This window comes from Hibiscus syriacus, unplaced genomic scaffold, assembly GCF_006381635.1.
Source record: "Hibiscus syriacus cultivar Baekdansim isolate YM2019G1 unplaced genomic scaffold, ASM638163v2 tig00110017_pilon, whole genome shotgun sequence".
In the NCBI taxonomy this organism is placed as follows: Eukaryota; Viridiplantae; Streptophyta; class Magnoliopsida; order Malvales; family Malvaceae; genus Hibiscus; species Hibiscus syriacus.
In genome coordinates this window covers 29,220-173,398 of record NW_024062565.1, presented here as the reverse complement: position 1 = coordinate 173,398, position 144,179 = coordinate 29,220, and the positions used below count along the sequence as shown (strand labels likewise).

At 35.0% G+C, this 144,179-nt stretch overlaps 10 protein-coding genes, 1 long non-coding RNA gene and 4 pseudogenes across 19 annotated transcripts; 4 read left to right on the top strand and 11 right to left on the bottom strand.

Annotated features, from left to right (window-relative positions):
• Positions 1-17,461: 17,461 nt before the first annotated feature.
• On the bottom strand, positions 17,462-20,013 carry LOC120212825 (probable BOI-related E3 ubiquitin-protein ligase 3). 2 transcript variants are annotated; one of them, XM_039211009.1, is made up of 4 exons: positions 19,883-20,013; positions 19,648-19,748; positions 19,065-19,387; positions 17,462-18,069 (listed from the first exon to the last, which is right to left on the bottom strand). In XM_039211009.1, the coding sequence occupies exons 1-4, from the start codon at positions 19,936-19,938 to the stop codon at positions 17,545-17,547; spliced, it is 1,005 nt and encodes a 334-aa protein (XP_039066940.1). In that variant the 5' UTR covers positions 19,939-20,013; the 3' UTR covers positions 17,462-17,544. The 2 variants fall into 2 exon arrangements, with proteins under 2 accessions (XP_039066940.1, XP_039066941.1); XM_039211010.1 differs by having other exon boundaries at positions 19,065-19,345.
• A 7,597-nt stretch (positions 20,014-27,610) lies between these two features.
• On the bottom strand, positions 27,611-29,890 carry LOC120212938 (subtilisin-like protease SBT3). Its single transcript, XM_039211118.1, has one exon. The coding sequence runs from the start codon at positions 29,888-29,890 to the stop codon at positions 27,611-27,613; it is 2,280 nt and encodes a 759-aa protein (XP_039067049.1).
• A 753-nt stretch (positions 29,891-30,643) lies between these two features.
• On the top strand, positions 30,644-32,985 carry LOC120212803 (annotated as a pseudogene).
• Positions 32,986-34,086: 1,101 nt separating this feature from the next.
• On the top strand, positions 34,087-40,977 carry LOC120212937 (annotated as a pseudogene).
• Positions 40,978-42,156: 1,179 nt separating this feature from the next.
• Positions 42,157-47,132, bottom strand: LOC120212818 (transcription factor PIF3-like). 2 transcript variants are annotated; one of them, XM_039211001.1, is made up of 6 exons: positions 46,603-47,132; positions 46,375-46,473; positions 46,232-46,297; positions 46,096-46,161; positions 42,530-42,850; positions 42,157-42,433 (listed from the first exon to the last, which is right to left on the bottom strand). In XM_039211001.1, the coding sequence occupies exons 1-6, from the start codon at positions 46,966-46,968 to the stop codon at positions 42,353-42,355; spliced, it is 999 nt and encodes a 332-aa protein (XP_039066932.1). In that variant the 5' UTR covers positions 46,969-47,132; the 3' UTR covers positions 42,157-42,352. The 2 variants fall into 2 exon arrangements, with proteins under 2 accessions (XP_039066932.1, XP_039066933.1); XM_039211002.1 differs by having other exon boundaries at positions 42,166-42,433; positions 46,375-46,470; positions 46,603-47,131.
• A 1,854-nt stretch (positions 47,133-48,986) lies between these two features.
• Positions 48,987-52,208, bottom strand: LOC120212822 (annotated as a pseudogene).
• Positions 52,209-59,533: 7,325 nt separating this feature from the next.
• Positions 59,534-63,959, bottom strand: LOC120212823 (polyadenylate-binding protein 2-like). The gene is made up of 9 exons (XM_039211008.1): positions 63,377-63,959; positions 62,557-62,675; positions 61,592-62,248; positions 61,413-61,490; positions 61,240-61,329; positions 60,717-60,847; positions 60,370-60,550; positions 60,092-60,301; positions 59,534-59,974 (listed from the first exon to the last, which is right to left on the bottom strand). The coding sequence occupies exons 1-9, from the start codon at positions 63,624-63,626 to the stop codon at positions 59,729-59,731; spliced, it is 1,962 nt and encodes a 653-aa protein (XP_039066939.1). The 5' UTR covers positions 63,627-63,959; the 3' UTR covers positions 59,534-59,728.
• Positions 63,960-67,048: 3,089 nt separating this feature from the next.
• LOC120212820 (SUMO-conjugating enzyme SCE1-like) lies at positions 67,049-86,075 on the bottom strand. 2 transcript variants are annotated; one of them, XM_039211006.1, is made up of 6 exons: positions 85,973-86,075; positions 85,813-85,896; positions 85,142-85,288; positions 84,954-85,067; positions 84,755-84,856; positions 67,049-67,059 (listed from the first exon to the last, which is right to left on the bottom strand). In XM_039211006.1, exons 1-5 carry the CDS (start codon positions 86,039-86,041, stop codon positions 84,794-84,796), a joined length of 477 nt encoding a protein of 158 aa, XP_039066937.1. In that variant the 5' UTR covers positions 86,042-86,075; the 3' UTR covers positions 67,049-67,059; positions 84,755-84,793. The 2 variants fall into 2 exon arrangements, with proteins under 2 accessions (XP_039066937.1, XP_039066936.1); XM_039211005.1 differs by lacking the exon at positions 67,049-67,059 and having other exon boundaries at positions 84,684-84,856.
• On the bottom strand, positions 68,287-69,486 carry LOC120212819 (WUSCHEL-related homeobox 4-like). The gene is made up of 3 exons (XM_039211004.1): positions 69,213-69,486; positions 68,557-68,829; positions 68,287-68,464 (listed from the first exon to the last, which is right to left on the bottom strand). The coding sequence occupies exons 1-3, from the start codon at positions 69,429-69,431 to the stop codon at positions 68,309-68,311; spliced, it is 648 nt and encodes a 215-aa protein (XP_039066935.1). The 5' UTR covers positions 69,432-69,486; the 3' UTR covers positions 68,287-68,308.
• Positions 71,856-73,343, top strand: LOC120212936 (annotated as a pseudogene).
• LOC120212821 (ethylene-responsive transcription factor RAP2-1-like) lies at positions 79,884-81,039 on the bottom strand. Its single transcript, XM_039211007.1, has one exon. It carries the CDS (start codon positions 80,858-80,860, stop codon positions 80,399-80,401), a length of 462 nt encoding a protein of 153 aa, XP_039066938.1. The 5' UTR covers positions 80,861-81,039; the 3' UTR covers positions 79,884-80,398.
• Positions 83,275-92,312, bottom strand: LOC120212817 (probable inactive receptor kinase At5g67200). 2 transcript variants are annotated; one of them, XM_039211000.1, is made up of 4 exons: positions 90,877-92,312; positions 89,962-90,533; positions 87,014-87,016; positions 83,275-83,287 (listed from the first exon to the last, which is right to left on the bottom strand). In XM_039211000.1, the coding sequence occupies exons 1-2, from the start codon at positions 92,264-92,266 to the stop codon at positions 89,962-89,964; spliced, it is 1,962 nt and encodes a 653-aa protein (XP_039066931.1). In that variant the 5' UTR covers positions 92,267-92,312; the 3' UTR covers positions 83,275-83,287; positions 87,014-87,016. The 2 variants fall into 2 exon arrangements, with proteins under 2 accessions (XP_039066931.1, XP_039066930.1); XM_039210999.1 differs by lacking the exons at positions 83,275-83,287; positions 87,014-87,016 and having other exon boundaries at positions 89,895-90,533.
• Positions 88,655-96,311, top strand: LOC120212824. The gene is made up of 3 exons (XR_005524742.1): positions 88,655-88,936; positions 95,692-95,697; positions 96,299-96,311. It is a non-coding gene; the product is annotated as an uncharacterized LOC120212824 (long non-coding RNA).
• An 11,675-nt stretch (positions 96,312-107,986) lies between these two features.
• LOC120212815 (probable WRKY transcription factor 7) lies at positions 107,987-109,913 on the bottom strand. Of its 2 annotated transcripts, XM_039210998.1 has the most exons (4): positions 109,677-109,913; positions 108,983-109,592; positions 108,741-108,866; positions 107,987-108,399 (listed from the first exon to the last, which is right to left on the bottom strand). In XM_039210998.1, the coding sequence occupies exons 1-4, from the start codon at positions 109,777-109,779 to the stop codon at positions 108,237-108,239; spliced, it is 1,002 nt and encodes a 333-aa protein (XP_039066929.1). In that variant the 5' UTR covers positions 109,780-109,913; the 3' UTR covers positions 107,987-108,236. The 2 variants fall into 2 exon arrangements, with proteins under 2 accessions (XP_039066929.1, XP_039066928.1); XM_039210997.1 differs by having other exon boundaries at positions 108,983-109,907.
• A 32,072-nt stretch (positions 109,914-141,985) lies between these two features.
• LOC120212814 lies at positions 141,986-143,413 on the bottom strand. 4 transcript variants are annotated; one of them, XM_039210993.1, is made up of 5 exons: positions 143,235-143,413; positions 143,043-143,151; positions 142,883-142,948; positions 142,742-142,798; positions 141,986-142,653 (listed from the first exon to the last, which is right to left on the bottom strand). In XM_039210993.1, the coding sequence occupies exons 1-5, from the start codon at positions 143,381-143,383 to the stop codon at positions 142,045-142,047; spliced, it is 990 nt and encodes a 329-aa protein (XP_039066924.1). In that variant the 5' UTR covers positions 143,384-143,413; the 3' UTR covers positions 141,986-142,044. The 4 variants fall into 4 exon arrangements, with proteins under 4 accessions (XP_039066924.1, XP_039066926.1, XP_039066925.1 ...); XM_039210995.1 differs by having other exon boundaries at positions 142,904-142,948; XM_039210994.1 differs by having other exon boundaries at positions 142,883-142,945.
• Positions 143,414-144,179: the final 766 nt, after the last annotated feature.

Below are 144,179 nucleotides of genomic sequence, written 5' to 3'. Positions count from 1 at the left end.
GACATGGGTGAAGATAAGGTCAAAGAGGCTGTAAGACTTGACTCAATGATTTTGAGTTCTGCCATAGGAAGTGGAAGCCGAGAGCAGAATGGGTTGATGTATGTTAACATCAACGTTACGGGACAATCGCGAGTTGCCTTAGTAGACACAGGGGCAACTGATCTATTCATGTTGTAGAATGTTGCCAAAAATCTCGGTTTGAAAGTCGAGCAATCAAAGGGGGCGATAAAGATTATCAATTATGAAGAGGTTCTAATTATTGGAGCTGAAAGGAAGATAGAGTTACAAGTTGGTGATTGGAGCGACAAGGAGGACTTTAGGGTTATCCCATTGGATGACTTCGGTTTTATCACCGGGTTGGGTTTCCTTGATTGTGTAAAGGCTTTTTTCTTTCCGTTTATCGATGTCATGTGCATCTTAGACTCCCGACAACAATGTATTGTTCCTTTGTTTTGAGACAGTAGGGGAGAGACTAAGAGCATGATGACCATTCAGTTTGTTGGTGATGTTTTGAGTGAGAGGAATATTGTTTTGGGGACAACCATCGAAGAAACAATCGAGAAGTGTTTGATGGAGTCCAAGCCTTCGAGGGACATGATGGGCGAGAGGTTGCCACCCATGTAAGAGGGTTGAAGTCACACCGGACTTTAAAGAATAAAGTGCTGATGTGAGTAGAAGCACCGAACTTCAGGATAGAAATGTTTGTGTGTGGAGTGCCAGACTTCGTGGAATAAGAAGGCCTGACACATAGGGTAAATGTGCTGATGGAGATCGAGGGGAATCCCAAACACGATCCAAGTGTTGAGTTTGATTTGCCATTGTTGATGAGTGTAGGTCGAGGACCTAACCATTTTTTTACGAAATTATCAAAGGCTAGAAGGAACATCTGAGACTTTCAGAGTTCTTAGGGACAAATGAGTGTTACTGACGAATCTAAGTTATCATGTTGTATGTTCTCAGAGTATCCAAGTCTTTGCCGATGGATCAAAAGTATCCTTGTTTGGGTGAATACAAATGGGTAGGATGGATTTCCTACACTCGAGATGTATGTCACAATGTGTTAGATTGTCATAAGACATGGCGGTGTTAACCAATGCAACCAAGCTGATGTGTTTTGTTAGAGCGTCCAAGCTGATCAAGACCAAGTGTTCTCACCTAGTGACGAGGGCGTCGCTAAATCAAGTAGGGGAGAATGTCATGGACTATAATTTTAGATCCATGGAAATTGACAAAACTGTTCACAAAAGGGGTTCTATGTGCATAAACTATGGCTTGTTGGGCATGATGAGTTGGCCCAGTTCTTGGAGAATGCTTACGAGTCCGTGAAGGATCAAGTCTGAGGCGTCCGAGAGAAGCAACGATGGTGTTACATGTTCGATGGGAGCAATTTTGTCAAGGCTCGTGGATTCAAACCTAGACATATATGCGCTGATTTCTGTAAGAGAATCGTATGGAGTATTAGGCTTGCCCAGAACCATCAGACTTGGCCCGTTCCTTGGAAGGTTCCATAAAGGATAATGTTATCTAATAATTAAGGGGATAAATACTTAATTAGGGATAATGTTGTATTTGAATTCAAATACCATAAATATAGAGTTATTGATAAGGTAGGATTCAATCTAAGTCATCGATGTATTTTGATCTAGACCGTCGGATCTTGAGGGCCTCAACTATAAATAGAGAGTTCCTCCCCTCATTTGTAATCATTCCATCAATTCCATTCCTTTAGAGTAATAAACTCAGATATTTACTCTTACTTTCTCTCTGAGCTCCTTTGTTTCTAGCTTTCTAGCCTTGTCAACTTGTTCCTCTTTGCGCTGAAGCCTTTATGGCTTGTGTTACCGAACGTGAGGGCTGAGATGGCCTTAAGAGTGGTTTTATTCTGAGTTCTTTTGAAGTTCTAAAGTGATTCAAGTCGTGGTTGTAACATCTCAAAATACGGGTTATTGACTAAATTGTAAAACTTCAAAATTTGGTGATTAAAGTAGAATAATTGGATAATTCAATGATTTATATGAAGGATTGTTAGTAATTATTAAAAGAATTAAAGGGAAAAATGGCCATTTACCATTAAATGATTTGTATTATGTTGAGGATATATACGGGGGAAAGGGATAAGAAGAATATCTCTTCTTCTCCTCTTTGTTCTTCCATACGAGAGAAAGCCACAGTAAAGGTGAGTTTTCTATTTTCTTGGTTATTTGTTGTTTTAAAAGTTGGGTTATGATCACTAGATGATAATTAAGCTTAAGGAAAGCTTAATTTGTTCTAAAACAAAAAAATGAAGAAGTTATAAGAGATTTAAGAAAACGAGTTTTTATATGAAATCATGGAAAAGAGTTGATAAGTTGAATTTGAAGTTAAATTTGACTTGTCATCATGCTAATTAAGGAATATGAAGTGTTAGAATGATATTTAGAACATATTGAAATTTGAGTATGATTCTTGAATTTCATATGAAGGATAGGATTTTGAAGTTATAGATGATTTTCATGGATATAAGTTGGTTTAAGTAATGGTAGTTGAGTTTAATGACATGATAGGGGTTTAAAATAGAAGAATTAAGTGAAGAATTGATGATTTTCGGGGTTAAAATACAATTTCTGGGTAGAGGGAACCGATACCCTATGAAGGGAATCGATTCCCCCTCTTGGATGAAAATTCCAGTATGTGCAGGGGGAACAGATTCCCCCTGGGGGGGTATCGATACCCCGGGAACAGATTCCCCCTGGGGGGTATCGATTCCCCCCTAAATAAAAAAATGGAATTTGATTCATTAAATCGGTTTAAGTTATTAACATCAAGTTTAAAGTTTAGACTTCTGATAGTTGTTTTGAAATGATATATTTATGTAGATATTGAGCCTAAACAAGTTCTGGAATAATCAAAGGATTATAATCGAATCAAAGCAAAGCTAAGGTGAGTGCAATTTTAATTATACTTATATTATTGAACGAACATTAGCTTGCGATGAGCCAATCATGGAGTTACTATGGTAAGAAGTGACTCCTAAAATGTTATTTGATATGTGATTCTTATATGTACATGAATACATGATATGCATAAACATAAGAGCATGAAACATAAGATATATGATATGATATACATGATTATATGAATATGTGATATATGCTATGAGATATGACCAATGTGAATATATGAAATGACATATGAATATGCAATATGTGATATGATATGAAATATATGGTTACACATACATGTGGTATGTGACAGAAGAGAAAGAATAAGTGATGAGAAATATATTCATAATAAATGCCCATAGTATATGATACGAGAGCTATATGTATAGTTGGCATGCCAAGAGTCGAGGGTATTGTAGTCCTTCGGGACGTAGTGGTCCTACGGGACATATATAGCAGTCCTTTGGGACGAATACTGAACAAATGTTCGGTGCCCCATGAGGGAATTTATACGAGCTGTGGTGACAGCATTAGTGCACAGCCTCATGTGTGCATGACTTGATTATATATGTCATAGGAAATATATCCATGCTTATTGAAATATCATGATCAAATGGTAAGAATGCATTTTCATGAATCTACTGTTATATGTTTATTTATTGCCTCAATAAGTTTATGACTTAGCGTGTAAGTGATTTACACGTAGGTATCAAGAAACGTGAAGAGCAAGAATAGAAGTGGCAATGACAATATTATTACTAGAAGATCAGATCAGAAGTAATCGACAAAGTATGTATTTTGTTGTGTATAGAGTGTTGGCATGTAATAAGTCGTTAATTATGAGTACTCTGATCAAGTTTGTATTTTGTGGTCTCTTTTATGTAAATTAAAGTATTTTGTTTTAAACAAGTTTTAAATTCCCTGGGGTTTTTCTTTAAGTGTCATGGTTTGAAAAGTTAATGTAACACCTCAGACTCGTATTTGGGTCGGGTACGGGTTGGGGTGTTACAGTTAATGACAACAGAGCTAAGGTTTAGTCGATTCTCGGCATAAACCGGTGTTTTGAGTGTTTTATAAGGTATACATGCTAACAAAATAGTGAAAACTTCTGATCTGATGGAATAATAAGTATATTGTTGTGCTAATAGAACTATATGATTGTATTTTTATAGATGTCCGGACAAGGTAGTTCAAGAAATGAAGTAGGAGATGATATACCCGCTGAAAGTAGTAATTCACATGCCCTGGCCAGGCAGAGTGAAGAACAGACACCCTCTGGAGTGCATGTGAATGATCAAGATGTATTCTTTAGAACTTTAGACGCGGTATTGACGCGTTTTCAACCTCCTGTTACTTCAACTCCAAAAATGAATGTTGCGAAAGAGTTGAAAGGATTAGGAGCTCCAGAGTTTAGAGGGGAAGCCGATGAAGGTCCTGTTACTGCAGACCTTTAGCTTAATGACGTGAAGGTCATGCTTACGGGACTTCATTGTTCCGATGCTGAGAAGCTAGATGGAGTAATTTCCTTGTTGAGAGGACAACCAAGAATCTGGTGGACCAATGTTACATTGAGGATGACTAACGCCCAAGTAACTTGGTCATTATTTTTAGAAGAATCCAAACATAAGTACATCGGAGATCAATTTGTTCGTCAAATGAAGCAAGAGTTCATGAATCTGAAGCAATGGAATCATACTGTATATGAGTACGAGTGTGAATTCAATAAGTTGAGTCGCTTTGCTGCCGAGCTTGTTCCTACTGAGAAGGATGCTTGTGAGTGGTTCGTAGAGGGGTTACGTCCTCGGTTAAAGGAGATGTTGATTGTATTGAATCTATCCTCGTTTCAAGAGGTAGTCAATCGTGCCAAAGCTTTGGAAAGAGCTCAGAATGAGAGATTTGAAAATTCAAGGACTCAAACAATCAAGAGAACGGGTGCTTCTTCGAGTTCCGCACCGTCAAAAAGAGGCAGAGATGCTGGTTCTCGACCTCAAGTTTGATCGGAGTCAGTGGTATCCTCAGCTAGAGGATCAAATCCGATGAGAGGCAGACAAACTCAATCAGCAGGATCTGGAGCTGGGAGATTTAACCAGAGTCAAGACAGACAATGCCAACATTGTGGAAAGAATCGTTCTGGGATATGTAGAAGGATTTCTGGAGCTTGCTATAGATGTGGGGAGACCGGACATTTTGTTCGGGATTGTACTAGAGTAGTCGATGAATCTGCACAGCCAGAGAGGTCTATTTCTACAGGCCAAAGGGGAAGAGGTAGAGGCAGATGAAGAAATCAGTCAGAGTCATCTGCTCAACAAGAGATATGTTCCACTGCTCGAGTGTATAATCTCAGGACCAATGAGGATCGGGATGACCCGGAGATTATAACAGGTACCTTTCTGTTGTTTGATAAACGGGTTATGGTATTGATTGATACGGATTCTACATATTCATACATTACTAGTAAGTTAGTGAGAGAATTGAACATTCAATTAGAAGCTACTAACAATGAGGTGATAGTGACGAATCCGTTAGGACACAGTGCTCGGGTAAATATGGTGAGTCGAGGGTGTCTTATACGAATTCAGGGAATTGAATTCCCTGCTAATTTGATGGAATTACCTTTTAAAGAATTTGAAGTGATACTGAGAATGGATTGGTTATATCGTTATTATGCTAATGTTGACTGTAGACTGAAAAGATTAACGTTGAGAAGTCCAGAAGAGATAGAAATCGTGGTGTTTAGTGAAATGTGGAATCCATTGGCAAATGTGATCTCAGTGATGACGGCAAAGAAGTTACTGTTACAAGGATGTCAAGGGTTCATTGCTAGTGTGTTGGATGGAAGAGCCAAAGACAAAGAGATTGAAGAAATTCCTATCGTTAAAGAGTTCTCTGATGTATTTCCTGCAGAATTGCCAGGTTTATCTCTAGACAGAGAGGTAGAATTTCAGATTGAGATAATGCCGGGAACAGCGCCCATTGCAATGGCACCATACCGGATGGCTCCAAAAGAGTTGCAAGAATTAAAGATTCAATTACAAGAATTATTGGACAAAGGTTTTATTAGACCAAGTGTATCACCTTGGGGAGCTCCAGTTTTATTTGTTAAGAAGAAGGACGGTTCAATGCGTCTCCACATTGACTACAGACAACTCAATAAAGTGACCATCAAGAACAAGTATCCACTTCCCTGAATTGATGATTTATTTGATCAATTAAAGGGAGCTTCAGTGTTCTCAAAAATTGATTTACGTTTGGGTTATCATAAATTAAAGATTCAAGAGAAAGATGTTCCAAAGACGGCGTTTAGAACAAGATATGGTCACTATGAGTTTATTGTAATGCCGTTTGGAGTTACGAATGCACCAGTTGCTTTCATGGATCTAATGAACAGAATTTTTCAACCCTATTTGGATCAGTTTGTGGTGGTTTTCATTGATGATATTTTAATATATTCAAAGTCAGAGGAAGAGCATAGTTCTCATTTGAGGATTATCTTGCAGAGTTTACGAAACAAGAAGCTTTATGCTAAATTCTCTAAATGTGAATTCTGGTTGAATGAAGTGACATTTCTTGGACATGTAATTTCTGCAGAAGGAGTTCAAGTGGATCCTCAAAAGATTAAAGCTATTCTGGAGTGGGAAGTTCCAAAGAATATGATAGAAGTTCGAAGTTTTCTGGGGTTAGCTGGTTATTATCGAAGGTTCGTTAAAAACTTTTCGATCATAGCATTACCCCTAACTAAACTGTTAAAAAAGGAAGTAAAATTTGTTTGGACTCAAGAATGTCAAGAGAGTTTTAAAAAGTTAAAGAAGATTTTGAAATAAGCTCCAGTGTTAGTTCAACCTGAGTCTGGCAAGGACTTTGTAGTGTATAGTGATGCGTCTCATAATGGCTTGGGGTGTGTATTAATACAAGAAAGCAAGGTGGTGGTCTATGCTTCGAGATAATTAAAACCGCATGAGAAAAATTATCCGACACACGATCTGGAGATGGCTGCAGTAGTGGTCGCTTTAAAGATCTGGCGTCATTATTTGTATGGTAAAAAATGCTACTTGTATACGGATCACAAAAGTTTAAAGTACTTGATGACTCAGAAAGAGTTAAATTTAAGACAGAGAAGATGGGTGGAATTTCTCAAGGATTATGATGTTGTGATTGATTTCCATCCCGGAAAGGCAAATGTGGTAGCGGATGCCTTAAGCCGAAAGATGTTTGCAGCCTTACGAGCTATGGATGTTAAACTATCATTAGGTGGAGATGGTGCAATTTGTGCGGAATTGACTATCAAACCATCATGGTTAGATCGAGTTAAAGAATTGCAAGCTAAAGATGAAAAGTGTTCAAAGAAGTTGCAGCAAATAAAGAATGGAGAATGTACAGATTATGAGATGAAAACTAATGGGAACTTATATTATCAAGGGAGGCTAGTGATTCCAGATGTTAATGAATTAAAGAATGATTTATTAATGGAAGTTCACTGTAGTCCATTGACGATGCATCCAGTAGGAAACAAAATGTATATGGACCTCAAGAGTCGATATTGGTGGCTGGGAATGAAGAAAGACATTACGGAATTTGTATCAAAATGTTTGATTTGTCAGCAAGTTAAGGCTGATAATCAGGTTCCGTCGGGACTATTACAATCAATTTCAATTCCTCAATGGAAATGGGAGAATGTAATAATGGATTTTGTGACGGGGTTGCCTTTAACTCCGAACAAAAGAGATTCAATATGGGTGATTGTAGACAGGTTGACTAAGTCAGCTCATTTTATTCCGGTACGAACTGATTTCTCTATGGATAAATATGCTGAGTTGTATATCAGAGAGATTATACGGTTACATGGTGTACCTGTTTCCATAGTTTCTGATCGGGATCCTAGATTCACGTCACGATTTTGGAAGTCTTTACATGGATCATTGGGCACAAGACTGAATTTTAGCACAGCGTTTCATCCTTAGACAGATGGTCAGTCTTAACGAACTATCCAAATTTTGGAGGATATGTTAAGAGCTTGTGTTATCGAATTTAAAGGATCATGGGAAAAATATTTGCCACTTGCTGAATTTGCGTATAACAATTGTTATCAGTCAAGCATCAAAATGGCTTCATATGAAGCTTTATATGGAAGAAGATGTCATACACCCTTGAACTGGTATGAACTTAAGGATCGAGAAGTTATTGGTCCTGAGTTGATTCAGGATACGGAAAAGAAAGTTCAAGTCATTCAAAATAATCTGAAAGCTACAGCTGATAGACAGAAATCATATACTGATTTAAAAAAGAAAGAAATTGAGTTTCAAATCGGAGATAAAGTGTTCTTGAAAGTGTCTCCGTGGAAGAAAGTATTGAAATTTGGACGTAAAGGAAAATTGAGTCCTCGGTTTATTGGACCATATGAAATCGTTAAGAGAGTAGGACCAGTGGCATATCAATTAGCTTTGCCACCTGAAATGGAGAAAATCCACAACGTCTTTCATGTCTCCATGCTTAGGAAATATCGATCCGACCCATCTCATATTGTGACTACCGAAGATATCGAAGTTCAATCAGATTTGACTTATGAGGAAGAACCTGTTCAAATATTGGCTCACGAAGTAAAGCAATTAAGGAACAAGACTATTCCATTAGTCAAAGTGTTGTGGAGAAATCACAAGGTGGAAGAAGCGACGTGGGAACGTGAAGAGGACATGAAGATTCAATATCCCCATCTCTTTGTACAATGAAAATTCAAGGACGAATTTTCTTAAGGGGGAGAGATTTGTAACATCCCAAAATACGGGTTAGTGACTAAATTGTAAAACTTCAAAATTTGGTGATTAAAGTAAAATAATTGGATAATTTAATGATTTATCTGGAAGGATTGTTAGTAATTATTAAAAGAATTAAAAGGCAAAATGGTCATTTAACCATTAAATGATTAAATTGTATTATGTTGAGGATATATACGGGGGAAAGGGATAAGAAGAATATCTCTTCTTCTCCTCTTTTTTCTTCCATACGAGAGAAAGCCACAGCAAAGGTGAGTTTTCTATTTTCTTGGTTATTTGTTGTTTTAAAAGTTGGGTTATGATCACTAGATGATAATTAAGCTTAAGGAAAGCTTAATTTGTTCTAAAACAAAAAGATGAAGAAGTTATAAGAGATTTAAGAAAACGAGTTTTTATATGAAATCATGGAAAAGAGTTGATAAGTTGAATTTGAAGTTAAATTTGACTTGTCATCATGCTAATTAAGGAATATGAAGTGTTATAATGGTATTTAGAACATATTGAAATTTGATTATGATTCTTGAATTACATATGAAGGATAGGATTTTGAAGTTATAGAAGATTTTCATGGATATAAGTTGGTTTAAGTAATGGTAGTTGAGTTTAATGACATGATATGGGTTTAAAATAGAAGAATTAAGTGAAGAATTGATGATTTTCGGGGTTAAAATACAATTTCTGGGTAGAGGGAACCGATACCCTATGAAGGGAATCGATTCCCCCTCTTGGACGAAAATTCCAGTATGTACAAGGGGAACAGATTCCCCCCTTAGGGGTATCGATTCCCTGGGAACAGATTCCCCCTGGGGGGTATCGATTCCCCCCTAAATGAAAAAAATGGAATTTGATTCATTAAACCGGTTTAAGTTATTAACATCAAGTTTAAAGTTTAGGCTTCTGATAGTTGTTTTGAAATGATATATTTATGTAGATATTGAGCCTAAACAAGTTCTGGAATAATCAAAGGATTATAATCGAATCAAAGCAAAGCTAAGGTGAGTGCAATTTTAATTGTACTTATATTATTGAACGAACATTGGCTTGCGATGAGCCAATCATGGAGTTACTATGGTAAGAAGTGACTCCTAAAATATTATTTGATATGTGATTCTTATATGTACATGAATACATGATATGCATAAACATAAGAGCATGAAACATAAGGTATATGATATGATATACATGATTATATGAATATGTGATATATGCTATGAGATATGACCAATGTGAATACATGAAATGACATATGAATATGCAATATGTGATATGATATGAAATATATGTTTACACATACATGTGGTATGTGATAGAAGAGAAAGAATAAGTGATGAGAAATATATTCATAATAAATGCCCATAGTATATGATACGAGAGCTATAGGTATAGTTGGCATGCCAAGAGTCGAGGGTATTGTAGTCCTTCGGGACGTAGTCCTTCGGAACGTAGTGGTCCTACGGGACATATATAGCAGTCCTTCGGGACGAATACTGAACAAATGTTCGGTGCCCCATGAGGGAATTTAAACGAGCTGTGGTGGCAGCATTAGTGCACAACCTCAATGTACTCACATACCTCTATTCTCAATAATATACATGGGCAACAACAACAACAATTGAAATATAAATTAAAGTGAAAGTGATGCAAAAAGGTAAGTTTCATGTGTGCATGACTTGATTATATATGTCATAGGAAATATATCCATGCATATTGAAATATCATGATCAAATGGTAAGAATGCATTTTCATGAATCTACTGTTACATGTTTATTTATTGCCTCAATAAGTCTATGACTTAGCGTGTAAGTGATTTACACGTAGGTACCAAGAAACGTGAAGAGCAAGAATAAAAGTGCCAAGGACAGTATTATTACTAGAAGATCAGATCAGAAGTAATCGACAAAGTATGTATTTTGTTGTGTATAGAGTGTTGGCATGCAATAAGTCGTTAATTATGAGTACTCTGATCAAGTTTGTATTTTGTGGTATCTTTTATGTAAATTAAAGTATTATGTTTTAAACAAGTTTTAAATTCCCCGGGGTTTTTCTTTAAGTGTCAAGGTTTGAAAAGTCAATGTGATACCTCAGACTCGTATTCGGGTTGGGTACGGGTTGGGGTGTTACAGTGGTGACTTAGGAAGTCCGCAAAGTGCTCGTGCTTATGAGATCCATTCAATCTTGGAGGTTTGGATTAGCCCTAGTGGTGTTTTACTTCCGCATTGATGACTAAGCCTAATGGATTTGTTCATCGCTTAGTGAGCCAGAGACTCACAAGGATGTAGTTAAGACTGACTTAGGCGCCATTTCGATTTTGAAAATCATCTAAGTACCGCACGAATCGCCTAACAAAAGTCTAGTCCCGTGACAATTGGATGCACATATGAACAGCGTGCTGTTCTCGTTTAACCTATTGGGTTCATTCATTTATATTTTTAATCAAATTGATGAGTCAGAGAGGATAACTCGGTAATTAGGTTCACAATTTTTTAGAAACTTAGCTTATTTCAACTTCAAATCCCACTTGTGTACTATACAAGCGTGGCCAACAACTTGATTCTTTTACTGGGATACCAAATTTACGAGGAAGAAGAAAGAGAACTAGATCTTTCATTAACTTGGTTATTTCTATACTGACTGAACAGTACGATCATAGTTTTTTAAAATTATTTTATTAATATATTTGGTTTAAATTAAGCATATCTTTGTATTAGGTGAATTATTTTAAAGATAAATGCAAAATTTATTTCATATAATTTTATTGTTTTGAAAACCGATAATATTAATTGAGTTAGTTTACCTTTTTTTTAAAAAAATCGAGTGCTTATGGTGGTCCATCGTGGTTTCCATTTTCCCACAAAGCAAGAACTCGCCAAACAACGTAACTATCTTGTGTTCTTTCCAAAGATAAGTATTTATATTTTTGGAAGCTTTAATGTTCATTTGATCATGTTGTTGAATGCATTTCAAATGGCATTTGTGGAATCCAAAATGTACCGTGACAGTGACCAAAGGTTGAGGTGAAAACTGAGAAAGTGATGGTAATTTTCATGGATTGATATAAAAGGAATCTGTTTACGAAAGCTCTTAGACTGATGGAGGGGCTTATTAGGTTCCCATGCAAAAGTAGTCTAAAGACAAAAGCAGCTTCTTTCACAACTAATGCCCCCTTTAGGGGTCCAAAAGAGAGGGTTTTCATTTCGAAATTTTAGACTTGCATGGGAATTTCTCATCACTAAAAAGAAAAGCTCATTTTAAACAAAAAACACTTTATGAGGGTTACATTAAAAGGAGAGAACAACAAGAGACATCTTTCCTCCATTATCTTCTCCTTTCCCTTTTCTTTTTCTTCATTCCTTTGTTAAAGACATGAAAATTCAACTTCTTCTACCAGAAAAAAAGGCAAAAAGATATTCCCTACTATAAAAAGTGTGAAACTTTGCCATGTACAAAGGACAATGGATATGTGCAAGTATATTCTACGTACAAATGAACATGAAGATCAGAATTGCAAAAGAACTCCACAGAAAAGAAAGAAGACGTGATAAGGTCTTGAGTGGTGGCCTCTGAAATCCACTAATGAAACAAAGCCAATTGCTTTTAATCAGTGCATGATGAAAACATGGCCGACCTTGCATGTCCGAAAAGCAAAACATCATTAACATATACATGTGATATATGCTATGTTTTATGAGCTAAACATGATTTATAACCAAAAAAGTAGTTAGCAACCGAATGTCAAAAAGGGAGTTGGAAGGGGAATGGTGGGATTTTAGTGGATATGGGATCGGATAGAGAGGGGAACATAAAGGCTGTTGGATCACATGCACATCACATTCTTTTTTCTCTTCTTCCTCTGCTCTTCTTTTTATACTGTGGCTGATGAACGTTAAAGGGGAAAAAGGTGATTTAAAAAACAAAGGTCCCACGATTCAAGGCTGCTATTCATCCTCCTCAATCCAAGGGATTCTTTGTGTTGATATAACCCAAATCCTGGGTCCCCCCATCATTTCTTACGTATATAATTTAGCAGTATATATCAAAGTCCCACCTCAGTACTTTTTATTTTGCTCTTTGCCAAAACCATATACTTAAAAGTCATAATTTCTTTTATGTTCAACTGCCAATAATTTAGGATATATAAAACTTGGCAAGTTCTAGATTCCTGCCCTCATCGAAATTCTAATTTGATCGATATAATACATGCTCTGGGAAATGCAGTTATCCCTCGAATCATTTCCCTCAACCTTTTTTTCTATATATTATTTGTGCTTTTACGAATATCATTGCCACCTAATTATCCACTAAACCAGGCCAATTATGTCCACCAAAAAGCTTGCAAGTCACCCCTGGCCTTGGTTCATTCCTCGAAAATGACCGTCCATGGATGAAAATGATGCAACTCCATTTCCCAGTAGACCCGGTTTAAGGTCTTTACATATTGCTAGTCATTATTAGAAAATGCAAACTCAAGGGCTAGTGACCCCGCGCATGAGATTAAGGAAACTGAAAAAGGATCATTATGAATAGAATTCCTCCAATGAAGAGAGCAGGAACAAGGTCGTGAATTTCTATATAGGACCACAGTTGCCAAAAGTGAAGCCAACAACCTATTGAGATGGGGATGCGACACTGCTTTTTCTTGGTTCCAATTCATGTAAGGAACCAAGAAGCCCATTCCCGTATGATATACGTAGGATTATAATACGATATTTGCAACCTTTTAATGGAAGTAGGGCTTTGAATGGTGGAGCTAATATATACTTATAACGGGATTTTTTTAGCAGGAGAACTTCATCTTCTTTTTTTGAAAATGAGAAACTTCATCTTTTCCATTGATAGTTTTTGCATGAACTGCTAAATAATACTAGAGGAGGAAACGATAGAGTAATAAACAAAACTGATTATAACATGGGGAGGTGAGTTTGCACATGATACGAAAACAATGCAGAATATTTTAAGAGAAACGAGGAAAGACAACACTTAAAACTATGCAAAAACAAATATTCCATTTTACATCTGGGACCCCTCAAGCAGAGACCAAATCTCAACTCTTTATGGAGAACCCAAGGCTGACGCTGTTGGTATCACAACATGCATTTTTAGTTTCAAGATGACGGTCCAATATCACATTGGACTCCCCCCCCCCCCCGCTCCCCGATTTATTTATAATATTCACACGTGTACACCTTCTGATATACCTATATATAATATTCACAATGAGTAAAATACTATAAATATTAAATCAGCTGTATTAATGTATGTTAATCGATCTTTATTACTATTAGAGATGGTTAAAAAAGTTGAGACAAACAGGGACTGGACTATTGAGGAGGAGGGAAAGAATGTTATCCTTCTAAATTTTTTGATGTAATAATGTTTTAGGTCTTTTTTTTAACTTAAATATTAATAAAATGAGATCTTTATCTTCCTAGTTTTTATATATAAATATTTTTATTGAACCTTGTTCTTTCCTTATAAAAAAATTAATCCCTTTCAACGTTTGATCGTAACTCTGTCTCCAAGGCAAAAGAAGATAACTTTATGGGGAAGGATGTTGGATGATTGAACCGGAAATTCATTAATTTGAAACTTGAAAGGGATATAAATTGAGTTGGGGGGAGGGGGAGGGGGAGGGCAATGACAAGACTGAAATCAACTGGGGATAGCGGTTGGGGTGGTGGGCGTTGGGGGTGTTGTAAGGGGAAGATGAAATCATAATAGCCGCAATAATGGATAGTTTATAATCATGAGGCAGCCACATTCATTTTCTTATTTGTCATCACTTTCCAAGGCATGGTTAGATAAAAGTTTATCAACCTTTCATCCCCACATTAAAGATTTTTTTATTTATTTAAAAGAAGCACTTTCTTTTTCTTTCACCCCTACCTTTATTTTTCAATTCTAGATCCAAACAATTGAAACTTGTTTCCTTACAGATTTGTACAAAGTGAGCGACCAACAACTAGTTGGTCTAGTGGGATAAGACATTAGGTTCCTTAATAAAGGTTAGGAGTTCGAATCATGATATTTGCGAATGAAGCAAACTAGATTGGGAGGGTCGCCATTGCCTTTGTAGTATCTGATTTGAATTAATCGGTCAATAGATTAGATACTAGTGATTAATTAAAAAAATATTAGTGGAGCACTCACCCCATTTTCTTCATAATGTGTGCATTGTGCATGGGCCTTGCGCTATCACTTTTTGATCCCGGTTGCCTTCAAAATTTTCTGATTTTCTGCAAACTAAGAAGCTGTCACATGGGGTCAGATTATATTCAAGTAGAATGAAAAACAAACCTCATAGTATTTCTTCTGAAATAAGAAATGATGATGGTGCTAACGTAATAATAGTCGAGCAACAACTGTCAAAGGAAGAAGAGAAGTTTGTGTTTTAATGAAATCCCCTTTATAATACTTATTAAATTAATGGAATATGAGTCAGATCCAGTTTGATTCTAGGCTTAATTGGATTGAGGGGTTCTCACAGAGTAAAGCCCAACAGAGGGAGCAGTCCATATTCCTCGAAACAGTGAAGAGCCGAAGGCTACCCATTCTTAAAACCTGGATTACAGGCCCATGTCACTAATGCCTGAGTTTCAAACATAGACTCAGTATCGTTGATGTTAATTGTTTTCCCTAGGGTTGAGCGTTTGATTGAGACGAGTCGAGTAAACAAATTTCGAGTTATTCGAGTTGACGCACCGTATTTTACAACTCAAACTTAACTTGAAATTTTTTCGAGTCGAATCGAGTTTAAGAAATTCGAATTGAGTTATTTGAGTTTCTATATATTTTAAATTCTTTTCACATTATAACATTATTTAATATATCAAATGCAATATAAATTATGAAAATATTCGTAATATTATATTTTAAAGAAAATATTTTGAGAGTAAAATATCGATGAGAGTATAAAGGAGCCAATGAATTGATGCGAAGAAAGAATTTGCAAACAATTGTAATCAAAACACCAATTTGAGTATAATGCAAAGTTAAGAGATTAAATAAGAAAAACATATTTTTAGCGAAAAAGTAAGAATCGAAGTTAAATAGGTATTCTATTGTGGTATAACAACGTGTGGTTCAAATTTGGTTAAAAAAAAGGACTTAAACTAAAGCATGACTTGAAAAAATAAGGAAATTATGAAAACTTGAGGGACTAAATTGAAAAATAGAAAATTTGTTATAAAAAATAGGAATTGAAAATACATACATATTCTACGACGGTTTAGGAGCATGTGATTCAAATTTGGTAAAAAATGAACCTAAAATGAAGGAGAAATTGAATGAATAATGAAATCGGGAACTAAATTGTAAAACTGTCAAAATACTTGGTCAATTTTTCGAGTAACTCAAAATTTTAAAATTTTGATTTCACTCAAACTCGAAAACTGAATTGATAATTCGAGTTGACTCGAATAACTTGAAATTAAAAAAAATTGATTTTTCGAGTTAAGTACTCGCCTCTAGTTTCCCCTTTTACATTAGCATACAGAGATCAAACAAGGAACGTTTCCAAAGAAAGGGAAGATGGGAATTGTAGGGTCGTGCAAAACAGCAGACTATAGTCTGCCTTCCTACAAATAAAATGGGATTTTTTTATTCGAAGCCCAAGGAGACACCCACCTGATAAAGTAGTTATACATGCCTCTGTTGACGGAAATGCTGGAAATAACTCTGATACCATGTTTGATTCACTGAAAAACTCTTAGATAGCACGCTGTGAAGAAGATGACTAACAGAAGTAACTAACGAAAGAACAAGAGCACAGAAGCTTGCAGGAAATAAAGAGAAGAATAATGATTTTATTATTGAAGATTATCACAATCCGTAAGTCCAATGACACAAATGTCACACTATAAAGGCTTCAAGAGCAGCAGTAATGACCCAAGTAACTGCCTAACAACCAATTCTCATTCAGTTATAAAAGCCCAACAACAGAGGCATGTATAACTGCCATCACCCCCAATTGAAATCATAAATAGGATGCGTGACACTTCAGACACTAACATCACCGCAACAGAGAAGGAATAAACAATTGAAAACCATTAAGCCACAATGGTTCATTCCCCAAACCATGGGACCCATGGCTTTTGGAATTGGTACTGCTTCTGGACAACTATGGACCCATGCCTCAATTACTTTTTTACCTCTCCTACTACAACTACAATCTATAAACCAGAACCCAGCTTCGTCGGCATTTTCTTTCTCGCCTATCACGAATCAACCAAGTCATAAAGAAACGAGATTCCTTCATCATTAAAGCCGTCAACCACCTCCGAGTATCATTGTAGTTATATAAATTTAACCCCAACTAAAAGCAAGTATAGCCATCCTTCTATATAACCAAATACATGAGAAACCTTTCCTCACTATCCTTGAAGCATTGTGTACAAGCCTGGGACTTACCTCAACCTACACTTTCTCTACTCCTGCACTGCATGTTTCAGCTTCTATATGACCATCTACGAGACAGGCTTCACAAACCTTAAATATGTATATATCGCCATGTTCTAAAACATCTCAAATCATTTTACAGAAACCCCACTTCAATAACATTCTCATAGATCACATATCATGGTCTCCCAAACAAACAAACTGCTTCTGTAAATACATAAAACAGGTAGCATATGCAAGGCAAACATAAAACTACGTAGAACAGAATAAAGAATAAGAGAGTAACAACAAACACTGATTCAACACCTGAATTCTTAAAATGCAATGCAAGACAATTCTTTTAAAACAGATGTTGAAAAGAGCCTTTGAACAGCTAACTAACAAACAAATAGCAACCACCAATTTCACAAGAATACTGGATATAACTTTAGTATCATATTAAAGCTTTGATACATATATCATTACATGAAGACCTCCATACCAATAAACTTAGATGACTGACATAGGGGGCAAAAACTAAGCTTACTTTCACAACTTTTACATAGGCAGAGATGCTTACAAGGTAGCAAGAGCATACAGGCTTCATTCACTGCACAAACTTTACAAGTCATCAACTCCTTGTTGCTATTCTCCTTGCATAGCAGGTGGAAATCAATGGCTCGGCCATTGCAACATGAAGCTGTATCATCAACCTCACTATCACCACTGCCTTCCTTACTATCTCTACTTTGTGCATGAACTTGCTGAAGATTAAACTTGAGAGCAGTAATCATGTTCTCATTGTATTTAGCACGTTGCTGCCAGGCATCTGCTTCCATGGTCAATTGCTCCATTCGCTCTTCAAGTTTCATGTTTTTTCTGTTTATATTCTCCACTTCTGCTTCTTTTTCACGAAGTTTCTGAAAAACTCTCTCTTCCACAAGTGAAATTGTCTGAAGATGGTTAGCCTGAACCTTCTCTAATACAGATTGTCGTAACCGGTCACCCTAATCAAAGAAGATCAGATTAGAAGTACTTTGCCAAAAAGTAAAAGTTGGAACTTCTAGTTGACTAAAGACTATATATGTATATATCTATATTGAGAAAAGAATATGATGCCAAAAAAACTAAAAGTAGGTTTCATCACCATGAACCTCTCACTGCCTTCACTTACAACCATTAACTAATACTACACACACAACTAACATCAGAACCTTGTAAAATAGAGAGGGGAAAAAGGGAGAATGATCCATATAAATCTTCAACTAAGATTTAATTCAAGTGAGGAGAACAGAAAAATCCACATATTATAGAATAACTGAGCATGATAGGTTCATCAAAGTTGATGAAATGAAGTTGGTAATGTTTCCGAAAAGGGAAAAAAACATTTCGTTGACTATCTAACACAGATATAATTACCTTCATTTCTATAAATAACATAGTTTATTTTGATAAAACAACTGCAAAACAAAGCACATAATGAAGAAATCCATAATTAGTGACAATGTGAAAATACAGACAGTTTAAGACATATTTCCATTTCTATCACTTCTAAAAAAAATTATGACAATAGTATGGGGAAGAACATTTCTATCACAAAAAGTTCAATAGTACATGTTAAATGTTGAAGGGAAAATATAATGAGCATATCACTGACATGCAAATGCTCAAGTCATCCTCAAAACCACCATGCAGTTAGGTAACTACTATCATAATCAAATGCATAAATATGAAATGACTCCTTATTCAGTGCGAAGAATCATTAACCACATCAAGAAACTACAAGAAAAATGCGAAACAAACATTAAAAGAAAAATTTTAGCATAAAGGCGTGATGATGTACAAGAATTAAGTGATTGTAAAATCCATATCTAATTATCTATCCACATATGGTGTAAATTACGTCCTGAAATAATAATTCAAACCTTCCAGCAATAATGGAAGCTAATGAAACATGTTTATTTTCAATTAAGTACATCCAAAAAAGATGCCAAAGACAGACCTGCACTTTGAGGAACCTATCAAACTCTGAATCCTGTCGCTGCAACTCATTATCTATGTCATCACCAATGAATGACAAAAAAGCTGAATCACCAGAAGAAGCCATCCGATTTTTATTATTATCAAGTGACAAACCTAACCCTGTCGAGACTGACCGCGCTTGAAAAAAGTCAACAGAAGATATCTGTGAGTTGTTCTCCAAAAAGTCTTGTTCCTTTGGTTTCTTCCTTTTTGGTTCACCCCCATTGTTCCATTGCATCTCAGCTCCTCCATCACTCCCGTCTGCCACCGGAATCGGATTGGGAGCAAACCCAACAACATGAATTGAACCAATAAAAGCAATGAATGAATAAATAAGTAAATAAACGAAACCAACATACCCAGTTGTTATAAGGTCGTTTTCAAATAATGAAACTGAATCCCAGAGACATTAAACAACAAAGGTCCAAATTGATTAAAAGTAAAAGGAAAGAGAAAACAATGCTGTAAGTTCACCTAGCTAAAGACGTTGAGTTTTTAACTTATCTCCATATAATTCATCGATTAAAAATAAAATAAAGAAAACAAGTTTTAACAGGACTTACAAGGAGGGATATACGGAGGATGCTGAGACGAATCTTGTAAATTAGGCGTATTGTAATAAGGAAGTGGAGGCGAAATCTGAGTGTCGATTGCGTACAAGTTCCTGAGGCCAAACATATTGGAAAGAAACAGCTTCAAACAACTTCTTAGGGTTTTATTTGCTCTTTAGCAGAACATCAAAATTGATTTTTTAGTAATTAAAAGATCGAACTTTTTTTCTTTCTTTTGGGGGCTTACCTGAAACTTCTGGATTGTTGCTGCTGTTGTTGAAACTGTTGCTGAGGGAAAGCCATTTTTGGGAGGTTGAGTTTTTTTTCCCTGTAGAGAGAATTGGGAGACGAGAATTTCTGTCATATAGAGAGAGGCCAGTGGCGTGGACGCGCGGGGATGGAGAATATTCTTTTTATTCTAGCTTGGCCTCAATTTATTTTATTTTGCTATTGGCGCCGTATTTCTTTTAGTTTTTTAGAAAGACCCCTTGCTGTTGTGTTTCTTACGGAGTAGGCCAATTTAGAAGATAAGGGTGAAGGTCTAAAGTGAATATTTTTTGTTTCCTTTTCCATTTTTTCGAAACATATGAAGTTAAATATTAATATGTGATTTCGAAGGCTTTAAATATATTCATTATATTTTAATTAGGATTAAATTTTTTTAGTTTTACACAGATTTAGAATCGTTGGATGAGTAAATATAGAGAGCTAAGATTAATTCGTTTTTTTTTGTGTGAATATCTTCCCATTCCCCATTTTTAATCTCATTTTTAATCTCAATCTTATCACTACAACAAGATAGGTTTTAGTGGCAATTTTTAGCCCTATAGTTACGTTTATAAGTGCCACTAAAAACTTTCCCAGCACTAGCACCGCAAAAAACCCCGTCTAAGTAAACGCCACAACCGATAGCGGCGTTTGTGAACAAAAAACGTTGCAAAAGATTAAAATTTATAGCAGCGTTTTAGAAATAAATGGCACATAAGGTCAAGCTCTATAGCGGCATTTTGAGAACAAACGCCGCCAATTACCTTGATTATAGTGTCGTTTATTTTCGCAAACGCCGCTATATGTTATGATATATAGCGACGTTTGTGGTGAAAATACCACAAATTTATACGCCATTGGTGGTGTTTCCTTCACAAAGCGCCGCAAAAGAGTGTGCTTCTAGTGGCATATTTTTTCAAACGCCGCTATGATTAATTAATTTTGCATCTATTATTTTATTCTCTAATTATCTAAATTTAATATCAAGTATCTAATTAACAACAAACTTAAAATTTAGTTACGACACAAATTATATGAAAAAAATACTTACCAGCAAAATAATTAAAGTTTATAAACATTAAAATTAAATGTAATGTAGTTTAACATTGTTCATTAGAATTTAGTTTTGGTTGTTTCTCTTTCAATAAAAAAAACATTGTTCACTAAAATAAATAAATAAAAACATTCTTCAAGTGGTAAATTTGAACATTAATCTACAACTTCAGTTGATTAATATTCCATCTAACTTCAAGTATTCAATTGGGGAATGTAAATTAGCAACCTGCAAAAGGAAATGTGCTAATTAGTTCCAAAATATGTGCAGCAAAATCAAATGGTAAAAGAGGTACATGATTAACTTTTCTCTATCAACATATGCAGTTTTTTCTCATCATAATATACAACAATAATTCTATTTATGCATCAAATTTGAGATATAATTAGGCTCATTTACAACATCTCTGAGACATCTTGACATAGTATTGAATTATAAAGGGTGTTCTTCCATTGTTTCACACATTAGTTTATCTAGGAGCAACTTGGATTTCAGCTTACAATGAATTTTAACAGGGTTATAGGATTTATAGGAAACATTTCTAAAGTTTGTATTCTTTAAGATTTATAGGAAACAATTCTGCACTGGTATTCAAGTGCCAGCAGCCCTCGACAATCATATTTAAGTCGATAACCACTTCATACTCGTCTCGGTAATAATGCTCAAAGTTAATCCTCCTCTTCCAACAAGCCATAGCAGCTCATCCCACACGGTAAACATAATCTTTGGGATACCTGCAACAAGGGGCATCTAATTTCTAGTTCCCAAGCAAACTTTAGAAACACTAAGGTGGTGTTTATTTTTGCAGAGGTAAAAAGTCTGCAGTCTGCGGACCACATCTGCAGGCATCTACAGCAGAAGAGGTGGACCAAAAGTCTACAGTCTGCAAGAAGAAGACTGTTTGTTTTTTAACGTATGCAGACTGCTAAAATAAACTGGAATATAAATAAACTGATTTTTTAAACTATACTCAAATAACCATTTTTTCTATTAATTTTTTAAAAATTATAAAATGTCATTAAATTTAATGAATTATTACAAAATAATCACTATAATGTTGTAATAAATTATAAAAGTTCGATAATATAATAATTATTTTATACTATTTAGATAAATTTATTAATAATTTTATAACCTTTTAATAAATTTAATAAGTATTTTATCATTTTTAAAACTTTATTGACGAAAATGATCATTTGTATATAACTCAACAATATCTAATATACTTTATTTGAAAAAAATATATTAAATAAATATTATAAGAATTTTATTATTATAAATTATTACATCTTCGAACTATTAGATTTTGGGTTTAATATTATATATCATTTTAAAAATTATTATTAAATCAATCGATAATGAAATCAATTTGATTTTAATTCAATCTGTTTGTTTCGGTTTAAGTAATTGTTAAAAAAATTATATTTTAATTCTCAATTATTATCGATTCACAAATATATCAATACTCGATTTTATAATATCATTTAAATCATCTGAATTTATTCGAGTGGTACAATCCGATTCTAGTAACATCAAAAAAATATATAATATATACTCCATATAATATACATCAATTAGTATTTTTCTATTTAGAAAAAATATATTATTTATTATTTATTTTTTTTATTCTATATAAAGGGACTTTCGTACTTTACCAGAATTAAATGATAAGAATCAGATTTTTCAATAGTGTGAATATTTTTTTATTAAAACATTTATTTTGTCTTTAATGCTAATAATTGTATGTTCCCATGATTTTCTAAGTTTTTATATATAAAAAAAGTTTATTAAGTTTAATTGTATAATATTTTTTACTAAGTTTAATATATTTTTTCAAATAAAGTATATTAAATATCGTTGAGTTATATACAAATGATCATTTTCGCCAATAAAGTTTAAAAAATTATAAAATAATTATTAAATTTATTAAAAGATTATAAAATTATTAATAAATTTATCTAAATACTATAAAATAATTATTATATTATCGAATTTTTATAATTTATTACAACATTATAGTGATTATTTTGTAATAATTCATTAAATTTAATGATATTTTATAATTTTTAAAAAATTAATAGTAAAAATGGTTCTTTAAAGAGGTTAGAAGAGCTTTGAAGACATAAGTGCACGTCTGCGCCAAGAAGAGGACGCACAGACGTTAGAAGAGCTTATGTCTTCTAAAAAACAAACGGTATGCGAAGTCCAATGTCTGCGCGTGGTCTGCGCGGCGCAAACATAAGAGTTTTGAAGACCTTAAACAGTGAAAACAAACACTACCTAAAAATGCAGATCAACAACCTCCATTTGAAGCTATTCTAATAATAAACCTAAAAAGATGACAACCTCTGCTCCAAGTTTTTAAGAATAATAAATCTATTTTATAATATTTATTAATTTGCACGTATCTCTAGGAATTGCATTCTACCACATAAACCATTATAATTTGTAATGATTCAATATCTGATTATATGCACTACATCTTCACCTCTCCCTGAAAATCACATAGTTTGATAATGCATACAAAGTTAAAGACGCAGAGCTAATAGCATCAATATGTTAACTGTAGGCACCTTATACAGAAACTGATTTTATTTCTCTCTCAAGTTAATGCAGCTGGGCAACAACTTTGGCACCTAAAATTATATCATTGCACAGTTTTAATATTTTCTGCTATTCCATTCACAGCTCAGACTTAACGTGCGCAGGCTCCATTTATTACCAAATAGTTTTATACTGTGTGGATACATCAAACATCTTTAATTCTTTTACAATATGTTTTAAGGTGTTATATCAAACATCACTAAATTCTTTTACAATATGTTTCCCCTGCTAAAGTTTTTGAAAGCATATACCAAAGCTGGAAAAACCAACTTAACTGAAAGCAGTTACATTCGCATATACTAATACCCCCTCAAGATGGGACTGCGTGGATGTTGAGGAGTCCCAACTTGTCCATAAACATTTTATACATAGGTAGCCTGAGCGTCTTCGTAAATACATCAGCTAGCTGGTTTAAAGTTTGAACGTGCAGCGACTTCAAGAAACCATCCTTAACCTTGTCGCTGACAAAATGACAATCAAGCTCTATGTGCTTCGTGCGTTCATGGAAAACTTGGTTGGTAGCAAGATGTAGGGCAGCTTGATTATCATAAAACAACTTCACATGAGGAATGGAAATGTTGAAGGAAGACAACAATGAGACCAACCAAACCAACTCGCAAGTGACATAAGCCATGTCACGATATTCCACTTCACAAGAGGAGCGACTGACTGTGGCCTGCTTCTTAGACTTCCATGAAATGAGAGCATTTCCCAAATATGTGCAGTACTTGAAATACTATCTCTAGCTCCTTAAATTGTTAGCCCTCTTGTATAGTTGATACAGTTCTTGAAATACTATCTGATACATTTTCAATATATCTTTTATTGCTAATACTGCAAGGCCTCGTGCTCTGCGGGTGTAAGACTAGCACTAGAGCTTTTGAATAACGTTCTGATAGCTATAGATAAGCTTAGAAGAGGGGATTGTTATGTTGGTTTTTTAGTTCTGAAGTTGTCTAATAAAGATGCAAGGGTGGCTGAGTACCAGCTTAGTTGCCCTGATAAGGCTGTGGCCATGGCTGATAGGTCCATGTGGACGATATTATTATCAACATATGCTAGCTCAGTATAGACAAATGAGATGAAAGAAAGCCAAAGGCAAAAGGGTTTGGTATGATCAGCAGCCATGATAAAGAATCGAAATTTGGCAATCGATATTTTCTGAAGACTAATTGTTATTAATTCTATAAGCTCATAAAGGGATTTGGGGAAGTTTTTGGGGTGAGGTTTAACGATGAGATGAAAAAAAAAAATTAGTCGAAAAAGTTAAATTAACATTAATATTTGTGATAGTAATAAAAAGAATGACATAATTATTAAAAAATTTAAAAATATTTTCAATAATTGTTGCATTATGTTGTGAAATTTTAAATATAAAAGTTTTCAGATTTGGAAATCATAGTTATAATATTGGGACGAGTCTACAGCTCACATCGTACACCGCACTGTAACGTACCATTAAAGTGAAGTACCGAAACACACTACAACTAAATTTGTTTTTATTATATAAATATTAAAAGGTATAAGAATTTATTTAGAATTAATTATTTATTAAAATTAATTTTAATTTTAATAGAATTATAATTAAATTATGATTTTTCCTTAAAAATAATAATTAATTTAAGTAATTTAATTTGTTTAAAATTACAATTTTTAATTTATATAAATTTAGAACAGGTCATCATCGTCAGTCGCCACCGGCGATCACCTTACTTCGCCAAAAAATCATATGCTGCACCATCTAGCACTGTTGTTAAACAAAAAGCACCATCATCATCTAGCCAGACTAATATGAGAATTCTGTGATCAATTGTGATCAAAGAAGTCGGTTGATAAGAAGTTCATTCTTTAATTTATGGGCCTTGAAGATGAGAACAGATGACAATGGTTGTAAGGGCAACACTGGTTTCCATCAAGGCAAGACTAGCTATCGGTGTATCATCGAAGACTCGGTCGTAAGGGACTTGCATTCGGGATGGCAAGAAGGAAAAGGAAAAAGGTTTTCGATATGTTCTTGTTGTCATACTCCATTGTACTTAACTACTCTAAGCTTCTGGTGAAAACAAAAGTGCAGATAAACAAAGTTACCAAAAATCTGCTGTTTTTCATCGAAGTTTAAACAATTGAGACAACATGAGGATCTTTGCCATCGTCATCAAAAGGCAAACCTACATAATCTCCTACAAATTCTTCAGCCTTGGAACATGCATAGAAAACTGTATATGCAGCCAAATTTGTTGAAGGAAGGGTTTGATGGATGGATTCTGTTGAAGGAAGTTGGGGCGGGATTCGATGGTGGGATAGAAGAGTTTAGCTATGAAGGGGTACATGGATAATAAGAAAGAGGAAGGGAGGAGGAAGAGAGTTTGCAAGTTCCAGAGTAGCTTTACTGATTCTTTCTAAAAATATATTATTGTCAAAAGGAGCTTGTAAGAGTGTAATTATAATTCTATTAAAAGTAAAATTAATTTTAATAAATAGTTAATCTTAAAGAAATCTTTTATATTTTTTAATATTTATATAATAAGGATAAATTTGTTTGTGGTGTGTTTCAACACATTTCTTTAGTGATAACACTTTAAAGGAATGATCGAAAGCTTAGTCATTCCATTATAACACAAATATATTTTTATTATATTAAACTTAATAATATAATAATTTTTTATATCATTATTAAGTTAAAGAATACATTTTCACTTTATTTGTAAATAAAAAATAATTAATTTAATAATTATTTAAATGTTTATAAATTTTATATTAAATTATTATAAAAAAAATTATATTTATAATATTATGAAATTATTTTAAAATCATATTATTTATTTATTTGGAATACTATTAATTATTTATTTAAAATAATAATATTTTTAAATTATATATTTAATTTTAAATAATATTTTACGAAACCAAAGTGATAGTTGGATACTAAAAGTATAATTTACCCTAAATTATTAGAATTAAATAGATAATTTAAAAATGATATTATATAAAAAATTAGTCTTTTAATTTAATAATGAATAAGTAAGTATTAAGTTCAGTCACACTGTAGTTGAGTGACCAAGCTTTCGGTGATTCATTTAAAGTGTCTCATTTTTTAATCTTATAATCATAAAAAAAATATTGATTTTGTGGTGATACCGTTATATAAGCTAAGTACAAAATGCGATGAAATCTTATTAAATTGCTAGCTTAGCTTAATGGTTGAGTGATTTGTTTCGTTCAATTCATACTATGATCAAGAATAATATTTACATTTTTATCCTCGTATGTGTCACCACCTAATTGGTTGAATAAAATTAATTAAAAATACTCATGAATAATGAAAAATGTGATGTGGTAATTAAAAAAATAAAAAAATGACATGTTATATCACATAAGTATTATTGTTAATGATTTTAAAAAGAAATTAAAATTTAAATACTAAAACGAAATAAATGTGATAATTTAAGTACAAAACGTATAACTTAGCTTTAGTGGTGTGTTTCGGTATGTCGCTTTAGTGGTGTGTGATGTGCGCAATAGAATTTCCCTTAATTATATTAGTTATTTTACTTAAATATTTATGTAAATGTAAAAGGGAAGTACTACTTCAAAGTAATATTTGTAATCTTAATAGCTATATACATAAAAATTAAAAATAGGTATTTTTATAGTTATTGGTGATTCGATATTGAAATGATAGTAAAATAAAATGTTAAGTATAAATTTTAACTAAAAAAGTTTCTAAACTATTAAAAAAATATATAGATATAATTTAAACATTTTTTCTGGTGATTTTCATTTTCTAAATTACTTTGAAAGAAATTACGTTGAACTTCCGCTTTAATAAATATTTTATTTAGAGTAAATGAATATTTCGGAATATGCCATGAAAACCAAGACAAATATTGTGAAACTAACTTACCACCTTTTGTTATTTTTATTTTTATTTATATTATCGTAATGATCCATAAAAATATTTTTGACTGGGACTTTTAAATAAATAATTTTTATTTATATTATTCTACTTAGATGTAGATCTTAACAAGTTCCAGCCTCTGGCGATCCTCCCTAGTAAGTTACAGCAGGTACGGGTGACACCACAACAGGGCTCCTAACTTTGTGTTTTCCATTTTCTTCAATCCAAACAACTTCACCAAATGGAACTTTCCCGTTATTGTTACTGCTGCAATTTATAGTTACACTAAAGGTTTGCTTCTCATATGTTTTTCCGAAGACCAATACCTTTGGCGAAACAGTGATGGTTGAACCCTCAGGCTGCACTATCTTAACCTTGTAAGTTGCAGAACCTTGTCCCACATTCGTCACTGTCCTGCTAAATACTTTGAATGTAGCTTTTGACACATTGGGATCGCATAAAGCAATAAAAGACGGGTAATTCAGATCAGCAGATGGATTCGAACAATCGTAGCTCTTGGATCTTGTGATGGTCATGATTTGTTTCTGGGTGAAGTTCATGGTGCACAAAAGATTCACGTAGTCTAGTGGGGTTGCATCGTAGATCAAACCCGGATCCAGTGCTTGATTTGGATCAATTTGGCCTGCTCCCATTGCTAACGGTGAAGCAAAAGACAAACTAACATCACCATTGTCCCTGATTGGTTTCATAGTGTTGTCTAATGGATTTGCAGTGGTCACCAAGGCAGACCTTATAGCCGCTGCACTCCACTCAGGGTGTGCACCTTTTAAGAGTGCGACTATACCAGAAGCATGCGGACACGCCATGGATGTTCCAGAGAGCATTGCGAAGTTACTAGATAAGAATATATAATTCCCTATTGAAGCTGCATAACTGTTGGGAATATAAGCCGCCAAGACAAGAGAACCGGGTGCCATTATATCTGGTTTTAAGACGCCAGGATAGCTTGGTGATGGACCTCTCGAAGTGTAAGAGGCCACGGCTGGAGCAGGCATTGTTCCTAGAATGGTCTGCTGAAACTTAATGCTAGCTTTAGGATCTTTATTGCTTGTGACATATTTTATAAGAGAAGCTGCATCCTCGGTGCTAATCACAACACCAGGACAGGGCATACTGGATTGTTCAGGTTCATCTGAAATAAATATTGCTGCTTGCACCCTTGACACCGTGATTTCATTGACTTGATTGTAAAAAGAACCGATATTGTCGCATATGATGATCCCAACTGGGGCGTTAGATAACAATACGCTTGAATTGCATGCTGATAAAGTTTTGTTGTAAATCAATGTAAGGTTTTGAACTAAAGCAGTAGCTGGAAACAAGGTCCATCCAGTGATGGTTTTCCCGTCTCCTAGAGACACAATTCCTGCAAAAGAACGATCTATGGTGCCAGCTGCTACTGTCAGGACCCATGGGATTCCATTGTGCAAATTCCCTAAATGTGGCCCCTCATTCCCTGCTGATGAAGAGACAAGCACACCTTTCTCCATGGCAGAAAATGAGGCAATTGCGATAGGATCCTCATACAGTGGTACTCCATCAAACCCCATAGATATGGATATCACATCGACACCATCACGAATAGCCTCATCCATACCTGCAAGAACATCAGACGCATAGCGCCCCTCATCCCATATGACCTTGTACATTGCCACCTTGGACCGTGGGGCAATACCTCTTGCTGTGCCTTCAGCATAACCAAAAAAAGATACTCCATCAACATAATTCCCACTTGCAGTGGAGGAAGTATGTGTTCCATGACCAGCGGTGTCTCTAGCAGAATTCATGCTTATGTTAATTCCAGGGTGTGCTGCAATCACACCCTTGTTGAAATACTTAGCTCCAATTAACTTGGAGTTACACATGGAGGAGTTGAATTCCTGGCCTTCCTCGCATTTGCCTTTCCACCTGGATGGAACTGGACTCATACCATCATCTTTGAAGCTCTCACTCTCCGGCCAAACACCAGTGTCAATAACACCAATGATGACATCTTCACCATAGTTTGAAGCAGGCCATAGCCCGGAGTATGTGTGGAGAGACAAGAATTCTGGGGTATGAGTTGTATCGACTGTGACAGTCCGGTCAGGATAAGCCGAGAGAAATCCTGGAGACATTTTCAGTTTTTCTAGTTCATCCGCAGATAGAACGGCACTAAAACCATGAGCTCCACCATCATAAGAGTAGATGAGGGATGGTAAGGATTGAGGATTGTTTGTTGATTTCAGAGAATCAACAACGGAGGAGTACCAGCTGTGGTGACTTGAAAAGACTTTGGGCATCAAGGACTTATCCATATGGACAATAAACGTATTTGCGGATGAGGAATGAATACAGAGAGTGAACAAAAGGGATATGAGAAGCAGGGAATGGATACATTTCAGATGACAAAAACAATTAAGGAACCCCATTTTTTCTTTAACAACCAAAATGGATGCTCTGCTTTTATTTATATATGGAAGTGAATTTCTGATTGAGGTAAAAGACGAAAGCCACCAGGTCATAAAAATTGCCGAAGAACTTCAATTAAAAGGCCGGTACCATTTGTTAATCATGGCATTATCAATACAAGGTTGAAGTTAACATTGATGAGCAAAACTTTGGAGAAATCAGCACATCGAACGTGGAGCCAAAACCCAGTTGGATTGGATTTAACGCTCTGCAATCCATCTTGTCTTTTCTAACAATTTTTCTTGATTATGAAGTTGTAACTTCTCTTATTTTTTTCACTAAAAGTATGTGTAACTATTTGAATTGGAACAATTAACCTATCGACGGAAAGTAGTAAAAAAAAAAACTGGTGTTTACGTTTACTGGGTTGAATATTCATGCCTTAGTCTAGTTGAATGAGATAAAATGAAAATACAACGTACATTTTACATTCAGTGACGTAGGACTAGGAACAAATATTTGAGATACTAATAAGCGTAACCAACAAAATCTGAGATAACGACGGAAAAGGCAAACAAAAATTCAACCGGCCTCGTACAAGGTTGAAGCAAACATTAGTGAGCAGAGCTTTGGAGAAATCAATACGTAAAAGAAACTGAACATTGAGCCAAAACCAAGTTGGAATTAACGTTATGCAATTCATGTCGTCTTTTGTTTCGTTTCTGACATATGTATGTGAGTGGGAGTGATAAGACAAGCATCAAACGTAGATCTTTCTAGCCTAGCTTTTAGCCCATCTGCAAGGCTAGAAAGATGAGTTTCTGCAACTACCATCATTTTAGTCTGTCCTTTTTACTGGTTTTGTTGCTAGGAATCAGTAATGTGAAGTCAGAAGACGAAGAATACAAGACATATATAGTCCACCTAGACCATTCACTTAAACCTTCTTTTTTAACCCATGAAACTTGGCACCGAGCCATCCTACGATCGTTGTCAAAACCCGTTCATGACAAAGACATGTTACTTTACTCTTACAACCATGTCATCCATGGGTTCAGTGCTAGGCTGACCTCATCTCAGGCATTGGAGATCAAGAATTCTCCTGCTCATATTGCCGTGCACGAAGAGAAACCTGGGAGTTCACCACACACTCCCCTCAGTTCATGGGGTTAAGGCATTCTTCTGGATAGTGGTATGCATCATCGTTTGGTGAAGGTGTGATTATAGGAATGATTGATTCAGGAGTTTGGCCTGAGAGCAAAATTTTCAACGAAAAAGGAATGCCACCAATTCCTACAAGGTGGAAGGGCAAGTGTCATAATAGTACAATCAATCCTTTTCGTTGCAATAGAAAACTCATTGGTGCGCACGTACTTATCAAAGGATCTCAGGCTGCTGGTGAATCAGGCTTGCCAGACAATACACCGAGAGACTTTTTGGGACATGGAACACACACATCATCAACAGCCGCGGGCAACCATGTACCAGGTGCAAGTCAATTCGGATATGTAAATGGTGTAGCACGGGGGATTGCACCAGGTGCACATGTTGCCATGTACAAAGTATCATCCGGAGAATTTATTGTGGAAAGTGATGTTCTTGCTGCTATGGATCAAGCAATTGCAGATGGAGTCGACATCATGTCACTATCTCTGGGTTTTTATCAAACACCTTATTTCCAAGATGTCAAAGCCATTGCTTCTCTTTCAGCAATAGAGAAGGGGGTTGCTGTTGTCTAAGCCTCTGGGAATGATGGAGAACCTAATACTACACACAATTCAGCACCATGGATTACTACGGTTGACGCAGGAACACTTGATCGGAGTTTCACTGCAACAGTTACTTTAGGAAACAATCAAACATTTGAAGGAAAGTCAGAGTTTCCAAACCGTGTTTTAGTTTTAGATGCATCTTTGTACTATGGCAAAAGTGATTTTGACAAAGCAATATGCCGTACTGGAGCATTGAATGAGAGTGAAGTCTTTGGACAGGTGGTCCTCTGTGATTACGATAACACTATTAGCGTTCCTGAGCAAGCGGAGGAGCTTGCAATAAATGGTGCAGCCGCAGGAATACTTATCTCAAATGAGATCCCTTATGATACCGGTGAACTCAGCATCCCAAGCCTAATTTTACCATTTTCTTCTGGTGCTTTGATAAAAAAGTACGCTACAGAATCAGCTGATGCAAGAGTAAAAATCATGAGATTTGTGCTCACAAGTTTCGGCACAAAGCCTGCACCACAAGTGGCTGACTTTTCTTCGAGAGGACCAGATCCCGTTAACCCAAACATTCTAAAGCCAAATATTATTGCTCCAAGGGTCCATGTGTTAGCTGCATTCCCGCCAACAATTCCAATTCAACAATTTGACAACTATTTTTGGCTTCAGATTACGCATTATTATCAGGCCCATCAATGTCAACACCTCATGTTGCTGGAGTGACAGCTTTGCTTAAAGCTGTTCACCCTGAATGGAGCCCAGCAGCTATCCGATCAGCCTTGATGACCACTGCATATACCACTGACAACAATGGAACTACTTTGACAGACTAAACCACTAACCTCCCCGGAACACCTCTAGATTATGGGGCGGGGCATATCAATCCAAACAAAGCCATGGATCCCGGACTCATCTATGACATTGATTGGCAAGGTTACGTTGATTTCTTATGCGGCCTAGGCTACAATGACACCGAGATGAAAGATATTCTTAGACAATGCCAATGGAACTGCAGTCAAGAGGGATCCGACGTAAACTACCCATCTTTTGTAGCCATGTTTAGTACAGGCTCTTCGAATGTAAAGAACTTTGACAGAGTGGTGACCAACGTGGGAGATGAGCAATCAGTTTACCACGCTGTTGTGGAAACAAGCTATGGGATGACATTCAGAGTAGAGCCGACCACCCTCACCTTCACAAGCAAATACCAAAAGCAAAGCTTTGTTGCGAGCGTGCAAACGTACGGTAAATCTCCTCCGGTAGCCTACGGCTATCTGAAGTGGGTTGATCAAAATGGACACATTGTTGCAAGCCCTGTGGTGGTCCAGAATTCCTAACCGACATTCTTAGCAAAGTTGCTGATCAATAAATCATTTGATTGTTTATCTTGAAGATTCATGCGGATATAATGTTCCTCTAGAGGACAAATAATGTATTCGGCTTCTTAATTCATTTCCGTATGATGAAGCAAATTTGAATTGGAATTTCGAAATCCCTTATACATCCCAACTAAACGTACTGGCAGTAGAATCTTTTGTGGAAAGATTCTTCTTTCCGAAGGGAAAAAGAACGAACGACAAGACTGTGTTTCTTCACACCAATCTCTAACAACATTGTTGTCGGACTGGCTATTTACTACAGAACCCAGAAAATACGTTATCCACACTGTAACTGCTTAACATATGTTATTCCTATAGGTTCCTTCTTAGAAAGCCTAAAAGTAACGGGATACATGTGATGACTGGGACAAAAGTGGGCGAATTGAACCTTCTATAAACAAACAAAAATAATTTAGCCCCTTTACTATTCGTAACTTGTAAGAAAATTTAAAAAAGTAAATATGGCATTAATTATTTCTATTAATACATGACACCTATCCTGATTTTTAAAATTTAAAAATTTATATAATATATAAAAACGAATTCAAATTTTGAAAAAAAATTAAATATAATAAGAGTCCAGAAACTTTCTTAAAAATTCTTAAAATTTTACCAGAAAACCAAAAACTTAATAAAAAATTTCCAATAAAAAGCATTAATATAAATTTCTAAAAATTATATAATTTCAAATAATATAAAGAAATTAAGAATCATATTCTAAAAACTAAACAAGATGAAAGCGATGGAAATTCTTTTAAAAAATAGATTTTTTAATTATTTTTATAACTTTTGTGGAACTTTTTTTGTGAAGATTTTCCTAGTTTTTTTGTTGTTGTACTTCTTTTATATATATATATATATTAGATTTTTACGTTTTTTTTTTGTATTATGTAATTACTTTAAAAAACAATCAAACGTAACTTGAAACTTGCTACATGTATTTGTGGAAATAGATATTGTCTTCAATTTTCCCTTTTTTGTTCCCTTTCCAATAGTATATGGACCAAATTTCTTTAGTCTTTTCTAGAGGTATCAGTTTGATTACTTTTGAACAATACAGGGACCTACAAGGTATTTTGACCTGGGTTTCAAGATAGATACTTTTGGAAGACGATAATGCACCACAACAATGTTAGACGTATGGCAAGGATTAATGACCAGTCGACAGATACTAGTTGGCTCTTTAATCAGGCATGTCCACTACCCACCTTGTCATCTAAGGCCGAGTAGATGCACTTGAAAAAGTGACACCATCGCAAGTATCAGAAATCAAAAAATCTCCCGCTCATATTGCCGTACACGAGGAGAAATCAGGCAAACTGTTCACCACACACTCCCCTCAGTTCATGGGGCTCATGCATTCTTCTGGATTGTGGAATGCATCATCGTATGGTGAAGGTGTGATTATAGGAGTGATTGATACAGTAGTTTGGCCTGAGAGTGAAAGTTTCAACGAAAAAGAAATGCCACCGATTCCTACGAGGTGGAAGGGAAAGTGCCAGAATAGTACAATTAATCCTTTTCCCTGCAATAGAAAACTCATTGGTGCTCAAGTATTTATCAAAGGATCTCAGGCTGCTGGTGAATCAGACTCGTCAGACGATTCACCAAGAGACTTTGATGGCATGGAACACACACATCATCAACAGCCGCAGGTAACCATGTATCAGGTGCAAGTCAAATCGGATATGCAAATGGTGTAGCCCGTGGCATTGCACCAAGTGCACATATTGCTATGTACAAAGTATCAACTGGAGAACTTAATGTAGAAAGTGATATTCTTGCTGCTATGGACCAAGCAATTGCAGATGGTGTTGACGTCATGTCACTATCTCTAGGTTTTAAGCAGACACCTTATTTTCAAGATGTTATAGTCATTGCTTCTCTTTCAGCGTACAGAAGGGGATTGCTGTCATTTGCGCTGCTGGGAATCATGGAGCACCTAATACTACAAGCAATGCAGCACCATGGATTACAACTGTTGGGGCTGGGACACTTGATCGAAGTTTCACTGCAACGATGACTTTAGGAAATAATCAAACATTTGAAGGAATATATCAGTTCCCAAATCGCGTTTTAGTTATAGACACACCTTTGTACTATGGAAAAGGTGATTCCAACAAAAAAAGTATGCAGATATAAAGCACTGAATGAGACTGAAGTCTTTGTAAAGGTGGTCTTCTGTGATAACAAAGACAGTACTGGCATTTTTGAGCAAGCGGAAGAGCTTGCTAGAGTTAATGCAGCTGCAGGAATACTTATCTCAGATTGGACCCCTACTGATATCGGTTATCTCAGCCTCCCAAGCCTAATTTTACCACCTTCTTCTGGTGCTATGATAAAAAAATACACTACAGAAGCAACTGATGATGCAAGTGTAAAAATCATGAGATTATTGCGCACAAACTTCGGCACAAAGCCAGCACCAAAAGTGGCCGACTTTTCTTCGAGAGGGCCAGACCCCATTAACCCAAACATTCTAAAGCCAGATATTATTGCTCCAGGGGTCAATGTGTTGGCTGCATTCCCACCAACAATTCCAGTTCAACAATTCGGCAACTATGAATTGGCTTCAGATTACGCATTATTATCAGGCACATTATTTTCAACACCTCATGTTGCTGGAGTGACAGTTTTGCTTAAAGCTGTTCATCCTGAATGGAGTCCAGCAGCTATCCATTCAGCCTTGATGACCACTGCATACACCATTGACAACAATGGAACAACTTTGACAATTCAAGCCAGTAAACATCCCGGAACACCTCTAGATTATGGGGCGGGTCATATCAATCCAAATAAAGCCATGGATGGATCCCGGACTCATCTATGACATTGATTGGCAAGGTTTTGTTGATTTTTTATGTGGCCTAGGCTACAATGACACCGAGATGAAAACTATTCTAAGACAAAGCCAATGGAAATGCAGTCAAGAGGGAACTGACTTAAACTACCCATCTTTTGTTGCAATGTTTAGTGCAAGCTCTTCAAATGTAAAGAATTTCACCAGGATTGTGACCAAAGTAGGAGATGAGCAATCTGTTTACCAGGCGATTGTAGAAACAACCCATGGAATGACAATTAGAGAAGAGCCCACCACGCTAACTTTCACAAATAAATACCAAAAGCAGAAGTATGCTGTGAGCATACAGATGGACGGAAAAGCTCCTCCGGTAGCCTACGGTTATCTAAAGTGGGATGATCAAAATGGCCACATTGTTGCAAGCAGGGTTTTAAATAGTGTTTGCGGTCACGTTTTCGGTCGCGTCTATCACGGTTGCGGACATAACGGATGTCATTGCGGGTATCGCGATCGTGAATTTTTTTAAATATCGCACAACTTATCCGAAAATGACTAAATTAAATATAATTAAAAATAAAATTGTAAAATTTAAATTGCATAAATTTATATTAGTGAAATTAAGACTAAATTAAATAAAAATTAAAGTTTATATTTTAAACTAAGGATTAAATTATAAATTCTAAAAGTGAGAGGGATCTCAAATTAATATATCCTTTAAAATTATATTTTAAAAATTATTAAATAAATAAATAAATCTCCCCTTCCCGACCTTTCTTCCTCCCCTTTCCCGATCTTTTTGGTTCTACCAAGGGTTGTTGTCGGCTTCGACCTAACATTGACGCAAACAAAAATCATTGACACTTTTCGCTTCTTCTTCTTTTTTCAATTTTTTTGGATCTGCTTTGATTTTTCTTTCCAAGCCTAATTTTCATTTCTTTGGATTCTCCAGATTGAACAGAGAGCAAGCAGTCAAAGGTAAGTTCTTCCCCCCTCCCCTCCTCCCCTCCTCCTCTCCTCCTCTTTCTCCTTCCCCTATCATTGTCTGAAACAAAAATGGTTTTGGACTTCTGCCTCCCCCTTCCTCCTTCCCCCATCATTGTCTGAAACAAAAATTGCGCCATGGTTGAATAACGATTGTTCCATCCTGTTATCGGCGTAATCGTTCGTTTTCCGTTAAATTAGGGGTGTAATCGACCGAGATTAATGTGAATCCGTGAGCCACCATAAAAATCATAAAAATCGGTTTCGAACAATGACGTGACTGCAATATCACGGCCGCTGTCACGTACTCGAAACGCTGTTTGATACCTGGTTGCAAGCCCTGTGGTGGTCTTGAATTACTAACACTCTTAGCATTATATCAATCAATAAATGATGTGACTGTTTATCTTGAATATTTAAAGGTTTATGATAGATCAGTTCTTCACATGTTCATGTGGTAATAATGTTCACTGTAGAAGACATGATATTTTCAGTTCCTTAATTCTGCATGTGCAAGAAAATTTGAATTTGGAATTTCAAAATCTCTTATTCATCACAACGAAATGTATTGGAAGTAGAATCATTCTGGAAATCGTTCTAGAGGGAAACAAACACGAACAAGGATGTGTTTCTTCAAACCTGTTTTGAACAACATAGTTGTGGGACTGGCTATAGATTATTTTGGCTACAGAACAAAAAAAAACATAAGCCTTGAAGATTATTGAAAAAGAAAAGAAAAGAAGAATTATATGTGAAGATCATTGCCATATTCTCTGTATAACTGCCTAATAAAGGCTATCACCAAAAGTTCCTGATCCAGTATTTGCTCTGTGAAGCATCGAGTAGGACAAGTTTTTACAGTTACTCTCTGTTATCTTGTAGCTACTTTTGTTGTTATCTCTTGAAATCAACAACCTGAAGAATACAAGACAGTTCAGAAGGACCATTCACATAAACCTGATTCTTTCTCAACCCACGTGTTATGGAACTGGTCGATTATATTCATAGATCATTGCTCCACTCTTACAACCAAGTCATTCATGGCTTCAGTGTAGCTCACTTCCTTTAAGCTATCTGACATTGAGAAATCTTCGGATCATTTTGCTACATATCATTAGTCATTTGGCAAGCTACTCACCACGCAGGGCTTTCACTAAAACGGGGAACTATGTGACATATTCTGTTTGCTTTATGCTATGCTCAGACATATCAATGGCAGCACCCCATGCAAGTGTGGCAGCTTTGCTGAAAGCTCATCACCCTGAGTGGAGTCCGGCAGCCATCTGTTCAGCTACGATGACCACTACATATAATTTCAACAACTGAACTCCTTTGACAAACCAATTTCATATTATGAACCCAAACATCTCATATTCAAATAGAAAAACGAAAAAGCAAAGAAAAAAAAATATGTTCTTATCTTCATAAATTTTATTAGTTATTTCCAGATTCCAGCATGTAAGGTTTTTTCCCAACACATGAGAAGTCATAGATATTTACACCTCACAAAAATTTTACAAATCGGAGCTGGAAGCTATCCAAATTATTACTTATAATCAAATATGTTTTTTTTTCTGACGAAATTCTCTTCTATTCCTTATCGACTTCAGATGTATTTCATTTTTGCAATATCTCGCTATTGCCAGCATAAATGTTGTTAATTATTTACCCCATCGCCCGCCCCCACAAAAAAAAATATTCTTAATTAGAGAAGAACTCGGTACCAAAGAAACGTGGAAGAAACAACATAGCAAATATATATACATATATATGTTTGTGTCCATTAATGGCAGCAACAAAAGCGAACTTTATTCAATTATTGGGGGTCCAAAATCAGCTTATAATATTTTCGAAACCTGGAATGCAGGTAAAATGTGATGTGCAATTGAGCTTTTATGTCGTTAAAGAGTTTCTTGATCAACAGATGACAGCCGAAATCTCGTTCGATGTTATTCCACAGGAAAACAAGTCAAAATTTAGAAAAAGAAAAGAGGTATCGGAAAACTTAAAGCCCCAAAACAGGAAATAAGTCTTTTTCATGGGGACCCTGAAAAAAAAACACACAAAATTAGAAATGATGGAAACTCATTTCTAAAAATATGGGCCAATGTGAACAAACTCTAGCATTCTCAAAGTTTTTATGGGTCTAAGTCTTTTGGTCTTGGTAAGTCCGATTCTCCAAATCCAATCTCTTTGACAGATTCATCCGCCAGTGTCTCGGACCTTATTGCACGGCCCGTGACACTAGCATGATGCGACTTCTAGAATTATGATAGGCACAAACCCTCCACTTAAGTTATTGTTGTTCTTCTCCAGGGATTAGTGCTAGTTTAATGATTTTAATCTTAATCTCATCATTGTCAATTATATTATTGTTATTTGTCAGTGGATCATGATTTAACATAATAATTAAGGATTTCATATTTGAATTAATATTTTAGAGGAGAGGTTTTGGATGTTCGGGACCGATTCCTTTAATTATGCTTCCTTCTAAAATTTCTCACTCCTATTACTTTAGCAATAGTTTGGAGGTTGTCTGAATGCTAGGGAAAACTCTAAGAGAGACGCGATCTTTTTACCCTTTCTGATTGTGTTATTGAGTTGTTTAACCGAGATTAAAATATTATTTTAAGGCATATAAGTCGGATTACAAATAAGGTGGCAGATCAACTAGCTAAGATTGCCACAAGAAGAGGAGAGGTTCATAAGGTATTCTCCATTCCACCACGAGAAGTGGCTGAATTAGTCCAACAGGAAGTTGCCGACTGCAATTTGACAGCAGAAGCTTAATCCACTGTAACTTTTTTCTTTTGCTCACCAAAAAAAAAGTACTAATTCAATTTTTTTTATTAAATTGTTCTTTGCCCTGTTTTTTCATTTCAGATGGTGGACACAAAAATTATCCCAACTTGATGTTAACCCCATAGATAGAACTAGTTTGTATTGTATTTTTAGACTGTATCCCTAATAGATACATTAGAAAACTCTAATCATGTATAGCTTAGGATTACTATCTCATCTAACAACAGCATAAGACAACGTAAAACTTGGCAGGGTGGGAGAATTGTATCGTATATGCATGAACCGTTAATATTATTACATTTATGTAAGGGTCAATTTTTATTTTTGTTTCATTTTTATAAACATATGATTATTCTATTAAAAAAATTTAATTTGTAGTCATTTTCGTTTCGTTTTAATTAAGATGTGATCACTTACCCTAATCGCTGTTAAAAGTGTAACGATTTGATGGCGTGGTTAATAACATGGTTTAATTTTTGTTTTAACCCTTGAATTTTAGATAAAATTTAATTAAAAACTTTTTATTAATCTAAAGCAGTTTAGGTACAAATTTGTAATTTACCATTTTTTTAATATGTTTTTCTTCTTAATTCCCTCTTACACCGCACACCCCATCGTTTATAATAAGTGATCATATCTTAATTAAAACGAAATGAAAGTGATCATATTTTAATTAAAATGAAACGAAAGTGTCTACGAATTAAATTTTTTTAATCAAGTGACATTCATTTATAAAAGAAAAAAAAAATAAACGTCCAACTCTGTAGTTTACCCTTTATAAAATGCAAAAAGCGCTAGCCGATCCTCGGCTTTTCCCTTTGAGATGTTGAGATGTCGGTCCTCGCAGTCACAATTTGGATTTGCTCATGTAGCCTTCCGATATGCAAAAGTAAACAATGCTATGTACATATGGTACAAGCGAAAGGATGATTAAAGGGTCCGTCAGGTTCCCCACTCGACAGCGAATCATCCCTGACGACGGTCACATCGACTCCATAATAATTAAAACCACGATGTTGGGGTCATCCTCAACTGTCACTAATCGCGTTCGTCTCATGATTTCAATACCTTTGCTGTTAGGTATAGCAGTCAATGCGAAACAAAGCCAATAACTGTGGCTATGTGGGCAATTTATGGCATATGCGTTATTGTGCACCAAGAAAGGAGGCCAATCTCCAGTTACAGCCCACAAATAGATCAGCAGAGTGGAAGGGCCAAAAGAATAAGGCAATGATTAGTATTTGATCAACTAAAACTCTATTTTCTGTCTTTCAAATTATTACATCATTAAAAAATATTTCAGGTTGGACTTTCAATTATTGCTCGAAGACGATTTGTCACCAAACAGCAATGGAACTGCCTCACCTATGGGGGATCCCAGAGTTATTCAACATAACCACCCTATGTACTGCAATGGAAAGTAGTGGCCAAGGCTTTATTAGTATTAAACATGACGAGAGCCAGCAGTTGGTCTCTGCTGCAGCTAGCTTAAATGTGTCCTCCACCGACAGTGCCTTGGGAAATTGTTCAAACGTTCCACTGGCCTAATCCCACAAAAACAAACACAACCCCACGTTGTCAGGCAATAACAGATTCTGTTAGAGAGCAGGCTATTGAAGAGCACAATTTCTGCACCGACTATTTATTTATGGCGTCTCGAATTTCAATGGTAAGCGGTCTTTAAAGGTCAGCTAAAATGTGTCATGGAGAGCAAGGACCAACGTCTTCATATTCAATCAACTCTACCTCTACGTTTTGCCACCAAGTAAAGCCTATTGGAAAATTATATGCCTTATAGTTAGTTATAAGTGAAATCTGGTGCATACTTACACGGACCTGGACCTGTGGATCATATACATACGACTGTATCGACCCGAGCAAATGTGAGCAGACAACATCTCCAATTGATGCTTTTTTTAGAACACACAAAAGAAGTATTGGTCTTCCTAAAAACTCAGGTTTAAACTCCTGCATATATAGAGTGTGTGTTGTCAACCTAATCAAAAACACAATTTTTATATGTTCAGTGGACCACATTCTTCGATATATTAAAGTATATTGTGTATCAGATGACTGAAACTTCAAATCAATAGACCAATAAATAACACCACTATGTGAATAAGGGAATCTACTAACAGACATACGAAAGAAAATTAATGCAACTCTAAAGAAAAATCTTTATTCTGCGGAGCTTGCCGAAAATGGGCCAAGGACGAGGGTAGCAGACTAACTCGCAAAACAGAAGAAAGCATATTGGAGTTTGTTATGTAATTGTAATATGGTTAAATATTCTTTAACCAAAAACACACTAATTAATATCAAAATTAATTTTAAGTAAATATTTCAAATTCATAAGAGGTAAAAAAAATTATTTACTTTTCACTTTCTTCCTCACGAGAACAAAAGAAGTTTATGCGTTTGTTTTCATTCAAATATTTTCTGTAATGAAAGGGTTACGAAATTAGCATACTAACTCGCAAAACACAACATGAATGTTATTTTCCTCTACCAAGAGGAAAGCCCAATGTGAATCATTTTTCAACACTGGAACAGAACAGAAAACATATTGTTTGAACTTCGAAAAGATCCTGAGAAATAGCAATTAAAGTCACCACTTTATGCAAAATGGGGAATGAGGTATCAATCCCCTACAGCCAACCTGTTACAATTTATAACATAAAATAACCTGAACAAGTATGCAATGTTATCAGTTTCAATATAACTTATATAGTTTCTATTGTGTCTTAACCAGAGGAAGAGTTTGGTCTCAGTTTTATTATACACTCTGCTTCTGCTCGGCTAAGATACACCTGATGAAGAGCTATTCCCAGCATGATTCATCTCTAATTCCAGCTGTGACCTGCCTCCCTTGCATATTTCCTTCACACGTAAAAAGGAAAGAAAATAAATAAATGATTCGTGCATTAATTCAGAGAGTTCTCCGACCGATTCATTTCATGTTAATGCTAAATTTACCTTGGAAGATGATGAGTGGGCGAAGGAACCATAGCGTGCCCCAGCAGAGGATTCAAAGCCAATTGAAGCTTCCAAATTACACATATTAGCCGCAGAAGGTTGAACAACAGGCAGATGTGAGACGGTGGATGGACCAGATAGATTAAAAGCTGTATTCATCGTGCTTTCTTCATTTGAAGAAAATGTGCCTGCTCCTATGTTGGGATTAAAGAATCCATGTCCCTCATCGTAGCCCATGCCTGTGGGAAGCATTTGCATTGGCTGTGGTGCTGCGGGTAAGGGCATAGGGTACAAACTCAATCCATTTCTCATTGACAACATCTGCAACGGCAATGAAACTAAAGATTTAAAAAACAAGTCCACTATTTTATCATTTCATCTACACTGGGTGTTTAAAAACTTCCAATGCTATCATGTGCAACAAATCAAACAAATGATCTTATCATCATAACAGAGTACAAATATAAAAAAAATCCCGTTCTCTTTGGATCATGTCCATGACCATTACGAGAAACAAAACAGTCTAAGCATGAAACTAAACGCATTGATGCCTAACCACCCTTTTCATCCCAAATGCAGGCTGGTTAGTAGACATTTTCAAACTTACAGTGTCATGATATTGTTAAATGCCAAGATTGCAGGATCTTTAACAAAACTTTTCTTCAGTGCTTCAGGAAACTTGTACAAGTACCATATGGTTTAGTCATGCTATAGCTGTCAAGCCAAACAGTAAAGTTTTTGCAACGAAAAAAAATCAATAGGCTGGCTACCAAGAAAGTCGAGCATGTCATGTTAGCTATAGGAAGGTATCCTACAACCCTATAGACTTGTTAGTTGATAGTGAAGGACCTTCATAGTGACCAAAGTGAACTGGGAGAGTACCCTAACACTCCCTGTTTTTAAAACAAGTCCTACCTAAAAAGGGAGCAATCAAGTCATATTATTAAAATAGAAGCAAATTAGTAACAATGGTAATGGACTTAACGAAAACCATCCAAATTGAAGGCATGGCATGTGACGGTTTGGTCAACGATGATGTGCCATTAACAATATTGCCGGCTGAAAGTCTTAGACAAATCTTTGTTTGACGTCATTTTTTTACCGGGTTGTGTCAACGCCGTTGTTTTTTTTATTTTTCAATTCAACGTTGATCGATTCAGACACTGTCTGCTATCTTAAACTCATCGCCTTCTCAATGGATGCATGTAAACTTCATTGGGCTGTCATATTCTTCAACTGATGTTCACTGGTCTCGGTTTACACTGAAGGAGTCTAAGTTTACACTGTTCTTCATCATCTGCTTTGTATGGACTTGAGTTTACTAATGAGGTGTGGTATACTGTTTTCAATTTACCGAGGTTTATCAATCTGAATGAGGAGAAGCTGCTCCATGAAATGTCTGAATGAGTATCTCTTAAAATTTGCTACTTATTTTGCTGATGGTTATCAATGGATTTGACTTTTGTAAGTTTTTTTTTGTTTCTTTTTTAAAGCTGAGGTCGGTGTTGCTGTTGCATTGTGTGTTAGATTAGTCTGCTGTTTGTAGTTCGACTGTTGAGTCATTGATACGGTGATTCTCTTCAAATTGGATCTGATCTAGTCGGTTGTATGTGTTTGTTTTCAGTTTCTGGTTAGGCATCTAGATTTACTCCACATTACTCTATGGTTTTTAAGTTTGTTGAATCATGGAAAAATTGCTGTGGTTTGAGGTTTGAATGAGGTTATTGTATCTGGGATAGTCTTGAAACACTCCTTAGTTTACTGGAAGTTGATTTTCTCATGAGAGTTGTTCTTAGTTTACTCTTTGTTGGTTTAAATCGACTGCTTCAATCTTCTTAGATGACATGTTCTGCTACTCATATTTCTGCTACATGTTGATGATGGCCTGATGATAAGTTGGTTATTGAGTGCTGATACAACATAATTGAATTGTTGGAAACATAATTGTGTTGTTTTCAAGAGAAAAATGTTTTGATTCCGGAAGGAATTCCGAATGAAAGAATAAAAAAGAGAAAAGTAAGGTGAATAAAGTAGAATGAAAGGAAGATTCACATTTTCGATTGTCGTCTAAAGTAGAACGAAAGGAGTCATAACACTTTTGATTCTCATCTAAAGTAGTACGGAAGGAAACATCGAACTTTCGATACAAGTAGAACGAAAGGAGACATAACACTTTTGATTTAAGTAGAACAAATGGAGGCATAACACTTTTAATTCTCGTCTAAAGTAGAACAATAGGAAACATCGCACTTTCAATTCAAGTAGAACGAAAGGAGGCATAACACTTTCAAATTCGCATTTTCGTTTCTCAATGACAGGATGATAAATGAAGAGAGAGCATATTTCTTTATCAAAAACCAACTCAAATGTTCATCTTTACACCAAGAAGGTTGAAGAAGTAGGGTTAATGTTAGAATGTTAATAGAATTAGTTAATATTTATTATTAGGTAATTACACTTTGGTTAGTTTGATAGCAAGGCATAATGGGCTATATAAGCCTCCTATTGTTATGGCTAAAGGAAGATACATTGTAATTCATTTCTAAAGTTAGTAAAAAAAACCTAATACTCCCCGTTTACTTGTTATCGTTGATTGCCTTTCTCTTCTTCATTAAGTACTGTCGTTCAACTAGTGGCGGATCCAGAAAAATTGTTAGGGTGGGCACATATATTAACAACATAAGACTTTTAAATAGGATGAGTACAAATAAAATTTCAAGGTAGACATCGTCCGTAAAATAAGTAACTAATCGAAGAAAACTCAGATTTTAGGACGGGTACAAAATTTTCAGGATGGACACCATCAGTAAAATAAGTAACTCATAGAAGAAAATTCATATTTTAAAATGGGCATGTGTCCACCCTCACCAAATTGTGACTCCGCCACTATTCAACAATGTTCAGCCATTGTGTCGGAGTCATTTCATCAGATATTTTTCTTTTCTTACAAGAAAATGTATATCAAATTAAAAAGGGTGAAAATAAGAGAAATTAAAGAGATTCAATCAGATGGATTTTTGTAATACCTAATACCTTAAAAAAAGCATGCTTAAATGCACACTAGGCGTGCGCGTGATCAAATGAGACAGGCTTGAAAGGGTCTGAATCTGAAGAGCATTTGTTGAATAATGTTAAGATGCAAGGCGCGCACCTTGACAACAATGGATACAAATGATTTTAGGAAGATTCCGTTTTCAATATAAATAAAAGAACGCATTGTTTTTTACTATTACTTAATTTTTATGATGTTTTACCATAGATTTGCTTGTTCCCTGTCTGCTGTTGGCCTGTGTTCTTTTCTATAGTATTCAAATATTTAAGGATATAAGGCTAAGAACATAATACAACATTATCAAATTCTGAGTGGAATCGATGTAGCTGATATGGACAACTCCTACCGTTTCTAAATCCGGAAAGGCACAGTTATTTAAAATTCCCGTCTTTAAAAAACAAACATTGGGCAGCTCAGCTCTACTGGGTTGTCGTAGTATTTGAGTAATGCACAACAAAGTCTAACACGAGATAATTAGCACTAAAAGTTGAGAACATTGTATGAGAATACTCACCTGCACTTGAAGCTGAAGCTGTTTTAAATACTCGATCGCCTCGTCAAGCATCGAAGCCTTATCCGTCTATCACACACACAAAAATCGTTTACTAGAAGAAAAAAAGGTTACTATGATTATGGATGATTTTAGATACCTTGTTAGAGTTTGGGATTAGATTCTGTAGAGCTTTCATTTTCTCATTAATCCGACTCCTCCTCCTCTGCCAAACAAAAATACATCAAATTTCTTATAGATAGATTCTTCTATTGAAAATATAAAGATGTTAAGAAGTCAAACCTTTTCTGACAAATTATGTACTTCGGCTGCTCTGCTTCTCTTCGATGAACTCCGTGGCCGTTCTTGATTTGATGGAACCTCCGATGCATCCGGAACCTTCTAGATTAAATAGTAATCTTAATCTAAGATTTCCAGTTGGAGAAAAAAAAATCTAAATCTTTCGCCCTTTTTTTTATCAAATGGAAAAGATACTTGAAACGTTAACAATATTATTTCAAATTCTTTTACCTCGCTGTCATAACTGAAATCGCCGGCAGAAGATAACGCATTGTCGGCGTTATCTTTAACGTTGGTTCCAAAATATTTTTCAGGATTAGAGAAATTAACTCGAGGCTCTGATTCGGCTCCAATAGCCAATCCTCCGAGCCGGTAACGATCCACAACCGGAATCGGCATCCCAACACCCGAGGTAGATGCCAGCGTCGGAATTCCTGGCACTTGAGACGGAACACGGTGAATGTTTTTGCCCTTGAATTGCACGCGGGAAGATGAAGATGACGAAGTAGAAGGATTGTGGAGGAGTTGGTTAAGGAAAGTGGATATTTCTTCGGGATCCGGATTCGAATATGGCGCGTCGCCGTACAGATCCGCCATGAAAATAAGCCGGAGAAGAAATTAAATATAATCGAAACGCAAGCATAAAAGGAGAAAACGTTTCTGATCCACTTGGTTCTTCCTTTTCCTTTCCCTTCCTTATTTTCTTTATTTGTCTGTCTTTTTCTGTTCTGATTTTGTTCTTTTTTTTCAAAAATAAATTTATATGTCTGAAAATGTTTACTGAAATAACAGAGTATGAAGCGTTAGCTTTTATTCTCAAAGTTACATTGCATAATCAAATTTTGATTAATCTCCCGCCCTAATTAAAACGCACCGCCCAATATTTTTATTATTTTCTTTTGGCCCCCCCTTTTTTATATTTATTTCGAATCTTCCACCTAATTTGATAGCATCCAACATTTTACAAATGACAAATTTATGTTTTACCCCTTCACAAATGCAAAAGAGAATTGAACCTTTAAACTTTTTCAATGAAATTGTAATATTGATTTTTTTTACTTTATATCATTTTTAACTAAATTATGAGTTTTTATATCTTGTAAATAAATTCTTTTTATATAATATTTTAATTATTTTAAAATTTTAAATTTGATATTGTTATACATTTAAATATATTAAAAATCTTATTTACAAAATATTATAAATATATCAATTGAATGAATTAAATTTAAATTATCTGAATTAATTATTTGTGCTTATCCAGAAACGATAAGTTAGATTCATAAATTCCAAGAATCTTATGACAGCAAGATTCATTGTTTAATCATTAAACTATCGTATTATATTTAAAGAAAAACAAATCACGTGGCATAAGTTGATTATTTTACAAGAACTAATCATTTTTACTCCTGAATTCCATTAAATGTACACATTAAGACAAAGAAGTTTCGTAATTGTTTTTCGATGTTCAACGGAGTGCAAAACATGAAGCAATTATATGAAAGATATTCCCTTTTTTTTTAATTCCTTTAAATAAATAGAACTTACAATACCGGCAAAAACAAACAGCGATTAAAATGATATTTAAGAAAATTTAAAATTAATAATACTATTTCTAAACGATAAAAAACAAATTTTAAGTAAATCTTAAAACTTTGAGGGATGGGAATGATATTGTGAAATATTCGAGGGACGCGGGTGTTATTAAGGTAATAATAGGTAGAAAAGAAGAAAAAGTCAAAGAGACAAGGTTCAACTTTTACTGTCTTATCCAACTAAAGACTGAAAATAACATTAATTAAAAGGGGGACTTACCCAATACTGCAATTCCCGAGGCCATTATTGTCAGTTGCGTGTTAGAAAACGAGCAGATCTGTCACCAGTCAACCATGGGATTTTCAAGATTCTTTTCACCTTCACCATGCCTCATGTTCAAAGTTCATCTATCTTTGCCAGTGAAACCAGTAGGGTTTTCGGCTTTGGCTCAAATGGTATCATATTCACAAGTCATGAGATGGAATCTTATGTGCCCGACCTACGGGTCTAACTGTTCAGGTTCAGGTATTGATAGAGTAATGAAAGAAGAAACTCCGATCAAGCCTCGAATAAGTCTCACCGCATCGAGACGTCAACACCTAAACATATTGTTTAAGTCAGCTACGCTATGATGGTTAACAACGCAATCAAGAGTATGGGCTGTAGCTTGTTTGTAAGGCTATGCTAATCGTGGAGGTTGCTTTCAAACCCTGCTTTAATGTCGAAGCATTACCTTTTCAAGTTGAGGGTTGGTGTTAAAATTATCACCTTCTCTGACAAACTTCTCCTACCCCAATTTGTGCAAGTAAATGACCAACCAGACTGAAACAAACTAGAATATGAGCTCATTGATTTTTAGACATTTCAAACCTCCATAATCGAGGGTTAGATCTCGAGGCTCCACTGAACAACCAATGAGAAATTGACAGAAAATGATTCCCAACGAGACCAAACCTCTGTTTTCCCCACCCAATATTGAAAAGAGAGAAAACAAAAGGGCATAAAATATAAAGATAATCAATAATCTATGTCGCCATTGGCTGAAGATTCATACATAAAACTAATAGTGCTTCAAATATGTGTCATCCACCCAGAAGATCGCTTTGTTTGACATAATTGGAGGTACTAATGCCTCTGACAATTGGATTGAATTGCCATGGATTTCTCAGAGTGAAGACTCTTGAAGGCTGCATTATGGCAACATTTCAAGTTTACCGAATTCCAGATGCAAAGCCACAAACTTCGACATTGGTTTTTTTTTCCTCTCCGACTTGAGAGGAGGAACTAATTGCCCTAAAACAACCCATTGTCTCATTTAGTAAGCCCAGTTGTTTTACAAATGGGGCACAAGTTCTTTTGCATCAACCACTGTTTAATGCAATCAGCATGGAAGTTGTGGCCACATTCCAGTGTCCCAAGATTTTCTCCATCATTATATTCTTCCTGCATATTCGTAAACAATAATTTAAGGGGGTTCATAGAAACAGAAAAGAAACCACATACGAGGAAATCCATTACCTGACAAATACAACATGGTTCTGCCTCTAACTGAGCTCTTGATGTACTAGAGTACTTTCGTTGCTTCAGACGGTTTAATATAGTTTCTTCAGTCAATCCTGTGCTTACATTACCAATGCGCTCTTCAAGAGCCAACAACTCCTATTACCCACAAAATAATTCTAACATGAGAATTTTCAAACCTGGAAAGTATAGGTAAGTAGATAGATAGATAGATAGATAGATAGATAGATAGATAGATAGATAGATGATACCTCATATGACATGTTATCGACATCAAGCCATGTATCCCTATGCCGGTCGTGAATATCAGCTATGCAAAAAAACACAGATTGATTGAGGATCATAACATCCTGCCATACAAGCAGTATTAGAAAGTATACGCCACTGTTAGGTCAGAAGTAAATTCCCATCCATAAACAACACTTCTCCAACATTACATGGCCAATCTCTGCTCATAACAGCTCAAATATAAAGAATAGCTAACTACTTAACTATGGTGACCACGAACAATAAAAGAAGGATTTTTTTTCATGCTTCCACAATTCAATAGGTGAAGAGAGAAGTACACCATACTACATAAGTATCAGAAACATTACCTCTAAACGCAAGTTCTCACCCCTACGCATGAGATCCAAGACATGAGGAATCTGCACCATAACAAACTGTCAAATCCAGTTGAGGCCTTATTTTATAGAAGATCATTTAATGTTAATATGTTGAGCACAGCTAAAACAAAGACTTTACAAGGAAAACATTTGTGTGATCAAAATGACTGAAGTGACGCAAATGAACAAGTGATTCATAGTACTTGTGCTGGTGAAAGCAATTTGGAAACAATGCTCAATGGAATTTATTTCAAACAAAAGCAACTAGGGAAAAAAACAACAGCATACACATGTTTTCCACAATTAGCATTGCATTATCATGCAAGAAAAAAAAATGTTTCTCCTTCACCCATAACAGTTATTTGCTATTCCACAAAAGTTAGAATGGATGCAAATCAAATACTAATAATGTTAAGGAAATACGACTTGAGGTTCCCACTTTAAGGAAACGGCAAAAACTAACACAATAAATTAAAATTCAGTAACAGGGCAGACCTCTGGCACAAGAACCCTGCTTCTTCCTTGAGTTGCAGCAGCTAAAGTTGGCAATGAATGGGGGATTCCAACCAAACTAGCATCTTGTCTTCCCAACCATGACAGTGGCCTAGGGTATTGCCGATGGTGGCCCTGATTACCATCACCAGACGAAAGCAGCATCTCTTGTGTAGAAGTAGGAAGTCTTGACGCAAGACGAGAATGATTGGCATTGCCTCCAGGTTCAGCACCATTGGAAGACATCAATGATCGACGAACAAGTTCTGACAATCTTCGTGGGTATTGTTGGGATGAAGGGTTGGGATGAGGAATCCATGAAGGAGCAGATGATGCATTGGTACCAGAACTCGAGCCACTGTGATATGGAGAAGCAACATTTCCAGGAGCACTTGTATTTACAGTGCCTAAGCCTCGATTTGTTGGATTTCTAATCATAGTTCTCAACTTCGGTGCACAAACAATCATAGGACGTTCAAATAAGTTTCTAGCCATGCTTCTGGATTGATGCCCTTCACATGGTACAGCATCTCTATCCCCAGATAAGTTATAATTTGATGAACCGCCAATTCTTGAACCAGAACCTCCATCCAGCCTAAATGGTTGCACATTTTGCGGCAAATTTGGAACATGATTTGCGCCATTCGGGTTTTGTGCACTTGCATTATCTGCCACTGGTGCAGACCTTAAATCCAGAGAATGATCAGTTGGAATAAGTCTTGATGGCTGCTGAGAAGACAAAACAAAAGACTGCCTCGCTGCATCAACTGTAGAAAACATCGGGGTAGTAACATGTTCTTGCATACTTGAAGGATTTATTCTACGGCGAAAATTCTTGTGAACACCCTCTGCTGTTGGTAAAACAATTGGTTCATGAATGCTTCCGTAATCTGATCCCCTTACATCCAATCCAAGTCTAGGGTGCACCTGTCCTGAAGGGGCAAATATATTCACACTGCTTCCAACACTATAGCTAGAAGGACCTCCATGGCATGCACTACGATGGAAGTTGTTAGAACTTCCACTCGATGAAGACTGGCCAACATTTCCTTCAAGAGCCTTTCTTTTGCAAGGAGAACAACGACCCTCATACGGGCTACCTAGTCTGGTATCATTATCACCCACGATATACTCATCACTTCCAGAAGAATTTAGAAAAGATTGGGGACCAGAAATAGTTGACATCCGCTCATTTTCAGATCTACCAGGCTTATATAGATTAGACTGTTCGATAACTTGACAACTATCATCATCATTATCCTTTAAACTCTCATTTAAGTTGATATCCCGGGGAATTGTACTAGAACTGGAACTTTGGCCAAAAAGAGGGTTTCGTTCATACTGCTGCTCTTCTAACGGTGGACCAGCACTTGCAGAAGCACTTATGGAAGATGACCACCCATGTGTTTGTTTTCTGCTCATTTTGGCTTACTCACTATGTGCACCATTTGAGCTAGACTCTTCCAAGCTCCATCGACCCAGTTCCTGCTCTTGAGCAATAGGGTTCCCATGTCCAATATTAATGTCATTATTCGAAAGCAAAAAATCAGACAATCTACTTTCAATGGGATTTCGGATATTATTCCAGCATACTTGCTGTTATATTGCAGCATTACTTGATGAAGACCCATGGTCTATTAAGGTTTCCTGCAATGAACCAATGGTACCCTTTTGACCCTGCATTAGCCCTTGTATGAACTTCTGAGTAAATTATTATGAAATCCTGAATAAATTAAAATACAAATTTCAAGCAATCAATAGAAAGACAAGCAGACATTGAACATGATTCAGAGAGAGCACCTAGTAATAAAAATACACAGCAAAATATTATAAATAAGTTTCAAACTTCCCAGATTTACTAACACCAAGTGTAAGTCAGGCACAAATTAGGTTGCCATATACTGACATTTTCCACTTCATACGTCAGGACACCAATTGTTGCAGATAAATTTATTCACCAGAGTTAGCAATGTCATTGAAATATTGCTTGAAATCTTCAACGATGCATGGATCAAAAGTATAAGCATGCTTTCCAAAAACACAGAAGAAACAAATAACACAAACAGAGAACATCAAAGGCAAGCAGCTACATCTAATATCTAATAGAAATAATAGGACTCTATGACGTCACAGATGTAAAACAGAAACCAGAATTTACAAGCAAATGCAGCGATAGGGATAACAACAAGCACTAACTAATTAAGCCAAGCGGTCTCTCAACCTGCAACCAGTAGTATATGGTAATGGAAATGTAACTAAATCAACAAAGAGACAGATTGGTCCGGTGCGGAATATTATCAACAAAGATCACCAAATTTGCCGCTAGCAGAAGCAAAGTAACATAACCAAACGAATCATACTCTGACGTGATCCCAAATTTAATCAACACAGGATACCTAGACATTTCTATACATCACAAAAGTTATGTTTTTATAATGTGGTTCATATGATTTTATTAAGCATCCAAAAAGGTTGAAAATACAGGGTTCTTTTGAAGGTATCTGAATCTTTTTCTGCAATGTATGGTGAGTGTATTTCGAGTTAAAGGTGTTAATATTATATATAGGTAATGTTATGTTTGCTTGTAAATTGTCAATTTTGGCAAGTTGGAAAATTCATAATTTGGTAGGTGTTCAACTTTGTACATGGGAATTTCATCTTTGGTCCCTAAAATAATAGGTTATTTATAAGTTTAGTCCTTAAAACTCAATTATAAATAGGCCTAAGTATTTCATTAGAAATCATCCCAAAAACAAGTTTTCTATTCCATTTGATTTATTCATTCTCTCACTTTTGGAATTCTAAAGAATTACATTTGTTATAATATTTTGTTGATAGTGAAGTTATCATTCGGTGTGGTGCCCGAGAAGTAGACGATATTCTCGTCGAACCTCGTAAATTTGGTGTGTTCTTTCCTTTATTGTTTTTTATTCAATTTTTACATTATGTTTCAATATTCAATAGTTTGACGGGTTTATCTATTGTGCAACATTTGGTGGTTTTGATCTTGACATTTTAGGTCAATTTTGAAACTACGTTCGTGTGGGAAATAACTCGGTTTCCCCTAATAATTGGCATCAGAGCTTCGGTTGAGGTTGTCCCCGTGGTCCTGTTGCTGAAAAGATACAGTTCGTACTATTGAATATTGTTCGTTAGAATTAAATGTCAAAATACAGATCAGTTGAGACATCAAGCTCTTCATCTGGACTGGTGAGGAGGGTAATGTCAAATGCAAACTTCTCGGTGGAGTTGTTCGATGGATCCGGTCATTTTGGCATGTGGCAAGGCGAGGTGTTAGACGCTTTATTCCAACAAGGTCTAGACATCGCCATTGAGGAAGAAAACCCCGTAGATATGGAGGAGAAAGAATGAAGAACAATCAATCGTTTGGCGTGCAACACGATTTGATCTCGTCTTTCAAGAGAGTAGAAGTATGGCTACAAGAACGAGACTTCTGCAAGTAAGATGTGGAAAGCATTAGAGGAAAAATTCCTAATGAAAAGCTCTCAGAATCATCTCCACATGAAGAAAAGATTGTTCAGATTTGGTTATCAACCAGGCACCAGTATGAATGAACACATCACTGCGTTCAATGAGTTAGTGGCAGACTTATTGGGCATGGGTGAAACCTTCAAAGATGAAGATTTGGATTTGATGTTGTTGTCATCTCTTCCAGATGAATTTGAGCACCTTGAGGCAACGTTACTTCATGGTAAGGATAATGTTACCCTTAAAGATGTAACTGTTGTTTTGTATAGTTATGAGCTCAGAAAGAAAACCAAGAAGGAGAGCAAGTATGAAGAACCAGAGGCCATGGTGTCAAGAGGTTGCTCGAAAAGTCAAAAACCAAAGAGGAGAGGGAGATCAAAGTCGAAGTCCAGACTGGAAAAAGATGAATGTGCCTTTTGTCATGAGAAAGGCCAATGGAAAAAAGATTGTCCGAAGCTGAAGAAGAAAGGAAAAGTTGCTTCAGATGCAAGTGTTACAGAGCATGATGCAAATGATTCTGACATATCATTGGTTGCTTCATCAACAACATTCTATTCAGATGAGTGGATATTAGATTCGGGTTGTACCTATCATATGTCCCCTAATCGGGAGTGGTTATCCGATTTAGTAGAACTAAATACAGGAGTTGTTTATATGGGCAAAGACAATGCCTGTAAAACTGTTGGGATAGGTTCAATTCGATTGAAGAATCAAGATGGATCAACCAGAGTTCTGACTGATGTCCGATACGTGCCTAGTTTGAAGAAAAATCTCATCTCGTTGAGAGCCTTGGAATCTAAAGGCTCAGTAGTCACTATAAGAGATGGAGTTTTAAAAGTCACATCTGGCGCACTTGTGATGATGAAGGGCATCAGGAAAAATAATTTGTATTACTACCAAAGTAGTACAATTATTGGAGGAGTTGCAGTAGCTTCCGGAGGTAATGATTTGAACACAACCCAGTTGTGCCATATGCGGTTGGGACATACTGGAGAGAAATCCTTGCAAATTCTGGCAAAGAAATGATTGTTGAAAGGTGCAAAGGCTTGCAAATTGAACTTTTTCTAGCATTGTGTTCTGTGAAAACAGAAGAGAGTGAAGTTTGGCACAACTATACATAATACAAAAGGTATTGTGGATTATATTCACTCAGATGTATGGGGTCCTTCAAAGACACCGTCTTTGAGAGGAAACTATTATTTTGTAACTTTTGTAGATGATTTTTCCATAAGAGTTTGGGTGTATCCGATGAAGTCTAAAGATGAAGTGCTCCGAATTTTCCTTAAATGGAAAAATATGATCGAGAACCAGACTGTTAGAAAGATCAAACGTCTTAGGACGGACAATGGAGGAGAATATAAAAGTGACTCATTCTTTGATGTTTGCCATAAGTATGGTATTGTTCAACACTTCATTGTTAGAAATACACCACAACAGAATAGGGTGGAAGAGCGTATGAATCGAATACTATTGGAGAAAGTTCGATGTATGTTGTCTAATGATGGGTTAAGTAAGATATTTTGGGCTGAGGCTGTGACATATGCTGGCCATCTCATCAATCGTCTGCCATCATCAGCGAAAGGAGGAAAAACACCATTGGAGCTATGGTCTAGAAAGCCTGCTACTGATTATGATTCCTTACATGTATTTGGATCCACTGCTTATTATCATGTGAATGAATCCAAGCTTGATACGAGAGCAAAGAAGGCTCTCTTTATGGGAACCACCCATGGAGTGAAGGGATTCCGCCTTTGGTGTTTAGACACCAAGAAGATAATTTGTAGCAGAGATGTTACATTTGATGAATATGCCCTAGTAAAGAAGGTAACAAATGAAGCTGTCCAGACAAGTAGTACTCCGCAGCAGGTGGAGCATACTCCAAACAAATGGAGTTTCAACAGACGATGATCCCATAAGTTGATGCAACTGATTCTTCAACTCTAATACAAGAATCAGAAGATGAAAAGGTTCAAACCCAAGAACCATTGGAGACACCAGAACCACTTGCAGTTACAAGGACAATGAGAGAAATTTGTAAACCTGCTCGATTTGTTGATATGGTGGTCTATGCTCTTTCAGTTGTTGATGATGATATCTCATCACTTATCAAGAAGCAATACAAAGCTTTGAAAGTGATAAGTTGAAAAGTGTCATGGGTGAAGAAATACAATCTCTCCAAAAGAACAACACTTGGAAACTGACACAATTACCGAAAGGTAAAAGTGCAATTGGATGCAAGTGGGTATTTGCAAAGAAATATGGGTCTCATAGCAAGAAAGATGTTCGCTACAAGGCAAGGTTGGTAGCTAAAGGCTACGCTCAAAAGGAGGGAATCGACAACAATGAAGTATTTTCCCCTGTCGTGAAGCAGTCTTCCATTAGAATATTGTTGGCCTTTGTAGCATAGTTGAATTTGGAGCTAGCTCAACTTATTGGAAAATTCATCTTTGGTGGCCAACTTATTGGAAAATTCATCTTTGGTAGGGAACCAACTTTGCACATGGGAATTTCATCTTTGGTCCCTAAAATATTAAGTTATTTATAAGTTTAGTCCTTAAAACTCAACTATAAATAGGTCTAAGTATTTCATTAGAAATCATCCCAAAAACAAGTTCTCTCTTCCATTTGTTTTCTTCATTATCTCACTTTGAGAATTCTAAAGAATTTCATTTGTTGTAATATTTTGTTGATAGTGAAGTTATCATCCGGTGTGGTGCCCGATGAGTAGACGATATTCTCGTCGAACCTCGTAAATTTGGTATGTTATATCCTTTATTGTTTTTTGTTCGGTTTTTACATTGTGTTTCAATATTCAATAGTTTGACGGGTTTATCCGTTGTGCAACCTTTGGTCGTTTTGATCTTAACATTTTAGGTCAATTTTTATACTACTCGTATGGGAAATAACCCGGTTTCCCCCAACACGTAAGTGGGCATGTAGAAGATATGTCCTGCTACTCTGAGGACACATCCATTTGTAAAATTTTGTTGCAAGTTATCATTTTACAAACAATGCTTAACCAGTACCTTCAATAATCTAGTTAACTGCAGAGTTCTGTTGTTTTATCCAATGGTGTTATCTGTGAGCGATGATTATGTTATATTTTCTTCCATCTTTTCCCAGGTAATATCAAATGATTCTATGTTGGGTATTTGATTGAATTATTGCATTGGAAGATCGGTTGTCGAGGTTTTTCCATAGCTTTCCTGTCCTTTTAATAGCCTAGTTCCAAGTGAATGAAGCTATTAATTCCTTATCCTTTAGATACATATGCTAAATGCCTTTTTATTGTTCAATGTCAGTGGTGCAAAAGCAGTTGAAATTTTGGATGCATATGAAGGGACATTAGAAGATGATTATCCACCAGATAATGAACGTTGTGAGCATGGTGAAATGCTTTTATACAAGGTATTAGAGTGCACAAAAAATCCGAATATTCGATTTTACGTAAAAAATTATCCGAAATCAGATTTGGAAAAAACCGGTTTTTTTTAAACCGGATCGGATATTTTAAAACCGGATAGTATAATCGGTTTGGGAAAAAATTAGACGACTGGATTTTTTACCGGATTAAAAACCGGTTTGAAAAAAACCAGATAAAAAACTGATTTTTTATCCCGAAAAAAAATCCGGTCTGGGGTTTAAAAAATTGGATGACCGGATTTTTTACTAGATTAAAAACCGGTTTTTTTTAAAAATCGGTTTTTTTCAAACCGAAACCGGTTACACCGGTTACATCATTCGACCTTCCAAACCGATTATGATCCGAATCGGTTTTTTTATAAATCAATTTTTTGGCTTAGTAAAAAAACCGGATCGATTTTTATCCGATCCGGATCGGATTTAAATCAGGCTATGTGCATCTCTACAAGGTATTGCTCATTACTTCTTGTATGGACAGGCTGACACATGTCAATTATTTGGACATTTCAAAGATAGAATTTCTACTAATATATAATTGGAGTAATAGAATTTCTACTAATATATAATTGGAGTAACTGACTTGGTGTAATTAACGAGCCCAGCTGGGCATGGTTTGAATTATCCATAACTAAATAAATTAATAAACGTACAACATTTAAAGATACCAATGTCTTTTGACCTTCTTTATGAACAGGGATCTGTGTTACATTGTACTTGCTTTATTAACCCCATTTATTTTTCCCTTCATTCAAACTATAACAATAAACGAACCATTATTTTGCATCTTTCCCTTATAAGTTAAACCATAATCCCTAAATCCAAATTTGTTAGTTAAAATAATTTTAAATTAAGGTTTCACGAATATACCTCTCTCTGTTTTTCAAAATATGATTTCAATTCTGTTCTTCAGTATTGATGTATATTGCTTAGATGGAAAACAGATTCTACATACGAAAATCCCTTCTTCTCTTCTCTGATTCTACCCTTTACCTTCCCTTAACCGGTTATGTTATCTATAAATACTCGATACTTTCTCCTTTGTATGAAAATATGTGGATAAGTTTGATACTTTTAAAATATTCTCGTCTTCTTTCTTTTTAAAATTTGAAAATATCAGTACTTGGAGAAATAGTATCGATACAATCAGTTTACAACACATAACATTCTATCTAGAAATCGAAAAAGTTATCCATTAATATAATAATATTGGTTCAAATTTAAAAATGTTACCCTTTTAATGGTAACAAAAAAATTTCAAAACCGTCAATGTTATTAATATAATTAACATTTTAGGTTGCTATTTCAAATGTTATAGAATTTTAAACTGTTGTGACCTTATTCATTCACACGACAACAAAATAAATCGGTTGCTAATTAAAGTGTAGGTTTCGATATGAAATGTTATATATTTCGAAACTATCGATATTCTTGCAAAATATATCAATACTTTCGGGTAAAATAAATTACCCGGTCAATTCATTTTAAATTATTTTAAATTATGCAACTTAATATATTAAACTTAATTTAACATGTACAATATATTAAACGTATTTTGTTAAATTCCTTTTAAAATTTTCCGTTGCATCATTTTTAGCATATATTACTCTGTCGTTTCATAGAATTTCCATGCAGCCTCGGTAAGATCCACGATTTTACTCGTTAGACTGGTAGAGATGCACCAATCGAACACGTGGCTAAATATAGAAAAGCGAGTATTCGTCCCTCACTAATTACGTGGCTAGAGAAAACAACATGAACACCTATATAGAAAGTGGCACAGTATGAACCGTCCGCCACTCGAGTGAATCAGGTATACATCTCCGGATCGTACTTGTAAAATTTCAAACGGCAAAGCTTTATTTCCAAAAGCGAATTTTAAAATTATGAAGTGGTTGTGATGCTTTCTCATCACCGACTTGCTACAGCACCATCCCATCAGGCAGTGTTTTATAGCAGCGACTTGTACAAAAAAGTATTACTTGAACCTGACATATTTAAAAGCATTTCAGACATGTATTGAGAAGCAAAATAAATTGATATAAAGTAATGTTCAATGAAATTAAACAAACTACGGATATAAACAAGCCCAGTAAATAAAAACTAGAGAAGCCATGCAAAAAACAAACCATGTTCTAGCAACTGTATTAATAATAAAACACTATCCAAAAGCATAGCATTATATATAAAGTTCCAAACTTCAACCCTGATAAACAAATATAGTCCAGTGTTGATAAAGGGTCCAGCAAAGTATTGGCCAGGATGCCTATACCCAAATTCCAATCATTTTAGGCTCAAGGAACCAGGTTATCATTCAGCGATAGTGAAGCCAATCTGTCAGCTGGACTGTTGGCTTGTTGCTGAGCAGCGACATTCTGCAATACCTCCAAGGCCTCGGCAACCTTAGCCTTCAGAGCTTCTGGTGATTCAAGAAGATGCAAAACCTCTGTTTGGTCCATTTCCAGAAGCATGCCGGTAATCTTGGCTGCAGAATCACGCTCCAGCCTTTCCACAAGGGGATATAAGCTTTCACCAAGCATCTGGTCATCAGTTGCAATGAAAATATAAATATCACCAAACTAAATAAACAACAAAAACACGCTCTTTCAAAAAAAAAAAACACGCAAACTGTAAAAGAAATCAACAAATGGGCTTACCGTCCTTTGATGTTCAGGTGTTGCATTTGCAAGAGCAGTAGCCAATGCTGGTACCGGCATGGGCTGCCCAACACCAACACCAGCATCACGCAATGACATTCCACCCATGTCATATGGAGCAGAAAGCATTCCTCCAGGAACATTTGATATTGGAACTTCGGGCATCATACGGCCTGGGGGGTAACGATAGACAGATCCCCTGGGCAGCATCTGGAACAAGGAGGATGAGTTAGAATAAGCATAAAAAACAGGTTCCTACACACATGCATACAGCTTACCTGCTGTTGCATCAACGGCACAGGTTGCTGAGTCAGTTGCACCGGACCTGCTCCCCGGCGCCCCCCTGGTCGCTGCCCCTGCTGACCTTGCTGTACCATGGGAAAAAAGAAATTTTGCACAGGAGGGCCGCCAGGCCTCATTCCAGGAACCAGCTGTTGCTGATAGCCAAAACCAGCCTGGAATAGATGACATAAGGAAACAATCATGTTCATATCTCAGAAGTCCAGTAAAATCAAATCCTCCAAACATCCAAACAGACAAGTACTTGCAAGGGGGGAGAAAGACTAAAAAAAATCATGCAAAGCATGTAAAATTAAGATGATGCAGAGTAAAGATATATTACTTGTGGGGAGTAATAGCTGGAGGTGCTTGTCCATATAAAAACTGTTGACCAAGACCCGGAGCACCAGAAGGATACATTGGAAGTCGAGGAGTAACAGGGGACATAGCAAGTGGCCTCATTTGAGAAAACTGAGCCTGAACAAAACAAAACATATAAATGGGATTAAACTAATTGAATTATACAATGAATCACATAACTGTTAAAACCCATTAATCATCATACAATTTTGAGATTTATATTCAAGTTTACAAAGATTTTCATGTATTTGGAGAGAACCCTTAGAAGATCATATAACCTAAACATGTCAAACTATGCATAAATTAATTGGCAAGAATGCTCCAAGAAAAAAGAAGAAATGGACTTGAATCCCAAATTATTAAGAACATTAACCCATGAAATTCAGAAGTACACAGCACACTTCCTTTTACTAAATTACAAACAATACACTATCAAAGGAAACTCTGAAAAACAATAATCAAGATAGAAAAGAACTAGATGCCCAACGAATAAATACTTATAGTATTACCTGAAGCCTTGCTCTTCTCTCTTCTTTCCTTTGCGCAAGTGCAACATAAAGTGGTTTGCTAGCAACCATTTTACCATTCATCTCAGCAAGCTGTAGATGTATAACAAATTTACTAACTAGATTGTGACGTTATATTTAGATGACCACCCAAAGAAAAACAAATTCAAACTTACAGCTCGAGATGCTTCTTCAGGGGTTGAAAAGGCCACAAACCCTGAGCCCTTGCTAATTCCACTAGGATCGCACATAACCTGCAAAATTTTCAAAGAGGTAAAAGCAATAACATTAATATCAAGAGAACAAGATTACATTAGTTATCAACAATTACCCAACCAAGTATCATTTCACAAACCTTGCATGAAATAATGGTACCAAACTCTGAAAACAGTTCCTTCAATGCTTCATCACCAACGCTATCATCTAAGTTTTTAATGTATAAATTCAAACCTTTGAATTTATCAGCAGCTTCCTTTAACGTCTGCTCATATCGGGCCTTTCGCTCATTCTCTCTTTCAGACTTTTTCAAGGCTTTTCCAACATATATCTCTTTTTCATCAACCTTCTTTCCATTAAGAGCTTCAACAGCTTTAGCAGCATCATCAGCATTTTCAAAGTTGACAAATCCAAAACCCTTTGACTTCCCATCTGGATCCCTCATAACTACAGCACTAGTAATTTCGCCATACTCACCAAAAATTGTTTTTATGTCTTCATCTGTTGTAGACTCAGAAAGATTTTTCACATAAACATTATTGAATTTGGTCTTATCCGAAGCACTGCCTCTTTCATGCTTGCGAAGAAAAGGTCCAACATAGACCTGCTTGTCATTAATTAACATGCCATTTAATTTATCAATTGCATTTTGGGCAGATTCTTCGTTGTCAAATTGTACAAAACCATAGCCTTTAGACTGCCCTAGACCATCAGCAGCTATCTTGCAAGAAAGAATGTTGCCAAATGAATAAAATGTATCATGTAAAGCTTTGTGGTCAATAGACTTGTCCAAGTTCTGCATTCGAAACAAAACTCAAAGGATTAGGTAAGATTGGAATTTGGAAGCCAACTATATCACATAAAGAAAATATGTTTACATGTGTGAATGATTACAACAAATAGAATGATGGAAATCTAAGATTGGATATTTTGCATATATATTGGATGAATATGGAGTGCGTGTGGACAGATTTTGAACAGGTAAGAACAAGGAAACGAAAGGCCTAAGAAATTCAAATCAAATTACTATTTGTGATTTCAGATGGAAAAATAGCCATGAGAGGAAGGGGGATAAATAAAGAAAGACCTCAAAGAGATTAATACCTTGATAAATATGTTTGCAGTACCACTCCTACGAAGACTAGGGTCTCGCTGAGAATACATGATGCGAATGGGCTTGTTATTCAGTGGAGTGAAATTCAGTAGCTCCAATGCCCTAGCCGCTGTAGACAAGAATAATAAAAAGGCAACATTAATTAACTGCACAATTCAACGGAAAGAATTCATTCTCCCAAATCATAATTGATTAAAACAAGACTTCAAAGAAATGAGTAATATAGCCTCATTTTTTAAAGTTAACTTCCAACACAATTTCAATCCACTCTTGGGAATATAATAGGAGGCACATTGGGCAAAGCCGTGTCAAATATTTTGCAAATCTAAAGAATGCATTAAGAAAAGTCTCAAAGCAAAACATAGAAATTGAAAAGCTTTTCAAATATTTTGCAAAGATAGAGACTGACGTTATTTTTCAAAATGTTTTACATTCTCATTCTAAAGAATACATTATGGAAGTTTAAAAGCAAACATAGGGATTGACGATATCTAAACTTAAAAAAACCATTGAAAATTAACTATCAACGAAAATGACATTGATGCTATAATACACTCAAACTTTGCAGTTAAATTGGATCAACAGTTAACTAGCTTGAATTATATACCAATTAAAGTACTTCCAATAAAATCTACATTTACATTTATATCTCAAAAAATTTCAAATCACCATAAACAAAATTTCACAATAATCAATAATCCATATTCACATTCCAAAAGAATTCACAGTCAATGTAACCGACAAACAGCGGTCAATTATTAAAGTACTGAAAGAAAATTAATTTTTAAAAAAATTAAGTAGAAATCTAACCATCACGAGGATTGTTATAGTTGACATAGCCATAGCCGAGAGACCGGCCAGTTGCCAAGTCCCGACAGACTCTTACTGAAGCGACCTGAGCCACCTGGCTAAACGTTTGGTAGAGCTGCTCATCAGTAACAGTTAAATCAAGATCCCCGACATAGAGCGATGTCAGCATCAACTGCGGACCACCAGTTACGGGGGCAACGCCGTTTGGTCCGGAAACCGGCGCCTGATACTGAACCTGAATCTGTGCCATCAAAATAACCCGTAACGCTAACTCTTCTAGATCGCGCTCTTTTTTTCTTCTTCTCTTTTAGTTTCCCCCCTCTACGCCTGTTATTCAATCAAAAACTATCGAGAAAAAAATTAAAACATATTCTAAAACTAAATATTTTTTCTGGTATTTCGGATAGAAAAGGAGAGAGAGGCGTAAACGGGGATAAAATGGTCAGAGATCCGGAGTTGAACGGAACGATATATGACGACGGCGAACAAAAGAGGAGTTCAAGATTTTCTCTCTTTTTTGGATTTTCTAAAAAGTGACAAAACGGGGAGGGCAGAACGAACTGCGCCGCACCCAGTAAAGAAGCAACTGTGTCTTTTTTATAGGCATGAAGGTTTTGAACAAACCCTACTTTGTTTCGGTAAGCTACTGTCTATCGTCGGATCTTTCTATGGTATAGAGATCAACGGTCTCCTTGTAGTGGCAAAATCAGGCCCCCGCGTGATACTTGGGCGGTTAGATGACACGTGGTAATGTCAGTAAGCAGCGGTTACATCCCCCAACTCAATTGCTTTTAATGTGTTTTTTCCCTATTATTTAATGGGTTGGGCTCTTTTTGTATGAAAAAATGAAAAAGAGAGGTGTTTGTGCTTTAGCTGCATTCCGAAGTGTTTATACAACGGATTAGGCTGAAAGCCGCAAAAATAGGTTTGCCTAAGTCAGCAGAAAAAGTTAAAAATAGACAGTTGGTCAAATACTCAAAAGCGGGTGGACTACTGACCTAAGAAACAGGCCAACCTTCTATCTCAGTCCATTTAACAAGGTCTTTCTATACCTTAACTTATTGTCTGATCAGTATTGGGTCTGTTGGCTCATTTGGGCTCCTAAAATATTAGAGTTTGCCCCTCGATAAATGAATTGCCCAAAAAAATAGCAAGGAGCGTGAACAACAATCTTCATCTGGGTTCAGCTCTCCAATTTTGGAACCAAAATAAGACATTGCATGCAGATGAAAAGACAAAAATAAATCGGAGAAAGGATTCAAAGAAATCTCCGATATCAAACTATCGTAGCTTCAAAATTAGTTCGGTGGATCCACCCACCAACGGTCACGAGCGACTGATGCTTCAACTTCAACTGGAGCTACTTCCAACCAGACCATACGAACTAGAAAAGAACGTCCAATCTTGGCGAGGACATGGGCAGCAGCATTTTGACTCCGACGGACATGGGTAAAAGACAACGTTTCGAAATCTCTACCCATAGCTTGCACATTTTGAACTATCGCTCTAATTTCCGAGTTACCATTTGAAGGCTGTGATATTTTGTTGATCACCACCAGGGCATCCCCTTCGATGATAACTGTAAAAAATCTTAGTTCTCTTGAAAGGGAAACAGCTTGCTCGCAGGCTAGTGCTTCGGCAGTTTCTGGATTCGCAACATAAAAGTTAGGATAAGAACATGCAACCATTATTAGCCCTTCTGAATTTCTGACAAAAATTCCTGTTGTGGAGGATTTAGTAGCCAAATCAAAACTTGCACCAAAATTTGTTTTGAACTTGTCATCTGGGCAGGGCCGGTCCAATGAATTTTAATGCCCTGGGCGAAATAATAATTTTATGTCCCTATACTTGTAACGTATAATAGACAAAATATAATTTTTTTTTTAAAAAAAATGTAATAAAAATTATCGTCAAACAATATCAATGCTAATACAAACCAAAACCTACAATGTTACAAATATCACCTAAAATGATGCATTCGTGCATTTTTTGAAACAAAAACTTCTATTATTTTACGATAATCAAGACTTTGTAAAAATTGACTTTCGATGGTTAGAATTGCTAATCCGTTCAATCTATCTTGAGTCATCGTGCTTCGAAGATCGGATTATTAGAAGGTTTAACCGGTCTAACAATAAATCTATCTAAAGACACATGTAAAGAATTATCTATTTCTTGTTCTTATTTTTTTTCGTTTTCTATTTTGAGCACCCGATGGTTGTTTTTGAGGTAACATATTTAAAAGTAATCAATAAAACAAATATAGTAGCAAGTAAACAATAAAACATGTATATTACCAAGGAAAGATACAACCTGACCGATGATCGAAGTTTATGTTGTTGACTTGTTCTTTCTCACTTGTTCTTTCTCACAATCAACTGATCTGAAAAATTAATGATGAAATCAAAATAATCAAAATGAATCACTCTAAAAAATGAATTGTACGAAAATAAAAGAAGATAAGTTAAACAGGAAAGCTATCTACTGCTAGGCTACTAGCAAAACAGAAAATGCAATCTCATGATTCAAGATCCAGAAAGCACTTTCAAACATTAGCCAGCACTTGCAAACATTTGCAAACATTCTTCCCCACAAGCCTCACACTTGTCTGAATTATTTATGAATCCGTCGCTTTTATATTTGCTTTTAATCTTTGGGACCGGCTGGTTGAAAAATAATTGGGTTCTACAACTATAATTTGCTGCATGTTAAAATTCTGCACTCACTAGTCAAGACTCATTTCAAAAAATAAAATCAAGTGGCATACAGACTACTGCATTTCGTTTTCCAAAAACAGGAACCGGTTTAAGCCCCACCCGATCGAACCAAATGGCTAACTTAAAACCATTAGGCAAGAACAAACTAATACCATTTCCAAAATCTTCAAAGTGAACATGATTCTTTGGACAAACATGCCCCAAAGTAAAAAAAACATTGAGGCACATTCCAGATTCCTTGAACATTTAAAAATAGACAAAGGAGGGAATTTCGATTCAATGCTAAGACGGTAAGACCAAACAGGAAATTCATATTGAACATTTAAAAATAAACCCTTGATTTAAACAAAACTCAGATAAAAAAAATCCCGGTCATACAATAAGTTATCTAATCAATTCAACAAAAACCCATAATATCTTTAAAATCCATAAATAATGGGAATTATATAATAGACAAAGGAGGGAATTTCGAAGAGTACTGGATAGATCAACCAGGTAGATTCAAGAAATTTGTCTCACTACATAAATTATAGAAAGCTGACCTGCGAGAACCGGAAAAGCAGAAATGCATCCAAACACGAAGTAAATCAGAGAATAGTGTGAAGGATCTCGAACAATCGAAAACTGAAAACAACTCAATCTCGGATTCAGTTTTACAAGCAAAATGGTCGTCGTCCTGGTAAAAGCAAAAGAGGTAATAATTGGGAAGGCAAAATATTAGAATGATGCCCCCTTAAATATGATGCCCTGTGCCCAGGCCCATGTGGCACAGGTCCTGGGCCGGCCCTGCATCTGGGGGTGGAGACCAACATTCATTGGCACAGCTAGTAGAGGTACCTGTAGAAGTGTTGCTTGCATCAAACTCTTCTATAAAATTATGAATGTACCTGGTTAGGTCTTTAGGACTCTGAGTAAAATTTTCATGTAGTTTTTTGTTTCGATAAGACCACAAGGACCAAATAGCTACTACCTTTCAGCATGAATGAGCAATTTCTCTGGAAAGATAGAGCTGAGCTATTTCCTGTCCTCACTATTCAGAGAGTTATAGTAAGAGATAGGCTGATTACAAGTAGGCTTGTAGATCTTGAACGCTGTTGATACTCGGAGGAGAATGTAGCGGAGATGCTTACTCTGTTTAGTAAAAGTAGTACAAATGATTTTCTTTTCTTTATCAATGTCAGATTTTATATATCTCAAATATGTCCTGTTTTGAAATATCATGTGACAGATAGAAGTGTCTTATAACTCCAAAGTGTATCCTATGGTCATGCATGCCTCCAAATTAAAAGTCTTCCAGAAACATTAGTCTACAAGTATGTTTTCTGCATTAAAATGAACGGAGGGTATAAATACTATTATTTTGGCGTGTCCATGAGATAGCAGCTTGCATACGGAGGTATTTTCTTCAAAGTGAATTTGACTTGCATAATATAGCATCTCTTCTTCCTATAAACCAAGTTGTTTGCGACAAAGCTGGAAAAGGAATTCCACTTTTCTTTCAGAGTTCACAGCCTTTTTTTGAATGGTAATCAGTGATTCACTCTCGGTTACCGAGAGAAACCCCCCATCTCTCCATTTGAAAATATATTCTTCTGCCATGAATTTCATATCTGTCCCACTCCCACCGAATATTATTAACTTTTGATTTTAAATGCCTATATAAATAGTCAAATACACACATCAGTTAACTGGCCGGTGGCGAAGTAGATAGATATGGATATATAGTAGCAACTTTACAGAAGCCTTCCAGGCCCAGGCAATAGTATCATAAAGATTATTGATCCTGCATCTTGATTTATTTTTTCAAGGACACACACCATCAATCTACTTCTGTCTTTCTCATTTTTTTTATAATAATAAAACCAAATATTCAAGGGGGAAGGTATGAGCTAGCTTAAGGGGATGAATGATGCAAAGTACCGGTTTCTCCCCAAGTAGTCGAAGTGACGCCCAAAAAGAAAGGAAACAAAAACCAATTCACCAGCTGGAAGAAAGATCGAATAAAGAGTGACATAAATCTGATTTGCTTTTAAGTCGGGAATAAATAAGCAGAAGAGTTAAGGAGAGACAACTTTGTCTTTCTTCTTTCCCGAAACAAAAGAAAGAAAAAGCTACCACATTTAATCATCATCTTTTTCAAAGAATATCATAATGGGAACGGAGTTTTGATTTTCTAGCAGTTTTTCCCAACTTTTTCCTATTTTCAAACGCCTTTTCATCTGCCTTCAGGGTGCAATGGGAATAGCTCCAGGGCTCTGCTTTCCTCCTCTTTACATGGCGTTCCGCTGTTTTCTTCCAAGTACTCAAATGACCAACTCTTGCACATCCTCTTATATGGACTATCCTCATCGGATCTTTCCATTATTTCCACCTGTAAGATAAAGCATGATTATTTGGTAAACCTAATGTTTACAGGGGAAACTAAACCAGATACTCATTCTATAATTAAACCAAGGGGAGTACCCTAGTGTCCAAAGTTATGGGAGCTGAGTTCCTGGTAGAATGGGTAAAGCCAAGGCTGCTGTGCTTCAGCTTTTGCCTCTCGCGTTCTTTGTGGTTTTGAAACCAGTAGAAAACGTTTTTGCCTTCGATCTTCCCATACTTTCCCAATTGCGCTGTGATTTGCTCTATTTGTTGTGCATTTGGAGTTCGTATCCCACCTCTATACAGCATCTCCAGAATCCCTATCTGTTCTTGCGTTGGATTCCACCGCGTACCTCCAGCATGTGTTTCCACCTACATGACAAAGTTTGTGGTTCATAAAACTTCTTTCCAAATCCCAGTATTCTTTGCTTGATTAAGTTTCCATTAACAACTTAAACTCATAAATAATGTCACATCTTAAAAGAAAAAAACATCCTTCTCCTCTCATTGGCAATTGAAAAAAAAAGGAATCATCGTACCATTTTCATAATTGTACATATATTTTTACCTACTCAGACGTAGGTCACTGACAAGGTGGTTTAGTTATAGATTGGCTAAGACAAATAAGGCTGTAAGACGGAAACCGAACTACGGAAGGGATGTTAGTGCCACATACAGCCAAGTTGACAATAGTGAAGTAAGACAAGATAGGATGAGACTGAAGGTAGAGGCAATTAATTAACAAAGGAGGGTACCTGAGGAGAATGGCGCTTCTGGTCACAGGGGACAAGCTTTCTGGGGCCTCTTTCTGGTCTAATGAAGCTTTTGAGGTGGAAAGAGGAGACTGTATCAGGGGAGGAGGCCTGGTGGTGGAGCTTGGGAGCGAGAGGGCGTAAGCGCTTACAGCCAAGGGAGAGAGATGGTTCGTGCTCCCCGAATCCACGTGCCAGCTGGTGCACCTTCATGTTTCCCATGGTAAAGGAGTGAATGATGGAGAGAATGGTGAATTATATAGATCGGAAGGAATCCCAAAAAAAAAAAGAGTGGGAAATGAGGTGGTGCTTTGAAGAGCAAAGACCAAATGATGAAGTGAGGTTGACTTATGATTAACCTCATGTTAAAAAAAACTAAAAGAAACAAAGAGGACAGGGGAAGTGTTCAAATAGGGGAATAAACAAAAGAGAAGGGTATAGAGTATGAACGTGTGGGTTGGCCTGGCCACACTTGCTTTTCGGTGGCCTTTGTGTTTTTTCTCCCCTCCTCAAACTCTACTTTTTCTTATCAAAAGATTCCTCCAACCCCAAAACTTGAAAGTGTAACTCTCTTCTTTCTCTTTGCAAGATACGGAGACACAAAGAAAGAGAAAGGGGTGAAGGCCGTCCTCTTTCACAGGCATAGAATGTTGAATATACCAAACCAACTAAATTAATCCTACTCATCTATTTTGTGTTCCACGAAAACAACCCTACTTTGGGAACTGTTGCTCTCATTTTCCCAGATTCAATGCCCTAATCTTCAAACCCCATTTAATATATATTCTTGGGCAAAATCTCTCGAGTCTAGCACCTGCCATGCACCATGCAATTCCTAGTACGTTAAAGAAATCCAACTGCATATGTATTTTATTTCATATTAAAATATCATGATAATAATGTTTTATACATTTTTAAGTATAAAATAATATATGTTTTAAGATAATTTTTAACCATTTAATATTATTTATTATATTTTAATGATATAATTTAATCTCTCTATTTTTATAATATTAATAATCGTTCAAATAATTAATTATTTTAATTGCAATATTAAATATATTGTTTCTAATAAACACCCTTTTAGCTTGTAACTATAAATTTAAAACATAAATGATAAAATAAACCTTATATATATATATAATCGACCAATATCATTGAGAAATGATAACTTTTGGCAGTAATTATGGATCATGTCTTGCACGTATAAAACAGATAGTGGTAAATAATAAATGCATGTTCCACTTTGTATGATGAGGTTTGGAAAAAGAACTGGGTTTTTTTTTTGACCAGTCACAAAGGAAAGTTTGGAGTGCAATCGATAGGGTTCAACATGTGTGACGCCAACTACACGTGTGCTTCAATTATATATCCAATCCAAGGGTTCGATACCCGTTGTAATAAAAGGACACGGAGCCATTGGTCAGTCTCTCCCTTTCTACAATAATTTTTGCTTTTTTTAAACCAATTTTGTTTGCTTGTTTGAGCATAATTTTATGAAACAAACTTGCTAGACGTTATTAAACCATGCATATTTTTGTATATAAAATTACAAAATAAATATCAAACCATTGTTGGACATTATATATTTGAATAAATATACACTTAAAATATATATGTCTGAACATATATTAGAGGGAAAAAATAAGGTTAACTTCAGTGGGAAAGAAAGAAAGAAAGAAAAAAGCCAAATGGATTTGAAACGTCATATTCCTGAAATAGAGAAGAGCTGAAACTTCCAAAATGTAAAATGTAATCCCAAAACTCTAACAAAATTTGCTGTATTGCATTTGTAAGCTTATCTACTGCCTTAGCTATCCTGTCTATAGTCAAATAAATAAAGGATTCAACTTTTGGGATTTTGTTGCCGGGCGCAGATCTGGCCTTTCCCTCCCGACCTTGGACCTAGCCATGCACTGCCAATAGAATCCAGACATTGACAAACTTGCCAATACACTCTTTGAAAATGGTTGCTTTTGCTAAACAGTTCATTTTCATCCTGAGCTCTTTGGAGACACCGGTTTTTGTCTCGAGTTTTTAGGCGTTTTTTATTTTTTTTATATTAAATATTAATAATTAATTTCTTTTTTCAGGCCCAATTACAAATCCTGACCCAAATCCAATCAAACCAAACTAGCCCAAATACAAACCTACCTAAACCGGCCCAATAGCCCAAACCTAAACTAAACCCTAACTTAATCTAACCCTAACCTTAAGCTCCCGCTGCCACTATTCGTCGCCGATGAAACCTACCACTTTCACTGTTCCACCGTCATAAATATCCCTGTTTTAAAGAAAAAATCAAATCAATAAAAAAATAAAAAAAATCAAATCAAACCCACTCCCCGAAAAATCTGAGGAGCCATCATTACAACCCCATCTACCCTCTTCTATCACCCTAGTCTCACCAAACGAGCAACCACCATCATTTTATAATATAGGGCAACCATTTTTGATAAGGGAGAAAAAAAACAACTAAAACCGAACAAAAGTCGGAACAAGAAGCCAAAAAAGAAAGAAAGAAGAAATAGAATTGGAGAACTTATCTTCAACGTTGATCATCGAGAAGCTCAAAGGTCACCAGAGTTGAAGAATAAGAGAAACTCTTTCGTAGATCTATGATTTTTTTGGAGTGTTTTAGTCCAAATGGAGCCCAAATTCGTATTAAGGCGTGAACTGACTTTGATAGGTGGTCATCCTTTACTTCTTCGTAGCCGTCAAATGACGGTCGGTGCCAATTCACAGTGATTGTTACGACGGAGGCTCGCTGATTTCTTAAAAGAGGAGGGAACCAACGAGACTTTGGGAAATTCTCTCTCATTTTTGGGTAAACTACTCCAATGGTCATTAATGTTTAGGTAAGTTTTTGTTTTCACCATTGATATTTCGAAGGTCACAAATCAATCACTAACATTATCGTTTGTTACAAATTAGTTACTCATCATTAACAGACGTGACAGAAAACACTCGTGGACTGTTAACAACTGTTAACAAGCTTACCTAAATGGTATAATTACACAAATAATTCATGTTATTTATATATTCTTTCAATTTAATCTTAATTTTAATAAATTAAAATCGTACGATCGAAATACCTTCGGCTAACTTTCCATCAGTCAACTTTAATTGTAGCAATGCACTTAATAGTCCTTGTCGCGTCGATTACCTCGAGTCTATCCACCATTATCTACCGTCAAACGACAACAAGTCGGAGTCAACGAGTGAGGATTTAGACTTACCCGTCGATGCATTTTCATGCCAACATTTTCGGATGTACCAGTTCAAGGTGAGGAGGTGCGCGCGTGGAAGGTCACATGACTGGACCGTGTGTCCATACGCCCACCCTGGTGAAAGCCCGAAGAAGGGACCCGAGGAAGTTCCATTACTCCGAAACTACTTGCCCCGACTTTCGCAAAGGAAACTGTAAAAGAGGTGATTCTTGTGAGTTCGCTCACGGTGTTTTCGAGTGTTGGCTCCACCCTGCTCTTTATCGTACTCAGCCTTACAAGGGCGGAACCAGTTGTAAAAGAATGGTTTGCTTTTTTGCTCACACTCCGGAACAACTTCGGGTGTTGCCACAGCAGAACCCGATAGGAAATGGATCTGGTTCAAGTGTTTTGGATCATGTTGGTTCTCTCATGCGCCACCGTCAGGAGTTTGGTTCTTCACCAACTTCTATTTTGACTTTGCCTCCTTTATCCCCATCTTTTGAATCACCTGCTACGTCACCCAGTGGCTCATTTAATTCGGTGAATGAACTTGGTGCTTCTATGCGAAGTCTGCAGCTTGGTAAGGCCAAAATGAGTTGTACCTATTCCCAGGGACTGCAAATGGAATCTGAAATCGATTCTCCTTGTGGTTTCACACTTCCACCGACTTTTTCAGCTCTCCTTCAACTCCGACCCGTACACTGACTCAGTTTAGCCTCGGAAAATGTGACTTCTGGGAATGCAACGCTTTCAAAGAGGAACTTGCGATGGAGAAATTGGAGTCTGTGAGAGACTTAAGGGCAAGTATGTATGCAAAGCTGAGCAAGGAAATTTCTCTTGGCCGTCTTCAACCAACAGGGTCGGGTCCTGATGTTAGATGGGTATCTGAGTTGGTGAACTGAAGCTGGTTCTTCGGAAAGGATTGGCTACTTGCCATCTGTTTTTATTTTACTATTGAAAGCAAAAGGGTAAGATATAGCAAAGAGTAAGGTGTTTAAAAATACCCTATTTGTTATAATTTGTTTTTATAACTAATTTTAAATTTTTGATTTCCCCGGTGGACTTAAAGATTTAATTATTTTGTATAAAAATATATCATTATTTATAAGAATTAAAAATAAATATATTTTAATTTATTAAAATTAGGATCAAATTGAAATAATATATAAATAAAATAGATTGTTTGTGTAATTATACCATCCAGGTAAGCCTGTTAACAGCTATTAACAGTTTATGTGTGTTTTTCGTCGCGCCTGTTAACGGCGAATGACCAATTTGAAACAAACGATAACGTTAATGATCGATTTGTAACTTTTGAAACATCAATGGTGAAAATAAAAACTTACCCAAAAATTAATGACCATTGGAGTAGTTTACCCCCATTTTTTAAGCATTCGAATGACAAATGAATTTTTAGGGTTTTATAATCCATAAAGAGATTTATATACCTTGCGCAAAATGACTTAGTTTAGAAAGTTAGGTCTTACAGATTTCAGCACGTGGGTTAATAGCCTTTGTGATCATTTAAGTTTTGTATGATTTCATTTTGGTCACTAATTATAAATTTTTCTTTTCACATTTTTTGCTTCTAATTTTACTTGGTTTATATTATATTTTAGTCACTACTCTAATTAATATTGTATGCTATGGATTTATTCCATTTTGGTCTCCGTGTTATTACATGTTAGAAAATATTTATTTTCTCTTTAGGTCTCTTTCGTTATATTATGTATTTATTTTAGTCATTGTCTAGGCTTTATTGGTTTATTTGCATGATTAACCCCTGTTTTCCATGTGCACTTCAGATTTAATTCATAGTATAGAACATTGATTTGCACATTTAATCTCTATACCTTCCTACCGTTTTATTTTAGTCCTTATATATTTCTTTATGTATATATATAAATATAGTTTTTATACCTTTTTTATTTATTCCTTTACGAATATATATACACATATTATATCTATTTGCCTGTTAAATAATTTAGACAATAAATATCCGTGTGTATTATTTCATTTACTAATACTAAATATTTTGATATTTATATTATTATTATATATATTTTTTGTTAAAACCTTTTTATGTTATAAAACATCCTTACATTTAATAGTCAATTTCAATATTTTTACTCACATATTTTTCAACAACACTCTATCGTAGAATGGACGTGAAAAACACGACTTGAAGAAGTAGTGCAATTCAACGATATTTGAACGAAAAATGAACTTGAAATAAATTAAGTTCATTTTGTGCAATTTTGTGATTCGAAATAATCAATTAAAGTTAAATAAAAATGATCATACTTTAATTTTTGACTTGAATTACAAATTTCACTACAACGACAACATATAAATGATTATGTACCAATTTTGGACGATGTGGGATTGTTTACCCTTCCCCATGCGTAATATACTCCCGAACCTTTTAAAATGAATCTTTGGTAAAAGCAGACCAATTTTTGTCTTAAAAATATTTTTTTCTTAAAATTGTTTTAAAATATGTTTTTTAGGTATTCGACCTATCTAACCCAAAGGTCGATGACGACTCCAAATTCAAATGAATTTAAATTAAATCTAAATTTCATCAAAATCTCAATTTTCCTCAAAGATTCAAATTAATCAATTTTTTTTCCAAAATAAAGTAATAATAATTTAAAACCAAACTAATACAAACTGAGTTATAAATCCAAATACAATAATAAGGGTCCTATGAATACACATGCCCACTAAAGTTATAGTACAATACTCTGAAGGAGATATTGTAAGTCCTGTTGCGATGATGCTCCATGAATTGCTCAAGCTAATAACATGCGAACAAAAAACATTTGAACGATGAGCTTACAAAGCCCAGTAGTATAATCGCTAATCTAAAGCATCATTATGAGTCTAATAAACATAAGCATGTCAAAAACATGGTACTAAGCAGTAGGTACATGCATGATCTTAATCAAGTACCACCTACTCAATGTTTAAATATTCTATCACTGAAGTAGGAGCCTCGTGCTTCCCTTAATCCTCTTCTAAGGTCCTCACCGTGAGTATACCTCTATTAGGGCTCTACCCACATTGACTGTAACTATTTTGCATTATCTAAATGTGACACTGACTCTGTTGTGAATTATCTAAATGCAACACTGCTATTATCTGGTCTCACATAGCTATCAGACACTATTCAACTGAGGGAACCCAGTGTCACATAACATCGGTACAATTCCCATTCAACTGAAGTATTTGCTCGATCTCACATAGTTATCAAGCTAAGCTTTAAGGATTATATTTTACTGGATTAGTGCAACTATACATGCATAATTAAGGGCCTAAAGCTGCATAACACTGACAATGTCCTACTAGGGCAACTAAGGTAGCATGACTACACTCTAGCATAGCTAGACACACTAAAGTGAGATCACCCTTTCACTAGCTGCTTTCTCGCTCATTCTCTTACCTAAAATGTTATGCAAGGGTTTATTAGTCTCTTACTTATGTTAGTTTATTAAGCGACTCTATTCCAGTTATTCGATACTTAAAGGTGTTTTAGTCATCCTCTATCACTAGAGAAGTCTCTATGTGTTTCATGATTTTACAATGATTATTGTGTTTGTTGTCTAAAACACTAATTAGCTTGATAACTGACTCGGGTTTATTACTGGGCAGCGACACTCTAATCGCTCTTATCGTATTTCTCTTCAAAACCCCTTAAAATGGAATGATAACATATGTTCTCAATTCACTGACATTCTTGAAGCACACGATTTCCGCTATTACTGAATATAAATTACTTATTGTACCGCTTGTCAATACATTCTCTACAACAATCCTCATTCTTAACTATTTGATATGTGCTCGACTAAAGATACTTGGACATATCACGCTTAGTATGGTTACTTCGGTTGTAACCCACTCCTATGAGTGTTTTTAAACATCTTTGGTCATTTATGTCCCTATAGACTAAGTTCCACCATTACAGATCATCCTTAGCTCTTATGAACTTTAAAGAAACAAATTTAACCATCCAAAGTGGGTAGTATCGATACTCTACTTAAAGTATTGATACCCTATGGTCAAGTATCGATATCGTATAAGTATCGGTACCAAAATGACTTCTGTTGCTGAAAATGTGGCCAGTTATGACTGAAGTCATAGGCAAGATAAAAATCGATACCATGTACCCTAAGTATCGATACTGTAGGGGCAATATTGATACTATCAACTGGAAATCCCCAAATTTTGTCCCAATTCATCCAATATTGATATTGTTCACCTAGTATCTCTACTTGAACCTAGAAATATCTTATTTAGGCTAGAAAAACACCCAAAAATCATCCCAAATGTCTTAGTTTGGTTCCTAATCATGTGCTAAAGCTTTTGAAGGTTACTTAGGGCCATAAAGTGGCATAAAAACACATGTTTTACATCTAAAATGTCATTTAATTGTGAAATCAATCATAAACCCTAAAAGGCATAAATATACAAATCTTAGCAATTTTACATGCTTATGAAAGTCTTAACTCTCCAAAGGATTAGAAATACACTACCTTGGTGTTAGAATCCCGAAATGAAGCTCCTTTAACCACCCAACACTCTCCTCTAAGTTGGATGATAAAACTCCACTTTCTCTAGAAAAATAAGAAATCCAAAGCTTGAATCCTTAAAACAATGTTGTTGGGAGAATTATGGACGAAAATGAAGCTTAAAAGAAGTATGAAATGGCTCAAAGGACTTACCCTTAGCTATGCACTTGGAGAGGAAGAGAAGGGAGAAGGGAGAAGGGAGAAGGGAGAAGGGAGAAGGAGAAGGAGAAGGGAGAAGGGAGAAGGGAGAAGGGAGAAGGGAGAAGAGAAGAAGACGAAATGAGATATAATATCTCTCATCTTTTTAAAAATGGTTTAATTACAATTTTGGTCATTCTCATCTTTTTACAATTCAAAAATCCCTTTTTATGGTTAATTGGGCTCAATCCTCATTTAGTTAAGCTAATACTCATCCCAACAACTTCAATTATGAAATCCTCGAAGCCCACATACCTCTCGGGTAAACCTGAAACTACTAGCCCTGAATTTGAAGTATTACTATTGATATTGTTCATCTAGTATCTTTACTTGAACCTAGAAATATCTTATTTAGGCTAGAAAAACACCCAAAAATCATCCCAAATGTCTTAGTTTGGTTTCTAATCATGTGCTAAAGCTTTTGAAGGTTACTTAGGGTCATAAATTGGCATAAAAACACATGTTTTACATCTAAAACGTCATTTAATTGTGAAATCAAGCACAAACCCTAAAAAGAAAAAATACACAAATCTTAGCAATTTTACATGCTTATGAAAGTCTTAACACTCCAAAAATTAGAATACACTACCTTGGTGTTAGAATCCCGAAATGAAGCTCCTTTAACCACCCAACACTCTCCTCTAAGTTGGATGATAAAACTCCACTTTCTCTAGAAAAATAAAAAACCCAAAGCTTGAATCCTTAAAACAATGTTGTTGGGAGAATTATGGACGAAAATGAAGCTTAAAAGAAGTAGGAAATGGCTCAAAGGACTTACCCTTAGCTATGCACTTGGAGAGGAAGAGAAGGAAGAAGAGAAGGGAGAAAAGAAGTGAGAATGAAGAAAGTGAAGAGAAGAAGACGAAATGAGATATAATATCTCTCATTTTTTTAAAATGGGTTAATTACAATTTTGGTCATTCTCATTTTTCTACAATTCAAAAATCCCTTTTTATGGTTAATTGGGCTCAATCCTCATTCAATTAAGCTAATACTCATCCCAACAACTTCAATTATAAAATCCTCGAAGCCCACATACCTCTCGGGTAAACCTGAAACTACTAGCCCTGAATTTGAAGTATTACAAAGATAAAATTATCATTGATGATCGGGATTGTGCATGAAATCCTCATTCAGTTGTGCATGATATTGCTCGTGGTAATACATTTCTGAGCAAAGTTGGCACTTATGATAACCATGTCGATGCGAAGACTAAATCCAAGCTTAGGAAAAATTTGGATTCGGTCGATGTTCATTACTAAAGATTACCCCTTGGAGGGGTATTGTGGAAAAGGTGAAGAACTTGTTCGTTGAAGTGAAGAATTATTTTTTTATTGACTTTGGATGCCACATCGAATTTGAGTTTTTGTCTTGAAACATTTTCACTTTCAGAATTCACGTCACGGTAGAGATTTATTAGAGTTTGACTCGAATTCAAAGAGACATAAATTAATTAATATTTAATTGAGAAAATAAAAATTTAGTTTGATTAAAAGTAGATAACTTTATATACTAAAGGTAAAGGATTAAATATCATGTTTTTATTTCCCCAAAATCTTATTGTGCTTTCTTCCTTCGTATTAGTTAAATTTTTCTTCTCTACCTGTGATTTTTTCATGTTAGATTTATTACATAAATTTTAGTATTATTTATTTTTTGATATTGTTTATCGATAATAGTTTCAATATTATAACGTGCAATGTCATTGTTATGACATGTAAATCTCTTTCCGTGGATAGCATTTTACTTGCTTAATAAACTATTTTCTGATGCCAAGGGCAAAGATATGGTTGAATTTTGAAGCGAAAACCACCGTATGCACGAGAAAGTATTGCATTATATGATACAGGTGTGAAATACTTTTGATTGGTGGTGCACTATTGCTTTGGAAATACATTGTGGATACAGGAGACAACCCACTGTGCTAACTCATGGGCAGCGCGAAAGAGGATGACAATCTGATTAGCTACTTTCACGTGTTTACTTCTTGCACTGCCTGCCTTTTAGTTTAAGAAGGACATCTTCCCATTCGCAAGAGCAACATGCTACAAATTAATATATGCAGGAGAGGTCAGTCAGACAACCTGTTTATTTATTGTTCCTATTGGTACATTTCGAGGCTCCTTGAATAACTTGCATTCAACCGTCTCTCAATCAAAACAACGCATCATTAAATATAAAACCTGAAATTTCAGTCCACCAAGGACCTCCTTTGACTGGCCTATTCGGGTCGGGTTCGGGATCCTTTCTTATCTCGTTGCAAAGTCAAAAATCATGATTAGATGACAGTTAGAACAAACAAGAGCGGCAGCGGCAGATTTTCATAGCTACAGAACATATAGAAAATCAACCGTCCATCTAAAGAAAAGAAAAATGGAAGGGTGTGGTCCAAACCAACAGCTTAGCATGTTACATGTTTGGTCCTCATTAATACAAATCAAAATCCAGGTCCCATTACTGCCTTCCTTTAACACGCTTTTAACAAACAAACAAAAGTAAGATTAAAAAAACTAATCAAACCCTAAATAAGCAAGCATCAACTAAAGCTAATCAAGTAGTATATAAAAAAGAAAACCCCACTCACCGCCTATCTTTCATCACCTTTCAACTTCCAACAAACAAACCCTTTTGTAAAAGCCACCACCATCGATGACGGTGACATGACCCTCCCTCCTCTGCTCATCTATTTGGCTGTGTTTTTTTTGGTGACCACAAGCAAGGCCATAAGTAACTAACTATACTTGGTTCTCTCATGCCTCTGTATGACTGTATCTCACGTCTCACCCTTATCTTCTTATCTACTTTGTTTGGTTTTAGCAGCTAAACAAAATATATGGACACACAAACTGGTAGGCTATTGCCCTTGTTTTTATTTTCCGTACCTATCCTCTAACAATCTCGTGTACCACGGATCCATCATCTCTTTCTGATTTTCCCTGCAAATAAATTGATGTAAATACTAGACTGTAATATATAACCTAAACAAAAAGCACAGCTGATCAAGAACTCAACATGTCATAAACTAAACTTGTATTCCCAAAGCAAAACATTCATAACCTTATCAAACAGAGAATCAATCCATTTTCCTTATTGATTCTATTCCTCGGGCACTTTCTATTTCATGAGAGAATCAAAAGACAAAAGTGAAAGAAAAACAAGTGGCGACTATAAACAGTTGTAGGCTTAGTGGTTATGGTAAATATTATAATGTTCAATCCTCATCAGAAGTTTCGGGGTACTTGTTCAAATCAGGTTTCCGGAAAACTCGAGAAAGGATGGATGATTCCGAAGATGAAGCAGAAGCATGATGAAGCGAAGTTTCCAAAGCGTCGACTTTAGCCCCCACCTCGGTTGCTTTCTTGCGTATGGAAGCGGCGGAGATATCCCGGAGGTCGTCTTCTTGTAAAACGAGGTCAGGGAAGTTGAGCCTAGCGGAAGGGCCACGCAAGTAGAAAACGGCGGTGTCGTAAGCACGAGCAGCGGCTATAGGGGAGGTATAAGAACCGAGCCAAATCCTAGACCTCTTGTTGGGTTCTCTGATTTCAGCAACCCACTTCCCCCACTTCCTCATCCTTATCCCTCTGAATGGTTTCTCTTGCTGCTGTTGCCTACGCAGCTTTCGCTTCTCTCCCTTTGTTGAACTCGAAGTTAAACAACAATCACCCAACTCCATCACACAAAAGATTCCTAAAACTAAATGGAATTATTTTTTCCACTTGTTCTGGAGACTAAAACTTGTAAGCCATAAGAAGAAGAAGAAGAAGAAGGGAACAGATTCTAGCTACGTTTAATCAAAGAATACCCTTTACTTCAAAAGCTATTCTATATTGAATATATACAAGTATGATGTATAATAAATATATATGATAAGAGAGAGAGAGAGAGAGAGAGAGAGAGAGAAGTTTTCCGCTTGGCTGCTAGTCTGTCGACTGGGCACGGCCGCCACGTTAATGGATCTATCTACCTTTACATAAATCCAAATTGGGCCGATATAATCCATCACCTCCAATATTCCTTTTCTCTTTCTAAAAAGCCTACAAATTTTATGTATGATTTCTCGCGGTTATCGGCTTGTAATCGTAGGCATGTGAGCAGCCGACGTGATTATACTCCTAGCAAACTAACCTCCTTGCTTATTTCTATGTTTACCCTTTATTTATTTGTCCTTTTTTTTCCAACTTCAACCATGCTTTTAATTCTTTATTTAACAATCATCCATAACAGGTCGGCATATCATATAAATTAATTTGACCTACTTACAAATTCTTCGCCCGAAAAACCCTACTTAATGGTTAATTTCATATGGTATTCATAAAGCATTTTGTACTCATAGAGAAAGCCACACCTTTATACATAAGTCACCACTCTGTTCCAACTCTCTTAGAGTTCTAAAATCTATCTAAATTATCATTACTCTCAACACTACTATATGAATATGTGCCAACAGTTTTCAGTGATATTTTTAACAGAAATAACTGGATAATTTTGGTTTGTTTTGTTGACAGGATATAATATTGGGTTAGTAATTCGGCAAGCCAAGTGGGATCTAAGTTGAGAAAGAGAAGGGGATGGGGATATGAGTGTGAGTGTGACTTTCCGTCCACGCAATAAAGATCATCGATGGTTTCGGTTTGGGAATCTTTTTGTAGTGGAATTACCAAACTGGTTTAATTACTACGCTTCAAACCATGTCCTTTTTGGGTGTCAAATCTCAATCTTAATCATCCGATTATTGCATTTTTGTTAATTTATCATTTATTTTAAAAAGTTGGTGTCGCTGTAATTATTTTCCATATTTTCTGACTTCTGAGTGCTTAATCCATCATGTGGAAGTGGAACCTCTTCATTGTTTCTTTAAGTTTCAATCACTACAGTAAAAAGATTTGTAGTGGTGGATTTAGCTATTTTTTTACATATAGCTGTGTTTTAGACAAACACTGCTATATCTTAATATATATTGGTTAGCGTCGTTTAAGAAAAAACGTCGTTATTTTATATATATATAACGGTGATTTTAGATAAACACCGCGATATCTTAATATATAGTGGCGTTTTAAAAAAACCGCTAAAAACACGTACTGACGGCTGAAAACTGAACTTTAATAATGATAATTGAAATAATTAAAACAAAAGATAAAATGCTTTTGTACCATGAAGAATTACTATATTATAATTGTCCTTTTAATTATTGTAATTAAAAGATAAATATCGCTATTTAAAATTAATATAAAACTTTTCAGATTTATATATATTTTTTCATAAATTTAGGATAAATATTAGGCAGTGTATGTTCAATGATAACTCTTAAACATTTAATAATGATCGTTTATACCACTAACATATGCGATGTTTAAACTAAATTTGAGACCTCAAAAAGATAACAACAAATTCTTCGACCATTGAGGTCGCTTAGTTCGTGTTTAGATTTATACATTTGAATAAATAGATAAAAAAATGTGAAATTTAATATATAAAACTATATTGTGAAACTTATTATTTCTAGGTAAAATAAAACGAAATGATAGTAAAATCGTTGATTGCATTTTTTAAAACCAAACAATCTCTAAAAGCATTAACAAATAGCTCATTGATGAATATTAACTGTCGTCTTCGTCCTCACTCCATGGATGCTTCAATAGTCGTCCTCCTCACTCCATTGATGCTGCAATTGTCGTTATCCTCACTCCATTTACGCTATAATCATCATCCACTTCAACATCCCACTCATCTTCTCCCTTATCAACTATTAGGGCTTTAAGAAAAAAGTTGTATCTTATTTTTAAATCATTTTTTAATTTAAAATTTAATCATTAAAAAATAATTTAATTTATCCACATCATAACGTTGTTAGATAGTTAACGGCAGAATAACTAAAAAAATTCAATATCTAAAGTACGTGTATAGATGCAAGCAAAACTGGCCAACTATTTAATTAATAAAATACGTGGAAAGAACTTGTATAGTTAAGTTAGTATCATGTGCTTCACCTCACTCGTTTTTGTTTATTCTTTCACCCTTAAACAGAATGCTTTTCATATATGTTTAGCCGTCGACTATTTAAATACCGAACTTTTTCAGCTGCAGTTCAACAGAAACATATCTGATATACTTCCTTTTCCCCCTTATCTTGTCGAGTTCTTTTCTTTTTTTGGACTTGTGGTGGAAGGTTGGTCCACCTTGTTAAAGAGAGAACAAGTCACAATGACCTGAATATTAATGGGCGTAAACAAGAAGATAATGGGTAGTGTGTACTCGAAATGACAAACTAATAGTATGTTTAGGCATGTCCCGGTATTCTATATATTATTCGCCATATTATTCGCCTAATTATTGCCATATTATCACCCTCAAATAGTTGTATTCCTTATTCATCTTCTCCTGTCCAACCAAACTTGAGGCTAAACTAAAGGATTCTTGATATTTCTAGTTTAACTTAAGGTTACTGCACCAACATTTCCATCAGCCAGAAAAAAAAAAGTAATTAAACTACTTCGTTCTGGGTAAAAAACAACGGGTATAGTATTTCAACATAGCAAGGCAACAGAAATTTGATCTAAATAACCTAGAGAATCTCCAATGAAGTGACAACAGATATGTGCTTTGCTTGTTCAAGCCATTAGATAATTTGAAGCTTTCTAAAAACAAAACAAATCAATTAAAATAAAATAAAAAAATTACTCAGCAACCATCCACAGATCAAAGTTCAGGATACACGTACCGAGTTGTTTATGAAACAGGCAATTATTTTAAACCCATGACAGTGTGCAGGAAGGCAGGATTTCATGTTAGGGGTGCAAAATATTTAAACTAATCCCAGATCAAATTATTCGGAGAAAATGTGAGGCTATTCCCACTTTGCAACCACATCGAGCAAATTCCACAATTCTCTTATTCAAACAAGCAGCAAAGTTGCAAATACCGAGACCGAAAACAACCCACCATCCTCACTCCTAGTCTCCTACTAGGCACCAAGATTTTATTCATAACCTCCCAATTTTGCATCACAATCCAAGGCACCCACAAATCAGCATTTGTCACCAAATCCCTACAACAACAGTCCCCAAATCCACCTTACTTGCTCTCCTCATCATATCCACAAAGGACTTATCATCCAAAACCAACTAATCAATCCCTCTAGTCATATAATACAGACATGTTAATCGCTTGTCCGAACTTTAGTTTCCATGCAGTGGTTTGTTACAGACATCAATGTAGGATTTTATGTTAAGGGATGATCTTATAAAATTTTAGGGTGAAAATATATTATCAACATAAAATACAAAGACAGAGACTTTCTTCTGTTTATCAGTTTCATTTAAACCCTTATCCTCTTCACAGTGTAATCAAATTTTAAGCCCTGATTCAAATTCAATCATGCAATGCATACATTTTAAACATGGGAGAAAAAATAGATGACATTTAGTGTTCTGGTTCCATTATGGCATAGCAAGTAGAGAAAATCATAGGTAACAAAAGCATATTTGACAACCGACCTCAGCTACTCAACTAGAATTTCACATGTCCTTGTAGGAGCTTTAAACAAAATGTGGTCAAGTAGCTAAATGACATGTAACAGTTCCACCATTTCTGTTGACCAAGCATATGACTAGAGAGTCTGCGGATATTTCCGGGCTTGCTGTTGAACTCTTTTCTGGTATTCATTTGAGTTCTGTATTGGCCAAGATTGCATATCGGTACAAGGAAAATAAAACCATATAACAGACTATTAACATCAATAGAAATTATTAAAGGGTAATGCTAGTTACCTGTACATAAAGCTGACATACATCTTGATTTGCAGGGGAGCTTGGATTGGGTTGATCAAGAAAATCTTGAATGCCCACTAGGATTTGCTTTACCGTAATGGATGGTCTCCACCCCTTGGAGAGAAACAGGGTTTACTTTGGCAAAATAATATGAATTTACATCAAAGGTTGGTCTAAAAAGTACTTACCGCGTTCAGGATAGACAGACACACATTTCCTGAAGCATAAACATTAGGGTGGAAGAAACCATTTGGAAACTTGCATGTAGGTGGTCTGCTAGGGTAGTCCTCGCAGAAGATAAGAGTAAGAGGATAGTAGCCACCTTCCCAGTCAGTCTGAAAATCGGAAAAGAACATTACAGATGGAAAAACATTAATAAACTTATGCTATCTTGTATCTTCCCAGTTATGCTATCTTCTCGTATATAAGCATATTAAAGAAACTATAGCATATAAGTGCATAACATTTTTATACTTTTAGGCGACTACGTAAATTCTCATTGAATAAAATATTTTCTTAGTTAAGATGAAGCCGTCAGTATCTGAAACTAAGCATTGTCAAGCCTTCCAGTGCTAGATGTACATCAAATGAACAAAGTGATTAGTATTAGAGCAAAACTAGAAAGGTCAAATTTGTTTGTAATTAAGACGAAACAAGGCAGAAACTATTTAGACACGACTTTACAGCTTCTACTCAAATTAAATATCTCAACATAGTGATTAACTAATAAACAGCCATAGAGATCCCAGACTTACAAACATAGAACAAAACGTCAAAACCCAACAAAAGAAAATTTTCAAAGGTCCAAGCTTTGATTAAAAAAAGGATACTTTGCCGGTGTAAAGAAGTAAAGACTGACCCCTATTTTGCCGGGGATAATGCAATGCCAAACCATCAAATTAACAGACCCGTCTGGCTTTATCTCAGGCTTAGCCACAAAACCCTTCAAATCAGCAACGAAAAGTAAAAAAAATAAAAAATATATATATAAACACTATAAGGGGAGAGAATGTTGTTACATGGGGATGATTTTTGCGCCAGGTTTTTCGTTCCTCCGCAAGACGACTACGTGCGATGCCACCCGACATAGCGTTTCCGAAAGAGTTTATAAGAAGGATCTCTCTGTCTTGCCTAGCAAGCTTTCTCTGTCGAATGCAGAGATTTGAGTTGAGTTTGGTCTTTTTAAAGCCGACTGCGAACGTTTCTCTTATAAACGTGACTCTTTCTCTTCCCTTTTTTTCTTCTTATTTTTATCATGAAAACTATCTATGTTCAAAATCCATAAAAGATACTCGTGTGTGATTTTGATACCCAAGCCCATTACACTGGAAATCAAAGCCCATACGATATGCAACGAAATGGATGGCCTCGATTCGGCTTCACGAAATACATGTTGTCTCTTTCTACTAGGGATGGCAAACGGGTATAGTTTCGTAGATTCCGCACCGCATCCTCTTCAATTAAAGCGGGGATGGGTATAACTTTAGCGGGTAGTGGGCGAGTGTGGATTTATAAAGTGGTACCCGTCGTGGGTGGTGAGCGGGTAATGGGTTTGAGACATTACTCGCCTCGCATCTGCCTGCCCCTCATCCGCTCGCCCCGCATCCGCCCGCCCAACTAAATATATATTAAATTTTGGACCATAATGAATTTAGGTGTAATTTTAGAGACTAATTTATAAATTTTAATATTGTATAATATATAACATATAATTTAACCAAATATTAAGGATATTTAGTCTTTAATCTGGTCTTTAATTAGGGAAATATTCAGCTCTTTGATTAAACCCATAATCTCACTAACCACGTCACTTTCCATGTTCTTTAGCCCATGCTACTCATGCAAACACAAATTAGTCGTACTATAAGCATTAACATCAAAAGCAGCATTTTCCATGTTCTTTAGCCCCTTAAAACTCATATTAAGCGCACTATAAGCATTAACATCGAAAGTAACTCAACAATCCAGCTCTGCGACTACATGCTCCCTACAATCTGTCTCCATAATATTCGTAGAGCCACTCCTCTGACAAATTGAAGCATGTGTTGCTACCCCATCACGAACTGTCTGGGAACCAACTCTAATATCCCATTAGTTTGTTGTCTGGCGAGTCTAGATGGGCATGTCGCTAGTAGATAGTAGGTGTGGGGATGGATTTGAAAATGTACCCGCGTGGGCGGGTGTGGATTTAAAAATTTGTACCCATCATAAGTGGTAGATTGAAAAATATTAGGTGGGTATGGAGATGGGGGAGGGGGTATCCGCACCCGACCCGCCCGTTTGCCATCCCTACTTTCTACAAGATGGAGCCTGTTGGGATTATCTGCGGCTGGTGATTTTGGAAGATGAACGATGTAGAGGTGAACTGAGGGGTCAGCAGATTCCATGCAGAATGCCAAACTAAATTCTGTCTAATCAATTAATTAGATCACAAAGCTGATAAATTAAGATGACAAATATCATAATTATCTCATTTTGTTTATGAGATACTACAAACACATATGATTAAAATAAATTAGAAAAAAATCAAAACTCAAAATTAATGTTGAAGAAAAAAAAAGCAAGAATTTGTAAATTATAGTCGCGGTTTGAAAATTTTAAAAATAAAAAACATAAATTTAAAATGAAAAAAAAACGATAATTAATTTTTTAATTTTTATAAAATACGGCAACTAAATTTTAACAAATTAAAGTAGAAAGATAAAATTTTCGCAAAATAAAAATGACGAATTTCATAAACGGACCCGTAGAAAAGACAAGAAAGAAATATTGAATGGCCCTCACCCTGTCTGCTTTGTTATGACTGTTGGCAGAGGCAACCATGACTGCATTTGATTGTGGTTTATGACAAATGGAGACTTTGAACTTACCCCACAATCTAATTTCAGAAATTGAAGGCAGGCATGCGCATGATGAAGGCCTAGGACCCTGCACATGTTTCTGTCCCATTTGGGGGGAGAAAAAAGCTTTTAATTTCATCATCAAAGGGTTTTACAACAAGAGAGCACAACACATTTTAACATTAGTTTTGGCGTTTCATTGTACAAGACGAAATTATGATGGGGTGGACAAGAAAAAAAATGGAAACACACAAAATTAGATTTGGTTATTGGCTTTCTGGTTGACATTAGTGTATTCACTGTAATAATTATGCTCTCAAGAATCATAACTTTCCTATGAAACCTTGATCATGTTAAAACTGTACTTGAAATTAATATATTAAAAGAAACCGAGTGTACTGATTAGCGAAACAGAGTCATTAGGTTAATGACTTTGTTAATGATTCTTATTTATAAAGGGGAGAGATTGAAAGAGTTTGCTTGTGAGAATCATAGAATGAAAGGGGACAAAAAGATGGGTGTTTAGTGATGTAAAGGAGGTGGGAGCATGTTATGTAAAGCTTCACATGGTTTTTTGACAGAAAAGTGTCCATGAGCAGGGTAACTCTCCAAATTCATTGAAACATGCACGTTGCTGATGACTTGAACGGTTCATTATCTCCAATGTCTGTGCCAGCTCAGAAACAGATGAAATATAGCCCAGGTATTGTTAACGGTCCAGCCAGAGAATCAGCAGCATTCCGGAATCTAACACGAAATCCGAAAGGTAACTTCATTCTCCAACTTGAATCATAGTGCGGCAATCTGCTTTCATGCTTACCTAAGGAAAGTTGGATTTGCTGCTAATGCAGACAGTAACGCTTGGGCAGTTACCAATAAAAAAGTTGGTAGCTATAGGACATGCTGGCAACGCCAAACTGTGGAGGTGGAAAAGAAGCCATCACCAATGGCTCCTACAATTCAAATGGAAATGGCAGAAGCCATGGCGACTTTCAGAATGGATCAGACACAGTGATGAAACACTAATAAGGGCAAGGCCTCGTTCTCAAGCTCTGACACATAGAGTCTGATATTCGATGGTCACCATATTACTTTGGCCAAAGTAATCTTAGGTTTTATGCATATTCCTAACTGAGGTGCAGGGTGAAGCCTAGAAAAGAGTAGGTAAAATTTTCTATCTTGAATTTTTCATGTTGGTATAACCTCCAATCATATGCTATTCATGCCCATGTCACAATTTCTTCTAGTTATCGTGATTTCTATGCCATTGAGGACATATTACTTCTTCTTGACTAAAAACATGGCAGCATTTCTGATTTGCAAATCTCAACTTGAGAAAATGAGTTTTGACTGTACTAAAAGAACAATTTACAAAATAAATTGATGAACTAAGTACATGAACTCAAATTTATCTGCTAGGGTAGCCAACTCAAACAAAATGTCCTAGGGAGACTAATAGCTTAAGAGAACCATGGTCTGCTTGATTGAACATAATTCACTTAGAAAAACCTTACTTTCCATGTACCAATGTGCCTGAGCCTTATCTTTTTTCTTGGTGCAGTGTATTGGAACTGGCTGTTGGAACCTGCATGAGCCGTGTTGGTTTAGTTGATTTTTTTAGAATATCAATAGTGTAGGTTTGTATAATCTTCCAATTTTTTTCTGTGATTACTACATCCGCGGCATCTTGTAAAGAAGTGTTTATGCTTCCAATAGCGTGCCAAATACGTTGAAGACATTAGCATGAGATGGTTTCAATGGCAATAAAAATAAGTATAATGGTAGAAATTTGTATGAAAGCTGCAGTCTAATAGTCTTTTCCTTTTTCAGATTTTCATTTTTTTTTACCTAAATTTGTAATTTCTTGGTTCATAAACTTCAGCATGTGTGCAAACTTACTATTAGTTTTGTTAAAAGAATGAAAGTCTGTAGCATTTTCAATTGTTATATTAGCAAAGTTTTATAAGTCTCTCCCTGGAAACCGGTTTGATATGATGCCTCGGAAGGCTTGTATCTACTAAATTTCTAATATAACGTCTGAAATGAAGGGCCAAAGGTAGGAAAGAGCAGCAATTGCATTTTGTTATCACGCGGTATAAAATATGTTGGTTTTACTTTCATTTATTGCATACTATAGTCCTACAATTACATGCTAGTAACATCATAACTTAATTAACACATCCAGAAAGTGGGTCCAAATCACCATCCTCCATTAATACAGCTTCTTTAATCTCCTGTAACATCTTCAGAACTTGCCACATCGTGGGCCTTTGTTCGGGAGAGCTCAAACTACAAGCAATGGCCACTTCTAGAAGCATCCCCAGCCTTTCATCATCCCCTACGTCGTCTTCCCTGCAGGACCTAAGCCAAGGCATCATCTCATCCGGAAACAGAAACGGATGCTGGGAAGGAGGTTTCCCTGTCAGAAGCTCTAACAACAGAACCCCGTATGCAAAAACATCAGATTTTGATGTTGCCTGCTGATTTGAATTGCGAGTTTCCGGAGGTTTACATGCAGTGGAATCAGGATCTTCGTCCGGTGAGGAAGTGACCAGGGCTGCCAGGCAGTAGTCGGAAAGACAGGCCTCAAAGTCGGGACCAAGAAGGACGTTAGAGGACTTGAGATTGCCATGGACAAGCCTCCATGCCTGGTGGATGTAGGAGAGGCCTTGTGCAACGTCCTCAGCTATTTTCAAGCACGACGTCCAGTGGAGTGGCTTTTCCCTTGTTGATTTCGATCCTGCACATGTTACAGTGCTTCAGTTTAGGTCAGTCCATTGGGGTGGGGATGTGTTTAATTATTAAATTAATTGATACCAAAATCACATCAATTACCCATGAATGCGCAGCAGCAAGATTCTCGTTCATAAAAAAATATAGATACCTCTCAAATTAAACTGACCAAAGTATTGTCCCTATGCTACTACAAGGCCAAGGCATGTGATTAGGAGAATTGGTAATTGAGATTAAAACACGTGTGCCATTCCCTGATTGGGTTGCCGCCCGAGTGGAAGCGATGCTTATCTCCGAAACATGCAAATCATTCAAACAATTGAAGAAAAAAGAAAGCATGAAGTTATTACCATGAATGAGGGAGAAGAGACTGCCATTGGGCTGAAAATCATATATAAGAAGCCTCTCTTGTTTGGCCTGGAAATACGCCCTGAGAGGAACCAAATTGGGATGCCTTAAGCCGCCAACTGATTCCAAGTGTTGCTCGAACGTTTCCTTGGTTGTGGCTGCTAATTTACCAGCATCCAGCCTCTTAACCGTCACCACCAGACGATTATCAAGCACTGCCTTGTACGTCGACCCCATGGTGCCCTTCCCCAGTAACTCAGCTGACGCTCTCATCAGTTGGTCCAACGAATACAACTGCGCCTCACCCGCACAGAATATCAAGTTCCCACTCTTGGCTACTTGCATTCCTTGCACTCTCTTCACTTTCTCCTCTAGCTCATTTTCTTGCTCCATTTGAATCACGGCCGCAGCTTGTGCTGCAGCCGCCTCGTCATCTGATTCAACCGTAACCGTTGATTGCTTTTTATCCGTCGGCTTCCATACTGCCATTACAAAGCAAACAAGGGAACCAATAAGAACAAAGACCCCAGTAGAGAACCCTATAATAACCGCGGTTTTCCGCTCCTTTGAACTTGACTGAGGCTGAGCCAACTCCACTCCATGCTCTTCTGCACTTTGACCAAGAGCCACCATAGGCGGCGGCGGCTCAACTGCATATGTGGGACCAAAAAAGTGGGGCCTTGGATGACATTCTTTGTGAACAATCTTTCCACAAAGACCAGGATTCCACGAAAAACAAGAGAACTGGAACCGTAACAACGTTGGGGTCACAGGAATCGGACCAGTAAGATTGTTCCCTGAAATGTTAAAGGTTTTAAGGGAAGACTGGTTCAATGGAGGAATTGTTCCGTTAAGCCGGTTCAGGTCCAACCTTAGGTAGTACAATGGGTCTAGAGAAGCTAACGAGGTTGGTATGGGGCCAGTGAGATTATTGTAGGACAAATCAAGGGTTCTTATTCTGTGAAGGGAAAGAAGAGAAAGAGGGAAAGAGCCATTGAAGGAGTTATGATCAAGGAAGAGGGTTTTGAGGTTGAGGAGGCCTGAAAGATCAGGAATGGGACCTGTGAGGGAGTTGTTTTGGAGACTCAAAACCCGGAGCTGGGCGAGTTGGGACAATGTGTTGGGAGCAAAAACGCCACCAAGATCTAGATCTTCTAAAATGAGACGTACCACTTTCTGCTGGTAACATGTGACTCCTTGCCAATCACAAAACCCAAAGCTTGCATTTTCAGAGAACCCGAGATGGTTTCTCATATCTGCTTTAGACTGAAAACCCAAAAGAGCAGCAGCCTCAGGTGATGACCTTAGCTTTGCAGCTTCTGCATAAACAACTACACTACATAATACTAACAACAACCCTTGAACAAGGGCTTGTCTTTTCTTCTTCAGCATTTCTTTTTAGCTCTCTATCGCCACTCTCTGACCTTTTTCTCACAATGTCTTTTCCATATGTAATAGGCTTGGTTGAGTACTCCGTCCCATTCTCCTGAACCGGATAGGGCAAATTGTTTGGGAGAGATAGAGAAGAGTACTCTAGATGGCAATAGGAGCAAGCAGTACGTGACAAAAGTATGTAGTAGCTAGGGGAGCAGCTGTCGACTGCAAGCTCAGAATCACGTGAATGCAAGAAAAAAAAGGGATGTAATATGGGCAAAAAATAGGGGATTTTTTTTTTCACAGGATGACACCATTTCCGAAATTATTTAAAGAACCGATTACATTAAAATCATTATAATTTCTTTTGAAACAAACTTATTATAACTGATGGAAATGAATATAGAGTACGCCAACACCATAACGTAACCTCTTGTGGAAGAAAGGTACCATTCGTACCTTTTTAGGGAGTTTCAAGCTTTCTCAAATCGGTGTTACCCTAATTATTATCAAGGCCTTCTAATAAAAAGTGGACAGGTACGTACAACCCAAATCTTGGTTTAGATAAACAAAAAATAATAATCTACGGGATGACCACTAAACTATTGTTCATTTTTATTTTGATCATCGATGTTTTAATTTAATTAATTATTTGAATATTTCAATCAAGTCGTTCTTTAACTTTTAATTGATGAAATAACGCGATAATTAAAAAAATTAGTATAATTATTTATTTGATCATTAATATTTATACATTCTATTAATTTAATCATAATTTTAATTCAATTTAATATATTTAATCTCTGGATATGACATATGTCACCACGTGCTTAGGATTATTTTTAACTAATTAATTAATTTTTCTAATTATGGTGGCACCTGTCACAACATGAGTGAGTAGAAAATAAGTTAAAAGAGTAAAGGACTCCCAAGTGAATTTGAACCCAGGTTGTGAGAAGCAAAATCAACGCCCATGACCACTGGGCTAAACACTCTACTTAATATAATTTTGAAACATTTTTTACTAAACTTAATAATTAATTACTTTAAAAAGATTTTTTTAAAATTCATTTTAAATATTCATGACCACTTAATTATTTTTAATGAAAATTAAATAAAATATTTTTAAATTAATGAATTATCGGGTTCAAACACTTCATTTTAATAAAAATTGAAATTATTTGGTTTACTAATTATATGTATATATATTAAACTATAAAAATAAAAGAATAAATCTAGTTTAAAAATAAAAATAATAATAATCTTATTTTTATTAAAAAAAATCAAATTGATAACAATAATTATATAATGTTTGAACTTTAATCAAATGTTTGATTTACTTGGTGGATAATTTAAGTATAATTTAATTCATTTTTGTAGAAAGTGTTTTAAAATATTACAAAGTAAGGTGCTTGGCCAGTGATCTTAGACGCTTGTAATGCTTCCTTTAGTTTGGGTTCAAATTCCCCTAAGAGTGTCAAACTGTTTAGTCTCCTTTTCTCTTCTCTAACTATTTTCTACTCAATCACATGCTGACACATGTCACTATCTAATTAAGAAATTAAATAGATTAAATTGAAATAAATTATGACTAAATTAATAGAATGTATAAATATTGAGGACCAAATGTATGGAGGGAGATAAAGAGATTGAGTTTTGGAATATTTTCAGTGATGCATTTTCATTGATTTATATACAAAGTTCAGCTTAACAAATCTGCTGGAAAATTGATATGTTACAACCAAAAAGTAACAACCTTGTACATGAAAACATATTACAACAAATATAAAATTTTAAACAAAAGAATCCTTATAAAACATAAACACTAATGTATTCTTATCAAGCCCCCGCAAGATGGACAGAGGTAGAGTCAGTCTAATCTTGTTGGTAACTTGGTGATGAGATAGCGACTTACGAAGAAAATCAGCAAGTTGATCAGACGATGAGACATGGGAGACGCGAAAAAAAATACCATTTTGCACTTATTCCTTGATAAAATGATAGTCCAAGGCAACATGATTCATGAGAGAGTGAAAGACGTGATTAATACAAAGAGTTGTTGCACCAACATTATCACATTAGACCACTGGCTGAGTTGGAATATGAACGCCAAGTTCATTGAGGGGTGAACAAATCCATCATAATTCGGCGGTAGTGGCTGCAACAGAGCGATACTCAGCTTCAGTAGAGGAACGAGCAACAGTTCTTTATTTCTTGAAACTTCAGGAAATAAGATTGTGACCGAGATATACAATATAAGCACTTGTGGAAGTGAAATTATCCTTGTTGCTAGCCCAATCAGAATTCGAGAACGCATAAAGGGTAAGAGATGAGGAACGAGGAAGTGTGATGTCATGATCCAAGTTGCCACAGAGATAGCGAAGTAAATGTTTGGTGGCAGTCCAATGTTCCGCGTTGGTTTATGCATGAACTGAGACAGTTTGTGGACTGTGTAAGCGATGTCTGGGCGAGTGAAGGAAATATACTGAAGACTCCCAATAGTGGTATTATACTCAGTGGGATCAGACAACAGAGTAACAGAATGCAAGGTGAGAGGTGGAGTTGTTGCAAGAGGGGTGGAAATTGGTTTGGCATTTAGTATATTAGTCTTCTGAAGGAGATCAACAATATATTTTCGCTGACTGAGAAACAAGCCGTCAGCATGAGACAAAACTTCAACACCCAGAAAGTAGTGTCAGTCACAAAGGTCCTTTAGAGAGAAATGTATAGAGAGTTGTTGAAGAAAATTATGTACAACATGATTTGTGTTACCAGTGACAATAATGTCATCAACAAAGACAAGAAAATAATAATAATTCTATGAGTGTTGAGTATGAATAGTAAAGTGTCAGTTGTAGAGTTATGAAAGCCAGAGACGAGGAGAAATTGACGTAATTCATGATACCATGCATGAGGAGCTTGTTTGAGTATGTAGATGGCTTTGCGAAGCTTGCATACATGATAAGGATGATCATGGTCAACGAATCCTAGAGGTTGAGCCATATACACGTCTTCAATAAGTGTACCTTGAAGGAATGCATTGTTAATATCCAATTAGCGAAGGGACCATCCTTGATTTACCGCAAGACTGAGAATCAGACATATAATGGTTGGTTTGACGACTAGACTAAATGTTTCATTGTAATCCACCCCAGGACACTGATGAAAACCTTGAACTACTAGATGCACTTTGCACCTTTCAACAGATCAATCTGGTAAATATTTGGTGCGAAAAATCCATTTACATCCAACTAGATTTTGAGTAAGAAGAAATGGAAAAAGTTCCCATGTGCCATTATGAATGAGAACATCAAATTCTTTAGACATAGCCTTTCTCCACTTGGGATCTTTTAAAGCTTGAGTAATAGTGGTAGGTTCAAAAGTGGGATGGTGAAGTTTGGTATTGAGGTTGTGTTTCTAGACTGGTATGATGACTTGTTCAGGTGTAGGTGTAGATGTGGGAGGTACAGTGGCAGCTTGTAATGTTAGAATGATGGTTTGTTTATTTGGAAAGGCAGATGTGAAAGGGACAGTGTTGAGTTGTAGCATTGGTATGTTGGCTTGCTCATATGGATGGGTAGACGTAGGAGGTATAGTAGGTGAGGGGGATTGAGAATGTGATGGAGATGGAGACACAGTTAAAGTAACAGGTAAAGCCATATACACCATTTTAAGTTGGTGGAGAAGGTGACACGAGGGAGATTGTGATGAAAAGCAGCAAAGGGATACACGGATTCCATAAATGGACATGACGGGATGTGTACAAGCGGTTGATGGACGTGTCTAGACATAGATAAGCACTTTGAGTGGAGAAATACCTAAAGAAGAGATAAGGCATTGAATGGGGTTGAAGTTTGTGAGATGTGTAAGGATGAAGCCAAGGATAGTATAAACAACCAAAACAATGAAGTTTATTGTAATTAGGGATAGTTCCAAATAGTTTGAGGAATGGAGATTCATTGTTGAATGTAGGTGTAGAAAGAATATTTATGAGGTAAACATTTGTTTTAACTACAAAAGACCAATAAGAAAGAGACATAAAAAAAGAAGCAAAAGAGCAGTTTCAACAATATGACAATGTCGACGTTCGAAAAATCCATTATGTTCAGGGTATGAGGAGGAGTGAAGTGGGAAATGACATTTATCGTTAGGAGGGAAGAAAGATCTTGATATTCTCCTCCATTATTAGAGTGAAGTGTTTTGATGGTGCAGTTGAAGAAATTTCCACTAGGGCCTTAAAACTAGTAAATACATCACAACACCATATTTGCATTTTAGGGGATATAACCATGTATATTTGGTGAAGTGGTCAACAAAGATAATATAGTATTTAAAATTGTCAACTGAATAAACTGGTGAATTCCAAACATATGTAAAACAATTTCAATATGAGAGGAGGTGGATAAAGTAGATATAGAAAATGGTAATTTATGACTCTTATTGCAATGACATGAATTACAATGAAAATTAAAATGAAAAGAATTAATGACATCCAGCTTAAAAGAGGAGATCATTTTCTTGAATGTCGACATTGATGGATGACCAAGTCTGTGATGCCAACTAATGGATGTGATCTTTATTAAGGAGAAAACAAGTAAAGGAGATGATGAAGAGGAACAAGGCCACTTATATATGCCATTCTTAGTTTTCCCTTAGAGAATAATCAAGCCCATAGAAAATAAGGATAAGAACTCAACAGAGGCATTATTAGATTTGCAAAACTGAGAAATGAAAATTGAATTTTGTTTCATAGTTGGTACACAGAACATAAAATAGAGAAAAAAGAATGAGATAGAGTTGTGAAAGATGTAGAACTTGTGTGTAATATTAGAGCCATCACTAATCATATTTCATCAGTGCCATTGTAGGGTTTATGAATAGCAATATTTTAGAGATCAGTTGTAATATGATGAGTGGCACCACTGTCCAGCAACCGAGGGTCATGTGCAGGTGAAGATGTAACAATATGTCCTTGAGCTTGCCAAGGAGTAAAATGGGTCCGGGTGGGTGAAAAGTTGAAGTTCGTGGGTTGAAGCGGGTATTGGCTAAATGGACAGAGGTAGATAATTTGAGGGAGGGTGAGATGTTGCATAAGGATAACTCCTTGTGAATAAGTTTTTCATAGAGTTCATCAAACGTGATTGGAGTATCTCGACTGTTGACTGCATCAATGATAGATTGGTAAGTGTCATCAATGCCTTTCAAAACTTTTTCAATTAAATCTTCATGATCAAATGGCTTTCCAACAGCAACAAGTTCATCAACTTTGATCTTGATGACTTGCATATAATCAATGACAGGTTGTGAACCTTTTGTAATATTCTTTAAGTCAAGTTGTTTGATATGGCCACGAGTAGGGCGAGCATAGGTGTTGGCGAGAGTACACCAAGCATCACGAGATGTTTTGGATTGGGTAATAAGTGACATAAAAGTAGTGGAGATTGTGTCAACAAGCTCCGAATAAAAGCTTATCTTGTCTTAACTATGTTTGATATGCAGGATTGAAAGAGATTATATTGTTGGTGGTAATTGTGGGAGGACGGGAGGGATAAGAACCATTAAGAAATTTGCAGAAATCATAACCAATGAAGATTAATTCGATCTGAGTTTTCCAAGAGAAATAATTGGTAGGAGTAAATTTTATAGAGTTATGGAAGGTAAACAAAGTTAGAGGATATTTTGGGTCTTGGTCGTTTGGGTGGGTAATTTGAGAGTTTTCCAAGAGCCATGAGTAGAATTGAGATTAGGTCTGTTTGTTTGCATATAATTGGTTTTTCGGAAAATGAATTATTAGAATTTGAATTACTGAAATTTGAATTACTGGAATTTGAATTACTGAAATTTGAATTCTGGAAAATGAATTACATTTCAGGAAAATGAATTACATTTCTGGAAAACATCTGGAAAACGTTTTATGATGTTTGGAAGATGTTATTTAAACATTTTTTCCACTAGTTGAAGAGTTTTTTAAAAGTTATTTATTACAAATATTAAATATAATAAGTAATATTATTTATCATAAAATTTAATATTATTATTTTAAAATATTAAAATAATTTATTTATTATTAAATATTATTTTTATAATTTTATTAATAAAAATATTAGTATTGGTATATTTTAGTGAAATAAAATATTATAAATTATATTAATTATTTATTAAAGTAATAGTGCTATATTATATTTTAAAAATATTAGTATATTTTAAATATCTTTACTAAAATATTATTGAAATATATAAATAATATTATTCATTATTAAATATATAAAAAATTTATTATATATTATTAAAAAAAATATAATATCTTATATTATTATAATATAATTAATTATTTTATATAATATTAAAATATAATATATATTATTATAAATATTAATAAATATATTTTAAATATTTTAATAATTAATATTTTGATGAAATGATATTAAAATATTTTATTAAAATTAAATTCATAAAATAAAACTATTTTGAGTATTTTTGTTTTGAAGTGAAAAGTTCGGAAAATGACTTACGGAAAATGAATCCGTAAGTCATTTTACAGAAAACACAAAGGAAATTCTGTTACTAGGAAAATGAATTACATTTCGGAAAACGAATTACGTGAAACAAACACGGGAAAACGTTTTCCGAAAAACAAATTACGTGAAACAAACACGGGAAAACATTTTCCGGAAAACGAATTACGTGAAACAAACACGGGAATTCAGGGAAAACCAATTCCGTAATTCCAATTACGGGAAACAAACAGACCCTAGATATTGGGTAAAGGTGAAGAATGAGAAAAAAAATCAGAAATCTAAGTCTGGTATGAGAGTGGTCTAACACCATAAAGAGATTGGGTTTGGGATATTTTCAGTGGTGCATTTCATTGATTTACATGTGTTTATATAAAAAGTTCAGCATAAGAAATCTGCTGGAAAAGCTTATATGTTACAATCAAAATGTAACAACCTTGCACTTATTCTTAAGGAAAATAGATTACAACAAGTCTAAAATTTTAAATAAAAGAATCCTTGTAAAATAGAAACACTAAGGGTCTGTTTGTTTCCCGTAATTGGAATTACAGAATTGGTTTTCCCTGAATTCCCGTGTTTGTTTCACGTAATTCGTTTTCCGGAAAATGTTTTCCCGTGTTTGTTTCACGTAATTTGTTTTCGGAAAACGTTTTCCCGTGTTTGTTTCACGTAATTCGTTTTCCGGAATGTAATTCATTTTCCTAGTAACAGAATTTCCTTTGTGTTTTCTGTAAAATGACTTACGGATTCATTTTCCGTAAGTCATTTTCCGAACTTTTCACTTCAAAGCAAAAATACTCAAAATAATTTTATTTTATGAATTTAATTTTAATAAAATATTTTAATATCATTTCATCAAAATATTAATTATTAAAATATTTAAAATATATTTATTAATATTTATAATAATATAATATTATATTTTTAATATTATATAAAATAATTAATTATATTATAATAATATAAGATATTATATTTTTATTTTAATAATATATAATAAATTTTTTATATATTTAATAATGAATAATATTATTTATATATTTCAATAATATTTTAGTAAAGATATTTAAAATATACTAATATTTTTAAAATATAATATAGCACTATTACTTTAATAAATAATTAATATAATTTATAATATTTTATTTCACTAAAATATACCAATACTAATATTTTTATTAATAAAATTATAAAAATAATATTTAATAATAAATAAATTATTTTAATATTTTAAAATAATAATATTAAATTTTATGATAAATAATATTACTTATTATATTTAATATTTGTAATAAATAATTTTTAAAAAACTCTTCAACTAGTGGAAAAAATGTTTAAATAACATCTTCCAAACATCATAAAACGTTTTCCAGATGTTTTCCAGAAATGTAATTCATTTTCCTGAAATGTAATTCATTTTCCAGAATTCAAATTTCAGTAATTCAAATTCCAGTAATTCAAATTCCAGTAAGGGTCTGTTTGTTTCCCGTAATTGGAATTACGGAATTGGTTTTCCCTGAATTTCCGTGTTTGTTTCACGTAATTCGTTTTCCGGAAAATGTTTTCCCGTGTTTGTTTCACGTAATTCGTTTTCCGGAAAACGTTTTCCCGTGTTTGTTTCACGTAATTCGTTTTCCGGAATGTAATTCATTTTCCTAGTAACAGAATTTCCTTTGTGTTTTCTGTAAAATGACTTACGGATTCATTTTCCGTAAGTCATTTTCCGAACTTTTCACTTCAAAGCAAAAATACTCAAAATAATTTTATTTTATGAATTTAATATTAATAAAATATTTTAATATCATTTTCATCAAAATATTAATTATTAAAATATTTAAAATATTTATTAATATTTATAATAATATAATATTATATTTTAATATTATATAAATAATCAATTATATTAATAATATAAGATATTATATTTTATTTTAATAATATAATAATTTTTTTATATTTAATAATGAATAATATTATTTATATATTTCAATAATATTTTAGTAAAGATATTAAAATATACTAATTAATATTTTTAAAATATAATATAGTACTATTACTTTAATAAATAATTAATATAATTTATAAAATTTTATTTCACTAAAATATACCGAAAAAATGTTTAAATAACATCTTCCAAACATCATAAAACGTTTTCCAGATGTTTTCCAGAAATGTAATTCATTTTCCAGAAATGTAATTCATTTTACAGAAATGTAATTCATTTTCCAGAATTCAAATTCCAGTAATTCATTTTCCAGTAATTCAAATTCCAGTAATTCAAATTTCAGTAATTCATTTTCTGAAAAACCAATTACAGCTAAACAAACAGACCCTAATTCAAATTCCAATAATTCATTTTCCGAAAAACCAATTATATGCAAACAAACCTACCCTAAAATTACGTATCCTTATCAAGAGAGACCAAAATGGGAGACGCTCAACAGTGTTGAAGTACAACTTAATTTTAGGTTCGGTCACCACATCGTGATGTTAGGATTTGTGAGTTCCAAATTCATAATATTTCAGTCTACCAACTTTTTTTCTGGTTATCTATAACTTGATGGGATCAATGTAGAAGAATAGGGTTTAAAGTTCATGTGAACATTGTACCTTAGCTGCAACGTCTCTTTTGTTGACGCATTACACTTGGGTTTGAGACTGCTACCTTCGGGGTTAAGAAATCGTTTACGTACAAGTGATTGCTTAGCGGAAAGAAATCAAGCTCCTCGGTTTGCATTCCACCACTTTACCCCTTTTTGTATTTTCTTGGTTTCAAAGTAATGTTTTGTCTTTGAGATCAATCTTTTCCCACTTGTCTCTTTCGTACTATTCATTAAAAAATACATTGATTGACCAAATTTCTGAACTTGTCTGCAATATCATAATCCAACCTAGATTTCTATTGCGTAGCTCAGATTTATGCCGATTTTGCTGGCTAAATTTTTTAATTTTACCTTTCTAACATTATTTGACTAATATTTCCAAAACTAACACCTTTTCTATTGAGTTGGCAAAGGCGCATCTCCGGGGACGCGCCTTCCATTAAATGTCATAAATGCCCCCATCCGTTTTTCCTAACTACCCCTCCTCCTCCCCTATATAAATCCCCTCAACCCTCACTCATTCTTCACACCAAAATCATCTTCTCCTCTCTTATATAACTCAAATTCTCCAACTATTTGAGTTTTAAATTTGTTATTAGTGGAAAGAAATTTATTTTATGTTAGTATTTTTTTAAATAGTTATTATTTTTTATATTAATATATATATAAATATTATTTTTTTATTAAAATAATTTATATAATTATTATTTATTTAGAATTATTAATTTTTTTTGCTAATTATATTGTTTTGTCTACAGTTATAATGGAAAACGAAATGCTGTTGCGATTGGATATTGATCATATCTCCAGACATTTTAGCGATATGATAATATTTTTTATAATTAATGTTAATATTTAAATTTATTTTTATTTTAAAGTTATTATGAATTTATATTAATTTTTATTTTTTATAATATATATTATTTAGGATGCTGATCGTATTTTAGAAACTTTTATTAAAAATCCACGTATACCGACACCGGAACGTATTTTGCCATATTTGGCTTCTGCTGGGTTCGGGTATATTGCAACAATTATAGGCGGTTGCAAACTCGAACATGTCCTAATTTCTGCACTGATTGAGAGGTGGAGGCCCGAGACACACACTTTTCACCTTCCATGTGGAGAGGCAACAATTACATTGGAGGACGTCTCTATGCATCTGGGGCTTCCCGTCGACGGAAATATGATGTGTGGTATAGCGGATGGTGATTGGCAATCAATGTGCATTGATTATCTTGGAGCTGCTCCGCCAGAGTTTAATGGAGGTAGAATAGCTTTATCTTGGTTGAAAGCTAATTTGAGGTTTTAAATGAAAATGCTTCAGAGGATCAAGCAAAAGCATGTGCTCGGGCATATATTCTACGAATAATTGGAGGAATATTGATGCCCGACAAATCTCGCAACCAGGTGCATTGTATGTGGTTGCGGCATCTGATCGATTTTGATGAAGCTGGAAGATATAGTTGGGGTGCTGCAGTTTTGGCATTTCTCTTTAGAGAAATGTGTCGGGCGACGAATTATAAGAAAACTGCTATCGGTGGATGTCGTCTGCTTCTACAATCATGGGCGTGGTTCCGCATGCCTTTCTTATGCCGATCGTGAATGAACCATACGTATTCCCCTTATTGTTGAGGTAATTTTCGAACTAAATTTTGATTTAAATATTTTCAATTAAATAGGGTGATATTTAGTTTATATTATATTTCATAGGTGGTCGATGAAAAGAAAGGACCATAAAAGTATACCTACTGGGTTAGAGGAAATTCGTTTACTTATTGATACGAAAGTTGGGTATGAGGTATGTTTTTAAATTTGTTTAATTATTAATATTTTAATTTAAAATGTTAGATATAATTAGAATATTTTATTTATTTGAATTGTATATTTATATTTCAGTTTCAGTGGATACCTTATGCGAGCGATGAAGTGAAAGCTTGCATCCCACCCCACCTTAGTGGGTCATTAGAGGTATGGATATCGGTTATACCTCTTATATGTTATGCTATTATTGAGTGGCATCCAGTTGATCGCGTGCTCCGTCAGTATGGTTGTACGCAATATATTCCTGGAGCTCCTAGAAATTTAGACGACGTGCATAACATAGATAGACGGGGAAAGAAAGATGTTAACTGGGTGGTGAGACACAGAGATTGGATTGCGCTTTGGGAGAACCGATATACACTGTTGGCCCCTCGACAATATTACGCTGAAACTGGTCATATGGTTACAGATAACTATATGGACTGGTTTAATGAAAATGGGAAGCCGTTTCTACTTTCGGCGGAAGCACGAGGGGTTAACATTCCTAGGCGCCGAGAAAGACGTCAACCGTCTCAATATCATCGTCCCCCGACGCGTGGACGGAGAGAAGGCGCTACCGGTTCTGCATCAGTCCCACCACAACATCCTTATTCGTCGATGTCGCAGGGGTACATGCCCAGCCCTCCACTTCATATGCCAAGCCCACCAGTTTATATGCCATCTCCGCAGGGTTACATTCCGAGCCCGCAGGGTTACATTCCTAGCCCGCCAGGTTACATGCCTAGCCCGCCAGGTTACATGCCTAGCCCGCAGGGTTTTATACCATATGGAGGTGCATATACGACTATGTTTAATGATACAGCATATGGTTCATATGCATCTTATTTGGCTGGTGGTGCTTCTCCGCAGACACCTCAATCTTCATCTGGATCACATACATCGATGCCAATGTTTCCACAGTTTCCACAGTTCCCGGGGAGCGGTGGGATTGTTACTAGCACTCCTCCAGGGTCGTTATTTTATACAGGCCCTTCAGCCCCTTCAGCGTCATCTACACCAAATGAAGAAAATGCTGCTGATGATGATAGTGAAGATGAGGAGACTGAAGAACAAGTTCCACGAAGAAATCCTCCACGAAATAGGCAACCACCGCCATGTGGAACTCATTCGAGAAGACGACATCGGTGATCCAGTTATATTTAATGTTATTTAAATAATTAAATTTCAGAATTTTATGTAATTTGGTTATGTTATTTAAATGTTTCATGGTTGTTACATACATATTTTTTAATGTTATTTTTTATTCACATTTAACATTAAATGTTTGATAAATGTTTTTAAAATACAAATTATATTATTCGAAATTTAAAATAAAAATAATATTATTCAAATTTAAATTTAAAATATAAATTATAGTATTCGAAATTTAACATTAAATTTCAACTTAATATTCCAATTGTATTCGAAATTAAAAGTTATATTCCAATTATAGTTCACAATACTTAAATTGAAATTAAATTTATCCATACATATGATTTTATCATTAACATATATATTAAAACGTATACATTAAAATCAACTTATGTTGAGTTCATCGATCGACGGAATCAGCCAAGAGGGGGGTGAATTGGCAATTTATTCAATGTCACATTTCAATGCTCATTCCATACAATTTCAATGTCACAATCAACTTATCACTTCACATTTATTCAATTTATCCATAACATTTTATCTAATTTATTCAAACTTCACATAACGTTTTAATTTAAGTTATTCTTAACTTGTTGAACTTTCAAAAGAAGTTAAATTTAAGTTATTCAAACTGATATATCTAGTGTCCCCGAGGGACATGAATGACATAATAGGGCAATGATAACATATTCTCTGACGAAATAATGGAAGGCGCGCCCCCGGGAACGCGCCTTCATGTGAATAGTGAAATAATAGGTACTGATATATCTAGTGTCCCCGAGGGACATGAGTGACATAATAGGGCAATGATAACATATTCTCTGACGAAATAATGGAAGGCGCGCCCCCGGGAACGCGCCTTCATGTGAATAGTGAAATAATAGGTACTGATATATCTAGTGTCCCCGAGGGACATGAGTGACATAATAGGGCAATGATAACATATTCTCTGACGAAATAATGGAAGGCGCGCCCCCGGGAACGCGCCTTCATGTGAATAGTGAAATAATAGGTACTGATATATCTAGTGTCCCCGAGGGACATGAGTGACATAATAGGGCAATGATAACATATTCTCTGACGAAATAATGGAAGGCGCGCCCCCGGGAACGCGCCTTCATGTGAATAGTGAAATAATAGGTACTGATATATCTAGTGTCCCCGAGGGACATGAGTGACATAATAGGGCAATGATAACATATTCTCTGACGAAATAATGGAAGGCGCGCCCCCGGGAACGCGCCTTCATGTGAATAGTGAAATAATAGGTACTGATATATCTAGTGTCCCCGAGGGACATGAATGACATAATAGGGCAATGATAACATATTCTCTGACGAAATAATGGAAGGCGCGCCCCCGGGAACGCGCCTTCATGTGAATAGTGAAATAATAGGTACTGATATATCTAGTGTCCCGAGGGACATGAGTGACATAATAGGGCAATGATAACATATTCTCTGACGAAATAATGGAAGGCGCGCCCCCGGGAACGCGCCTTCATGTGAATAGTGAAATAATAGGTACTGATATATCTAGTGTCCCCGAGGGACATGAATGACATAATAGGGCAATGATAACATATTCTCTGACGAAATAATGGAAGGCGCGCCCCCGGGAACGCGCCTTCATGTGAATAGTGAACCGATTATAGACACTATTATATGCAACGTATTATAAACTTTCAAAACAAACTTCAGTTCACAATCTTTCAAATTCTCAACTTCAGTTCATATGAATTTGAGTTTCCGCCCATAGGAAACGAAAGAGACCCAAATGAGATTCAAACTTGGCTTACAATTGTACCAGATCCATTACTATTGAGGGACTCAGGTCGTCCAAAATCTACTAGAGTACATTGTGATATGGATATTCGGGAGAAGTCAACAGAACAAAAACGATGTGGACATTGTAGAAACATCGGGCACAATAGAAAAAAATGTCCAGCTCTGTTATCATCATATAACCGTTAACTCTTATGTAATTAATATTGTATTTAAATGAATGTTTTTATTTCTAATAATTTAATGTTATTGCATTTATATAATTTGTCAATGTATGTACACCTAAATAATTTTTTTAACTTTTAAATACATAAATATATTTAATATATTTATTTAATATAATAATTAATATTATTAGTTATAATTTTTTTTAAAATATAATAATAGTTCCACCTTCTAAGTAGAGAAAAATATTAAATTAAACAAATTAAAAGTTATTAAAAAATTTATGTATACGATGACACATTTCATGTTCTGATTGGAGGATTAAATTTATTAACTTATGCATCAATATTTTCGTTAAATATTGATATGAGATGACTAGATTGATAACATTTAAATAATTAACTGATAAAATTAATAGATCGATAATCAAAATAAAAAATACTCGAAACTTGATAATTCTTACATTATAATCGAAACATTTTACATAATATATTATTAATTTATAATAATAATAAAAATAAACTATTTATTATAAAACAAAATGCTGAGTTGGCAAAGGCGCGTCCCCGGGGACGCGCCTTCCACACGTGGCATCCAACTCAGCGAAAAACACGGGTAAAGCGCGCCCCCGGGATGCGCCTTTGCCAACTTAGCAGAAAGGGTGCTACTTCTGAAAATATTGGTCAAACAATGTCAGAAAAGTAAAATTAAAAGCAAACGGTATCAGGTAATTTAGCCGATTTTGCTTTGTATGTCAGAGTTCAGAGTTGAATTTCCTGACAAACTGATGTACTGTCAAAAGTTTTAAAGGTTGAACAACTCTACTTTGAGTGTTTATAATTAACCCTTCACCATAAAAATACCTGACAGTTTAACCGTTCAATTATAATGGCAAACCTAAGCCTCAAGAATTAGATATTTTTAACCCATCTTTTTGGCTTTTAGTCTGGCAGGTGTGAACACAATTTCCACACGCTTTTGTTGCTGGTAAGTGGAGATTTTCACCAGGAAGCGAAGAGAGAGAGGGAATAACAGGAAGGTTGACTTAAAACCAGACCTACCAAAAAAGAAGAAAGAGCAGTCTGGAAGTTGTAATTAAAACCAGACCTCCTTGCGAATACTTTTCTTTTGTGGGGGGTGGGAACACTCAAATTTCAAATGCAATAAAGAAGAGCAGAATTTTGACCTAATTAGTAGAAGTTTTGTGAAGCAAAGTCTAACCCTATCATGTAATAAAAAAGAAAAGCTATTCTGAGCACTCCTAATCTTTAGAACTTGGAAAAGCAAAGAATATAGACACTAGATGTTGAAATTTGATAGAAAAAAAGATGGGTGCGGGGGGGACAATAATCAACATGCCAGATCAGCTAGTTTGACTTACTATTATTCTCCAGGCTGAAAAAATGGAGCCATATATCCCCCCCCCCCAAAAAAATATAGATTCGAAACCACAATCAAATCTGACCCTAAAATCCCATGATCGAAACTTGTCTACAAACTCACAGAAATGGGAGTCGGGAACATTCACAAGCTGACATAAGAGCCAACCGCACCATTTATTGTTTCTTCATCAAACCACACTCAACCTTCATATTATACAAGATATTGGAAGATTCTTTATGTGTTCATTGACTACAACGCCCATTTGCCTTCAAATTTTAAAAACAATGCTTCGGAATTCAGAGCTTTTGGAGCAAATTAAAGTGATAGCATCCCTCAGCAAGATCCACCATATTGTATATACGAGATGAACAAAAATGTTGGTAATCCAGTATAAAAACTTTAATAAGTAATAGATGAAAAGCACCCACCACATCCACAATCCCCTACTCTTTTAGCCTCTTTTTTTCTTAACAGCTGACTATGAACAACGCTACAGCTAGCCTGATTTTTTAAGATTTCCCTTGGCAGAGTCGGGTTCCATTTAGTAAATATTTGAAGGGCCTTCCGATGGAGAGTGGTAGGACTAAGATGACTCCAGGACCAAAGCTGCTTGGGAGTCTGAGACGTTCCGGCTATGATTGTGATCTCCTTCATAGGTTACAATCAGCATCATTGGGTCGTCTAGAGCTCGCTCTACATGTTTCCTTGCAGGGCAGCCTCTTACACTGCTACACTTGTAATAGCCCCTGAAATTGCCCAAACAAACGGGTAAGGGGAAACTCGGGTCTGAGTTAAGTGGACTCACAGGCCTACCTAATCGAATTAACTCAATAGGCAATTTAATGTACAATTCCGAAAAGTCAAATGATATTTAAATGGCCACCCACAAATGACAGTTGCAGTTGAAAACAAAATTCGTTTAATGCAAACTTGAATTATTGTTTGGAGGCTTTTGGTCAAAACCACAGTCAGGTGAAGTAACAGATAAATAGCCCACGATAAGAACAAGGGAACTTGAATGGTAAAAAATTTAAAAGTAAAGAAAAGATCTCTTTTCGATTGATCAAAACGGCAAAAAATTGCAGACCTTGGATGAGGAGAACCCTTGATTGGTTTCTGGCCATACTTTCTCCAGGAATAATCATCAGGAGGAATATCGGCCATCTTGTTGCTAATAGCCGGAACTCTAATTACTCTCTTCACTCTTGATTTTCTACATAGAAAAAAAAACTAATCAGTGAGTTAATACCCGAAAAGCTGAATCGATTAAATCATCCAAATTAATCGATACGAACAACTTGTATGTATAACTAAGAAGGAAAAAACAACCTTTTCTTGGAGCAGTGGCAACGGCCAGAGGATGAGCCACACTTGAGAGCAGCATCGTCCATGGAATTGCACTTCCTTTTCAAAGATGAGGATAAAGGAGGTTTACCAGACGAATGGACATGGGAAGGACTGGCGAATTTGAAGCCAGAAGATAAGGATGGATGCATGCTATTATCAGTATCCCCTGTCAATGAAGACATAAAAGAATTCCCAGCAGACAAAGGAGGCGGAGATGAGGAAGTGATGGTACTGGGCGCTTCGTTTATCTCCAAAAGACCAGTCTTTGGCACCAAAACAGATCTGCTTTTACTCTGGTGGTGATTGTTAGGCAAATGGGGCAATCTACGGCTTGGGGTTGAACAGAAAGGCTTAAAAGCAGACACCTGATCTTTGGCTACTTGAAGAGAAGAATTCCCCAATTCTTGAATCTTCTGCAGAGTTTGCCGTGCATCTTGTTGCTGGTTTTTCCGCTCTTGTTCGAGAGGACTAAGAGGAGCACGTCTAAATCGAGCATGGCCGGTCCTGGGTCGACCAAGTAAGGATATAACCTTCTTGAAGGAATTAACAGTCTTATCTGTAACAGCTTGGAGTTCCATAGCTGGCTCTGAACCTGGAGAAGGAGAAGTTTTAGAAGAAACATCTTGATTGAAAAGTTGTTGAGTTTTAGACATCAATCTGATCAATTCCTCAACACCTTGGATCCCAGCAGTCGCAGCCTCTTTCAAAGCAGTTTCCTCCATTTTCCCTGCGAAACTATTGCCAGCACCACCGTACCCCATCATCAATTCCACGGCCATCTCTGTTGATCCAAGAAGAAACAGAAAAATCCCAAGTCCCCCCACTACTCCCCACAATTTCGATAAACTCGAAGTAGACGCAGTTTTATAGATAGAGAAAATAGAAAATACTTGACATGGAAGAAGAGGGAAACTGAATTGAAATAACGGTGAGAAAGAAAATAAAAAGAGAACTCAAAAAGCAAACAAAGAACGTGAAAGATGATTATGACGAACGGATTCGAGTCAAACTGATGCCCTCTCTGGTTGGGTCACTGACCTGTCTTCTGTTACATACTACCCGTCAACCTCCATATCCAATCACCAAACCCCACGTGTTCGTAAAACTTGTCATCACGTTGACCAAGTTGTCTTAAAAATGGGGTCCACTACAAACGGGTTAAACCGGCTTGGAAGACCGTGCCATAATGATACAAAAGAAAAAGAGCCGGGGAGAGCAATAGGTCAAAAGGTTGCGATTAGCCGTTGGATCAAAGACTCGGTAAAATCGTGGGTTGGAGACAGTGAGGATAGTTGACCTATGGTAGTTTATTTTAAAATCGTAGGAACGAACACGAACATAAACGAACAATTTTTTTTTGTTTAAGTTTGTTCATTAAGGAATATAGCTTGTTCATGTTCGTTCATTTAAATGATAAACGAACATAAACAAACGTAAACGAACATAAACAAGCAACACAAACACAAAAAATAAACTTATTCGAACACAACAAAAGAATATAAAAAAAATAAACAACAAGAACAACAACTTAAAATTCATTAATATAACCTACAACTTTAAAGTTAATTTGTTCAAATACGACAAAGACATACATAAATCATAAATAAGTTATATGATCATAATAAAGTATTAAAGTTAATTTGTTCAACAAAACAATCTTCTTGAAATCCAAACAACTTCAATAATCTTCGTAACATATTCAACTTGTCCTCTGTTCAAACATAAATGAACATAAACGAACGAGCATAACCCTTTGTTCGTGTTCGTTTATTTAATTAAACGAACACAAAATCTTATTCTTGTTCATTCGTTTATTAAATAAACGAACATAAACGAATTTCTTACCGTACAGTTTATAAACAATTTGCTGAACACTAATTTCATTTACAGCCCACAAGTCTCATCGGATTCTTATTCTTTCTTCGATAATATCAGTATTTAGTGGCATTGGATTGGATTGGATTGCTCTATTTGGTGTGATCTTGTCCCGTTGAATTTATGATCACATCTTGAAAACCTACGGACTGATAAGTTGTTGTTTCTAATTTATGAGTATAATTTTTTTTTATTTTTTTATAATATTAAATTTTGAAATCTTATTTTCATTTTAATTTACTCTATAAATAAATAAATATGTTATGGTTATAAAATTAATATATAAATAAATACTTATATATAACTCCTCGAAATCTTAAAATTAAAATTTGTTATACATTTAAATGTGTTTAAATTTAGTTTTTATTTATGATAATAATATCAATTGAATTAAAATTTTAAATATAATTAATTTTTACTTAAATAATTTTAATAATAATGATCATTTAAGAATTAGTGTTTTTTACTTGTTTCTCATTTTAAATTGTCAATATTACTTGATTGGATTATAGAAAAACTATAAAACTTAAGTAAATGGTAGTTTTTTCAATAATGATAATAAAACTAAAGTGGAGAAAATTTATGGAAAATGATGCTACTAATGAAAGCTTATAAAATGGTAGAATGTGTTCCTCACAAATGTTTATTGTATTAAACTACATAATAAAATCATTAAAAAAAAACTACATAGAAAATAACATTGTTTCTTTAATATTTTATACCTTCATTTTCAACCATCACATCTAGTAAAGGAATTTTAAAATCCATGCAATACATATGGGCTGATTTTTTATAATAATGCAGTCGAAAAAAAATTTGTTCGAATATGATGCTCTCGAAATTATTTCTTCAAATAAGGTGATTGTTACAGTATACCCCAAATACGCATTGCAGTCCATGGGACTCTAATATAAATTTGGAGGAGACACATGGAGTGTAATGTGTCTCCCATATTTTTTTTCTTATTTCAATTTTTATTTAAGTTTTAATCATTATATAAAAATGGGGAAGGCTAAAATTGGGGGTGGGGAGGGGGAGAGACACGTTGTGGTCCGGGGGAGGGGGAGTCGCATGGAGTTCTATGTGACCTTAGTGAGACGTGGGGAGTCCAATGCAACTTCGATGTGTACTGTAGCATTCACCCCATTCGAACAAATAATCTCTAGGGTACCCTATTCAAACAAACTTTTTTAGACTGTGGAATTGTAAAAAATCAGTCATACATATGTTTAAAAATAGCACTGCATAAACCTATAGAGTGAACTCAATAATTAAAGGAAGTTTTTTTTCTTTAGGTTTTGGGTTTGAATAACTACGTTTACAAGGGCGTGTTTTTTTATGTTGATCATTAACCATCAATATTTCTTGTTTTTACTTTAATTTGTTATTTCGCAATTTTACCTTTTTTTGTTTCTAATAATTATGTTTTTATGACACACTTTCGTTTGTCTTTTGTTTGGGTTATCGTCGATCGTCTCACTAAGTTTGCTCACTTCATTTCGATTCAGACTAATTATACTATGGATAGATTGGCTTGGTTGTATTTTTTTAGATTGTTCGTCTTCATAAGTTCCTTTTTTTCATTATTTCTGATCGACATCTAAAGTTTATGTCATGATTCTAGAAAGCTTTTCATGAGGCTCTATGTATCCAATTGAATTTCAGTACGGTTCATCACTTGTAGTCTGATGGACAACCTGAGTGGGTTATTCAAATTTTGAAAGATATGCCGATATGATGTGTTATAGATTCATGAGGCAGTTGAGAGGATCACTTTTCTTTAGTTGAATTTTCCTATAATAACACTTATCAGACCAATATTTAGATGACACCGTACGAGGGCCTTGTATGGTTGTAGGTTTCATACTCTGTTATGTTGGAGTGAGTACTTCGAGAAGAGGATTGTAGGACCCGATCTTATTTAAGAGATCGAGTATACAATTAGGCTGGTTTGAGCCAGACTTAAGGCTGCTTTTGATAGACAAAAGTCTTGTGTTGATTTGAAGATGCAAGATATTAAGTTTAATGTGGGTGATCGAGTTTTTTTGAAAGTATCTACGTGGAAGAGTGTTCTCAAATTTGACTGTGAAGTCAAGTTGAGTCCACGGTTTATTAAACCTTATCAAATTCTACGTCGATTTGGTCTAGGTACTCATCAGTTTGAGTTACCTCATGAGCTTAAGACCATTCATGATGTCTTTCACGTTTATATGTTGAGGCGTACCGATCTAATCTGTCTCATATTATTTCTGTTGAGGATGTTAAGCTCAAACCTAATCTCAGTTATGAAGAAGATCCTATTCAAAATCTTGCTTATGAGGGTCGAGTTTTGAGAAGTTGACATATACTAATTGTTAAGGTTTTATGGAGTATCTATAGTATTTTTTAGGATACTTGGGAGACTCAACAGTCCATGGAAAAGCAATTTCCTTATTTGTTTCTGTCAGGTAAAATTTTGAGGCTGAAATTTTCTTAAGGGAGAGAGTTGTCACATTCCAAATTGTAGGGCTAATTTAGAGTGTTTTTGAAATCTCATTGCTATTTTGAAAACTCTCTAAAGTGTGAGGGTTTATAACATGATTTACCCAAAAGTTTAGGGTTAGGAAATCATATATCTTCATTTTACAAATTATTTCCTTTTCCATTTGAAACAAAAAGTTGTCGCCACTCTCTTTCACTTTCACATTTTCTCTATTCATTCGGTTTTTTGTTGATTCTTCATTACTCAGGCTATCATGTTCAATACTTCCAGCAACATTGTGTTCGTCTCGTCGACCCCGTTCATTCGATGTTCCTGGATTATCGTTTATCGTCGCCATTTGTAATCGTTAAGGTTCATCAAATTTCATTAAAACCCCATCTCCATTGATCTTTTAGGAAAATTGATATTTATGAGTGAATATTCGGGCCTTAAAGTATTTTTATGTATTTTTTGGGATTTTTTTCAGTAGTCGATGGAAGTTTTACGTGCCCCACTCACCGCCATGCGTGAGTGGGCTTCATTCTAGAATTTCAAACAATGAATTGGTTCAGCTGAATCGGTCTTGAACCAATTTGACCCCTAAACTAGTTTGACCGAATCGAACCATGACTTGAACCAGAACATTAACCGTTGATTGTTTACTTTTAATTGTTAACTATTGACAGTTGACTTTATTCGTTGATCCATACCTTTATGTTTTTCAACATCCTGAGTCCGATTTGCCAAATTCTATACTGAAAGCCTTGTTTTATGTCATTTATCGCTTACAGTCTTAATTATGTTAAGTAAACCGTGAGTTTTTGGACTCGTTTTTTGGTATTATTTTCTAAAGGTACTCACGTGTCTCTGCATTATTTTCTAAAGGTATTCATGTGTCTCTGCATTACTCTCTAGTAGATCCTGATCACTCACATTCTGCTCAGTTCGACTCTGCATGTTTATCTCGAGATATGCATAAATGTTGTTTAGTGACCTTATAGGTTATTTATGTTTAGATATATGACATCTGTATTCATAGAGTGATATTATTTTTAGGTCTCATTTCACAAGACCAAGTACGACTGATCATGGAAATAGTAAGGCTTAGTCGGTGTTGATTAGCTACTATATGTGTATTCCTTTGACTTGTTCGATTCATTTAATATTTTATGCTAATATGTTATATGTTACTATATGTACACATGTTTGTAATCTAATTATATTTATCTGTAATACATTTGAATCCTGATTAATGTTGCATCACTATTAATTTGAATGATGATGTATTCATGTCATTATGTATGACATTATATCCTCGTCCTAATTCTACTTGGGATTATATCATCTTTTTGATTCTGCATGAGATTATTTACTCATCCTAATTTTGCATGTAATTATATCAATGCCATGTTTCTACAATGGATTATATCCTCGTCTTGTTTCTGTTTGAGGTCCTCTTCGGAGGCTTAAATCCCCTGTAACATCCTCAATACCGGGTTAGTGATCAAATTGTAAAGTTTCAGAATTTGATGACTAAAGTAGAAGAATGAAATAATTCAATGATTATTTGAATATATATTGAAGGTTATTTAGTAATTATTAAAGGAAATTAAGGGTTAAATGGTCATTTGATCATTCAAGGAATGATATACACGTGAAAAGGGGAGAGAACTCTCCAGAGTGCTCTTCTCCTTTCTTCTTCTTCATACGTGGGGGAGCAAGCCAAAGGTAACTTTCTTTGTTTGTAAATGAATTGTTGATTTTAAGGTTGGGTTTTGATTATTAGATGATAACTAAGCTTAAGGAAAGCTTAAATCATCTTAAAAACAAAGGATGGAGGGGTTAAGAGAGATTAAAGATTTGGAGTTTTTATATGAAATTTTGGAAAGGAATTGATAAGTAGAATTTGAAGTTAAATTTGACTTGTCAATAGTTAAATTAAGAGATTTGGAGTGATATAATTGGATTTAGAACATATAGAAAATTTGGTATGATTTTTGAATCTCATATGGAAGATAGGATTTGAGGTTTAAGATGAAATAAATGAATATAGATTGGTTTAAGTATGTGTACTAGAGTTAAGAATGAAAAGGGGATGTTATATGAAGTGTTTGAGTGAAAATGAAGTAATTTTCGGGTTGAAAATATGATTTCTGGGCAAGGGGAATCGGTACCCATTCAAGGGGAACCGATACCCTTCAAACGACAGAATTCCAGAATGTCTTGAGGGAATCGATACCCCATGGTAGGGAACCGATTCCCCCTAAAGAAAAATGTTAATATTGGTTTAATAAGTTCGTTTAAGTTGCTAGTATTCAATTACAAGGTGTAGGTATCTAATGATTACCTCGAAATGTACATTTATGTAGATTCTACGCATAAAGAATTCCGGAACGTTTGGCAAGTAAGATCGATCAAGGGGAAAGATAAGAGATTGGAATTGACTAGTGAGGCCAGGTGAGTGCATATTCATTAGTTTATGGTGCTAAATGGAAACAAGACTTGCGACAAGTCTATTTCCTCTGTTAGAATGCATGAATATATGATTATACGTATATGAATGACATGAATTGTATGTATGCATGATTATATGTGTTAACATGCTTTTGAATGTAATGTTATGAGAAGTATGTGCTATGTAATGTATATATGAACATATGTGAAACTGAACTATGTGACTGCATGAGAAAGATATGAGCCATATGACATGATATATGTGAACATGAGAAAACAAAGTATAAGATATGAACTATGTGATCCTATGAGAATATGAAAAGAAGCTATGTGACTACAAGTATATGTTATGAGATAAGATCTATGTGATTGCATGCAACATATGATATTAAATATATATTTACACATACATGTGGTATGTGACAGAAAAGAATGAACATGTGGTTATGAGATCAATGATTACACGTACATGTGATACGTGACTGAAAAGAAAGATATGTGGTTATAAGAGAAAGAATATGAATAAGTAATGTGAACTGTTATAAATGATAATGCCCATGTTATGTGATATGAGAGCTAGGGTATAGTTGGCATGCCAAGGGTCGAGGGTTTACCTATGTTCTTCGGGACATATGGACTGTTTACCTATGTTCTTTTGAACATATGGACTGTTTACCTATGTTCTTCGGAACATATGGACTGTTTACCTATGTCCTTCGGGACATATGGACTGATTACTAGGTTCTCGGAATCTATGGACTGGTCATTCGGGACATTGATCGAGCTGTGGTGACAACATATGTGTGCACAACCTCAATGTACTCACATACCTTAAGTTCTCACTAGTGTACATGGGCTAATAAAGTGATTAAACAAGCATACTGAATGTGATATGTATACGATGGGTTTATAAGTGGTTTGAAATGTGTTACGTGAACCATATGATGTTGTGTGTGTATAGTGTTTGATTGAAAAGGTTAACAATAAAAGTATGTGATTACATGATAAACTGTTAATGATGAATTATGTGTCTGTATGTATTTACTTTAATTAATCTGATATGATTTTATATGATACGAAGAATGCCTGGAATTGGTATAACATGATAGAACAGAACATGCATGTATTGATATATGTTATGAAGTGCATTGTAAGTCGTTATGCCTCACTAAGTCTTCGACTTAGCGTGTGATTGTTTCACACGTAGGTTTCGAGAAGAGGAAAGAGTAATGCGGAGCAAGACAGGTCAGTTTTCCTTACCAAATGTCAGATCAGAAAATGTATGTACTGTTTACAGAGTGTAGTTGGCATGTAGTCTAAAGATATAAATGGTATGAACTCTGATATCTGTTGTAAACGTTTTGAAATAATTTTTAAATGTTATCAAAGTTTTTAAATTACCCACTATTTTATACGAATGAATGTTTAAAAAGTCAATGTGACACTTCGGACTCGTATCCGGGTCGGATACGGGTTGGGGGTGTTACATTTAATGGTATCAGAGCTAAGGTTTAGCCGATTCTCGGCATAAACCGAAGTCTAAAGTGTCATAAAAGGTGTACATGCCAACATAGATTGAAAAAATTTCTGATCTGATTGTGTAAGGAGTATGTTGTCTTGCTAATAGAATAAGAATAGTTTAATACAGTAGAAATCTGATCGTGATAATTTCGAAGTAAGTGAAAGGTGATATTCCTGATTGTGATAGCTATTCACTTGCCCTGGCCAGGCAGGATGAAGAGCGGACACCTCAGGAAATGCCTAGTAAGATCAAAAGTTGATTTCAGAAAGTTGAAATCATATCTGAATAATGATGAAAATTTTCATCGTTTGGAATCGGAAAAACGATATAGAGTAGTTTTGTTATTATGTGAATAAGATAGAATATGGTGAACAGGTGTCACCATAAGAATGTTAAAAAGATCTAATGACGTGATGAGTACGTATAGAAGAACTCAAGGATAAGTGCATCAGTGACAAGTGTATAAGATGTATAAAGTCAGAGCTTATGAGTTTGAAACGAAGTGATAGTATTGCGCATAAACAAGAGTATGTTTATGATAAGGGTTTGCAGTTTAGATGTAAAGAGTTAGCGTTGGCTAACCAGAGTATGTGATAAAAATGTACTGGATTATAAGATTATAAGATATTGTCAGGATATGATAACCAGATCTGCAATGGATCTGGATATAGTTGCATATTTGGATTATAGAAATGTGGTATAGTAAAGGAAAAGGAAGTAAGAATTTGTATATTTAAGTAAAGCTGAGGATTGATAAGAAGAGTTTGAGAATGTGTATATCAATGATCAGATTATAAGACACAGGAAGTCCGAATGTTGAGTTTGAGCAAAAGAAATTTCAGGATGTATGAGAATTGAGGTGAAATTGATAAATTGAGTAAGCAAATGTTGAGATAATTTAGATTGGAAAGAATGTATATGATTGGTATAAGAGGGCTTGTGCCCTAGACTGAACAAAAGTTATTATCTAGCTGTCAGAGTAAAGGTGCTAGAGTTATAAGATTGGAGGAAAGATATAGTGGAGTTAATTGATTATGATGTGAAATTGAATATAGTTGTATATTCTGAGCAGATAGCTATGATGTAGAAACAGAGATAAGTATTTGCATAGAACCTTCAGGAAGGAAAATACAAGTATAAGAAATGATAAAGAATGAAGTTATGTATAAGAAATGGGTTATCAGAGTAATGAAGATGCAATGAAGATTGATACATAAAGATGAGTATAAGTGATAAGACAAGAGTATGTGAATATGAAAGGAAATATATGATTTATGTATAAGGAATAAGGAGTAAAGAAATGAAAGGGATTGATTTAAAAGAATCAGATACGATAAATATGGAAGTACAGAGGACAGTTTTGATATAGAGTGATGAGATGAATGTTATTGTCAACGTGATGAGTGACATTATATGGAATTTTAGAAAGGTCAAAGGAAAAAATGCATAATTGAATGAGAGAAAAGACAACAATGGATTGGTATTACGGGTTATTGCTTATATGATAAACAACAGAAGATGAAGGTATAAACGAAAAAGATAGTCGAAAAACTAAGGGATTGAAAAGTAAGTTTCTGATGATGACAAGAAAGAATAAGTCAGGGAAGCAACATAAGAACATTAGAAGATATGTTCCTATTAAGATGTGCAGTGAAAATTCGAGGACGAATTTTCTTATAAGGAGGGGAGATTTGTAACATCCTCAATACCGGGTTAGTGATCAAATTGTAAAGTTTCAGAATTTGATGACTAAAGTAGAAGAATGAAATAATTCAATGATTATTTGAATATATATTGAAGGTTATTTAGTAATTATTAAAGGAAATTAAGGGTTAAATGGTCATTTGATCATTCAAGGAATGATATACACGTGAAAAGGGGAGAGAACTCTCCAGAGTGCTCTTCTCCTTTCTTCTTCTTCATACGTGGGGGAGCAAGCCAAAGGTAACTTTCTTTGTTTGTAAATGAATTGTTGATTTTAAGGTTGGGTTTTGATTATTAGATGATAACTAAGCTTAAGGAAAGCTTAAATCATCTTAAAAACAAAGGATGGAGGGGTTAAGAGAGATTAAAGATTTGGAGTTTTATATGAAATTTTGGAAAGGAATTGATAAGTAGAATTTGAAGTTAAATTTGACTTGTCAATAGTTAAATTAAGAGATTTGGAGTGATATAATTGGATTTAGAACATATAGAAAATTTGGTATGATTTTTGAATCTCATATGGAAGATAGGATTTTGAGGTTTAAGATGAAATAAATGAATATAGATTGGTTTAAGTATGTGTACTAGAGTTAAGAATGAAAAGGGGATGTTATATGAAGTGTTTGAGTGAAAATGAAGTAATTTTCGGGTTGAAAATATGATTTCTGGGCAAGGGGAATCGGTACCCATTCAAGGGGAACCGATACCCCTTCAAACGACAGAATTCCAGAATGTCTTGAGGGAATCGATACCCCATGGTAGGGAACCGATTCCCCCCTAAAGAAAAATGTTAATATTGGTTTAATAAGTTCGTTTAAGTTGCTAGTATTCAATTACAAGGTGTAGGTATCTAATGATTACCTCGAAATGTACATTTATGTAGATTCTACGCATAAAGAATTCCGGAACGTTTGGCAAGTAAGATCGATCAAGGGGAAAGATAAGAGATTGGAATTGACTAGTGAGGCCAGGTGAGTGCATATTCATTAGTTTATGGTGCTAAATGGAAACAAGACTTGCGACAAGTCTATTTCCTCTGTTAGAATGCATGAATATATGATTATACGTATATGAATGACATGAATTGTATGTATGCATGATTATATATGTTAACATGCTTTTGAATGTAATGTTATGAGAAGTATGTGCTATGTAATGTATATATATGAACATATGTGAAACTGAACTATGTGACTGCATGAGAAAGATATGAGCCATATGACATGATATATGTGAACATGAGAAAACAAAGTATAAGATATGAACTATGTGATCCTATGAGAATATGAAAAGAAGCTATGTGACTACAAGTATATGTTATGAGATAAGATCTATGTGATTGCATGCAACATATGATATTAAATATATATATTTACACATACATGTGGTATGTGACAGAAAAGAAGGAACATGTGGTTATGAGATCAATGATTACACGTACATGTGATACGTGACTGAAAAGAAAAGATATGTGGTTATAAGAGAAAGAATATGAATAAGTAATGTGAACTGTTATAAATGATAATGCCCATGTTATGTGATATGAGAGCTAGGGGTATAGTTGGCATGCCAAGGGTCGAGGGTTTACCTATGTTCTTCGGGACATATGGACTGTTTACCTATGTTCTTCTGAACATATGGACTGTTTACCTATGTTCTTCGGAACATATGGACTGTTTACCTATGTCCTTCGGGACATATGGACTGATTACCTAGGTTCTTCGGAATCTATGGACTGGTCCTTCGGGACATTGATCGAGCTGTGGTGACAGCATATGTGTGCACACCTCAATGTACTCACATACCTTAAGTTCTCACTAGTGTACATGGGCTAATAAAGTGATTAAACAAGCATACTGAATGTGATATGTATACGATGGGTTTATAAGTGGTTTGAAATGTGTTACGTGAACCATATGATGTTGTGTGTGTATAGTGTTTGATTGAAAAGGTTAACAATAAAAGTATGTGATTACATGATAAACTGTTAATGATGAATTATGTGTCTGTATGTATTTACTTTAATTAATCTGATATGATTTTATATGATACGAAGAATGCCTGGAATTGGTATAACATGATAGAACAGAACATGCATGTATTGATATATGTTATGAAGTGCATTGTAAGTCGTTATGCCTCACTAAGTCTTCGACTTAGCGTGTGATTGTTTCACACGTAGGTTTCGAGAAGAGGAAAGAGTAATGCGGAGCAAGACAGGTCAGTTTTCCTTACCAAATGTCAGATCAGAAAATGTATGTACTGTTTACAGAGTGTAGTTGGCATGTAGTCTAAAGATATAAATGGTATGAACTCTGATATCTGTTGTAAACGTTTTGAAATAATTTAAATGTTATCAAAGTTTTTAAATTACCCACTATTTTATACGAATGAATGTTTAAAAAGTCAATGTGACACTTCGGACTCGTATCCGGGTCGGATACGGGTTGGGGGTGTTACATCCCCATTCTAACTTTTGTTTCTGACTAGGATCCTAACCGGACCCATCCTGTTATCCAGGAAGAAAGGTAAAGTTGAGTGAATTTCCTGTTATATCTTTCTAGTAATAATCAATTGTTTACTATTGTATGATTTCATATTGCATCATCAAGACATATTTGTTTTACTTTAGAGGACACACTGAGCTTCAAAACTCACTGTTTTAGTTTTTATCTTTTTAGATTCTTTTGGTTTTTAGGATACGACTAGTATTTGAGGATCGACTAATCACATGTTTTCATTCTTAACATTGTATTGCTGATTTCGGACTTCATTTTACCTATTATTCTATTATTTTACTTTCATATATTTATATGGGACTTTGGGTTATTATATTTTTACATGATTTGGACTTTTCAACTCGTTTTATGGTACATATATATTTATTCTATGAACTTTTTACTAATGTTTTTGGATCATACTATTTTTTTCTAACAATGATGTTATAATATGAAAATTATGACTTTTGTTAATCTGGTTTGTTATGGTCACCAAGCTTTGGTCGTAACAACTTGACGATTTTATAGCTCATTCTTTTAGTTTTTATCTTTTCAGATCATTTTGATTTTTAGGATACAACTAGTATTTGAAGGGTCGACTAATAGTACATTTTCATTTTTTACATTGTATGACTGATTTCATACTTCGTTTTACCTATTATTCCATTATTTTATTTTTATATATTTATATGAGACTTTGGGTTATTATTATATGATTTGGACTTTTCAACTTATTTTATGGTACATATATATATTGTAACATCCCAAAATACGGGTTAGTGACTAAATCATAAAATTTTAGAGTTTAGTGATTTAAGTATGATATTTGTATAGTCCAATGATTTGTTCGGAAATGTTTCCTGAAAGTTATTAGTAATTATCAAAGGAATTAAAGGGCAAAATGGTCATTTAGCATAAAAGATATTTCCCCCCCCCAATAATATGAATGAATCACGTGGGGGTGGGGGAAAGAGTTATCTGAAAACTCTTTCTTCTTCCTTTCTTCTTCTCCCAACCGTGGAAGCTAGGTAAAGGTAAGGGTTTTCTGATTTGTTGGTTATTTGTTAAATTAAAGGTTAGGTTTTGATCATTAAATGATAACTAAGCTTAAGGAAAGCTTAAGTTGTCTTATAATCAAAAGATGAAGAAGTTATAAGAGATTTAAGAAAACGAGTTTTTATATGAAATCATGGAAAAGAGTTGATAAGTTGAATTTGAAGTTAAATTTGACTTGTCATCATGCTAATTAAGGAATATGAAGTGTTAGAATGGTATTTAGAACACATTGAAATTTGAGTATGATTCTTGAATTACATATGAAGAATAGGATTTTGAAGTTATAGATGATTTTCGTGGATATAAGTTGGTTTAAGTAATGGTAGTTGAGTTTAATGACATGATAGGGGTTTAAAATAGAAGAATTAAGTGAAGAATTGATGATTTTTGGGGTTAAAATACAATTTCTGGGTAGAGGGAATCGATACCCTATTAAGAGAATCGATTCCCCCTCTTGGACGAAAATTCCAGTATGTGCAGGGGGAACAGATTCCCCTTGGGGGGTATTGATTCCCCGGGAACAGATTCCCCTTGGAGGAGTATCGATTCCCCCCTAAATGAAAAAATGGAATTTGATTCATTAAACCGATTTAAGTTATTAACATCAAGTTTAAAGTTTAGGCTTCTGATAGTTGTTTTGAAATGTTATATTTATGTAGATATTGAGCCTAAACAAGTTCTGGAATAATCAAAGGATTAGAATTGATTCAAATCAAACAAGGCTAAGGTGAGTGCAATTTTAATTGTACTTATATTATTGAACGAACATTGGCTTGCGATGAGCCAATGATAGAGTTACTACGGTAAGAAGTGACTCCTAAAATGTTATTTGATATGTGATTCTTATATGTACATGAATACATGATATGCATAAACATAAGAGCATGAAACATAAGATATATGATATGATATACATGATTATAAGCATATGTGATATATGCTATGAGATATGACCAATGTGAAATGAAATAAGCTATGTGAATATATGAAATGATATATGAATATGCAATATGTGATATGATATGAAATATATGGTTACACATACATGTGGTATGTGACAGAAGAGAAAGAATAAGTGATGAAAAATATATTCATAATAAATGCTCATAGTATATGATACGAGAGCTATAGGTATAGTTGACATGCCAAGAGTCGAGGGTATTGTAGTCCTTCGGGACGTAGTCCTTCAGGACGTAGTGGTCCTACGGGATAAATATAGCAGTCCTTCAGGACGAATACTGAACAAATGTTCGGTGCCCCATGAGGGAATTTATACGAGTTGTGGTGACAGCATTAGTGCACAACCTCAATGTACTCACATACCTCTATTCTCAATAATATACATGGGCAACAACAACAACAATTGAAATATAAATTAAAGTGAAAGTGATGCAAAAAGGTAAGTTTCATGTGTGCATGACTTGATTATATATGTCATAGGAAATATATCCATGCATATTGAAATATCATGATCAAATAGTAAGAATGCATATTCATGAATCTACTGTTACATGTTTATTTATTGCCTCACTAAGTCTATGACTTAGCGTGTAAGTGATTTACAAGTAGGTACCAAGAAACGTGAAGAGCAATAATAGAAGTAGCAAGGACAGTATTATTACTAGAAGATCAGATCAGAAGTAATCGACAAAGTATGTATTTTGTTGTGTATAAAGTGTTGGCATGTAATAAGCCGTTAATTATGAGTACTCTGATCAAGTTTGTATTTTGTGGTCTTTTTTTGTAAATTAAAGTATTTTGTTTTAAACAAGGTTTAAATTCCCCGGGGTTTTTCTTTAAGTGTCAAGGTTTGAAAAGTCAATGTGACACCTCAGACTCGTATTCGGGTCGGGCACGGGTTGGGGTGTTACAGTTAATGGCATCAGAGCTAAGGTTTAGTCGATTCTCGGCATAAACTGGAGTCTATAGTGTTTTATAAGTTATACATGCTAACAAAATAATGAAAACTTCTGATCTGATGGAATAGTAAGTGTACTGTCTTGCTAATAGAATTAAAATACTATGTTATATTAGATATACGATCATAAGAGTTTCTAAAGTGAAATACAAGGTGATAGACCTGAAGGTAATAGCATTCACCTGCCCTGGCCAGGCAGGGAGAAGAGCGAAAACCTAAGGGAATGCATGTATAAGATTAGAGAGTGATTCATGATGTTGAATGATATTATGATGTGTTTTAATTTTATACTTCTATAATTCATAGAATTAATGTATTGAAAAGAGTTGAGAACACCTAAGTTTAAGGGTGAATTTGAGAAATGTTCCATTGTTATGGAAATTTGATTAAATGGTAGGAAGATAATATTAGAAAATTTTTATTTCTCCAAAGTGGAGAAGTTAAATTGAGTAGTTTTATTACTACATAGGTAAGCTAGAAGTATGGTGAATAAATGTCACCATAAGAACGTTAAAATATCAAGTGACGTGGTTATCAATTGTAGAAGAATTTATGAATAAGTACATGAATGATCAGTTCATAAAACAAATGAAGATCGAATATATGAGATTAACAAAGAAGTTACACATGCATGTGTATGAGTATAAGTTTAATAAGTTAAACCGATTTATTGTTGTGTTAATTTTGATTAGGAATGATAAGGAAGAACATGTGATTGGTTGTTTAGGGCTTGCGCCTTAAATTAAAAGTGTTACTGGTTTTGAAATTGTTCTTAATTCAAGAAATGATTAATCGCGTTAAAATTCTATAGAAAGCTAAGAATAAAAGGATTGGAGAACAAAAATTTCAGATGATTAAGAGAATTAGTGTTTAATAGAGTTAAGCACCATTAAAGAAAGATAGAGATTCTAGCTTTCAACTTCAAATCAGATATGAATTAGTTGCATTCTCCGCCAGAGAATCAAATCAGATGAGAGTCAGACAGACTAAAGCGATAGGGTCTGATATTTGAATATTAAATAAGGAGTTAATTGATGATAAGTCAGGGTTAAAGACAATCTTTGTGAATTGGGTTAAAAGCTCTATTAGAAGTTATGAAAATTGAAGAAGAAAAAAATTATTTTAAAGGGATATAAATAAGTTTAAGTATGTGTATGTGAGATAAGGATTTGAATGTTCAAGAGAAGATTTAGAGTAATAGAAAAGTTTGAGAATGAGTAAGTCGGTGAACAATTATAAGATAAAGGAAGTTATAATGTTCGATTTTAATCAGAGAAATAATATTGCGTGTGAGTAAAGTCCAAGTTTGAAAAGTTGAGTAAGATATCATTAGAATATATATATATATATATATATATATATATATATATATATATAATTTGATTGAAAATATGGTATATGATTTAGTGGATAAGGGTTGTACCCTAGATTAAAAATTAAAGATTTCGTTTAAAAATTAAGGTGCTATTAAATAATGTTAAAGGATATCCACTATTATAAAGTGGAGAATTTAGATGAGATAATTTAGTTGCTATGCAGTTGAGCTAAAATATGGTAAATAAATGTTGTAATGGGAATAATGAAAGATTTATTGATGTGAATATTGTTTCGGAAAAAGTTTAAGAAATAGATATGTCAGTAATTATTTTATAAGATGGAAGATGTTGAAATGTTGAGAGTGAACAAATAAAATTTCATGATACATGAGAATGAATGTGGATTTGATAAGTTAAGTAAACAATTGTTGAGATAATTCTGATTGGAAGAAAATATAAAGTGAATTAATCAAGTATGATATGGATTTGAATATGGTTAGGTATTTGGATCATATATATATATGATTAAGGCAATGAGAAGAGTATTTACAGGTTTTAAAAGGCGCTTTGAGAAATAAAAATAATGCAAGTATAAGAAAGGATAAAGAATAAAGTTATGTGAAAATAATGTTAAATATTAAGGTTATGAAAATGTGATAAATATTAGTAATCAAATATAAGTATAAGTGTTATTATGATGTTTTTCATATAGATATGAAAAACGTAATGGAGTAAAAAAATGAATGAAATGATTTAGATTGCAAGGAGATTTTGATTTGTGAAGGAATAAAGAGATAAGGAAATTAAATGATAGAGTTTAAAGGTTTAAGAATGAAAAGGGTTATGATAAGGTGTAAAGTATAAGTTTGGTATAAAAGTAAGAATTTTTCAATTCTAAGTGGAAAGGATAAAGAGTTATGAATTTTGTATCAGAATTTCAGTAGAGACTAAATTTGGAGGTTTATGAAGAAACTGATTAAGTTAGTATCCTTTATCATACTGAGGTAAATATTTCTTGGATAAGTATGTAAAGTTATATGAAAAGATTGTTGGATTTTGTAAATTGTATGTCTTAATTATATATGATGAAGATTTAAGATTATCTCAAAGTTGTGGAAATCTTTGAAAAGGTATTAGGAATTTAAATTAATTGTAGCATTGATATCTATGCATAGACAAATAGTGAGTTAACATATAAATTCATACTTTAAAAAGGGTATGTATGATTGAGTTCAAAGAATCATGGGAAAATTATTTACCTTTAGTAGAATTTGTCTATAATAATAATTATCAATTGAGCATTAAGATGACTCTGTATGAAGTTTTATTTGGGAGAAAATATCGGACATCATTAATTTGGTTCAAGTTAATGGATCAGAATTTTATTTTTCAGGATTTATTGAAAGTGGTTGAGGATAAAGTAAAGATAATTTAAGATAAATTCAAGATGACATCTAATCGACAGAAGTATTAGGCATGCTTGAGACAGAAATAAATTAAATTTTATGAAGACGATAAAGTTTTCTTAAAGTATCGTATTAGAAAAAAAAATTAATTTCAAAGGGGAGCGTATAATAAAGTTTAAAAGATCGGAAAAAGAATGTCAGACTAAGTTAACCAAGTGTAACATGTATTGGTTTAAGGTTGTGGTTCTTAGCCATGTAAATATAGTAAAAGATATAAGGATTTATTTATATGTATGAAGGAAACTTGAGATATATTTGAATGATAGTATTCTCTCTAATCAAGTTATTAAAGATAAGTATGTTACTTTTGAGATGAAAAAAAAAGAGTATTGACATCAATTTCAAGATTGATATGAGTAAAATTTAGAAAGAAAGGTGTATAATAATTTGGATGAAGATGGTATAAGAATAAATGTTTGGTTTATATTGTAAGTCATTAGAGATGGATGAAAGAAATCAACGGACTCATGATGTTGAGTGATAAGGATTGAGATTACCGTATGGATGGAACCTTATTATTTCCATGATGAGCGACATTATATTTATACGAATTTATTAAGATTAAAAGGTGTAGAATCGAATGAGTGAAAAGATAGGAATAAATGTAATTCCTTGTTGATTGAAAATAAGTTTAGTAATTGCAACCACGAAGGGAAAGTTAAAGACTTAAAGTCAGATATGTTTTCATAGGAAGAGTTATTATTGAGTTTATTTAATGAGTAGTAGGTTCGCAAGTAAAGAAAGATATCAAAATAGTTTTTTTGTGACATTGTGTAAAAGAAATGCTGGAAACTATTAAGTTAGTTGAATATAAATATTGAGATTTTGTATGGACGGATTAGATCAAAGCAATTGAAGAAAAGTGGAAAAACAATTAATTAAGATAGTGGATAGTTAACAGAGGTTTTATATATATATTTAAAGAAAAAAATGGAAGTGCAAATAAGATATAAGTAGACAGTTCCCATCTCTTTGTACAATGAAAATTCGAGGACGAATTTTTTTAAGGGGGAGAGATTTGTAATATCCCAAAATATGGGTTAGTGACTAAATCATAAAACTTTAGAGTTTAGTGATTTAAGTATGATATTTTTATAGTCCAATGATTTGTTCGGAAATGTTTCCTGAAAGTTATTAGTAATTATCAAAGGAATTAAAGAGCAAAATGGTCATTTAGCATGAAAGATAATTCCCCCCCCCCAATAATATGAATGAATCACGTGGGGGTGGGGGAAAGAGTTATCTGAAAACTCTTTATTCTTCCTTTCTTCTTCTCCCAACCGTAGAAGCTAGGTAAAGGTAAGGGTTTTCTGATTTGTTGGTTATTTGTTAAATTAAAGGTTAGGTTTTGATCATTAAATGATAAATAAGCTTAAGGAAAGCTTAAGTTGTCTTATAATCAAAAGATGAAGAAGTTATAAGAGATTTAAGAAAACGAGTTTTTATATGAAATCATGGAAAATAGTTGATAAGTTGAATTTGAAGTTAAATTTGACTTGTCATCATGCTAATTAAGGAATATGAAGTGTTAGAATGGTATTTAGAACATATTGAAATTTGAGTATGATTCTTGAATTACATATGAAGAATATGATTTTGAAGTTATAGATGATTTTCGTGGATATAAGTTGGTTTAAGTAATGGTAGTTGCGTTTAATGACATGATAGGGGTTTAAAATAGAAGAATTAAGTGAAGAATTGATGATTTTCGGGGTTAAAATACAATTTCTGGGTAGAGGGAACCGATACCCTATAAAGAGAATCGATTCCCCCTCTTGGATGAAAATTCCAGTATGTGCAGGGGGAACAGATTCCCCCATGGGGGGTATCGATTCCCAGGGAACAGATTCCCCTTGGGGGGGTATCGATTCCCCCTAAATGAAAAAATAGAATTTGATTCATTAAACTGATTTAAGTTATTAACATCAAGTTTAAAGTTTAGGCTTCTGATAGTTGTTTTGAAATGTTATATTTATGTAGATATTGAGCCTAAACAAGTTCTGGAATAATCAAAGGATTAGAATTGATTCAAATCAAACAAGGCTAAGGTGAGTGCAATTTTAATTGTACTTATATTATTGAACGAACATTGGCTTGCGATGAGCCAATGATGGAGTTACTACGGTAAGAAGTGACTCCTAAAATGTTATTTGATATGTGATTCTTATATGTACATGAATACATGATATGCATAAACATAAGAGCATGAAACATAAGATATATGATATGATATACATGATTATAAGCATATGTGATATATGCTATGAGATATGACCAATGTGAAATGAAATAAGCTATGTGAATATATGAAATGACATATGAATATGCAATTTGTGATATGATATGAAATATATGGTTACACATACATGTGGTATGTGACAGAAGAGAAAGAATAAGTGATGAGAAATATATTCATAATAAATGTCCATAGTATATGATACGAGAGCTATAGGTATAGTTGACATGCCAAGAGTCGAGGGTATTGTAGTCCTTCGGGACGTAGTCCTTCGGGACGTAGTGGTCCTACGGGACATATATAGCAATCCTTCAGGATGAATACTGAACAAATGTTCAGTGCCCCATGAGGGAATTTATACAAGTTGTGGTGACACCATTAGTGCACAACCTCAATGTACTCACATACCTCTATTCTCAATAATATACATGGGCAACAACAACAACAATTGAAATATAAATTAAAGTGAAAGTGATGCAAAAAGGTAAGTTTCATGTGTGCATGACTTGATTATATATGTCATAGGAAATATATCCATGCATATTGAAATATCATGATCAAATAGTAAGAATGCATATTCATGAATCTACTGTTACATGTTTATTTATTGCCTCACTAAGTCTATGACTTAGCGTGTAAGTGATTTACACGTAGGTTCCAAGAAACGTGAAGAGCAATAATAGAAGTAGCAAGGACAATATTATTACTAGAAGATCAGATCAGAAGTAATCGACAAAGTATGTATTTTGTTGTGTATAGAGTGTTGGCATGTAATAAGTCGTTAATTATGAGTACTCTGATCAAGTTTGTATTTTGTGGTCTCTTTTATGTAAATTAAAGTATTTTGTTTTAAACAAGGTTTAAATTCCCCGGGGTTTTTCTTTAAGTGTCAAGGTTTGAAAAGTCAATGTGACACCTCAGACTCGTATTCGGGTCGGGTACGGGTTGAGGTGTTACATATATTTATTCTATGAATTTTTACTAATGTTTTTGAATCATATTGTTTTTCTAGTAATGAAAATTATGACTTCTGCTAATCTGGTTTGTTATGGTTTCCGAGATTTGATCGTAACATCTAGGTCATGTCTTGGGGGTTACATCTATCTTTTATTATAGTTTTTTGGAAGAATTTTGTATGACCTTTATATGATATGAAGTAACTAGTTTCTCGAATAAATGATTATAGGAGAGTGTGATAATTATATGTTTAGTTTATTATTATAATTATAATCTTTATTTTAGATATTTTTTATTGTTAATAAAATTAGTTTTTTATATCGTAAAAAAATTATTATGGCATGCATTTCAAAAATTGTTCACCACCTCTTACGTCATATATGGTACAAATTTCGCCTACCCTATTTAATATGTAAACTTGTTTTCTAATTCTTTCGGCGAACAGAGTTATTTTATTTAATAATTAGTTTTTATTAAATAAATTTGTTTAAAATTTTTAAAGATTATAAATTTAGTTTTTTTATTAAATTAAAGTGATTACAAAATAGTATATAATTATTTTACAATAAATGTTTAATCATCCTACCGCGATTCCTGATACTCGAACTCATAATCTCTAAAAGCCATAAGTTAAAGATTATTTGAATCCTCCTAATTTTTATAGATGTGATTTTAAGTATGTTTTGACTTGTACAAATAATTAGATCTCTGAATATATTTAATTATTAACAAAATACAAATATTTATTTTATTAACGTAATATGTAATGAGAAAATAGCTGAGATATTGTTGTGGGAAAAAATTCCCAATATAGGTCACATCCGGAATTATTTCTCCATCTAAGGTGAAATCTATAGTAACAACATAGATTCCATGACTGCTTGACGCCTTCAAGCTAAACTTAAAGACTCCATGAGTGCACGGTGTCATTAAGCTGGGGAGAGACAACCTACCTGTTTTTGCATGGCTTGAAGACGTTGTACACTCCTAGAGTCTATACGCTTGGTATGAAGAAGTCGTGCACTCCTAGAGTCTTATCCATTGGTCTGAAGATGATGTGCACTCATGAAGTCTTTACGTTTAACCAGAAGACGCCACGTAGTCATAAAGTCTTTATGTTGTCATTGTAGATTTCATCCTAGATAGAGAATAATCTCCAATGTGCCTTATCTCGGGAATTTTTTTTCCCACAACAATATCTTAGCAATTTGGCCAATATGTAATATCATATAAAATGATTCAAAAAAACAAATTTAATTTTATCATTTCATGAGGGAGAAAAAATATTATTAATATTATTGTTTTGCACTTTTCCAAGGATCATCTTCTCACTTCTGCTTCTAGCACTAGTTTGATGCATCAGCGATTTTTCCTCTTCACGTTTTTAGAACAATGGATGTAGTTTCTTTCTTGAACAAGTATCAGCAGCCGAACCCACCCATCCACAACCCAAAGAAAAAAAAAGTGTGAGCATTGATGAAAGACATGGCTGCCTTGGAATGGGGTTTGGGTTGCTCAAGAGATCAGTGAAGCTTGGGGCTAATGTAAAAATACGGAAGTCTTTCAAAGAGGCCCATCAAATTGCACCTACAGGAGAGGACAATCAAAGTGGTCCATTAAGAAACAGATTCAAGAAAATTATTTTAGAAAGTGACAAATGCGTGCCATGTCAGATTTGAGACAATATTGGTGTAATCAAATATTAATGTCGGATTTGAGACAATATTATATTAGTGACAAATGCGTTCCTTCCTCTTGTTTTCTACACCTGTAGAAAAATGCCAAGGTTGTTAGGATTGATTCTTACGAAGATGTTCCAATAAATGATGAGAACACGTTTAAAATGGCTCTTGTAGTTTGACCAGTTAGCGTTGCCGTTGATGTAACATCTCGAATTAATCTCAAATTGAAAATCCTAAAATCTAGAGAGAGAAAATTTCTTAAATTGGACCTATGAATTAAATAGAAACTTTCAAGAATTTCAGTGACCTTTTTGCAAAGAAAACAAAGTTTGAGTCTATTTCAAAAACACAAATCCTTCTCTGTTTTAAACCCCATTTTATTTTCTCCTTCATTCCTCTGTTTTTTTATCGCCGCCTCACACCACCTCGCCGCCATCCTCTCCATATCTCCGAAAATGATATATGTTGAATGTGATTTGTCGTACATAAATTTGTGTTATGTGAAGCATATTGATTTATCAGATTTGAAATTTTAAGCTATGCATTCAAACTTTGAATATGCATATCATATTGGGTTAAGATCGATAAAGGAAGTTCAGTTCAATTCACTTCGGATTCGGCAGTCTTTGTCTTTGTGTTGGACCCACTTCGAATTATGTGTTTTAGAGAGAGTGGTTGGGGAACCTACTCTTCGAATGGTGTGTAATGTATAAGTGGATTTACATTTCATTTGGAATATGATTATTATGACTTACTGTGAATATATTTGTGTTTTGAACTTGTTTACTGATTGTAATTTAGAAACACACCAAACTTAATAGTTTACACCCTTTTAATTTTTCTTTCAGATTCTCGAGTTTAAGTGAATCGATACTTAAAGATTTATGACGTATTTTAGTTTTTATTATTATTATTTATTTAGATTTACTATCTTAGGTTATGTTAGTACTTTTATTCGTGTATTGTTTATTTGTTTATATATATTTTTAGACATTGGACTTTAAATTTATTTTAAACATTGAATTTTGAATTTGAATTTGATATGCATTTGTTTTTTTATTTAACTTATTAATTGAATTAATTCAGTTTCTTAATGTTTTAAATCAATAACTTGAGGGATAAATTCAATGTTGGCTTAAATCACATTTGTGTTAAATTTAGAAAAAATAAATTAACGAGCCTTTTGGATCGGACTTATTTCACTTGAATCGGGTGAAGTGGTTACAATTGAAGCGGGAGGCAGGTCTTAATTTCCAATTGCATACTTCTGTAAGAATACTATCCTTAAAAATAACCGAAGTTCAAATAATGTCTAGTTAGTAACTTTGTACTAGATTACGAAGCAAGAATGTATCTTGAAATTGGAGTTTGAATAATGTAAAGAACTCATGCGGTGGTCAATGGGGAGAATCAGGCTATATCAGGATGGAAAGAAACCTATGCAGTACAGCAACAGGCAAGTGTCTGTGATAATTATTACAGCTGTCCCGACATCAGTACTTTCTGCTGTGCCTCTGAGTACCATGGCTACTGCTTTTCTTTGGGGTGCTGCCCACTTGAGGCTGCGACTTGCTGCGACGACCGCTACAACTGACCCTGTCTGAAACTTGAATGAAGGCACCTACTTGATGGTACGACTATATATATAGGTGATTTTACCTAACTAACACCGTATAGACCTATAGTTCCTGATATAATACCGTTTGATCAATATTTCTCTAACTAACATTCTTTCGGCCGAGCTGAAAAAAAGACGCGTTTCCAGAGATGCGTTTTACTGAGGTTTTCTTATGTGGACGTAAAGCGCATTTTCAAAGATGCGCTTTCCAGTCACGTGTAAAAATCGGGTGTTTATATTGTAAATATTTAATTATTTAAAAATAAAAATATTAAAATAAACTTTTAATTACAATTGAGGGATTAAATGAATTATTATTCATTATTCATTAATATTTATATTATATATTTTTTAAAATTAATATTAGAAAGAATATTTTAAATAAAAAGTGATATTTTTTAGGTTTACATTCTTTTTCATTATAATTTAATATTTATTTTATATTTTTTAAAATTAATATTAGAAAGAATATTTTAAATAAAGAGGTGATATTTTAATAATTAATGAATAATAATTTATTTGATCTCTCAGTTGTAATTAAAAGTTTATTTTTATATTTTTTATATTTTTAAAAAATTAATTTTAAAGTCAATAAATTTTTTAAAATATATGAATTTTATAAATTTTAAAATTATAAAATATTTCTTATCATCATAATCATAATCATCATTTTATAAAAAAATACTAGTTATAAAACTTTTATAAAATTATTCATATTTTAAATTACTTAATCTCAAAGTTTTCATATACTAAATTATATGTATTGTATAAATTCATGCAAAAATCAAAATTTGTCGAGTTATAAAATAATTTGTAATATAATATTTAAAGATTTTAACGTGTTTTTTTACAATAAATAAATAAATAAATAAAGTTGACGATTTTATATAAATATCACCCTAATAGAATTTAATTACATATTAGACATCATTTTAAAAATATTTACAATATTAGCACTCGATTTTTACACGTGAAAAGCACATCCCTCAAAACGCGTCTTACGTCCTTTGTGCCACCTTAACTGAAAATGTGTTAGTTAGGAAAATATTGGTCAAACGGTGTTATATTAGGTATATTAGGTTTATAGGGTGTTAATTAGGTCAAATCTGTCTCTCTCTCTATATATTATGTTATATTCCCTGATTATACTAGTGAATAGTGACCCTGCATTTTAATTGTTTGCACATTCATGTGATCATTGGTCTAATACAGTGTCACAAGTGAACTATCATTCCAGTTGTCCGTTTCTTTTTGTCTAGAAGTTATTAGTGTTCTCATTGATTGCTTGAATTCGCAGAGCAAGGGCAACCCAATGGCAGTGAAAGAACTGAGGCGCACTCTTGATACACCTTTCTGGGCACATGAAAACGTGGGCAAAAAGAACAGTGCACAAGTAGAAGCCTGGGATGAAACTACCGGGAGAATGAAAGAAGCTTGACACTGCTTAAACGTTCTCCTTGGTTTTATCATGCTGCAGTCCTTTTTTCATTCTGATTCCAACATATGGATGGCTCATAAAAGTTGCGCAGATGCCGATTATGTACATAGCTTCCTAATTTATCCATGCTGCATTTGAGAAACAGACAGAACATTGTCGATTTCCATTGTACTATGTACATCGTGTCATCATTTATCACTAACTTTCAAGAATTGATCCGTCAATCCTATCCTGTTCTTATGAGTGGTTCAATATACCAGTCTAATATTTTCCTTTCTGCAAATTTGAACAAGTTTACCTGGTTTTAGAATCCAAGTTGAATATGTAACATCTGAAATATATGAATTCAACTAATTATGGACTGTGACATGACCAATGTTGCAATATATTAGGTTAACCTTTGTTTTCTCTTCTTCCTGTTCAAAGTTTTGACATTATGAACTCAAGATCAGTAGTCCACAAGTTGTTCGCTGCAAATATCACCTAGCCATGTGTTAGGAAAATAAACCTAATACAAGTAATTTCCCTATAACCAGATTAGTGAGAATGCGAAATAAAAGCGGAAAAATAATACCCGAAAATTGATAACGGAGTTCAGCCAATTGTGCTTACGTCTCCGGGCTGCTGCAGATCTTTTACTAAGAGAGAAAATTTACAGGTGTTTACAAAACACTCACTACTCACAAGAAAGCTCTCTAGTATAGGAAGAAAGAAATGTTTTGGGATGATTTTGAAGCTAAATGGGTAAGGGTATTTATAGTAGAAACTTAGGGACTAATCTTTGAAAATACCCTAAAGTGCAATGACTAAAGTGAATTTACCCATTCCTATTTTCAACAAACATCTACCAAAATTTTACCAAACTTTGAAAAACATTTTTCAAAGAAACATTTACCAAACTTTGAAAAAAACATTTTCCAAAGTTGGTTGCCAAACTTTGAAACTTTTAACAATCTCCCACTTGAAGACTGATTTTAATATGTCTTCACACCTCGATCAATGCAGCAGCATGTCTGGTCTATTTATTCTAGCATGCCAACTGAAGTTGAACACAACTTCAGTTTGTCCGTAGTCACCGTCTTTGTCAACATGTCTGCCGGATTTTGAGCTCCACTAATCTTTTCAAGTTTCAAAATCCCATCTTCCAGAAGAGACCGAATAAAATGATATCTCAATTGTATGTGCTTTGTCCTGGAATGAAAAGACGGATTCTTTGCTAGATGGATAGCACTTTGACTGTCGCAATACAAGATATTGTTTTCTTGTTTCTTGCCTAACTCTTCCAAGAAACTTTGGAGCCAAACCATCTCCTTGCTGGCTTCCGTAACAGCGACATATTCTGCTTCAGTTGTGGAGAGAGCAACTATCTTCTGTAGTTGAGAAACCCAACTCACTGCAGTTCCTCCTAGAGTATAGACATACCCTGTAGTGCTCCTTCTGATGTCGACATTTCCGGCTAAGTCAGCATCTACATAGCCTGTCAGTATCATATCTCCACCTTTGAAACAAAGTGCTTTGTTTGTGGTACCCCGAAGATATCTGAGGATCCATTTGACTGCTTCCCAGTGTACCTTGCCCGGATTATTCATGTACCTGCTAACAGCTCCCACTGCATGAGCAATATCTGGTCTGGTACAAACCATGGCATACATCAGACTTCCAATTGCTGAGGCATACGGCACCTTCACCATGTGTGCACGTTCTTCCTCCGTCTTTGGTGATTGGTCTTTGGAGAGTCTGAAATGAACACCTAAAGGTGTACTTACTGGTTTAGCATCTTGCATGTTGAACCTGGAGAGTACTTTGTTGATGTACTCAGCCTGTGATAACATCAAAGTCCCCGACTTTGTGTCTCTCTTGATCCTCATCCCAAGAATCTGCTTTGCAGCGCCCAGATCCTTCATAGCAAACTGCTTCGACAATTTTTGCTTCAAGTGTATAATCTCTTGCATGTCTGAGCCTGCAACGAGCATGTCATCAACGTACAATAATAAAATAATGAAGCTGTTGTCGAACCTCTTGATGTAGCAACAATGATCTGCTTGGCATCTGATAAAACCACTGCTACTCATGAAGCTATCGAACTTCTTGTACCACTGTCTAGGAGCTTGTTTTAAACCATACAAGCTCTTCTTCAACCTGCATACCAAGTTTTTCTTGTCTGCCTCTATGAAGCCTTCTGGCTGCCTCATATAGATTTCTTCCTCCAAATCACCATGAAGGAAAGCTGTCTTTACATCTAACTGCTCAAGATGTAAATTCTCTGCAGCTTCTTTTTGCTGAAAGCCTTTGACAACTAATCTTGCTTTGTAGCGTTTGCTCCCATCGTGCTCTTCTTTGATCCTGTAAATCCACTTGTTGTGGAGCGCTTTCTTGCCTGGTGGTAATTCAGCTAATTCCCATGTCTGATTTGACATAAGCGAGTCCATCTCATCTTTCATGGAAGACTCCCACTTGACTGAATCCTCCACTTGCATTGCTTCATCATAGCACTCTGGTTCACCATTGTCAGTCAGCAACAAGTAGTGTAAAGAAGGAGAATACCGTTGGGTTGGTTTAGGAATTCTGGAGGAGCGTCTCAGTTCTGGTGTGCCTGGTTCTTCTTGAACTGCTTCAGGATTGATCTGAACATCATTTCCAGAAATCTCCTCGAACTCAGCAAATTCCTTTGTTTCAGCTTCGGTATTACTTGATTCTGCGGTTGATCTATCTTTGTACATCAAATTTTCATTGAAAATGACGTCTCTGCTTCTGATGATCTTCCGATTTTCATAGTCCCAAAACCGGTAACCGAACTCATCACCGCCATAACCAACAAAGGCACATTTGTTGGACTTAGCATCAAGCTTACTTCTTTCAGCAGAGTCTATGTGTACATAAAAAATACAACCAAACACTCTTAAGTGTGAAAGGTTTATTTCTTTCTTGCTCCAAACTTCCTCTGGTATTCTGCCATCCAAAGGAACTGAGGGCCCACGGTTGATCAAGTAAGCTGCAGTGTTGATTGCTTCAGCCCATAGAAATTTGGGCAAGCCGGCATGTATCCTCATACTTCTGGCACGTTCATTCAGAGTTCTGTTCATGCGCTCTGCTACACCATTATGTTGCGGTGTCTTGGGAACTGTTGTCTCCATCTTGATCCCATTGTTTGCACAGAAATCTCTGAATCTACTGTCTCTGTACTCTCCTCCATTGTCAGACCTCAACCGCTTGACTTTCAAACCAGTCTCATTTTCCACCATGGCCTTCCATTTTCTGAAGGTATCAAAGACTTCTGATTTCTTCTTCAGAAAATAAACCCACACCTTCCTTGTTGAATCATCGATGAAGGTGACATAATATAGTGAGCCTGCAAGAGATGGAACTGGGGATGGTCCCCATACATCAGTATGAATCAATTCTAACCTTTCTGTCTTGGGTGTCTTGCCAATCTTTGCAAAACTGACTTTCTTTTGTTTGCCAAAGATGCAATCCTCGCATAGTCCGACATCTACATTTTTTAGATCCGGCAGCTTCCCTTTTGACAAAAGTGTCTTCATCCCTTTCTCGCTCATATGGCCAAGCCTTTGGTGCCATAGGTTTGATTTTCCATCAGCATCTGCTACTGCAATGATATTCTCTAAATTTGAGGTTACATAGAGAGTACCAGTCTTCTTACCACGAGCAATGACGAGTGCTCCTTTGGTAATCTTCCATTCACAGCCTGAAAAGGTTGTGCTATATCCTTCTCCATCAAGCTGTCCAACAGAAATCAGATTTCTTTTGAGGCCAGGAATATGTCTCACTCCTGTCAGCTTCCAGGTGGTCTGGTTTGGCAACTTTAGTCGGATGTCTCCTTTTCCGACGATCTTTAAGGTTTCATCATCAGCAAGATGAACCTTCCCAAAATCACCACTGACATAGTTCTCCATGATTTCTCGACATGGGGTGGAGTGGAAAGATGCCCCTGAATCCAAGATCCATGATTCAATCGGACTGTTGACGCTTAAAATCATGGCATCACCTGTCTCCTTCGTCATGTTGGCAGATTCCTGTGCGCCGGTATTTTTCTTCGGTGCTCGGCAATCTCTTTTGAAGTGACCCTTTTTGCCGCAATTATAACAGGTAAAATCTTTATTTCCTGTTCTTGATTTGCCCCTTCTAGATTTTGATCTGCCACGATTGAATTTCTTTCTGAAGTTCTCCCTCTAGACTCCGTGTGTAAGGCTGAGGAGGTTGATGCTTCACCCGATTCTCTTCGTCGAATTTCTTCACTCAATACCAGATCTCGAACATCGTCGAATTTTAATTTGCTGTTTCCCGACGAACTGCTGACTGCTGTAACAGTAGCATTCCAACTGTCTGGTAGAGATGATAAGAGAATTAAAGCTCGAACTTCATCATCGAACTCAATTTCCACTGAACTCAACTGGGTTGTGATTGTGTTGAGTTCATTTAGGTGTTGTGCCACCGATGCCCCTTCCGCCATCCGCAAATTGAATAATCGCCTCATCAAATGAACTTTGTTTGAGGCCGATGGCTTCTCGTACATACTGGAGAGAGCCGCCATAAGACCCGCCGTGGTCTTTTCTTTTGCTATGTTAAAAGCAACATTGCGGGATAACGTCAGTCGGATAACTCCGAGGGCTTGTCTGTCGAGAAGAGCCCAATCTTCATCCTTCATGCCCTCTGGTTGCTTTCCTGAGAGAGGTTGATAGATTTTTCTGGTACAAAAAATCTTCAATCTGCATCTTCCAAAAGCCAAAGTCCGCACCATCGAACTTTTCAATTTTCACCTTCCCTTCGTCTGCAGCCATCGCTCCCACTCGAATCTGGCTTCGTTTGGATCGTTTCTGACAATTCTTGCGAATCACCGTGTATTAGAACACCACCGTCGACAAACTCGTATCGCCGACCGAATTTCACTATTCACGAAATTCACTATTCACGTGAATAGTAATGAATAGTAACCTCGCAGAAAATTTGACAAAATTCACAACCAAAAGCTCTGATTACCAGTTGTTAGGAAAATAAACCTAATACAAGTAATTTCCCTATAACCAGATTAGTGAGAATGCGAAATAAAAGCGGAAAAATAATACCCGAAAATTGATAACGGAGTTCAGCCAATTGTGCTTACGTCTCCGGGCTGCTGCAGATCTTTTACTAAGAGAGAAAATTTACAGGTGTTTACAAAACACTCACTACTCACAAGAAAGCTCTCTAGTATAGGAAGAAAGAAATGTTTTGGGATGATTTTGAAGCTAAATGGGTAAGGGTATTTATAGTAGAAACTTAGGGACTAATCTTTGAAAATACCCTAAAGTGCAATGACTAAAGTGAATTTACCCATTCCTATTTTCAACAAACATCTACCAAAATTTTACCAAACTTTGAAAAACATTTTTCAAAGAAACATTTACCAAACTTTGAAAAAAACATTTTCCAAAGTTGGTTGCCAAACTTTGAAACTTTTAACACCATGGCCTTAGTTTTAGTTGCTGGGGAGGCAAATGCGTTATTTTATTTGCTCTCATTAGCCTTATTCATTTTTATCTTGGGGCCACCATCGATTACAGAAATCGATCTGCGATAAAAGGTAACTTCATAATACAGTTGCTCCAGATTTTCCAGGGCTTTAGTACCCCGCAGAACAGCAAAAAGAAAACTACATAACTGATAGCTGACAGGCCAGAGAACATCTAACTTCTTAGAAGCCACAACTGTTGTTTACAAGTAACACCTCTGAAATATTCTGATCTTCACTCTTACATTTTTCCATACTTAACACTGCAAACTTCAAGAAGCAAGTATTGTAGCTGATTGTTCATATTTTCTGCAAACTAAGAAAAGGTCTGAACATGAGCATAACATTCAAATGTCAACCAACATAACAGAAGCCTCGAGTACAGTGAATTAATAAAATATAAGTACAGTTCTCACAGTCAACTTGTCTCCATTCTATATGATTGCCAAGCATCTCAACTACAGCCCTTTACTCAAAAGGAGGAGAACATGTATTTCAAGGAGAAGAAAGCTTTCCATTTTATCACACATATAGAGGTGGAGCTTTAGGAGGGTTGCCGTCAAAAACTAAAAAAACGTAGTATGCAAGTAGTGGAGGCAATCTCTGAAAGTTTTTCTCGACTCAAAATAATGGTGTTTTAGACTAATGTTACTATCTTGCCTGCTAACAAAAATGAACCCTTTGCCCAAATGGCATGCGTGACAACATAAATCACAACTCATTTTCTTAAGTAATGACCCAAAATATTGAAAAAAGCTAAGGGGTTGGGGACCATCCACTGTGTCTGGTGGGAGGAGGGGGCCAGACACCAAATGTCATAAACAACTCAATTAAGCACCGTCATTCTTCATCTTCAATTTGATATTTATATGGGACCATTGCAGGAAGGGACAATGATTAGACCATTGTGGCTGAACCCCACCCTTGCCCTTATCGACAGCAGTTGCCTTCGGCAATTGGCATAACCCATATAATATCTGTCTTGATTATGAAAGCACAAAAAAAAAAAACACTACAATCAAATGCTATAGTTTGGCAATTATATTAAGTCCTAAGCTCGTATTTTAAAAACTAAAAGCACTATTTTGTTCTGTTTAAGTTCTTTCATATCACCAGTCACCTCCTTGCTTTCCATTTCTCTCACTTTTTCTTAATCAGTATAATCAACCAGCTTATTACGTTTTATTAAATAACTCTAATATTTTATAGACACGACCATAGGAAAGTGATGCAGAAACAACTACATGAACAAAAAGGAGAAAAATCGTATCATTTCGATAATAAAATATTTTTATTATCCTAATTAGTCAAGCTTCAGAGTTCAAACTATGTTCTTGTCAGTCTTTGAGAGGCCCAAATCCCAGTTGTATTACAGCATCTTCTTGTAGCACTAAATTAGCTTTTACAGGTCTTGGCTTCTCCTGATCAGCAGCTTCCAATTGACTTAAAGGTTCTGTTTTTGACTCGGCTATGAGAATTTCACCTACTGAGCCTCCATTATCATCCTTCCCTCTCTGGTTTGTAGTGTTGGGGTGGTTGATGAGAGTTATTTCAGGAGGTTCAATGGCATTATAAGATGGGATGACAGAAGGCAACTTGGATAACAAAGCTCCAAGACTGCAAGACACGGTAGGAACAAGGGGTGGAATTGACCAAAAGGGTGGTCCTATAATTCCATTTTGAGGGCTGTTCGAACCTAAGTTGATTGATTTGATCGGAGAATCCTCTGGCCTTTCATCGACAAATCTTTTCATTCCACCTAACCGGCGTTTGTCATCATGACAGATTGATGTTTCGTGGTTTTCCGACAACAGGTTATTCGGTTTGAGGGCGTATGGATGTTGAATTGCTAAGTATGGTCTTTGAATGGCAAAGACGCCAGGTATGCTCTGGAGATAGCTGAATTTCCTCTGTATGCTGATCACCAGATTAAGATCTTCCACCATCTGAAAAATCCCATCATTCATTGACACACTTAAAGCCAAAATGTATATATATTCAACAGAAAAACAAAAGAAGGAAAAAGAGAGAGACCTTGTCCAATGAACCTAGTTGAATAATCCCTTCTCTGACAGAAATTATGGCAATTGTCTGTATATCAACAGAAACTTTAATGAGCTTTTGAATGGGGCTATTGCAGGCGGCCCTTACAGTTAAAATTCTCTTTTCACATAGTTTACTTGGTGTATTACCAACCTGAATGCCTGAATTGAACTGAGATTCCCACGCCCTAGGTTGCTGCTTAAAGGAATTAAAAAAAAAAACTAGAGAAATGTTCATTCACTTACGTGAATCCCGTTGAGGATGAAATAAACAACTAGACATGTTATCTTACAGGCTCAATAGACAAATTCCAGGAGGAGATGAATTTAGGATCATTATCATTTGGGGTTTCTTTATACACCCATTTGTGACTGTTATCTGCTGCAATTTTCCCTACTAACCTGTAATCAAGGTGCCATTAACTTCACCGTGCAGCCTTTCAATTTTCTGTAAGGAATTTAACTATAGTTAAAGGAATTCTCACCCTTCTCCATAATTATAAACTTCATGCGACAATTTGAAGAATATATCAGCTCCAAACCTTCCCTTTACATAGCCACTTCCAGCACGTTCACATTCATGGAAATCACAAAACCCATCTTCCCAGACAAGCATCCTATAACACAGAGTCATTCAGGAGCTTAAAATGGAACAAAAACCAGACATGCACGTGCCTCAAGAAAAAATTTGACCCAGTGAACGTTAGAACAATGGCCTTTGACAATTACTAGTAAGCTTTCCTTTTAGTTTTCTTACTTAAGTGGCGGATAATTACGAGGCAGTATCCTCCAAAATACAGCATAAACCCACTTTGAAGAAGGAGAAGAAGAATCCGAATATGAACACAAGCTCCGTAGCGTGTGCTGCAGGAGACAGTTAAGCATTGGAAGTCCAGCTTCCATTGTCACTCACAGAAGAAGGCAAGAGAGAGTGAGAGATAAAGTAGAGTTGGCACCCGAGAAAGAGTCCTAGTTAAAGTCGCACATATAAAAAGTGGACAAGTCAGTGTGAAAGCAACACGCTCCAAAGGAAAAATCTCTGACGGAGGGACCAGGTCATTTATGGTTTGATTTAATACTTTAAACGTAAGAAAATGGAGAGGTTTAAAACCCCAAAACAAGATTGTTGGGCGAGTTTGATACACTCTCCCTGCTAAAGGGTAAGGACTTGGAAATGAGTTTTCTAGAGCAGATAGGTTCCCCACGGAAGCTTCTTTAATTTTGTGTCTTTCCATGAGAAGAGCGGAACGGACAAATGTGAAACAGGTTCAAACAGTTGGTTTTAATAATTCTGTTTGATTAGGGTACGATAATGTGAGATCTTTGTCGGGATTATTATCTCACCATGCAAACTCTAGTAATTTGCAATTCACAATAATATGACAACTGGGGTCATCCTTCTTTAGTGCCCAAAGGGCCAGACAGACAGT

What these genes read in the sequence shown, in the direction of transcription:
- LOC120212814 (XM_039210993.1), bottom strand. Translation starts at nt 143,383, where the DNA reads ATGACTCTGTGTTATAGGATGCTTGTCTGGGAAGATGGGTTTTGTGAT. An exon ending in TTGGTAATACACCAAGTAAA is followed by an intron (nt 142,799 to 142,882) that starts CTATGTGAAAAG and finishes GTTGATATACAG; the next exon opens with ACAATTGCCATAATTTCTGT. An exon ending in AACTAGGTTCATTGGACAAG is followed by an intron (nt 142,654 to 142,741) that starts GTCTCTCTCTTT and finishes GGGATTTTTCAG; the next exon opens with ATGGTGGAAGATCTTAATCT.
- LOC120212818 (XM_039211001.1), bottom strand. Translation starts at nt 46,968, where the DNA reads ATGGCGGATCTGTACGGCGACGCGCCATATTCGAATCCGGATCCCGAA. An exon ending in TAATCCCAAACTCTAACAAG is followed by an intron (nt 46,162 to 46,231) that starts GTATCTAAAATC and finishes TGTGTGTGATAG; the next exon opens with ACGGATAAGGCTTCGATGCT. An exon ending in CCCACTCATCATCTTCCAAG is followed by an intron (nt 42,434 to 42,529) that starts GTAAATTTAGCA and finishes TTACGTGTGAAG; the next exon opens with GAAATATGCAAGGGAGGCAG.
- LOC120212821 (XM_039211007.1), bottom strand. Translation starts at nt 80,860, where the DNA reads ATGGAGTTGGGTGATTGTTGTTTAACTTCGAGTTCAACAAAGGGAGAG.
- LOC120212817 (XM_039211000.1), bottom strand. Translation starts at nt 92,266, where the DNA reads ATGCTGAAGAAGAAAAGACAAGCCCTTGTTCAAGGGTTGTTGTTAGTA. An exon ending in TCTCTTCTCCCTCATTCATG is followed by an intron (nt 90,534 to 90,876) that starts GTAATAACTTCA and finishes TAACATGTGCAG; the next exon opens with GATCGAAATCAACAAGGGAA.
- LOC120212819 (XM_039211004.1), bottom strand. Translation starts at nt 69,431, where the DNA reads ATGGGAAACATGAAGGTGCACCAGCTGGCACGTGGATTCGGGGAGCAC. An exon ending in AGAAGCGCCATTCTCCTCAG is followed by an intron (nt 68,830 to 69,212) that starts GTACCCTCCTTT and finishes TTTGTCATGTAG; the next exon opens with GTGGAAACACATGCTGGAGG. An exon ending in CCATAACTTTGGACACTAGG is followed by an intron (nt 68,465 to 68,556) that starts GTACTCCCCTTG and finishes TTTATCTTACAG; the next exon opens with GTGGAAATAATGGAAAGATC.
- LOC120212820 (XM_039211006.1), bottom strand. Translation starts at nt 86,041, where the DNA reads ATGTCGGGTGGCATCGCACGTAGTCGTCTTGCGGAGGAACGAAAAACC. An exon ending in GTCTGTCTATCCTGAACGCG is followed by an intron (nt 85,068 to 85,141) that starts GTAAGTACTTTT and finishes TTTCTCTCCAAG; the next exon opens with GGGTGGAGACCATCCATTAC. An exon ending in TATGTCAGCTTTATGTACAG is followed by an intron (nt 84,857 to 84,953) that starts GTAACTAGCATT and finishes TGGCCAATACAG; the next exon opens with AACTCAAATGAATACCAGAA.
- LOC120212823 (XM_039211008.1), bottom strand. Translation starts at nt 63,626, where the DNA reads ATGGCACAGATTCAGGTTCAGTATCAGGCGCCGGTTTCCGGACCAAAC. An exon ending in CTGAAGAAGCATCTCGAGCT is followed by an intron (nt 61,330 to 61,412) that starts GTAAGTTTGAAT and finishes ATACATCTACAG; the next exon opens with CTTGCTGAGATGAATGGTAA. An exon ending in TGCCGTTGATGCAACAGCAG is followed by an intron (nt 60,302 to 60,369) that starts GTAAGCTGTATG and finishes TCCTTGTTCCAG; the next exon opens with ATGCTGCCCAGGGGATCTGT.
- LOC120212815 (XM_039210997.1), bottom strand. Translation starts at nt 109,779, where the DNA reads ATGGCCGTGGAATTGATGATGGGGTACGGTGGTGCTGGCAATAGTTTC. An exon ending in TGCCACTGCTCCAAGAAAAG is followed by an intron (nt 108,867 to 108,982) that starts GTTGTTTTTTCC and finishes TTTTCTATGTAG; the next exon opens with AAAATCAAGAGTGAAGAGAG. An exon ending in AAGGGTTCTCCTCATCCAAG is followed by an intron (nt 108,400 to 108,740) that starts GTCTGCAATTTT and finishes GGGCAATTTCAG; the next exon opens with GGGCTATTACAAGTGTAGCA.
- LOC120212938 (XM_039211118.1), bottom strand. Translation starts at nt 29,890, where the DNA reads ATGGGGTTCCTTAATTGTTTTTGTCATCTGAAATGTATCCATTCCCTG.
- LOC120212825 (XM_039211009.1), bottom strand. Translation starts at nt 19,938, where the DNA reads ATGGCTTTCCCTCAGCAACAGTTTCAACAACAGCAGCAACAATCCAGA. An exon ending in CAACAATCCAGAAGTTTCAG is followed by an intron (nt 19,749 to 19,882) that starts GTAAGCCCCCAA and finishes GTTTGGCCTCAG; the next exon opens with GAACTTGTACGCAATCGACA. An exon ending in ATAGGTTCCTCAAAGTGCAG is followed by an intron (nt 18,070 to 19,064) that starts GTCTGTCTTTGG and finishes TTCTTTGATTAG; the next exon opens with GGTGACCGGTTACGACAATC.